The sequence below is a fragment of the Chrysemys picta genome, chromosome 5, assembly GCF_011386835.1.
Source record: "Chrysemys picta bellii isolate R12L10 chromosome 5, ASM1138683v2, whole genome shotgun sequence".
NCBI classification, from domain to species: domain Eukaryota; kingdom Metazoa; phylum Chordata; order Testudines; family Emydidae; genus Chrysemys; species Chrysemys picta.
Window position 1 is genome coordinate 113,464,512 of NC_088795.1, and position 142,210 is coordinate 113,606,721.

Sequence of the window (142,210 nt, forward strand, 5' to 3'; positions counted from 1 at the left end):
AGCCAGGTTACCTGAGCTTCTTAACCCTTTACAGGGAAAAGGATTTTGGAGTCTCTGGCCAGGAGGGATTTATAGTACTGTACACAGGACAGCTATTACCCTTCCCTTTATAGTTATGACACCTCCTGTGCAGAAACTTTGTCTTAAAGGCTTGATAGGAATTTAAGTATTCTGGATTCATAAATTGTCTGAGGAATTAAAAGAGCTGGTGGAAAAACATAAACATATCAACTTGAAAGAGATGTTGCATCCATCCCTTCTCCACTAGATGGAGGGTTTATTCAAGGGAAGGTGAAAGGGGGCAAATGAACAGGAAAAGAGAAGTTAAATTTCAGAGGATCCCACCCCAAAACAACCAAATAGTTTTAAAAAAATCTTCCCCTTAAAATCCATAATGGTGTGTTCCACTACAAAGGGGAGGCTTGTCACAATCACAGTAATAACCCCTATGATGTTTTGAGGTATAATAGATGCCATAAAATATCTGGCCCATCTATTCCCACTTGAATTTAGAATGTCCTGTATAATACAAATAGGTATCTTGTGATATACACAGAACCAATATTTATTTTTTTCATTAGTAAGGTGCTTTTGAAGGGATGGCAGTCCCTCCCATCATATGCCATGAATAATTTATAACGTGTTCAGTCTTCAGGTCCAGCCAAGCTGTACAGGTCCAGAGGAAGGGGGCATGAAAGTGGTCGTATGTCACTTTTATGTCCCCCCAACTCTGGGACTGGTTGAAAGCTAGTTGCAGCCCCTGGTGCAATTTAGAGAGCTTTAAGGCTGTTCTCGACTATGCTGGCGTGTAATGGTCTCCCAGATGCTCTGACAATGCCCTATAGCAACCCCTACATGGTCCTACTTCAGGTACCTGATTCTACACCACTGGGGAATTCTCCTGTATTGGGACAATCCTAGATTAGCTTTCCAGCCACTTTCTGCTGTCAGAGTGGTACAAAGGGAGCACGGACTGGGAGCTGGTGTAATATTTACTCATAGCCATTCTTCCTGTCTCCCATCAAACGCAATCACAACTGATGGAGGAAACTCTCCTTCCATTTTGGTGCTAAAACCTGTATGTTTTCCCTAGTTTAATTTCTCCAATCCTAATGTCCTAATTTGTCAAAATCTCATGTCAAAGCTTGGAGACAGAAATTAAACACAGAGATAATAGACAATCGTGATTGTCTATCTCACTAGAAAAACTACTAGCACAGCGTACATGCATCATGTAATCCCTTGTCATTTTGCATCTTTAGTTAGCTGTGAAATCTGCTATAGGAACTAGTAGTGGCTTTCTCAGATAAAAGGAGATGAATATCATTTTAAATCTCCTTGACGAGTTGTCGTGTAGATTTATCACAGTTGTGAGAGGGGCACAGCACAGTATATCGGCAAGACGTGTAGATGACAAAAAACTGGCTCCCTGAAGAAACTGTGAAGTAATATATAGCTGGATAAATCCTAAATTTATCTGATGACAATCCTTGCTAAAATTATGCCATAAAATGTTTACAACGAAATGTCATGTTAGTTTCTAGGTTTGGGAAATGAGCGGGAATAAGATCATCCCCTCTTTGAGAGCTTGTCTTTTTTTCTCCTCAGGACTAAGGAAGTAACTAGTTCAAATATATTACACTGTGTAGCATACAGTGACTGAACTTAAAATTCTGTATCATTTTGAAAAGTCCTACCACTTCTATTAGAATTACCCGTCATAGGCATAGACAATATAGCTGGAAATTGTAGGTTTCCAAATAGTGGAATATTTTGAGTGTGCCACTCTTTCTGTCAATACCTAAGTCAGCTCCAGTTAATGGTGAGCACTACTTAAAAATCAATGGCTCAATATGACCATTATAGTTGAACTCTAAATCTCATCTATCGTAACACTCTCTGATTTTTCTTCTGGAGTAACACAGAACGTTGATATGTGGCCAAATTTTCAAGTGCTGAGCACCACCCACTGGGGACAGATTCTCAAATGTGTTCTACATCGAGCAGATCCTGTTGTTGTAACACTTATTGACAGATTTCAAAAAAGTGCACCACCTATTCTAAGTTTTTTTTTTTTTGAAAGTTCAACCACTTGTTTAGGTGCCTAAATGGGATTTTGGCAGCTGTTTTGAAAATCTGGTCCCAATTGTGGGTGCTGAGTTCTTTTGAAAATTCTGGTCATTGAGTTTATAAACTTAATATTTATTTTGATTAATCTCATTCAGATTGCACCAAAAACTCCAACTGCAAGGTCCACAAATACAAGATTATGCAACCACAGGAGAACATGTTCTCCTGATTTTTTACGATCCTGTTGATGTCCCACTCTATAAAACTGAAGGACTTGTGCATTTTCAGTTTTCTTAGTGGTTGCACTTCTCTTTGTGCATGCAAATCACATAATTATGCTTGCAGTACACAATCTTATATGTCCAGATGTTGCACAGGCAAATGTGTGGTTAATGCACACTCATTTTGGGTGGCCCACACACTGCACAAAGCTATCACAGTTTGCTTTTAAGACACAATAAGAAAGATATGTGGATTAATCACAAAGAATGCAAGCTACAGAGCAATCAGTTTGTTCACCTCTCCTTTATAATATTCATTTTTCAAAAAATCACAAAATTTCTGTCCCCAATATCAGCTTTTATCTTGGGTGTAAATATATGCTTTGTGTAAAGGATTTTATAATAGAGACTTCTGCTATTACCATCACCTTCTTCACCACTGAACACTTTTCAGTACCTCCTACTGTGGCTGTTTGAAGATTAACACATAGCCCTGTCCATCCAACTTAGTCGAACATTACCTGCATTTTTCATGAGAGGGTTCTCAATAGACTGTTTTTTTCCCATGACATTCATTAACAACAAGTAAGAAAGGTCGTGGGGCCATAGCAAAGTTCAGTGACTTACAGTGTGGTTTTATGCTGAAAAGTGACTATCTAAAAATGACACCTCCTTACTCATCACATTTGGTCCCTCTCGGTTCTGTCTCTTTTGCTGACTTTAGTGGCAAAACTAAGTATTTAATGTTTGTACTTGTTAGCTCTGCAGAGCCAATAAAACTGAGAGCGCGAGTGAGCAGGCATAAGTAACAGGACTGACTGGAATTTAGCAAACTGTTACACTGGTGCAAACCCCTTGAAGACAATGTGCTTTCACAGGTGTCATTGTGGGCATAATCTGAAAAACATGGAGTTGCACCGGTGTCAAGTGAAGGCCAAAATCGACCTTCTGTTGCTGCTGCTGATATGCAAGATGGAAATAAGAGCCAATTTGGCTCTCAGAGGCTGGGCTGAGTTCACAAAACTGATAGGAAAAACATATTTTTATTTGCAAACTAAGCATACTGAAGAATAAAATAAACATGGAACCTCACAGTGCCATTTTTGAAAAGTCACTTTTCAGACCAGATCTGCACTTTAATACCTGAACAAATATTTCAATTGAGTGAAGAAATACTATTTAATAAAGTATTGGTAGTGTGGTAAGCCCTGAAGAGTATTATTTAAACCACAGGCCTGAAAACACTGGATGAAGATGCATTGGTGCCATTATCTGTGTTTTTAATTGGAGAAACAGGAACAGAGAGGTTAAGTGATTTGCCCAAGCTTACAGACAAAGCCTGTGGCAAAGACTCCTAGTAACATGTCCTATTCAGCTAATTTTGACTATCTGTTATAGGTGAAGCTTTCAGTCACATCTATAGTTAAGGCTGCCTAACACTTTCCATAATAAGTCCCTGTTTATAATTTTGCTGGGTTGGAATTTTTCAGGCCAGGTCTCTGCCTCAGGGTGATTTTTTTTTTTTTTTTTAACTTTCAACAAAAAATGCTTCACTCATGGAGTCAGAGACATGCCTTCTTGTTGTCCTTGTGACAATTCCCTCAAATTTGTCTGCTTTATAAGCCTCTGAAAATCATCATTTGCACATACTCAGAGGTTTGCTAGACACTGGCAGTAAAAGTCTGCAAAAATTCCATCTGCCCTGAATGCGCTTCAGCTCAGACTTGATAAGAACCTTCCAGGAGATTGCTCCTTCCGGTTTGCTAGAGGCCAATGTGGAACTGGAAGGGAAAGCAAAAAGGCTGTTTCTCCTGTGCAATCAGTGCTTCCCTGGAAGGTACTCAGGTAGTGTGGAGGATGAGGAAGCCACTTGACTTGAATGCAATAACAAGGCAGAATCAAACAAGGTCAGGGGCAGAGGAGGCTAGTGCCAGGGGAAATGGGAACATGCTAGGGGATGGGCAGCAAGGTCTGTAACCAATAAACCACACTCCCCATCAAAACTTGGAATTGACCCTAGGATTTGTGAGCCTGAATATTCCTCTGTGGTCTAGCAAATGGCTGTGAAACCCACTGGCAAAGTGTACATCTTATCCCCCTCTAGTAGCTTGTCTACTAGCAGATTGCCTTCTACTGCTTCTAGTTAGTTACTCTATTAGACTGATTTTTCAAAAATTTAAGAAATTATAGCCTAACAAATGTGTTAGGCCTCCGAGAGAATTAAATAGCCAGTTACCAGGAGAATTAGAGTGTGGGTCAGGGCTCATAAAAAAAACATGCTGATGGAACAAGATAGACACCAAGGGAACACCTTAACCAGGGGGCGAGGCTACTCAGGAAGACCTTTAAAAAGCCTGTTCCTAAGCAACCAGAGGCACTAGCAAACAGGAGCAGCTAACAGGGGAGTTTTGCGAAGTGTGTGTGGGGGAGCTACATACACTTAACATTCCTTAAACTTCTTTAAACTTAAGCCAAAAAACACACACACCCCCGCGATAAAAACAAAACAGCAACAAGGGAACCAGCTGCAGGAGTAAAAAGAGAATGCAGGCAGAAGTCCAGCATCAAAGTGGGGGCTGCCCAGTTTATTGCACCCAATGCAGCATGTATGATTACCTGCCCTATGGGCAGGTGGCGTATGTGTGCATTCGGTGCAAGGAGCTCCTGGCCCTCAGAGACCACGTACGGACTTGGAAGACCAGGGTGGCTGAGCTGGAGGAGCTAAGGGAGACCGAGAGGTACATAGATGAGACTTTCCGGGACACAGTAGAACAGTCCCACCCCCCCGTCTGACAGCCTCTGTGCTTTTGAGGAGAATGAAAGTCTCAGGGAAGGAGAACATTCAACTGGAGCAGAGGGAAACGATCCCATAGTTGGGACCCTCCTTCCAGATGATGATGTGGTATCCTCTCACACTGAGGATACCTCTCCGGGGGAGTGAACTCCAGTTATTAGGAAGAGATGGGTATTAGTAATGGGCGATTCGATCATTAGAAACATAGATAGCTAGGTTTGCAATTACCGGGAGAACTGCATGGTGACTTGCCTGCCTGGTGCGAAGGTTGTGGCTCTCTCGAGGCATCTAGATAGACTTATGTGTAGTGCTGGGGAGGAGCCAGTGGTCGTGGTACATGTAGGTACCAATGACATAGGGAAGGATAGGACAGAGGTCCTGGAAGCCAAATTTAGGCTGCTAGGTAAGAGATTGAAGTCCAGGACCTCTGTGGTAGCATTCTCTGAGATGCTCCCAATTCCATGCACAGGTCCAGTTAGACAGGCAGAACTGCAGGGTCTCAATGCGTGGATGAGACAATGGTGTAGGGAGGAGGGGTGTAGGAACTAGGGAAACTTTTGGGAAAGGGGGAGCCTATACAGGAAAGATGGGCTCCACCTAAACCAAAATGGAACCAGATTGCTTGCACTTGAAATTAAAAAGGTCATAGAGCAGTTTTTAAACTAAGGGCTGGGGGAAAGCTGAGAGGTGCAGAGGAACACGTGGTTCGGACAGAGACATCCTTAGGGGAGAATCTACTAATGGAGATTCTCTATGTCCTAATAAAGAGAAGAGGATGGAAGATGATAAAATACAGGTAGGATCTGATGAGAAGCAGTCAAATGAAAAAAAGTCTCATTCAATTACATCATGTAATGGGAGACAGCTAAAAAGTGACAAGTTTTTAAAGTGCTTATATACCAATGTTAGAAGTCTAAATAATAAGATGGGTGAACTAAAGTGCTTCATATTAAATGAGGATATTGATATAATAGGCATCACAGAAACTTGGTGGAATGACAATTACCAACCACCTAACTAGGATCGTGATCGTGACTGTGAAATGCTCAGGGAGATTAGAGAGACTATTAAAATAAAAATCTCAATAATAATGGGGTATTTCAATTATCCCCATATTGACTAGGTACATGTCACCTCAGGAAAGGATGCAGAGATAAAGTTTCTTGAACCCTTAAATGACTGCTTCTTGGAGCAGCTAGTCCTGGAACCCACAAAAGGAGAGGCAATTCTTGATTTAGTCCTAAGTGGAGCACAGGATCAGGTCAAAGAGGTGCATATAGCTGGACCACTTGGTAATAGTGACCATAATATAATTAAATTTAACATCCTTGTGGTGGGGAAAACACCTCAGCAGCCCAACACTAGCATTTAATTTCAGAAAGGGGAACTACACAAAAATGAGGAGGTTAGTTAAAAAACATATGAAGAGAACCAAAAAAGAGCTACCGTAGCTAAACAACAAAATAGAAGAAGCAGTGAGAAGCAAAAAGGCATCCTTTAAAAAGTGGAAGTTAAATCCTAATGAGGAAAATAGAAAGGGGCATAAACCCTGGCAAATGAAGTGTAAAAATATAAATTAGGACGGTCAAAAAAGAAGTTGAAAAACAGCTAGCCAAAGACTCAAAAAGTAATAGCAATTTTTTTTAAAGTACATCAGAAGCAGGAAGCCTGCTAAACAACCAGTGGGGCCACTGGATGATCGAGATGCTAAAGGAGCACTCAAGGACAATAAGGCCATTGGGGAGAAACTAAATGAATTCTTTGCATCATTCTTCATGGTTGAGGATGTCAGGGAGATTCCCAAACCTGACCCATTCTTTTTAGGTGACAAATCTGAGGAACTGTTCCAGATTGAGGTGTCATTAGAGGAGGTTTTGGAACAAATTGATAAACTAACCAGTAATAAGTCACCAGGACCAGATGGTATTTACCTAAGAGTTCTGAAGGAACTCAATTGTGAAATTGCAGGACTACTAACTGTAGTCTGTAACCTATCATTTAAATCAGCTTCTGTACCAAATGACTGGAGGATAGGTAATGTGACGCCAATTTTTAAAAAGGGCTCCAGATTTGACCCCGGCAATTACAGGCCGGTAAGCCTGACTTCAGTACCAGGCAAATTGCTTGAAATTACAGTAAAGAACAAAGTTGTCAGACACATAGATTAACATAATTTGTTGGGGAAGAGTCAACATGGTTTTTGTATAGGGAAATCATGCCTCACCAGTCTACTAGAATTCTTTGAGGGTGTGAACAAGCATGTGGACAAGAGGGATCCAGTGGATATAGTGTATTTAGATTTTCAGAAAACCTTTGACAAGGTCCCTCACCAAAGGCTCTTAAGCAAAGTAAGCTGACATGGGATAAGAGGGAAGGTGCTCTTATGGACTGGTAACTGGTTAAAAGATAGGAAACAAAGGGTAGGAATAAATGGTCAGTTTTCAGAATGGAGAGAGGTAAACAGTGGTGTATCCCCTGGTTCTGTACTGGGACCCATACTGTTCAAAATATTCATAAATGATCTGGAAAAAGGGGTAAACAGTGAGATGGCAAAATCTGCAGATGATACAAAACTACTCAAGATAGTTAAGTCCAAAGCAGACTCCGAAGAGTTACAAAGGGATCTCACAAAACGGAGTGACTGGGCAACAAAATGGCAGATGAAATTCAAAGTTGATAAATGCAAAGTAATGCACATTGGAAAACATAATCCCAACTATACATATAAAATGATGGGGTCTAAATTAGCTCAAGAAAGAGATCTTGGAATCATTGTGGATAGTTCTCTGAAAACATCCACTCAATGTGCAGCGGCAGTCAAAAAAGCAAACAGAATGTTAGGAATCATTAAGAAAAGGATAGATAATAAAACAGAAAATATCATATTGCCTCTATATAAATCCATGGTACGCCCACATTTTGAATACTGTGTGCAGGTGTGGTTACCCCATCTCAAAAAAGATATATTGGAATTGGAAAAGGTTCAGAAAAGGGCAACAAAAATTATTAGGGGTCTGGAATGGCTGCCATATGAGGAGAGATTAATAAAACTGGGACTTTTCAGTTTGGAAAAGAGACAACTAAGGGGGGATATGACACAGATCTATAAAATCATGAATGGTGCGGAGAAAGTGAATAAGGAAGTGTTATTTACCTATTCACACAACATATGAACCAAGGGTCACCCACTGAAATTAATAGGTAGCAGGTTTAAAACAAACAAAAGGAAGTATTTTTTCACACAACACACAGTCGACCTGTGGAACTCCTTGCCAGAGGATGTTGTGAAGGCCAAAACTATAACAGTGTTCAAAAAAGAACTAGATAAATTCTTGAAGGATAAGGTCCATCAATGGCTATTAGCCAGGGTGGGCAGGGATGGTGTCCCTAGCCTCTGTTTGCCAGAAACTGGGAATGGGCCACAGGGGATGGATCACTTGATGATTACCTGTTCTGTTCATTCCCTCTGGGGCACCTGGCATTGGCCACTGTGGGAAGATGGACCTTTGGTCTGACCCAGTTTTTATGTTCTTATGGCTTGAGGATTATGCTGGGACTCAAGCGAGAGATAGGTGCCTAGGGAACTTGTACAGTGAAAATTTAGGTGCTGAGAGATTTTAGGTACCTCCAGAGTTGGGCAGCAGTGAAGCAAGAGTTCTGAGGATCACAGTGCTGCTTAAATATTGGACTTGGGTGCCTAACATGGGCAGTCCTTTTGTGGATCTGGGCCTTGAGGACCATTGTGAGCTGCTGTAAGTTGGTGCTTGCCAAGTTAGGCTGCTTAAACTTGTTCCAGGTCAGAAAATCAGGGGGACATTACTGTCTGTTAGTTCTCAGCTTTCTTCTCTTTTCCCCACTCTTTTGGGCTGCACTTGGGGAGCTGCCTAGGGCAAGGGAGCCATCACTTGCTAGGCGCTTTCCTAGACTCAGGCAGAACCAGTTGAGCTCCCACCCTGCTATCCCTCATCCAACAGGAACAGAGCAATCAGAATTGCTCTCTTCTCCCTCCCCTGAGGTGCAGCAGGAATCAGTAGGGAAACTGCTGAGCAGCTGTAGCAGGGAAAGGTCAGCAGCTGTTCAGAGTGCTCTTGGATCACATCAGAGCTGCTCCTGGAGTTGCAGGCAAAGCAGTAGAAGGCAGATGGTGAGGTCAGGCCCCCATCCACCATCTCATGGTGATAAGGCTAATTCAAACATTTCCTTTTAAAAATCAGTGTGTCACTCAGCAAACACATTTTCAATTGATAGTCCAATACAAATTATCTTGACAGTCACTTTCAGGTGCCTCAAGACTAGACACCTGTAGTATAAGGAAACCCAAACATAACTGGAAAGTTAGACCTTTCTTTCATTCACCACCCTATACACCAAAAGCTGGGAAAGATGTTATGCATTGTTCATTTTGAATGGAAGGCATGGACTTGCCTAACATCAGCAAATTAGTTTAATTGCCAAACTTATTTTTGAAAAAACTAACTCTATTTTGTGAAAATTAGCATATCTGCCTATAATTCCAAGTAAGTACTTCAGAAGCAACCCACTTACAAGGATATGCGAACTACTGTTATTTTTCATATAATAGTATAGTTGTAGCTCACCATTGATGAGTCAAGTGAAAACTTGAGTTTCTTCTGGCCAAGCAGAGCTAAATTTACTTTTATATCTGACTTCTCATGTCACCCTCAGGGTGATACAGTCTCTCTTCCAAATTTCTGAACTCTCTCCTATGCATCCCTGCAATTATTTATCTCTGTAACTGTATGACTTACCTCTGTAGCCTGTAGGTACAATAATCAAACTTGCACTGAAATTTTGCCTTTCCATTTTTATTTTTATTTTTATATGGGGCAAAGGAATCAAATTCAGTAGATAGTTTGAAGAAAAGTTTTGGGTGCTCATGACCTGTATTTGCTATTTGGAAACAAATGTTGCCCAATCATTTGTGCCTATTTTAGGTGATGTACTATTGAATCTGAACTCCTCATTCTCTAGTTCATTCTTGAATGCTTCCAATTTGGCTGCTACACCTTTATTTTCCCTGAGGATATTTTACTGCTGTAGATCTTGTCCTTTGAGATAGCTGTGTCCTTGGTTTCTTTCCACTTCTGTCAGTTATTTCTATCTGAAAACAGAATGAAAAAAAGAAATAAAAACCTTCTATTTTTTTCAATGTTTTTAGGGATATCTAGGGCAGCGTTCTGATCTCATTTCACCAATGTAAATTCTTACTGTGCCATGAGCGCTGAAAAGTGAGACTGACTATGTGAAAAGTGCACAAGAATTATTCCTACCAGTTATGTTTTGATATTCCAGTTGGGGAAAACCCACTTGGAGAAGTGTTATTTACCCCTTCATACAACACAAGAACTGGGTGTCACCCAATTAAATTAATAGGCAGCAGGTTTAAAACAAACATAAGAAAGTACTACTTCGCACAAAGCAGAGTCAACCTGTGGAACTCATTGCCAAGAGATGTTGTGAAGGTCCAAAATATAACCAAGTTCAAAAAAAGAATCAGATAAATTCATGGATGATAGGTCCATCAATGGCAATTAGCTAAGATGATCAGAGATGGAACCCCGTGTTCTGGGTGTCCCTGAACTGCTGACTGCCAGAAGCTGGGACTGGACAACAGTGGATGGATCACTTGATAAATGCCTTGTTCAGTTCATTCCCTCGGAAGCATCTGGCAACAGCCACTGTTGGAAGACAGGATACTGGGCCAGGTGGACCATTGATCTGACCCAGTATGGCCATTCTTCTGTTCTTAAAACCAAGCTAAAATCTCAAAGCTGCAAATAAAAAAATACACGATGTGTGACAAGGAACACACAAATACAGTCCCTGGAGAATGGAAGTTCTTGCAGATTGACATATAGGAAATAGAGAGTTTGGGGAAATTAATTTGGCTCCCTGTCCTACTGATAAATCACTGGTCTCTTTTAGAAGCCAAAGGAACCACTTAGAAACAAGGACATGAGTCCTGGGAGTAGAAAATATAATCTTGTTAGGAAACCAGGGCAACCTCAGAAAAGATAAAATAAGATATTGTTCCAAAAGCCAAAGATAGAAGTGGCTTTTAATAATGTAATTTACAGGAAAACATAACTGTGGGATTGCAAAAGAATATTAAGTGCTGCTTTCTTAAACCCCAGAATAGGGGCAGAAGGGCATTCACAAATCACAAATCTAGGGGGTAAAAGTGGGAGGCTGGAGTCAACTGACAAAATTAAACTCTAGTTTCTCCCCAGTTTTTTGAGGTGCTCGGATTTTGGTTCAGCTCACTACGTATTGGGATACTGTCCCATTGGATCCGTTTTGAGTTTGAACTCTTCACAGCGAAGAGGTGTCTTTTGGACCCCGGTTTTTGGTTTGCCCCACTGCAGAACTAAGGGGCGATCTGTAAAGACTGGATCCGGAACCGGAGACCATCAGGCTCCTGCAAGAACCACCTGCACAACTTGGACCCAGCTCTAAGTTTCAGGAAGCCTAAAGTTCGGGGCGTGCAGCTCTGGGGGCGGGGTCTCTTTGCCCCCCATACTCAGCTTGCACAGAAAGCAATAGGTGGCTGAGTTGTGCATGCTGCTGGGGAACCCAGAGCACGGTCCCCCTGCACGACTTCAGCGTCCCGCGCTGGTCCCGCAGCCCCCGCTCTGCATCATTCATGAGCTGGGTGTGGGGCGCGGGGAGCTGCTGATTGGTGCGTGCGGCAGAGGGCGGCGCCTGCCTGGGGGGCCTGGCGGGGAGGCGGCCGAGCGGGGAGGCTCAGCACGCCGAGCCGGCAGCCACTGGACCAGCCGGAGCAGGAGCGGGCTGTCCCCGGGGTGAGTGCTCTGCTGGCTCTCCCCGCGCGCCGGCCGGCCACTTGCGGCTGCCGTGGTCCCGCTCCCGGCTGGTGCGGCGCGGCGGGCTGCTCTGCAGGGACGGTGGAGACCGCGGAGGGGTCCCAACGCCGCGCAGCCCCTGGTGGGGAAGCTGGGGGGAGGGGGCTGTACCTAAGCTGCGGGGCAGAGTGCACGGGTCCTGCCCTGCGGGTTGCTGCTATTCCCTGGGTGGCGGGTCCGCAGGTAGTGCCGGGCGGGGGTCGGGGTCCAGAAAAGCCTGGCTGTGGTGTGGCAGCCCATTGGCGTCGGGTATGAGAGGGTATAGAAAACATCAGGGTGTGCGGGAGAGAGGTAACCCCTGTAGAGAATGGAGAGGTACCTCCATAGAAAGCATTGTAGCAGAGGCAGTGCTAGCCCATGGGGGGGCCCTAAGCAGGGATATTTGGGGTGGGGCCTGATCCCTCACCCACCCCTAAAATACGGATTGTGTTATTTGTACAAACCAAAAAAATATGCCAACTTAATACATATTAATCGTTTGTTAAAAAGCCCACGTTCAATACCATGAACAGTACTTTGGGGGTAATACTAAATCAGGACCCCTTTGAGCTTCTTGGGCCACTAATCAATTGCTCAGTCCGCTCATGCCTAGCGCCACCATTTGTAGTGTGCGGGAGAGGGATCCCTTGTAGTAGCCATGGGAGAAGGGAGTGGGACCTTGCTGTAGACAATAGTGGATGTGGGGTGGGGGGGAGCAGACGGACCCCCCATAGGAAGCATTGAGAGAAGAGAGGGTCCCTCTATAGAGAACACTATGAAGGGGTGAGGCGTGTGTGTTGGAAGGGTGAAACATCCTTCCCATTATATAAAGCATTGTGGTGGGACTGTATGTTCTCTGCTGTGAATGAAGATGATTCCTTGGCCCCTAACGCTGTATTTGCATGAATTTTGCTGAGAAGGGTATGTAGTGTATGTTGGGGTCATCGACTCTTCCAAAGGAAGTGGAGTCAATCTGCGTGTGAGGGTTTGGATATGAGACAAGCACAAGGCAGTACTGTGGGAGAAAAATGAGGACCTCCAGAGAGATTAACTAGTATACCACACTGACTAACCACACTATGGAGATGAATAGGGTGCTGTTTTAGAAACCACTTCATCTAGCAGGTTCAAGAGATGTTGTAATAAGCAAAACTATGCTGTCGTATCTGCAGTCAAATCTTGAGTCCAGATTTGAAGTAGAGACCCAGCCATGCTCACCTCATGGCTTCATATGTGTTACAACATTTTATTGTGCTCAAAGGTGACTGTGAAGAGTTGAGTTAGCTTATGAGTTAGTGACCATTAGTCACTGTAGTTTAGGACAAATCGTATTGAAAGGTCATGAATGATTACATTCTGGTCCCAGCAAGGTGAACTCAATCATGAAGTGTTTGTTTTGTGGGGTGGAGAAGGGAAGGGGGTGGGGGGAGAGGAGTTGACTCTATCTCCTTCCATGCATCATACCCAGGGAAGAAATTAAGAAAGAAGCCGTAAAATCAGTTCTGCAACTCCAACCAAGACAGAGTTTAACCACAAATCATACTATGTAATTTTTAGAATTAAACTGGTGAAGGGGGGGAAATCCCAACTGTTTAAATATAATTGGGAAGAAGGGGGGGATGGTCTTGTCCCATTTGTGCGATATTATGTACGCAGTTATCTGTTGTAATCCATTTTCCTCTGCATTAGAACCTTTCCAGCACACCCCACCAGTTCTGAACTGTCAGCACAGCAGATTTCCTTTTTATGGAATGGCTTCATAATGTTTAATGTTTTTATAATCTTTTATTATTGCTCTACAGTGCCCTCATAGGGCATGCTTTATAAATATTATCAGAGCAAACAAGCTGATTTTTTTTTCTGTTCCACTTAATGAATCTATAATCTAAACATTTGGTCAACTGGCTAAAATTAGACCAGCTGCCAAGTCTTTCTTTCTTGGGGATGGAGACTGCCTCCCCTGGAGTTAATTTTAAGGCAGTTGTTAAAATTCTCACCTCCTTATAAGGGATTTTGCTGTGTTTCAATGAAATATAATGCAATTTTTAAATTTTCCTTTTTAAATCTTTGATTTTTTTTAAACAGATCCAGAAAATGCCATCTTACGTTCTGCATATCTGGCTGCTGTGACTCAAGCCATTCTCCCATTTTGAACTCACAATATGCATGTTAGATGCAAGTTGAGACTATCCAGTATTAGTTTTCTTGATTATTTTACTACTGGGTTCTGCAGTCCCTGATGTTTAGAAGGAGGTTTTTTACCCACGAAAGCTTATGCCCAAATAAATCTGTTAGTCTTTAATGTGCCACCGGACTCCTGTGGTTTTTGTGGATACATACTCACACCGCTACCCCCTGATCCTAGAAGGTTCACATACTCCCTACTCCTCCTATGGCAACAAGTTGCAGTCATTAAATCACAGGCCTAGAAGAGGTTTTGTAACCAAACACCACACCTTTTGTGACTTGCCAGTGGCTTATCATTTTATGTATTCTGAATGTGAAGCTTTTATATTTTTTTGTGGGGGAATAAAAGGTTATAGTACAGGACAAATAACTATCCTTCATGTGGCTGTGACCTCATAATTTGCATTGCTCTTGTGGTGGTTGGTGTCACTGGACTCTGGAGAGGGAATTATAGACCAACTTTTCAAATGGTTAATTTAAAAAAAAAAATGTAATGCACACAGCAGAGTCCTTGATCTGTGCCCAGCATGGGCAAATGCCCCTTCTTCTGCCCTCCATTCTTTGTTCATTGCCAGTGAGCTCCCACATCCTGCTCTAACATTCTGGCTCCTGGTTGGTTGAATCTCAAGAGTGAATTGCAGTCACATCACTGGATTCCAATATTATGTTTGCATAGATTGCAGCATTAAAGAGAAGAAATGCAGTGTAGTTGTTAAAATAGAAAACTAGAAGTTGGAGAACCTGTGTGCTATTTCTGGCTTTGCAACTGAGACTTGGTCTGATCTTAGAACAGTTCCTTAACCGCTCTGTGTCTCAATCTCTTCATTTATAACAAGGGGATACCTACCTATGTGTCAGGCATGTCTAATCTTAACTAATGTAGTAAGGTGACTTGAGAATCTTGGATGAAACGTGCTATATATATGGAGTTAGTATTATAGCATACTTTTTATGCAAAAGTTTGTGGCATGCTCTACAGAGTGATAGACCGCAGATGCCCTAGAGTTGGGTGTAGCGCATGGGTGGGCAAACTTTTTGGTCTGAGGGCCACATCTGGGTGTGTTCCCAGCCAATGGTAGCTGTGGAGGCGGCACTCGGGGTTGGGGCAGCATGCGGAGCCCCCTGGCCGCTCCTACGTGTAGGGGGGGGACATGCCGCTGCTTCCAGGAGCTGCACGAAACCATGCCCCCGGCTGGAGTTCTGGAGCGGGACAAGCCCCAGACCCCGCTCCCCAGTGGGACCTCGAGGGCCAGATTAAAATGTTTGAAGGTCCGGATGTGGTCCGAAGGCCATAGTTTGCCTACCTCTGTTGTAGTGACTTCTGTATATAGAAAAGTATGAGGAGGGGTTCAGGGGGGGAAAAAAGCCAAAATCTAGTATTTTTAAAGATGAAAGCTAATACCTGTGCAAATTACAATGAGAAATAAACTAAATTATTCCATTCAGTTACATTTTATGTAGCTGAATTTAAGGTTTTCATGGAAAACAAGGACATTAAAATGAATGTCTGGTAGCGTGTGAATTAATTAATAAAAATCTGTTTAAAATATTATACAGCTCTGTTCCCCTGCCCACACACATACTGAATATGAAGAATCTGTGTATGGCCATGAATGTAGCTCACAAGGCGCAAGAGTAGAGTGTAATGTGCGTTTTGTTTCTAATGATACAAAGGTCTTGTGCTATGATGAAGAGTGTCATAGAAATGAACTCTCATATATGTTTGCAGCATTTTTTTGTCGCTCTTGCAGCTTTGCCTTGGGGATTGGTGGCATTTTTATTGATTACATATTCTCTGGATATGTTTCTTTTTCCAACGCTGTTGATCTACTGTAGAATCGTTAGCTAGCAACAAACTTCCAAAAAGTTTTTGTTTACATAGCAAGATAAGGAAAACAGAAGGATCCCATTCATAGCCCAGATCCCTTGTGATTTGAGTAGGGGAGCTGTCATTCTGTGAGTGCAATTCCTATTCAGATGCACATTGGCTTTTCGAGCCATAAGATCGGTAACATTTCTGCAAGCTCCTGATTATTGTTGTTGTTATTATTACTATTACTATTTATTTATTATTATTGATATAGCACCCATAATGTGCTGGTGCTTTACAGAGCACTGGTCTTGAGGAGAATTTACACTCTGTTTTTTTGAAATAGCCTGGCAAGAAATACCACCTGTTAGAGGGAGGATAAAGACCCCAATAAGGATTCTAGAGGCATTCCTTTTTCATTCCCAAGAGGCCAGGGGAAAACTATTTTATTTCTAAAGTGTGGTTGCTAAATTTATTTATATTTATAATGATAGCATCTTGGGATTTCATTAGCATCTGTAGAATTGAAGAACATTTATGTTCATGTCCTCATAGCAGGGTGGCATTAGTGTCCTGAAATATGGGATTGCACCTTGCATTTTCAACAGCATTCTTCTGTTAAGCCCACTAATCTTTTAATGTTGTTAGTGTATGATGTAATATTTTCATCAGAGTCACACTGGTGGTAATAGTTGTTTTTCTCCATCAAGAAGGCACCTTCATAGTGCTTTACTCTTGTCTGCATAATTCTGTGAAACTAAACATACTCAGGTTTGGCAATTAAGGGCTCAATTTATCACCCATTGAAGTCATTTGGAACCTTTCCACTGACTTCATTAACCATTGAATCAGACCCTAATTGATTAGCATTCAGAAGCTAAATAATAGATTTACTTGAAAATTATCAGAAAATTCAAATTGCACTCAGAAGTTGTGTTCATGGGGCCGAAGTACTTTATTTTGTACAAAAAAAAAAAGAGGTTGAACTTCTGTTAACTTTAACTATGATGTTCCTACCATTCCATAATTAGAGGCATTCTAAGCAATTTAGAATGTATGCTGCTTGTTACATTTAATCATGGGGCAATATAAAGGGATAAGATAGCAATCCATGATGAAGAAAGTCTTGAAGACTAAAGAATGAAGTAAGCAAATTGGGGGGAAAATATAAGATATCCTTTGGGCCTATGTATCTGTTTGGGTCATAGCATAGATGCTTTGCAACAATCAGTTATTGCTTTGAAAACATTGAAATATTTGAATTTATATGTGTAGCTTTTGGACTACTGCATTGAGCGTCATGCTTCAGGGTAGTTGGAAAGATTGCCTTTTTTCAATAAGGCATAGGTTTTTCAAATATTTAGAGTATTATTAGAGTTGTTCTTTCCTGGCTTTTTCTAGTAAAGACTGAGCAGAAATAGAAACTGAACACCATGAAGGGGAGGAATAGTCTTTGTTCCTGGCTCTGATTTTGGATTATTCTGTCTCGGAGAGCTCCTCTAGCTTTTGACTGATATTTTGAACAAAGCATGTTTATTGCTCTTTGCAACAATAAATAGTGGATCTGTGGTGTAGCTTGGTGTAATCCAGGTTGATAAACTGGATTTCTCCTCAGAACACTTGCTGTGTGTAATTTAGCAGGGGCGATGGAGGATGGGAAAAGGTTCTTAGCTTTCCCCATAGCTGTGGTGTACTTCTGCAAGAGAACCCATCACCACCAACATTGTAGTTTTCTGTCTTCATGCTTCATCAGACTTTGGTGCACCATGGAGATCTGGGGACAGGGGTTGTTTGATAGTAAAGCATGTGTATTGTTTGTATTATTTTACCGTTGGTCCTGTAGATGGATGGTTCTTTTCTTCCAGGGGGTTCTAGAAGCTCACCAGATTCATGATCATTCAAGGATGAGCCAGTCTGGGTAGTTCACCTCTTTCTTGGGAAATAGGGTGACCAGACAGCAATTGTGAAAAATCGGGATGGGGCTGAGGGGTAATAGGCGTCTGTATAAAACAAATCCCCAAATGTTGGGACTGTTCCATAAAATCGGGACATCTGGTCACCCGATTGGGAAAGTCATGAACTCTGCTGGGAGAAAGTACTGTTGGACCAGGAAAACAATAAGCTGCTTATATTCCTCATTTCCACTCATAGTCCAAAGCTCAGTCCAGCATATGGGTCCAGACACAATTCAGAAGAAATTAGTGGTTGACACACATGACAATAGATCACTAAGGTGTTACAGGTGTCCTTTATATGTGTACTGATGTCCTGAAGGGCAAGGAATCTAGGAGACTCCAGTAGAGTGCTAGACAGTAGTTAGATTGGCCCCTCTAAGGAGTTTGCAGTCAGTTGAGGCCTGTACGCCAGCAGGAGTCTGGCTTGTCCTGTGCTTGGATTTGTATTACAGATGGATGCTCTTGAAGGATTTAGCCTTTAAGAAGTCAGAGGAGAACAGAAATGCCACTCCTCATCTTTTTGTTTTTGTTTTTCTGTTCTGTTGTACTAAATAGGCAGTACCGGCCAACTGGCCCAGGACTGAGTTGGCGGAGTTGTCTAACTAGGCCTCAGTGACACACAGACAAATTCATATGCTTCATTTGAAATTAACAGTATTGGCTTTTTGCTTATAGACTTCCTAAGCAGTGAAATTGACATGACTCTTGTATTTTCACTACTGCTCTCAGGTTTCTTAATAAAAGATGTAGAATTGATCAGAGTCTTGCTAATTTCACTGTTTTGGGAAGCTACAACCAGCGGCAGAATCATTAGAGTTGAGTTCACTTACTCAAAGAGACCATACCTCATTGGTTCATGTTGCTATATTATTTATATTACCATAGTGCATCAGAGCCCCAGTCATGGACCAGAACTCCCTTGTTGTTAGGCGCTGTACAAACACAAAAACAAAAAGACTGTTCCTACCCCAAAAAGTTTCCATCTAGGTATAAGACAAGAGACAACAGGTGAAGCAGACAGACTGGAATTAAAAGGAAACTATGGGACAGTATTGGCCAGCAAGATAGGCAGTGGTCTCAGGTCTATTCTCCTGTTTTTTGTAGGCCTCACAGCAAAGGAGAGTTCTGAAGGAGGATAATGAGTTAGTTTTGTAAATGTTTATGGAGAGTTACTGTCAAGCATGAGGGGCAACATGGAAGAAAGCACAAAGGTGCTTGTTTGAAAATTTTAACAAGTGAGTGATGGAGGCTGACATGGGTTGAACGGATGTGGGAGTCGACTTTTCAATGCTGAATGAGAGATGATGGGTAGGGTGGCTGTAGGTTACAATAATAAGACAAATAACTGATGTTTGAAATGATAGAGGGAGCCAGTGATGGGATGCAAAGAGGGGATACATGGTCAAAGCAATGGGCTAGGAAAATGAGCTTTGGAGCAGCACTTTGAATGGATATCTGTGGGTGACGGTTCCATTTGTCAAGGCCAGAGAGAAGGAGGTTGGAGTAATTGTGATGTGAAATGATGAGAACCCAGAGAGAGGTCTGAGTTGAAGCTGACACCCAGCTTACAGGCCTGAGTGACAGGTAGGATTGGTAGTGTTTTCCACAGTGATTTGAGAAGGGGGGCTGCAGGGAGGATTGTTGGGGTGGGGGATTAAGAGCTCTGTTTTAGCCACGTTGAGCTTGAGCTGACAGATAGCTCTTCATGGATGTCTATCAGAGACAGGCCAAGGTTTTAATTTGGACAGAAGACCGGTCTTTAGTAGAAAGGTAGATTTGTGAGTGTCAGCATACAGATGGTAGTTGAATAGGCTGAGATTACTTTGAGAGAGAAGAGAAGGAGGCCAAGGACAGAGCCCTGTGGAAAGCCTTACAGTTGGCAGGAATTTGTGGATGAAACCCATTCGTGCTTTACAGGAAAAGCTTCCTATCTACCTGTGGCAAGCAGATTTTTTCAGTAATTGGCAGAGAAGGTGTTTCTTGAATCTAGATCATTCAGCATCAGTGAAATGATTTAGCTTCATTTTGGTTACAAATTGAAAGTGAAGAATAACTTACATTACATTATTTGCTATGTTGAAAGGGAAATGTGTAATACTAAATATGTGGGGGGGTTGGTTTTTGGTGGGCATTTAATGTTTGAGGGTCTTAAGTATATTAAATTTTAGTATTAGAAAATGCATAAGGTAGATGTTTGAATCCATATTTTATTTTTAAAGTCCACATACCCTGTCTGATGTCCCTACAATGTTGTGTGCCAGAAATTTTTTTCCCCATGACCATATGTTACTGACACTATAAAATGAATTGAAAGTTTAAATCCTTCTTTGATAGGTGGTAATCTAGGGCTTCTCCGTTAATAAAATAATGCCACAAGAGTAAAGATAAATATGCCTCTGCTAACCTATGTGAGAAAAAAAAAGTTTTGCAACATTGGGAAGTTATGAATTCTCGGGGCAGAGAAGTTATGTCTTTTTGTATTAATCATCTGCTTATGTATATCAGTCCTTGTGTGGCTGTCAACATGCAACTCTAAATGCATGTAAAAGCATTAATAAAATGCACTCTGATTATTTTGTGACTAAATACAATACATCTGACTTTATTATAATTATAAGTAAAGTAAATATTTGTTCCTTTGATTTCATTTGCTCTTTATGCAGCAGTCCTAATACTGTAATTTTTTTTTTATTTTATTTTAAAGGCTCAGTCAAAACTGTGAATAATCAGTGGTTTCTTCAAGTATTGTGTGTATAATGGATCAGTTTTTTCACACGGGAATAAATTGGTCTATTCTGCCCTATTTAGCTTGCCAGTATAATCATTTTTGTGTTCTATTTCCACATGAGATTGGAGGCATCTCACATTTTCATATCCTCGTGGAGTGAAGGCACTCATTAAACAGTTGTTTTCTGTCTTTGCCAGAGATGGTGCACTGCTTCAGTTCTGTGAAGAGCTTCCACACCATTCCGAAGTCAGTATACATTATCCAAGACTAAGCAAAGGACTGAAGACATCAGCTTTTTCCTGCTGACACATCTCACTCCCAGTGAAGAGATTTCTAATGTGCTGAAGATTCCTAGACTTTGGGGGAGCAAAATCTCTACCTCATATTTTATGAATACTTTTAGCCATGGCTGTGGAACTTTATTTACTGTTGCTGTTGCTTTGTGGAAGTACTGTTTCAGAGGTGCAGCCTTTACACAAACCACCTCCTGGAACTTTGGATTTTGGGTTTGTGCCAGCGAAGACATATGATACAAATGCATATCATGAACCTGGACCAATAGGAATTGTGTTTAGACTAGTCCATTCTTTCCTTTATTTAGTGCAACCAAATTCTTTTCCACAAGGTAAGTATGTAAAATTATAGCTTATTTTAATGACCTACTTTTAAGACATTAATTTTCATAGTAAATAGTGACATCACCACTTAAAATAGATGATATGTATGGTTCATTACCAGCAAGCAGTGAGGTTATGAATCTGTAAAAAATCACTGGTGTTTGTCAATGATTGAAATCTGCCAGTGAAATTTTTTTGTATCTCATAAATTTATTCTTTAGCTATTTGAGTTTCTTTTCTTTTATTATTATTATTATTTTTTTTTTTTTAACTGAAATTTGTTCCCAGCTCCACTCTTTCAGAAGCAGTGGATTCAGAGTAAAGTATAAAATGCCTTGCCTCAGGTTTTAATCTGGGATAAATCTTTGCAGTGGTCATTGTCAGACCGTGACTTTTTACTACGTAATTACAAGATTTGTTCTAGAGATTATTCTGCTAAAGGAATGTCAGTAGCAAAGTAAATTCCATGCATTTCTATATCTGAGCATCTGTACTGAAGTCATAAAGACAACTGCATTGGATAGCTACATCTAACTTGTGGCTTATTTGTTTAGCTTTGTAACCTTAAAAACTTAAGGTTTTACTCTTTATTGGACTATTTCTCTGTCCCTCTTCGCCCCCCTCCCCTCCCCACCCCCACCACTCTGGTTCCCAAAGCTGGAAAAGAAATAATAAATTCTTAAGAGAAGTATTCATGTTCAAGATTTCTAGATTGTCCATGAAAGGCTCTTTAGTAAGCTCTTGGAGCTGTGGATCTAATTTTATTACTGGTTTGGGTTTTTTCCACCACATTTACACTGTCTAGTTCAGGTGTTAAAACAGAATGTCAATAGTGTTTGTATAAATTTGGCATTAAAATTCACAGCAGGCTGAAATTTTAGTACATGAAATCTGAGCAATATTTTTATTTTGTTTGCTTACAGATTTTCACCAAATTACTTTGTCTGTTTTTAGCTATAGGTATGCACAAAAAATACTTACTAGTTTTAAATACTATCTGCATTATATCTTAGAAACCTTTTCGGTTCAAATAATTGGGATTTAGAAAGACAGTAGTTTGTACATCAGTCCAAATGCTACGCTGCTCAGTATAATTACAAGGAGAGAAAACTTTCATAATTGGTTACTGCTGTGTATAGTGTCTTCCATAATTTTTTTTTCAGTATAAATATATAAAGTCCACAACCATGTCAATGCCTATGGAAGAAAGCGGTCAAAACAAACTTGAATGGGTCTCTAATGTTCTATTCAAACCAAAACTTAAAGAATAGGCTAATTCTTCATTCTGACTACCCCTCTGAGTTATTACAAGTTCACATAAATACTGTACTGGATCCTGCAATTGAAAGATTCAGTACAGGATCCCTAGGGGGGAGGGATAGCTCAGTTTGAGCATTGGCCTGCTAAACCCAGGGTTGTGAGTTCAATCCTTGAGGGGGCCACTTAGGGATCTGGGGCAAAATCAGTACCTGGGCCTGCTAGTGAAGGCAGGGGGCTGGACTTGATGATCTCTCAAGGCCCCTTTCAGTTCTAGGAGATGGGATATCTTCATTAATTTATTTATAAGTATCCATTTCTCATATTAATTATCCAATTGATTTTAATGAAATTACTCTTGTGAATATGAGTACCAGGAATGGGTCCTATAAACATAGATGCAAATTTTAAGTTTATGGGGACTAAACCTGTGAATACTACCAGGCATAGGGCTTATAACCATTTTTGTAATCCTATGGGACTACTTAGAGTAGTAAATTCTATACCCAGTGGTAGGTCTTTTCTTCCCCCCCTCCCCTGATATTTTTCAAAACATAGTTTCTAATGTTTGCATTATGTAAAGTCTATTTTGTTCTCCCCCATCCCAAAATTTAGATCTGAAGGATGATGTGGATTTCTGAGTTGTCATCATGTAATTAGTTTAATCCCATAATCTGTTTTACCATATGCTGTTCTATTTCATATCTAATGTATTAATTATGAGGTTACTTTTTAACTGTTTATAAAAAAAAAAGACACTGGAATAGAGCTTAGTCCAATCAAGAGTTGAAAAACACAGATAGTTTTTAGGTGCACATATATCTATACACATCCTCTTCCAGAGTGTTTAACTGTCAACTTTGTTGCTACTAATTAGGCAGAGGCTTCAGAAGAGTTTAAATCTTAATGTAAGCTGTGGGTATTAGCCTAGTTTTCCCCTGAACCTTCATGTAATCAATGTGTGTTGTTGCTTCATAGCCATGAATCAGAGGAGAAATATAATTAATAAATGGTAATGATTATTGAAAGGTCCGAAAAACATGGCCATTCAAATAGCAGTTGAGAAATGGGGAGATTGCTAACAGTCCCACTTCCACCTTTCATCTTTCTCTTTGTTCACCTGTAGTACATGGCCTGCTAATTTTCCTTGTTAGTGCTAGAGAGGGATTTCTTTAAAGGTACTGTTTTAAGACTTGGGGCTTGTCTACACTGGCAATTAACAGTGCTGCAACTTTCTCGCTTGGGGTGTGAAAAAACACCACCCCCCCACCCCCGAGTGCAGCAAGTTGCAGCGCCGTAAAGCGCCAGTGTAAACTGTGTCCCAGCGCTGGGAGCTACGCCCCTCATTGAGGTGTGGCGGTTTTTTTTTTGGTTGGTTGTTTTTTTTATTTTTTTTTATTTTTAGAGTGCTGGGAGAGACCACACAAGGCATGTTAAAGCGCTGCCAGTGTAGACTAGCCCTTAGTGACTCTTACTTATTTAAATTGCATGTGTGTATTCTTACTGTGCTTAAACCATTTATCTGCTTGTAGTAATGTTCAATAAAGCTGAATGTTTCAAGGCCAGCCAATGCAGATGTAACATGCTTTCAAGCAACAGTAAGCAATTAATAAGGAAGTTATTGCTAACCTTGTGCCTCATGGCAAATGGCAGTGGTACAATATTCAGTGGTGTAGCTGTGATAGTCCCAGGTTTTTAGAATGGCAAGGTAGTGAGGTGATATCTTTTATTGGACCAACATCTGTTGGTGAGAGAGACAAACTTGAGTTTACATATAGCTCTTCTTCCAGTCTATGAAATAAATTGGCTTCCTATGGATGCTATGTTAGAGAAAGCTTCTTTTTAAAAGTAATCGAAGTCTTAGAAGTTACTGATCTTGCATTCTAGATAATAGCAAGTTAGGTGTAGGTGAGAGAGGTGGATAACTGTCATTGGTTTGCAGAAAAAAATAAAGTATACATCTTAAAAAAAAAAAAAATCCTGACATGTTTAATGAATGTTATGGTGATTGGGATCAGAATAAAAATAGGAAACAGATAATTCATAGCTTGGCTATTTTGACAAAAATAATTGAAATTGCAAAATGGGTTACTGTAGAAACATGGATAAGATTTATGTGGCATAGTGCTGTTTTACTAGATTGCCTTGTGTGGGTGCATAGTAATATTTCAATAATTTTAGGTATTTTTATGTGTAATTATGATTTGCGTTGTAAATGAAGAAAACAGGAGAAAGTTGTTTGTGTCTGAGTAAAGGTAATATCAGAATGACGTGTGTGTAAGTAATAAAAATAATGCTCCAGATGGTAGCCTAAAAATGTGGATGCAATCATATTTCAGTTGCAGTTTGCAGTTGCTAGTTCTAAATGTTTTACTCAGCTTCTATTGAAAATGTAAATGTTACCTTGGTTTCTTTGAAATTAATTCATAATTGAAAATAAATGGTCACTATGAGAGTTTCATGGCCATAAATCTAACTTTTAAAAATCACCAGTTTATATAATAGGAAAATTAGTTATGTGATCAAATGTATGTCTTAAGTCTTATACACACTAACAGAATTAGGAGAGGGAATTGCAGCACCTCTTCAGGACACTAATTGTTTAAGTTGCTGAGTTTAAAAGGGCAATATTAAGTACCCACCGTGGGGGAAGAAACTAGTCCTCTAGTTTTTTAAAAATTGTGCATTTTGGTATTTGACTGGAAGGACTGTAGTGAGTGTAAGTATTGAGAGCTAAAGTCTGTTTTCAGTTCCACTCACTAAATCCCATTGACTTGACTGGAAATTGCACAGCTGTAAATGAGAACAGAATTTGTCCTTAAGCATATGATACATAAATATTCTATGGGGAGATGCTGTGGTCTAATGGATAGAATTGGGATAATGATGCTACCCTCCTTTGTAAAGTGCTTCGATATCTGCTGTTGAAAAGCTCTATCTAAATGGTAGGTATTATTATCTCATGTTTTGTTAATTATGTAACTTAACATTATAATAAATGTTGGCAGTTCCAGGAGAATTGCAAACAATTTGTTACTCGACTAAGACAAGATATAAGAAAACAGCCTTTGGGTTTTTTCTTCTCACCAGAGGATGGTGTGAAGACCAAGTCTATAACAGGGTTCAAAAAAGAACTAAATGAGTTCACGGAGAATAGGTCCATCAATGGCTATTGGCCAGGATGAGCGGGGATGTTGTCCCTAGCCTCTGTTTGCCAGAAACTGGGAGTGGACAACAGGGGATAGATCACTTGATTACGTGTTCTTTTCTTTCCCTCTGAAGCACCTGGCATTGGCCACTGTTGGCTAGATGGATCTTTGGTCTGACCCAATATGGCCATTCTTATGTTCTAACTTGTTGAAAGATGAAACAATCATTTATTAGTGAAACTAAATTAATCTATGATGGTAGCGTGGTACTAGTGAAACAGCTTGTTTATACCACTTGGTGTGCTATGAGCCTTCAGATGTGAATTTGTTGTATCCAGGGTATGGTCAATACGATCATTTGGTTGCTATGAATATCTTAAAGTGGCTTCTGTCTCTGTTCCTATGGAAACCAGTTATTAGTTCCAATAAAATGATGATAATCTGGGATTCATTTGCCAACAGAGTGTGCACAGCAAATATTCATCTTAGAAGTTTTCCTCTTCTAGCTAAAGAGTGAGAAGCCGGTAAGAGAAGCAGGCTAAGGAGAAACACCCATTTGTTTTCCAGTAAAATAAGACAAAATTATAAGCATGGCCCACTGTACTTAATCAGTGTGGTACAGGCAGTGTATTATGGGGTGACTTCACTGTTTGGTGCTAAGGCACAAGACTGGCAAGTTCCAACCTTTACTTTCCAGATATGCACCATTTAGAACAAACCAGTTGTTATTGGTGGGGGAGGTGTGGAATGAAAGTTTAAATATAAAAGGAAACTTGTCAAACGTATGCCTTCACAGCAAAACATGGTTTGACGTGTTAAACACACTACTTCCCATGGGGAGGGAGGATAAAATATTGTGTTTCCCAAGTGCAGTATTGACTGAATCTCAGAACTCAAAAGTGCAATCAGTCTGAGAGCTATTGTCTAGTAGTGTGAGCACAAGACTGGGGTTTAGGAACTTGTGAGTTCCAATGCTAGCTCTGTCATTAAATCCCCATGTGATGTTAGGCAAGACAGTTATGCCCTGATTTTCAAGTCATTGGGATTTGCAAGTGGCAGTGCTCAGCATTGTAACCTCTCTGCCTCATTTTCCCCATCTGTAAAACTTCCATATTTCTCTCAAATATTACAATGATTAGATAATGTTTGTAAAAAAAAATTTCAGGAAAATAACTACATTTAGTAGAATTTACTATAACTGCATAGCACTTTCACTGTCTCAACTGTAAGTAAACTAACAAAGCACAGGTAAAACCTACTCAAATGATGAGTGGAAAGGGAAAGATGTTATGAATTGTTTGATTCCAAAAACTGCATTTGATATGATGTTACGTGTACGGCATTGAAGCAGAATCTCTTTGCAAGTCTTAACACAAAACTATTGTAACTCAATGTAATAGATTAAAATTGTTACCTTTGTAGAGCTGCAACACTAATTTCTTTGCTTCCCTTGTTAATTTAACCAGTTACTAACAAGGAGCAAAATTAAGTTAACTAGAAATGGACAACCAGATCTAATCAGTAGCACAAGGTAACTTTGCCTAATAACATAAGAATGGCCTTACTGAGTTATCCCAATGGTTCATCTAACTCAGTATCCTGTCTTCCGATAGTGACCAATGCCAGATGCTTCAGAGGGAATTGAACAGAACAATCGTTGAGTGATCCATCCCCTGTTGTCCAGATCTGCCATCTGGCAGTCAGAGGCTTAGGAACACCCAGAGCATGAGGATGCATCCCTGGCCATCTCGGCTAACAGCCATTGATGGACCTATCCTCCATGAAATTATCTAATTATTTTCTTTGTTGGGTCAACAAAATGGCAGATGAAATTCAGTGTTGCGTGCAAAGTAATGCACATTTGGAAAAAACAATTTGCCTGGTACTGAAGTTAGGCTTACTGGCCTGTAATTGCCGGGAGCACCTCTGGAGCCTTTTAAAAAAAATGACGTTACATTAGCTATTCTCCAGTAATCTGGTACAGAGGCTGATATAAGCAATAGGTTACAAGGCGTGGGAAAGTAGTAGGCATCCTAATCCTGTATAGTAATTGATTAGTTTGTGCATACCCAATAAATATTTCTTCTTAGTATAGTTTCAGCCCCTGAATAGGCAAAAATGTGGATCTTTACTCTAATAAGCTCTCCTTATTTGTGCAGACATTCCAGTGATATCCAAGGAGATGTGTGCATGTTGGGAAAGTATTATAATGAAGTTGAAACCAGCTGTATAGATCTGAAAGCTAAGTTTTGCCCTTAGACTTTAAATGTCTTTGGATTCTTTCCATAGAAAATTTAGATCCCCTGAGTATTGTTATAGAGTTGGTGAGATGCCATTTATATTGTCTCAGTCCAGATGCAAAAGACTATCTATAAATTACAGAACACCACTGGCCATCACATACAGCCCCCAGCTAAAACCTCTCATTATCCACGATCTACAACCTATCCTGGAAAATGAACCCTCACTCTCCCAGACCTTGGGAGGCAGGCCAGTCCTTGCTTACAGACAGCCCCCCAACCTAAAGCAAATACTCACCAACAACTACACACCACACCACACCACAGAAACACCAACCCAGGAACCAATCCCTGTAGCAAACCTCGTTGCCTACTCTGTCCCCATATCTACTCTGGCCAGGGCCCGATTCCTTGCTGCAAGCCCCGCCCCCAGGAATCGAGCCGCGCTCCGGCCGGGGTTGCCGGGCTTGGGTCCGACCCGGAGCCGCGCCGGGGGGGGAGGGGGAGACCCGCGCCGCGGGGGCCAGGCTGGAGCCAAGCTGGGCCAGAGCCGTTGGGGCCTGCGGGAACGGGCCGCGCCTCCCCAGAGCCCTTCTCGCGCCCCCACCACTCCAGCTTACCTTGTGCTGCCGGCCCGCCCCTGCTTCTTTTCAGACTTCAGGGGAGGGGGCGGAGCGTTCAGGGGAGGGGAGGAGGGGGAAGTGAGCTGGGGGCGGGGTGGACAGCTGCAGCGCGGGGCCCTCTTGGCGCGGGGCCCAATTCAGCCGAATCAGCTGAATCGGCCTAAAGCCGGCCCTGACTCTGGCGACACCATCAGAGGACCCAACCACATCAGCCACACCATCAAGGGCTCATTCACCTGTGCACATCCACTAATGTTATATATGCCATCATGTGCCAGCAATGCCCCTCTGCCATGTACATTGGCCAAACCGGACAGTCCCTCCGCAAAAGAATAAATGGACACAAATCGGACATCAGGAATGGTAACATACATAAGCTAGTAAGTGAACACTTCAATCTCCCTGGTCATTCTATTACAGATTTAAAAGTCACTATCATTGAACAAAAAAACTTCAGAAACAGACTTCAAAGAGAAACAGCAGAACTAAAATTCATTTGCAAATTCAACACCATTAATCTGGGTTTGAATAGGGACTGGGAGTGGCTGGCTCATTACAGAAGCAGCTTTTCCTCTCCTGGAATTGACACCTCCTCATCTATTATTGGGAGTGGACTACATCCACCCTGATTGAATTGGCCCTGTCAACACTGGTTCTCCACTTGCGAAGTAACACCCTGCTCTCCATGTGTCAGTATATAATGCCTGCATCTGTAACTTTCACTCTATGCATCCGAAGAAGTGAGGTTTTTACCCACGAAAGCTTATGCCCAAATAAATCTGTTAGTCTTTAAGGTGCCACCAGACTCCTTGTTGTTTTTATCTATAAATTGTCACAGAAATGTGCATATACTCCACAACGCCTTTAAGTGTGCCATATGATCCTGTGCCTTCATCCTCTACTCCAGTGCTGTGGTTGGAATTATGATGTAGCTTTAAAAAGGAATAGTAAAATCCTGCTACTAGCTAATCGCTACAAAACATGTATAGTTGGGCAATTTATACAACTGTGTGGTTTCTGAACAAGAGCGTGGCCCTGACTGTTACTGAGTGTCTGATTCTGCCTTCTCTGAGGTCTAAATTCAGGGTCCTTTTTTGGGACCAGTCAACAATTATACCCAGTTTAAGTCTCCATATCCCATTCTAATTATAAATAGCATTGAATGTTGTTGGCATAGGACAAATGAGAGAGAGACATATGAAATGTCCGAAAGGTTATGCGTTCGGGTGTTCAGTTTTCTTTACAGAAGAGCAAGTTGTTTTTGATGTTTCCCAAAGTGTCGTCTGGGGGCTTTCTTTCTGACTGCTAACAATCCTAATGTCTGTGTCTAGCATGAAAATAACTTGCATGTCAATAGCTGGAAATGATGTGGTAACTGCCTAAATCCTGATAGCACCATACTTCACCCCCTAAACTCTGAGATTCTCAAACTAGGTGTTCCTCCATTTGTCTTGTCTGCAGGAGCTGATCAATTGATATGGTCAGAGCATGCCTAACCTGCACAAAAGACAGCTGGGGCTGTAGATTGTGAAGTTTCTTTTGTTTTTTTTTGTCATTTTTGTGGGGTGGGCAGGAATGCCCACAGCCTTTTTCTGTGACGAGGAAGGGCTCTGGCAGCGGGGAGGCAGCAAGACATTACGCTGCTAAAAATAGCAGTGTAGATGTGGGAGTCCTGGCTGTATAAGGTGTAGAGTGTTGTGTAAGGTGTATGCCCTGTGGGTTCAGCATGTAGGACACTCTCCTCTACTCGCCTAAGTGATGCCTCAGCGTCTACACAGCTATTTATACCCATGCTAGCTGGGCATGTGGTGATATATTGTGCCATTCTACCAACAGCCTGGTCCCGTCTGCATGGAGTATACATTCAATACGTACGTTGGCTTGTGCTTCTGTCTCAGGCAACGTTCTTAATCTGTGATCACTTTTGTATCCCTATGTGAACTTATTTTGTTAAAATACTGATTTTTGTTCCCCAAAATGAGGAGCTCTTCAGAGGATATTTAGATTTTTAGCAAGAGATATAGATATAGAGATAGATATACACACGTCAGTAACTGAAATATCTGAGGAATAACTTGAACCCTTGCCAGGATAATGTTTCAAAGGCAAAATGCAAAACATTTAAAAAGTTGTCCATAGCTATATGTAGCTTAAGCATCATTAGCCCACTATACTGATTGGCTCACTAAAAAAAGAGGTTAGACAGTGATTAGCCTATGAATACTACGGTATAAATGTATTGGTCTTATCCTAGTTAATACACCTCTACCCCGATATAACGTGACCCGATATAACACGAATTCGAATATAAGACGGTAAAGCAGTGCTCCGGGAGGGCGGGGCTGCATACTCCGGCGGATCAAAGCAAGTTTGATATAACATGGTTTCACCTATAACATGGTAAGATTTTTTGGCTCCCGAGGACAGTGTTATATGGGGGTAGAGTGTACACTGACTTTGCTGCGTGACCTCAAACAAGTCACTTACTTTTCTCTAAGCCTCGCTTTTCCTCATCTATAATATAGTATAGGGATATTTACCTACTGTATAGGTGTCTTACACATGATAAATATTTCTAAACTACTCTGTAAGTTCAGTCAAAGGCAGAAATGTGTGGAACTAGATTGAGACTATGCACTCATCTCTCATAGGCCAGCGAACGGCTGTGAGATGACCACTTTTTTCAGTTGCTGTTGACCTGGGATGTATTTGGATGCTGAACATAAGAATGTCCATACTGGGTCAGGCCAATGGTACATCTAGCCCAGTATCCTGTCTTCCAACAGTGGCCAGTGCCAGGTGCTTCAGAGGGAATGAACAGAACAGGGCAATTATCAAGTGATTCATCCCCCTGTCATCTGATCCGAGCTTCGGCCAGTGGGAACTTCTGCCAGAACATGGGGGTTACACCAATGCTGGACCTATCCTCCCTGAACTTATCTAATTCTTTATTGAACCAAATTATACTTTTGGCCTTTCCAGCATCCCCTAGCAGTAAGTTCCACAGGTTGACTCTGCATTCTCTGAAGAAGTACTTCCTTTATGTAGTTTTAAATCTGCCGCCTATTAGTTTTGTTGGGTGACTCTCTGCTTCATGTATTATGTGACAGAATAAATAACACTTCCTTATTCACTTTCTCCACTCCATTCATGATATTATAGACCTCTATTATATCCCGCCTCAGTCATCTCTTTTCCAAGCTGAACAGTCCCAGTCTTCTTAATCTCTCCTCACACAGAAGCTGTTCCTTCATCATATTTGTTGACCATCTCTGTACATTTTCCAATTCTAATGTACAGTATCTTTTTGGAGCTCGGGCAAACAGAATTACACTCAGTGTTCAATGTGTGGGCCTATTATGGCTCTATATAGTGGCATTAAGATATATTTTCTATCATCTATCCCTTTCCTAATGTTCTGTTAGCTTTTTTGATTCCTGCTGTACATTGACAAGATATTTTTAGAGAACTATCCACGATGATGCCAAGACCTCTATCTTAAGTGGTAATAGCTAAATTAGGTCCCATCATTTTGTATGTTCAGCTGGGATTGTTTTCTAATGTGCATTAATTTGCATTTATCAACATTGAATTTCATCTGCCATTTCGTTAACTAGTCACCCAGTTTTGTGAGATCCCTTTGTAACTCTTTGCAGTCTGCTTTGGACTTAACTATCCTGAATAATTTTATATTGTCGGCAAACTGTACAACCTCCTTGTTTACAGATGCTCCCCGGGTTACGCAAACCTGCAGTTACGGAAAAAGTTCCGTAAATTTCGTAAGCATGGGATTTTTTTTGGTAATCGTCAGGTATACGTCCCCGACTTACGCAAAATTTGACTTATGCAAGGCGTTCCAGAACGGAACGCTTGCGTAAGTCAGGGAGCGTCTGTACCCCTTTTCCCCGATCATTTATGAATATGTTGAACAGCACTGGTCCCAGTATGGCTCCTTGGGCACAATTTACCTCTCTATTCTGAAAACTGACCATTTATTTCTACCCTTTGTTTCCTATCTCTTAACTTAGTTACTGATTCATGAGACGACCTTACCTCTTCTCCCATTACTGCTTATTTTGCTTAAGAGCCTTTGGTGTGGGACCTTGTTCAAAGGGTTTCTGGAAATCCAAGTACACTGGATCACCCTTGTTCACGTTTGTTGACCCTTCAAAGAATTCTAGTCGATTGGTGAGGCATGATTTCCTTTTACAAAAGCTATCTTGACTCGTTCCCCTACGAATTGTGTTTATATGTCTGATTCTGTTCTTTACTATAGTTTCTACCAGTTGGCTTCGTACTGGAGTTAGGCTTACCAGGGTCACTTCTGGAGCCCTTTTAAAAAAAAAAAAAAAATCATTCTTACATTGGCTATCTTCCAGTCATTTGGAACAGATGCTGATTTTAAGCAACTGGTTACATACCACAGTAGTAGTTCTGCAATTTCATATTCGGGTTCCTTCAGAACTCTTAGGCACCATCTGTTCCTGGTGATTTATTACTGTTAAATGTATCAATTTGTTCCAAAACTTCCTCTATTGATGACCCCGCCCCCCAATTGTTTGGCTGGCTTCCTGCTTCTAATGTACTTAAACAAAATTTTGTTATTAGTTTTTGTGTCTTCTGCTAGTTGCTCTTCAAAATCTTTTTTGGCCTGCCTAATGATACTTGACTTGTCAGAGTCTATGCTCCTTTCTATTTTCCTCAGTCGGATTTCCTTTCCAGTTTTTAAAGATTGTCACCTACATCACAGTCCTTTTAGCTATTCAGATCCAAGTCCGAAAATGCTGCAATATTCATAACATATTTAATGAATTGAGGATTTTGATAAGTGTGGAAATAACTTTCTAAAATTTGTGCTTTCTCTTTGATAGGCAAGAATAAGCACTATGCTTTTCTCTGCCTCTTAGCTGAAACTATAGATTTGGAAAGCAGCAGTTAACTATTCTTAATAGAGAAAAATATCAGAAATATTCTGCACTTCATCTGCTCTTGAGAACTCAAATATTTAAAATATTCTTCCAAAATCTGGAACCTAAGTGCCAAAAATTATTTTCAGGTATATTTTTAAGATGTAGCCTTTTGTAAATTGCTTCCTGTTCTTCTTAGCTAAAATATGTTGTTTCATGTGTTTGGAATAGACACTAGTCAGACTACTATGTATTAGCATTGATTTCTCTTCACCATTCAAGAAATCTGCTGAATATAAGTAAACAGTCATGCATGTTTCAACAACAAATACGGGTTGGCAAAACTCAACTCTTCGGGTAAATAGAGTTTTGGATTCCACAGCATCTTTCTCCATCTTGGAATGAGCATGGTGGCAGGTTTTAAAGGGATAAAACCCAGAGGGTCAAAAATAACTATTAGCTTTCTTTTACAGAACAAATGACTTTAAGGAGCAATGTTTGTGTGGCCTCATCAAAGCTCGTGGGCTAGCAAGAAAGCCAACATTCTCCAACATAGAACTCCAGGAGACTTAATCAAACTCTGATTAATTGGATTCTACATGTATTAATCTTTCCTTGCCAACCCCATAACAGAAATTCTGGAAACTTTATTTATATTGGAGTTTTGTTTTGTTTTTTTCTGTCAAAAGTATCTGCTGCGTGTCTTGTAAACCACCTGATTTTGAGAGTTTGCCTCAGAATATCTGCTGCAGATTGTATGTTATGTACCTCATTAAACATCTTATACTAAAACACAACTCCTTGACTTTTCAATTGGAACCATGTACAGTACTCTGGTTTCATAAGGAAATGTTGCCCCTATTGTGTTTTGAGTGGGACAGGTGTGAGGGAAAGGGGAGAAGAAGGCACAGCATAATTCAGATCTTATTTAAAAATGTTAAACATTTGAGCTCAGTCAGTCTGTGACCTATGGTACTTCTGAAACCATGGCATATTTAGTGGTTCAGGTTCATACGGAGTATACTGTCCTTTGCAGAGAAATGGCAAATACAGAGGAGGAATTCTGAGACCATACTGTGGTTGCCAAAAAGCCAGTTGTTGAAGTAATTAAAAACCAATATCAGTAGGGCTCTCCTGTGTCACTTCCAATTGTCTGCATTCATGTTACCATAGGCACAAGTTAGAGTATGAAAGCAGAATTCTGTCCTATTCTCAGTTTACTTACAATATACTGGAACGTTTTTTGAAAGGTAAAACAACCTTGTTATACATGTGTGTTTAAAATAATCTCTTTAAATGTTTTAAGGTGTCACTCCAGTACACCTTGGACATGCGAACCATAAAGTACCAGCAAGTTGTTCAGCGTCTGCAGGGGGTTAAAACATGCAATCCTACACAGCACCCTGAGCTGAACCCTTGCCCTTAATCTGTTGTAAATCTTTACCAGATGGTGGCCTAGAAGAGAGAGCTTCATATAGCCACTACAGACAAAAAAAATATATGGTGATGGATAATTATAGTGCTGTAAACAATATGGTTTAGTTTAAGCTTTAAAATGTCTTAGTAAAAATGATAGAATGTAATTTCTGTATAGAATACTCTTTCAAGTGCATCCTACTTGACATTGTTTGAATTATGTATGCAGATTTTTGAGCAAAGATTTTTCTGAAGGCAACTTTTTTTGGTTTTTGTTGCAAATTTGCAACAAGTAAGAATTTTGCAAATTTGCAACAAGTAAGAATTTTCTGTGTAGTGAAGAACAATCACCACATCCCTGAAAGGTTATTTTCAAAGGAAAAACCTTTTATTCTGTGTATCCCATTTTCTTGACAATCAACATAATGGCTTTTGTTTTTTGAATGATTTGCTTTCTGACTATGCTTTTTAAAATTTTTGTCTGTATGGATTACTGTGTAGATAGATGATGTGAGAGTGTTAGGGGAGCATGCCCAGGGCTTGGCAGCTGTAAAGACTGAGGAACTTTTGTGGGAGAATGGAGGTTTAAATTGCTTAGTTCTGCTAATAACAGACTTTGAGGCTGTTCTGTTTATAAAATTACCACGCTTCCGTCTATGTTTTTGGAAAATAAGGAGCTCCTGTGCATGTACGAGTTAAACGTTTATTGAACAGGAGTGTGTCTATTGACTAATAAATTATATTTTGTCTCTTCAGGAGTGCAATGAGATTTGCTTGTGAGAAGAGGGATCTATTAAATTTGTATGTTCCCATTCACCCAGCTACTCTTGCCGTATCACACCTCAACATTCCTATGAATTGCATTGCCTTTTGAAAGCAAAAGCCTATAGTACACATGCTCTCTGATAAAGTTCTCCCTCTTAATAGCATTCATACAGTTTCCTGTCATGCTCACACTTGCTGTTCTCCCCATCTCCTATTCCACACTGCATCCCAATCCCATTTTCCTGCCATCCCAACTGTGCTCCTGATATTCTTATACAACTTTTTTTTTTTTTTTTTTTTTTTTTTGAAGTTTGATAGATAGTTCAGTGGCTTAACTATTCAACTACAAAGATAGCAATATACATTCTGAAAGCTTGCTATTTTTTGTAAGCACTTACTTTACACGTACCCCGTGGTTCATTTTATGCGTTGCATATACTGTAAAAGACACATCTGCATTTTGGGATTTGAGTGAGTAGAGAGGGAGAAATGCTTGAAATTTTAGCTGCTCCATTCTGTGATGAGCTAACAATGTTTGAGTGGGTTTAGAATCTGGCAATGTGAGTTCCCATCCTTAATACAAATATTAAGTCTGCTGAGCATTGGATCCACTTGGTGATGTTTGTGGCGGTTTCTAGGATCCCCTAGGGCAGCATGTTTTTTGTGGGGTTTCTATGAAACATTCTAATTGTTGTGGCATAAGAGGCACGAGTTTATTTAACAGTATTTTAGATATGTGAATATGGGAAGTTATTTACAATTATCTGAATTATTTTAAAGACTATTTGCAAGTGTCAACTGGCTAATTGCTAATTTTTTTATTACCATTATAGCTACCATTCCAGCAGTCCTGACTCATTTTGCTCTAGTCAAAGCTTCCTTATGCTCAGTCACTAATTCAAAACTGAGAACTCTGAAATACATTACTAGATAAACCAGCTATATGCAGAGTAGTCAAGTGACTTCTGTGCTGGTGGGCTCCTCTAGAGAATGGCAATTTACTAGGCAGGACGAATATCTTCGTTTCCTGCAAGAAGACCAATAAATTAGACACAGCACAGGTTGTGTCATACCCTCTGATAACCCTGGACATTCTTCCTGAGAGAGAAGTAGGAGGTGTGGTCTTGGATCTCAGAACGTGCACCCAAAAGTTATGTCTGCAGACATCAGTTCTGTAATACCCTATGATTGCCAGGTTTCTACTTTTTCTGTCCAAGATGTGGCCAGCTCACAAAGGGTATGTGCTTTGACACACAAGGCATGTATCTTTACTATTAAGTAATTCTTTCATGCGAGTCCTTTCCCTCCTTTTTGTACCTTTTGAACAGAACAGATAATAAATCTGATTTACAAAACTTCCAGGTTTTATGCAGGAAGAATGTAATGCCCGGATTACACTTAAGTAAGGAGTTTCTTTGACAGAGGGGGGCAAAAGAATGGTAACTGAATGACCTGATCACTATGGAAACTAGTTAACCTTGAAGATGGAGCTAGCAACTGCATGGAGAGAGACCTTGCCAAATATAAAGGGACAGGGCTACTATGAGGAAAGACCCCTAATTCCCTCATCCTTGGGGAAAATGGGTGTAACCTGCCTAAAGGAGACCCTGTGAGAAGCGGAGTAAGCTCTCTTACATGCTCCGGAGTCCCTAACCACTGGAGCTTGGAGCATGGGAGGAATAGGCTAGGCCACTCACCCCCTACTGCAATGTAGACACTTCGCACACAGGCCAGAAGGCTACAAGGAACATAAGCAGGGAGGAAAGAGGGAACACTTGGTCCCCATCTGGATCCCTGCCTTAGCTCAGATGCTTCCTATATCAAATGGACTGCCTGCCTGGTGTCTGCCCTGGGAGAGGGCTGAGTCTTGTGGACTTTCTCCTTGCTTGAGGAGGGTAAAGATTCCATGGCGTAAGCAGGGCAGAAATGACCTACGCAGAGGGGCCTGTCCCACTCTGCAACAGCCTGTGTGCTGGGTCCTTCTGCCATTGCCCCTGCCACTAGGAGCTCTTGTCTGACTGAGGTAGTAGAAAACTAGAGCTGATTTAGGGGGCTGCTGGAATAAAGAGCTATGCTGGGTGCTGAAAGCCATCTGGCAATGATGTGGCAACAAGGAGTGGTAGCCTAGATTCCAGACTGAGGGGACCTCTTCACTAAGGATCAGATCCAACTCCTATTGAAGTCAGTGGAATAATTCTGACTGATTTCAGTTGGCTTTGGATCAGTCCCATGAAGTCAAAACAGAGACTTTAATTGATGACAAATTGAACTTCCACTTATCTTTTCTGTGAAATCACAAACTATTTTTTTGATATCTCCAATAAGTATGAAACTTGCTGTGCATTGACTAAGCTTGAAAGTTTGCATTAAAACCTGGGACAGACCTTCACAAGTCGTATTTTAAAAGAAACAATGAGTTTGAAGTAGCAGTAATACATTCATTTCAGGCTAATAGGTAAATTTTCTAAATGTTGTGAAATTACTTATTTTGACACTGGATGTACTCGCATGGACACCAATCCAGAAAAGCACTTAAGCACATGCTTAACTTTAAGCATATGAGTAATCCTGTTGACTTGAGTTATACAATGAAATACCAGGACATGTGTTAAGAGTGAGAGTATTTTGACACTATTAAAGTGGTGAGCAACTTTATCACGATGTAGTTTTCCATCATTGTCTTAGAGTCCCAGCGTCAGCAAGGTACATTTTAAATAGCCCCATTGAAGTCATAGGTGCTACTCACTTAAAATTAGGCATATGCTTAATTACTTTTCAGAATCAGGGACTAATATTCTGTATTACGCATAATGGGGCAAATGTATTTCTGGCGTAACTTCATTGACTTTACTGGAGTGACACTAGAACTGAATTTGGCCCAAAGTAGTTCATTTTTTTTTTAAATGCTCTTTTTAGAGGCACTAAGAACAAGAATAATATCCCCCAATTGTTAGGGATCTACCAAATTTGCTGCTGTGAAAATTGTCACGTATTGAAATCTGGTATCTGGCCGCCCAGCCCTGAAAGCAGAGGGTAGAGTGGTAGCTGCTGGCCACACCTTACGTCTGTGCTGTAGTATTGCCACCCTTACTTCTGTGCTGCTGGTGACAGCACTGCCATTTGAGCTGGGCATCTGGGCAGGTTCAGGCAGTGCCGCCAGCAGCCGTAGAGAAGTTAGCGTGGCAATACCATGACCCCCTAAGAGGCTTGCGACCCGCTTTTGGGCCATGGGCCCCTAGTTTGAGAAACACTGTGGAGAAATCGCACATTTTTGTTGGTCACAGCATAAATAGCAAATTTCACATCCATGAAATTATTTATGCCGTGACCAAGCTGTGAAAAAAGTGATTTCTCTGCAATTTAAATAGACCCCCTATCAATTGTATTGTCCCAACTTTTGTTTGTTTGGTTTTTTTTCTGTCATCTAGTCCTGTAAAACTTTCCTGGCAGTGGGAATTGTGTTCCAGTTTGTTGTATTGGTGGTTAATATCCAGACAGCTTAAGTCTCTATTGTCTTTTGCCATCACTTTCCATTGAATAGTGCCAAGAAACAAACTTTAGGGTCCTGAGTATTACAACATTGAACAGACATACCTAGAAACATCTACATAACACTCTCACCAGGTGGAAAGGAGTGTTTATATGCACCTCTGCAAGAAGGTGCTAGTATCAGTAAGATGGTGGTGTAATAAGTCAATAGTTCAGTCTGTTAGAGCAGATGGCATCTTGCATGTGCGTGGAAAGCAGGAAAGAGACTGAGTAAAGTATTAACGTAATTAGTATTGTAAGTGAGCCTTATAAAGTAAAGCTCTTTAACCTCAGTGATAAAATGTGTTCTAAGTTAAAGCCTTGGATTACTGGTCATATGAAACAATGCATACATCTGCTCAGTCACAGACTTAAAAACTAATCCAGTTAATTTGTAAATAGAGGTCATCGTGCTTTTCACAATGCCTTCCTGTTAGTTTTATTTTGGAAATAAGAATTGGACTCGATAAATATGTTCGTTCAAGTTGGCGAATCCTTCGATTTTATAGATTTCTACAGAGTAATGTAAACTGTAGAAAGAAGATTTGTCACCTAGTAGGAATACGACTTGTTTTGTCAAAAACTTACAACAGTGATGCTATTGCTCCTGAATGCACATTTAATGTTTAATGACTTCCACATTTAATATCAAATGAGTTCATTATGACTGATGTTACTACAGTCGATACCAAAGAACTTCTAAAATATTAAGTTAAATCATAGAGAATATAACTGTTTGCATAAATGACTGACACCTGGTCAGAGAGGATTAGTAGTCTCTGGCACATCTGGAAACCCTACTAAAAGTGAATGCAGAGATGATGGGCTTTCTAAAAATAGAGAATAGTAGTAGTAAAGTAGTGTTCACATTATTTGGTGAATAGCAATCACATTATTGGAGTGAAATCTGAACTTCATACAGTATTTAATGCCTACTTTGTCTAATTAATTGAAGGGACATAATATATGACTACTTGCTAAATAACACATATTAATCTTGATAATCGTGATGTTAAAGATAGTTTGTTTCTGTTGGGCCTGCTTCGAAGTGTATGCAGTAATTCACACAGTTTGAAAAACTACTCTCTCCATCAGTTTTTCATAGTATTTCCTAATTAGTTCCATCAGTCTTGACTGACAGCTCTAATAGTGAGGTAATAGTGTCTGAGTAAAACTTCTGTGATTCAGAGCCTTTTCAAATTCATTAAAATAAGAAATAAGTTAGTTGACTCTTCTCTGTTTTCTTATTTGTTTCTTTAAATATATGGCATTTGGCCGATTTCTGTTTAATTCTTAATTCCAAAAGGCAAAGGTGCCTAAAAAGTTACACTGATTGAGAAACTTAATTTCCATTCCACAGGAAATTCCGGTGTTTCGAAATCTCCTATCATCCCCAATTGGAACAAAAATTTTAAATTTCCCACAAAACTAGAATTCAGAAACATTTTGTTTCAGAAATATCAAAATGACTTATCAAAGTGTTTCTGTTTTGATTGTTTTCACTTTTATATTGGGTAATGTTGTGTAATATAAATATCAAAAAAGGGCTTCAAAAATTTTTTTAATCAAAATTTTGAGAGTTGATTCAGCATTTTTCCAATGGAAGACTGTTCCATTGGGAAATTTTTGACCAGCTCTACTATGAAATTCCCTTAAGTTAGGTTCCTCTAGTATTTTATTAGCTGCTAATGCAAGAGCATTAGCCTTAATGGGTGGGAGAGGGTTCACTGTTCAGTAGGATGCAGTACCAGCGGCCTTTTAATTTCAACATATATATTTTTTTTAAATGTGGTTTCTCAGCTGCAGGTAGCACAGCCATTGCTTGCGTGAAACTTTTTTTAGTTGCAAGTATGGGAAACCTGCTATTTGTGCCTATTCTTGCAGAGTCCAATATCCTTTCTAGGCCCATACTCCCCATGTTCCGAATATAAAATCAGTTAGTCCTTGTGAAAAGCTGATTTTCCCCTTATTGGTTATTCTCAAGAAGCTTTTGTAGTGTATTCAGAGAGCTTTTCTAATCTTGTGTGAGATCTTGATTGTACCTTGTATAAGTGGATGGTCCAAGGCTGGGCCCTGTAAATAAATGACAAATAAAGGACCAGCTACTCAGTGTAAATTGGCACAGCTTCATTTAGTTCAGTAGAGCTATACCAATTTACACCAATTTTTAAACCATTGGTTATTAGAAAAGACATTTGTCTACAAAGAAATCAGGAATTTACATTACACTTCTGTGCACCAGGTGGGTCCTGTTTATTTTAGATATGGAAGTTTTTTGATGAAATTCAGTTTTTCTATTGATTTGGGAAAGGTGTGTAGGGCTTTTGTAGAAAATCTGCATTGTGTTTGGCTAAGTCAGTTCATTGAATTTGTCTGGTGTGGAGTTGTTGCATCAATGGGTTCTATTCTGCTTTTGTGTTTCTGTATTGCAGCTGAAAAATCTTGGGAAATATAAATTCTCTTCCCAGAGTCCTTGGCCTCCGTTATTGATTTTGATGCAGTAAGGACTCCTTGTTGATCCCAATATGTTTGTAATCTCAACTATAGCTTTTGGTGTATTGCTTATCGCCCCTGCAATTCTGTGTCCTTTCAATTAGAGGTCTGCTAACATTTAAAGTGTATAATAGCCATGTTTCAAAATATTTGCCTTGATTAGGATTCTCTGCCTTCCAGGAAGCCTTTATATGTACCTCTGCTGGAAAAATAGAGCCAAATGCCTCAAGAACATTTTTTAGTCTTTCCCCAAATGATGATGCTTTGCAGTACAAACTCCTTGGTTATCTATTGCATGTTCTTGTATGGCTTTTGCTATTGTAATAGCTTTGCTATCCTGCATTTCCACTTTAATCTGTAGTTTCTATGACAGATGAGTTAGCAGTAATTCCCCCTTCTTCCCCCTCTCTCCCCCCCCAATCTTGGTAGTTGCAGTTTCCTCACTTGGTACATCTACCTTGGTGTGCTAGAAACCGCCACTGCTGCCTTGCTCATTGCATATTTGCTTCTTTCCTTTGATGTTTGCAATGTTGTTGTAGCTGTGTTGGTCCCAGGATATTAGCGAGATGAGGTGAGTGATGTAATATCTTCTGTTGGACCAACTTCCGTTGGTGAAAGAGACAAGGTTATGAGCTAAGAACAGCTCTTCAACAACTGAAGAAGAGCTGTTCCTAGCCCATAACCTTGTCTCTTTCACCAACAGAATTTGGTCCAATAGAAGATATTACCTCACCCACTTTCTTTTCTTTAAAGCAGTTTTCTGAGTAACATTCATTTTATTTTTCCCCATAAATCAGGCAGGTACGTATTCCTCTGCCTTTAGATGTTCTTATTTTGGGGAGTCAGTGAATGTTTGAGGTTTTGTCCTCCCCCTTCCCGCCCCCCAGGATTTTTGCTGTAAAAACTGGAGGGGAATTGGGAGCCACAAGTACTCCTGCTAACTCCATTGAGCACATCATATGACCTCTAAAAATTTGTAGTGAATTTTTTGTTTTTGAAAAGTGCTGGATTAAGAGTTCTGGGGACTTCAATCCTCAGAACTCTTAATCCTCCTTGAGCTACAGAATAGAGGCATAGATAATACAATGCAATAGATGATACAACCTAAGCTTTCTTTCTTTCATCTGTCTGCCAGTGATACCACATCTCTGACCTGGAGGGACAAACGATGAGGGTGAGAATGAGTTTCCAAGAGACCTTAGCCTTCCAAATGTGCCAAAATCAATACACTGCCACATGTTCACTTGGAATTGGATTGACTCCCCCTCCTGTACTTCACATGGGCTATTAAATGGCCATCAATTAACTACAATCAGCCACTGCCATCTGGTCTGGATTTAAACTGATAGTGTAGGGTTGAAAGGTTTTATATCCCAGACAAAGTTAATATCCTGGGCTATCTTAACTTTGTTTTTAATTGGAAAAAAATCAACATTTGTTGATGTAACTCTAAAATTTTGTTTGGATTGCAATAGTGCCTAGAAGCGTCAGCATGGTAGGACCTGTATGAACATGTAACACAGAAGGGTCCCTGTCCTTAAGAGCTTACAAGTGAACTCAGATTTTACAGAATATTAATTTAAAATTAAACTGTCACCTTACATTCCATTACAGTATATTGTGGTGAACTTCTCTTCCATTTTTTTGGCTGTCGCTGTATGTTGGGTATGTTTCAAATCCAATTAAAAATTAACACACTGGGCTGAGTTATTAGTAGCACAACATGGACACTGGTAATACAGATAGTTAGTAAGTAAGTAATACTAAGTAGGTGTGTCTGAGAATCCCATTTGGCCTTTGACTCCGGAGTCTGTTAGCTCCAGGTGGGACACTGTTTGCCTGAGATGTGGAAAATTGGGGGCAGTATTGGAGATCTGAGTGCCTTCTTCCCTCCAGCAAGTTTGCAAGTACAGTGATTCCCCGCCCATGCCACACCCTTACCTCCCCCCGCCCACCCAAAAAGCTACATTGAATATCCACATTGGAATATTTGAGCACCAGTTATACAATTCAATTGGGAGGGGGGTGTATGTATATATACTTCAGAGGATTGTTATGTTAAAAAACTTAATTGCTGAGTAGGTGGTTTTCCAACAAAAATATGGTGCATTAAAATCACCCAAATCGATATGCCTAGGGAGTACGTAACCTAGTATCTGATTTATCATTTCACTGGTGTCTGCGGCACATAAGATCACCTCAACAAAAATAACTTGACTGCTTCTCAGTATGACCTCATTAACCTTGTTATCATTCAACATTCCCATAAAATGTACAGGTGGGTTTAAAAATGTAGTATTCTACCATAGTTATAGAAACTTGGGTATATTTGTCTGTCATCTTTGATTTCCGTTCTCAGTTTCATCCCACCTAACCTGCAATATAATTTACTAACGTTTTCTAATTTATGTTATCTAAAACTCTGAAATGTTCTTGCTTATTTTCAGATCTCATCCAAAAGCTAACACAGCAGAAGTTTGGAAATGTGCAGGGTGATTATCAAAAGGTAATTTGTCTACACATAGTAATGGAAGTGCATGTATTCATAATTTAGTTGAAACATTAAGAGACTCTTCCATAAATATAGAAGAATAATTGAAACTAACAATTGGATATATTGACATCTGACAATAACTATTTTCATGGTTTCAAATAAAATACCATGTAAAAATCTTTTTTGAAAAATATTAAGAAAATTTTTGTAAGAAAATGTTCATGAAATGTATTGAATCTTTTGTGCAAAACTAATATTTGAAGCCAAAATGTTTAGAAACAAACAAGATTTTTACTAGTTATGAAAAAGGAATTCCTGCTGGTCTTCAGATACCAGAATCATTTTAACCCTATAATAATGCTTATTTTTAGCATACACAATGATTGCATGTAAATATTTATTGTAAAATATATATTATTTGTCTTTTTCTATGTATGTTATTTTTTTGATGTCATGGGAGGTCCAAAAACTGACTAAAAATAGGCTTTAAAATAGAATTACTCAGGCAGTCTTAGCAGCAGTTTTCACTAGCAATCCAGCTATAAAAATGTGATTGTATCTGTCACACAGAAACGAAGCTCTGGCTTTGTGTTAAGAAAAAGGCTGGTTTCATTTACTACCTCCAGACAGCTGAGTTTCCACATTCTACTGATGATAAAATATTTTTTAGTTTAAAGTGATTACAGAAACATGTTTTCCCTTCCTTCTCTCTATGGCATGGTTACTCTAGAATAGTGTACATTTTCAAGATATCCAGCAACAGGGAATACAACCCAATTTGGATGTGCTACTAGTTCATTTCCTTGAGCCATACTCAAGCACTGTGGTGGGTTGAATTCCTGCAGTAAAGAACTTAACTGGGCCCAGATTGGTGACATGATACTTTGTACCAGCTGGTAGCTTATAGGTCACTGGAGCATGCTATGGATCATATTGTGTGCGATCAGGAAGACAAATCTGGTCCCTAGACTCATGCCCACTAACTTGAGGCCTTTCTGGGAAGCCTTTCTAGCCTGATATTCTTTGCCTGGTATCCAGATGCTTGGAACTTGTCCTAAGGCTGTACCAAGTTCCTCTCAATCTCACAAGTTCTTTTGGAGGGGTTTGTGGTGATGATGCATTAGAAGCTGCAGGGCCAAACAAAACACCTTGCATACATATAAGGAAGCCTAGGGGTTGAATTTCATGGACTGACTGACCCTTTGAACAAGGTCTTTAGATCGTCGGTGACATCCGTAGGTCATTCCCTGCTACTTCAGAAACTGGGATAGAATTCACAGGAAACTTGAAACCACTGTCCGCAGTAATCCTGTGTAGTAAGCCTTCCTAATAAACTCATTTTTAAAGTAAACCATTGTCTTAGCCACAGAGGGTGCTAGGACAACTACGATCTCAGGTATGTTAGAATATAAATCACCTTCTGCCAGGATAAAAATTGACTGGAACCGCGGTTATGTCCCCACAGATATCCAATTGATCATGCTGCCATGATTTTAGGATTTTTTTTTTTTTTTTTTTGTGAGACAGATGAACTTACTTTTTATTTTCTAAATCAATTTTAGGTACCCATTTACAATGAAGAATAAAATTTGTTTTTATGAAAAATATATCCAGTGCCATTACCACCTTAGATAAATTGTAGCTAAATTTGATGACATTTCCAATAAGAGTTTCATGGAATTTATGTGTACATATAATAAATATCCATATCTCACAGTTTGGGTAGATGGGCATCTTAATTGGAGCTGGAACAGAAACAGGTTTCCCATCCCACAAAACTTTCTGAGATTTTGAAAATTTTCCTGTTCCACAATAGGAAGAAATGGAGACCTTTGCAGTTTTTTCATGAAAACCAGAGAGAGACCCTCCTCCGAATGGCCAATATAACTTGGTGGTCAGGGCATTCGAGTGGGATGTGGGAGAATGACAGGGTAGGGGCTAGGACTGTCTGCTCTGTTAAACAATAATAGAATACCATTTAAATATTTTTGATGTTTTCTATGTTTTCAAATATTTATTTCAATTACAAAATAGAATACAAAGTGTACACTGCTCACTTATTTTTATTACAAATATTTGCACTGTAAAAAAATAAAATAGTATTTTTCAATTCACCTAATACAAGTACTGTAGTGCAATCTCATCATGAAAGTTGAACTTAAAAATTGTAGAATTATGTACAAAAAATAACTGCACTCAAAAACAAAATAATGTAAAACTTTAAAGTCTACAAGTCCACTCAGTCCTACTTCTTCAGCCAATCACCTAAGACAAATCCGTTTGTTTACATTTGCAGGAGATAACACTGGTCTACAATTTTTGAGAGGTCGTCTGCTTCAGAGATAAAATGTGCTATTTAGTATGTATTTTGATGTGCTGAATTCAAATATGACAATTAAAACAACTGGCTACTGTTTCTAAGATATTTAAGTTTTTACATTTTATGTCTATGTATATTGTGTAGATAGAGTTTTAATCATAAATTGTAAACTTAGGTCTTTTCATGTGTTTATGGTTGCTTTACATGATATTTCACCTGTCCTGTTTATGTAACACTTTAAAAATCAGCAAAAGGCTTATATAAATAATTTTTTTTATGAAACAAAAGGCAAAAAACTATTATGTACATAGTTTAGTCCTATTCAGTATCTACTCGGCGCTTCTTGGCTTGTCTCTTGTATTCATTAAATGTAGCATCTCTTGTCACTGTCCAGCAATAGTCTGCAAGCGTTGATGGGCTCCATTTGCCCTGATAGCGTTTCTCCATTGTTGCAATGTCCTGGTGAAATTGCTCGCCGTGCTCGTCGCTCACTGCTCCGCAGTTCGGTGGAAAAAAATCTAGATGAGAGTACAAAAAATGTATCTTTAGTGACATGTTGCAACCAAGGCTTTTGTATGCTTTGAGGAGGTTTTCCACCAACAACCTGTAGTTGTCTGCCTTGTTGTTTCCGAGAAAATTTATTGCCACTAACTGGAAGGCTTTCCATGCTGTCTTTTCCTTGCCATGCAGTGCATGGTCAAATCATCATCTTGAAGAAGTTCACGAATCTGAGGACTAACAAAGACACCTTCCTTTTTCTTAGCTTCACTTTAACCTTGGAAATTTTCCACGGAGGTACTTGAAAGCTGCTTGCGTTTTGTCAATGGCCTTGACAAAGTTCTTCATCAGACCCAGCTTGATGTGTAAGGGTGGTAACAAAATCTTCCCCATGCCCCAGAGTCGGCACCTATGATGGCCAGCACCAGAATGCTGCCCCTAGAAATGTGCCGCCCCAAGCACCTGCTTGTTTTTGCTGGTACCTGGAGCTGGCTCTAGGAGAGGGGATGGGAGCCAGACCAGATCAGTAGAACAGGTCAGCCGCCGACTCACCACTTGCCTCCTCAGCCCTCCACCCCTCCGGCTCGCTGGCTCACGTGCCCCCCCCCGCCACTGCCCGCCCGCTTGTCTCCTCAGCCCCCCCTCCCCTGCCACCGGCTCACCTGCCACTGCCTGCCCACTCGCCTCCTCAGCCGTCCACCCACCCGGCTCGCCTACTCATTCCCCGCCACTGCCCACCCGCTTGCCTACTCAGCCCCTCTCCCTCACCCGCCACTTGCCTACTCACCTCCCCCCACAGGCCACACAGTGAGCCCCCGCGGGCCGCATGTGGCCCCCGGGCCGCATGTTATGCAGGCCTTTTTAAGACTTCTGAAAGCATACTCCACACCCTGTCCCTCTCAGATTTTTGGAAGGCACTTCAGATTCTTAAATGTTGGGTCAAGTTAGAAATCTCATATTGGTACCTTCTTTGCGTTTTGTCAAATCTGCAGTGAAAGTGTTCTTAAAACAAAGAACATGTGCTGGGTAAATTCTGCCCCCAGGAATTCAGTCACAAATTTAATTCATTATTGTTTTTTTTTTTAACAAGCATCATCAGCATGGAAGCATGTCCTCTGGAATGGTGGCTGAAGAATGAAGGGGCATATGAATGTTTAGCATATCTGGCACGTATATCTTGCATTGCCAGCTACAAAAGTGCTTGTCTTAATGATTGGCTGAACAAGAAGTAGGACTGAGTGGACTTGTAGGCTCTAAAGTTTTGCATTTTGTTTTTGAGTGCAGTTATGTAACAAAAAATCTACATTTGTAAGTTGAACTTTCGCAATAGATTGCACTACAGTACTTGTATGAGGTGAATTGAAAATATTGATTACAAATATTTGCACTGTAAAAATGATGATCAAAATAATATAAAGTGAGCACTGTACACTTTGTATTCTGCACTGTAATTGAAATATATTTGAAAATGTAGAAAAAATCCAAAAATATTTAATAAATGTCAATTGGTATTCTATTGTTTAACAGTGCGATTAAAGCAGCAATTAATCGCAATAGTTTTTTTTAATCGTGATTACTGTTTTTGAGTTAATCACGTGCGTTAACTGCGATTAATCGACAACCCTAGTAGGGACTTGAACTTGGGTCTCCCACATCTCTGGTGAGCATCCTAAACGCTCATCTGTTGCTTATTCTGGAGTGGGTGTCTCTCTCAACCTGAGAAACCTCTCAACAAATCTGGACAGCTCTATAAAGTTTCTGTTCTGATGAATTGGCATTTCTGATGCAAAAATTTTAAGTATAGTGTCGGGAATTTTTCAAGTCTTTGGGTGGTTTGGAAATGTTTTCTTTTCAATGACTTTTGCACTTTCAATATAGCAATTCACAACTGATTAGTTGCTATTATTTTCTAACTTACGAGGAAAAGAGGAAACCCCTGTTGGGTATGAATTGCCATATGAAGATGCAGAAAAACAATATTAAGAAATGCTTTGTTTAATCTGTGCATAAGCTCTGAAAACAAGAGGGAAGAGAGTAGCTTCTTAAACTCCCGTGACTGAATTTCCCCCCGTTTTCTCAAAAGGCAAATGGGGTAGCAGAAACACTTATGAACCTGTTAAATTAGATTTCTCCCTTCAGTCTCTCCCCCCCCCCCCTTCCACTTTTGTAGGTTTTAAGTTTCCTACAGTTTTTTAAAGTGCAGATGAACTTTCTGTATAATGTGCCAAGGCACGGAAACTGCTATTGGAACTGCTTCTCCCAATGCCAAAATAATTTGTAATGTCAAAAAGCAAAAATATAGGGGAACAGCTCTGACAGCTGGAATTCTTTGAGAAACTGCACACTAATACAATATCTGATCCTCCTCTTCCTGAAATATCTTGGGAAATATAACTGATGATGGTCCATACAAAAATAACTGGTCTGTTTTCATTTTAAGACTGAGAGCTATTTATGGTGGATAAAGAAACCCTGAATCCTTTTAATTTACCAAGGCAATCAGAAATCCTCTACTACATAATATATTTTCTTTAAATAATTAATTTGGCTTAATTATTTACTGCTTCTATGCAATTTTTTTCGTGGCTTTTATTTTTTTATTTGGGGTATTTAATTGTTTCAATTACGGTTAATTATTCATTACTCACATGATTTGTTTTTGTGCATGCTGCCTGTGCATTATACACATTCTCCATCTGCTTTGACTTCCACAGCCAGAAAATGTTGTCCTGACTCTTCAGGTAATAATGCTTTCCATTGTATCTGGTAGATGTGCTCTGTGTCTTGGGTTTTTTTTTTTTTTCCAAAACTAGCAGGGATTATATTCACTACTCCTGTCAAAACATGCATTACTATTTTTCATGTCATTCTAAATGAAGGTGTTGATGTTTTTCATCTAAGCTACTTTTGATTTGGTTATGTTCCAGATTGTTCAGGTAACCTACTAAAACATATTTCTATTCATTTTTAGTTACTTTGTAATCTTTTCTGATTTTCTTTTTAACAAATTTTGGCTTTAACAAGATTTGACTTGTAAAATCCAACCAAAATTATCTTCCAGAACATTAGTTGCTCTTATTCAGAAAGCAAGAGTAGCCGTTCTAAACCATCACTAGTCTCCTATTTATTCTAGGATTGGCAATTAGGTCAGAGATTGCAATCATATTAATGATAATGGGTTACTATTGACACTGCATGTGGAGCAATTTTTCCGCCCCAAGGACTGGTAGGATTGGAGGCAGATTCAGTATGACTAGAATTGAAGTATGATGATGGATAGCTAGTGAGAAATTACAACTAGTAACTTGTATTCGGTGAAAATACAACATGAATTCCATCTTGTTACTGCCAAGATACTGCTGCTTACAGATTGTATACAAGACATAGAGGATGAGCCAAAGTAGTAAGTTTTTAATAATTATAATACCCTTAAAGTTAACACAGACTTTTCCAAGTGACTTTAATAGCCTTTTAGGACAGGGCTTCTCAGCCCATGGGTCAGGACCCAATTTCGGGTTGCCAGAATGTTTCAAAGGTCGTGTGGCAGTTCCTGTGGCTCCTGTGTCACAGGGTTGGCTGGGCTTGCCTTCCTGCTCCAGGCACTGCAAACTCTGGAGTCCCAGCGCCACTCAGGTTTGGCCCAAACATCATGCTAATGGGAGTCCGGGTAGGCCAAATCTGAGTGAGTGGCACTGCAACTCCACTTACACAAATTTGGTCCAGTCAGGGGAATGAGGCCAAAACTGAGCGGTGCTGCAACCCTGGAGGTTGCAATGTCCAAAATGGAGAGCCACACCTGGCTAGCCCCACAGCACAGGAGCTGCCACTGAGGTGAGTGCCGGGCAGGGCCCAAGACCCCAGGAGGTAGTACCTGTCCAAAACCACCCCAGGGCCTTCACCCCCAAGCTATTTACTGGGTCGTGACAGGCCATAAACATATACAAATGGATCCTGAGCCCCAAAAGGTTGAGAACCACTGTTTAGGGTATGTCTACACAACATAGAAAAACCTGTGTCTGGTCTCCCTGGGAGGGTCCCAGAGTTGGGCTCCAGCCGGAGACCGGTAGTCTACACAACAATGGTACAGTCCCGCAGCCCAGGTCGGCTGGCGTGGGCCAGTTGCAGATTTTTCTTTGCTTTGTAGACATAGCCTTATCAGGAGGTTTGCAAAGGCACCAAGGACAGTTAAGTATCCATCTCACTGATTAAAAGGGAGTTGGGTTCCCAGCTTTTGTGCCTTTGAAAAATCTCTCCTTTAATTGCTGTTAGTTTGTTGCCAACTGAGCATAGCAATGTACATGACACAGAGATCAAGAGTCTCCGCCCTACAGAGCTTAAAATCCGTCCCTTGATGTTTTTTGTCTTTCAGCTATTTTTACATTTTGTTTTGAAGAGGGTACAGTCCTTCATCGTTTAATATTTCTCTTCAGCTTTTCATAATCAGGCCTTCTACTCATAACATAAATCTCTTTTTTTTTTTTTTAAGAACAAAAACAAATAATTTCTCACCACAGTACAGTATGTTGGTATATTTAGGGTTGCTGATATTCTCAAATAGTTTTTTGGAACAGCTATGAGAGACAGATCAAACTGTGGGCCTGCTAATCAAATGTACCCATTTTTAATTGGTTATAATGCAAGTTGCATCAATATCATGAGCATGTTTACTTGTTAAATATGCTGCTTAAACTACTTCTTGATAGGTTAGTTGTCAACATTTACAATGTTTTTATCTGTTTGAGATCGAAAAGTTGTTAGATATGTATTGATGACTTAGAAAACATTGATTCCAAAGTAACTAGTGGATCTTGTAGCTTTAATTTCATTTTTAAGCAGTGGCTGTATATGAATCTCAACAACTATATAATATCTGCTGTTACAGTTATTTTTGTCTGAATTGCAGGCAATCTACTATGAAATCGGCTTTATAGTGCCTGCTGCTTTGGGATTGCTATTTGTTCTGTTACTGCCTCTTGTGGGACTGTGCTTCTGTATGTGTCGTTGCTGTGACAACTGTGGTGGGGAAATGCACCAAAGACAGAAGAAAAATGCTGACTGTCGGAGAGGCTGCTTTGCAACATTTCTTTTTGTTGCTTCTTTAATTATCAGGCAAGTATAATAAATTGCACAGTGCTCATTTTGCACAATACTAATATTGCATTACTGTACAACAAGGAATATTAAGTCTAGTTTATCTGTAGAAGCTGAAATGATTTTATTAGGCTGAAAATAATATATTCACTTTTACTCAGAAAAGATATTTTACAAAGGCATTACAGTAGTGCTAATATGGTTAATGTCATGTTAATGAATGAACCCACTTTTTGAGGGGTTTAAGATGTGAAACATCGTTATGTTGGAATTTGGCATATGAGACTTTTTCCAGGGAGATCACTTCTTGTTTTTGTTTTTAAATCAAATTATCCAAATGGCCATTTAAAGTTGCTAATTCACGAACAAAAGATTATCTGTCTTGTGCTCCGATGCCATCCCATTGAGAAGAGGTGTTAGGATGCAACACTTTTTAACACATTTTGATAATAGTCAAGTGGTGGTCAGAAGTGATTGTGCTTGTCCTTCAAATTTTCTTAAGTCAAAATAAGAATTTTCTAAATGGCAGCATGTAAACTCATGCTGGTTTATGAATATTCCAGATTCATACATAATCACTGCTGATAAAGATTCTAAAATCAGAAATTGACTGGCAGTGTTCCCCATGAGTGAAAACTATCTCTGTCCTTCCATTGATATGCAACAATGGTGAGAGTATTAAAACCTTGTTTTAGTAAACTAATCAGAGTTGAGTGGAAAGATTAATGGAAAGCAAAAAAGTGCAAAGTTTAAAAAACAAGTTCTACAGATCATTTTGCTAACAGTAGACTACACTTTACAAGTACTTTCCTCCATGAGATGCAAGTGGCTCTGCAGTTTTTTGTCCATAAACATGCCTTTATTCAGCTTAATAAGCTTCAGACTAGTCTCTTCTTGTAGACATATTGTATTTTCTCAGACAAATGAAATATTTTGTATTTGACTAAAAACCAGGGGAGAAAATGTTCTAAAGCCAGAAGTATGTCCAACTACATTTCTGTTGAGAGGGTAGTGGTCACACAAAACACCTTTCAAAATCCATGGATCCTATACATGCCTATCACAACGTGGTATATTTCGTTCAGTGCACTAAATGCCCCACTAACAACAATGTGGGTGAACCCAGGCAATCACTATGCTCTCGAACGAACTGTCACAGGAAAATGATGAAACACAAACACCCTGTCACCTTTGGGTGACCACTTTTCATAAAGCGATAACTCTGTCTGACTTAAAGAAGAACAGGAGGACTTGTGGCACCTTAGAGACTAACAAATTTATTAGAGCATAAGCTTTCGTGGACTACAGCCCACTTCTTCGGATGCATATTTCATTATGCAAGGCACTGCATTTAGCCGTATGGAGTGGAAATCCATCAACCTCCTCAATATATGTTCCATTCTATATGCATCCGAAGAAGTGGGCTGTAGTCCACGAAAGCTTATGCTCTAATAAATTTGTTAGTCTCTAAGGTGCCACAAGTCCTCCTGTTCTTCTTTTTGCGGATACAGACTAACACGGCTGCTACTCTGAAACCTTTCTGTCTGACTTATTAGTTCTCATTCTCAAAGGGAACATGCACAACACTTTCAAAAGACGAGCCTGGGAGCTTAAATGCATTACTCTACTAAAAACTAAAACTCATGGACTGAACAGAGATATGGGATTTTATAGCTTAGTCCAACAATCTGTAACCCACTGTTAACAGGCCACTCTACCATGAATGGTCCCTTGCAGTTTATGCTAACTAACTTATGCTAAACAATCTGTTCCACCTTGGATTTTGTTGTCATGCTGGAAGTACCTTTCCCAGACCTGAAGAAGAGCTTTGTGTGGCTCTAAAGCTTCTCTCTCACCAACAGAAGTTGGTCCAATAAAATATTTTACTTCACCCTCCTTGTGTCTCTGATTACATTTCTGGCAGCTGAGAGTTTGGATATGTGAATATTGTGGTTATAGGGCAGGAGCTATTGTTAATGAGCACAGAGATACCTTTGAATTTGAGCATATTTTATATAGATTGAATTGAGATGGATACAACTTACAGTATGTATCACTCCAAAAGTGATGTGCTCCTACTCAAATGTTTACTGCTCTCTTTGGGACAAAGATTTTATATTTTATTTATTCCAAAGTCATCAGCAAGCTGGGACACTCACTCACACGTGTGCGTGGTAGAAGGAATGTCACTTCCTTAATCTCTTTGCAATGTATCAGAAAGGTTAGCTGGGTGGGGTGTTTTTTTTTTTTTATGCTTATTATAATACTAAAATTAATCCTGTTTACAGAAAATGTCTTCCCTTTTTTGGTGGGAAAACCACATGATGAGTTTTTGATCCTTCTGTGTTGAGTCATATTTTTTTTTAATTTTTTTGGATATTAAGTGCCTATTCAGAAATGTAGATCCTAAAGTACATAGCTTATATCTGTTATGTGGACAAGTGCCTTGTTCAAGTATCAAGGAAGAACATCTGCCTTCATGTAATTGGTAATGCAGATAGTTCAGAATCTGGGATTCAACGTGAATCAGAAGAATTGACAAATGGGTTCATAAAGAAAACTCTGACCCAACATTTTATTTTTGTATTATTGGGGAGGAGAACTTTTTTCTTTAGTACTTTTTCTTTAAATCTGTTTAATATTTTCTGTGACTTGAACCTTTTGAAAGTAAAACAGTCCCCAACTGGATTGATGGTGTTTGCATCCATTTATGAAATCTCACAAACTGAAACCGAAATATCTGACTTTCGGGGACACTAGTTAAACAGATATACACCACTCCAGTCTGTTATGGGAAAGGCACGTCTTGTGTCATGTCTTCTCCTTTTCTCTCTTCCTTTATTTGGTGATTTGTCAAAGCTCATTAGGTAGTAAGTAGAGTTTTTCCCTTTCATGTCGCATATCTGTTTAGAACAGGTGAATGTTTGACTGCATAGTCTTTTTAAAGATTCCCGTCTCTCCCCCACCCTCCTCTCAGAAAGCTAAAGAGAAAAAGATCACATTCGAATTTACAAAGTACCTTTTTTTTGTTGGGTTGCAATTGCTGACCTCTTTGCTTTGTGAGAAGAATACACTAAGGATATAAAAACAACCCCTTCAAAGAACAAAGATGTCATTGTAAACTCAGTCATGTGAGTTACACACTAATACTGTACTTTACATTTGAATGACAGTTATGAGACATTTTTCTTTTTCAGTTGGTAAAAGAAAGCAGCTAATCGGTTTTCTTTCACTGGGAAAATGATATTCAGAATCATTGTTCTCCTTGTAGATGTGAAAGAAACAATGTATATGTTTGCCAGAAATGCATCTGCCTTATTTTGAATGACACCTTTTAAAGATGCTTAATATATTTATCAGATCTGTTTGGGGGTTTTTTTAAATGGTTTGGTGGAGACACACGTCTCTGCTTGAGCGTTGACAAATGTGACTAGGAAAAATTTTCAGGGAGTGGTGGGCTGCAAATGGAATTGAACCCATGACCTTTCAGTTAGTAAAAACAAGTGAGATGATGCTGGTGCCACTGTTGCTAACCCATGCTGCCATATCTTCATTACTTTTGTCGCCAGCATTCACTAGGTCAAAGCTAGCATGGTTATGCCTACCCACGCTACAATTACACCTTTAATTTTCCATGTAGACAGCCCTCAGTTACCATCAGTGGCTCCCCATGAGAAGGCTGGACACTAGCATCTTTTAAGGAAGCAATTGTTAAACCTTTGATTAAGAAATTATCTCTTGATGTTGAACTCTCCAGTTGTCATCCTGTCCCAAATCCTTCTTTCTGCGAGGTGAAGGTTAGTGATGCAATTCTAATAGAACAAATCTAGCAGCATCTAGAGTATCTATTTACATCTTGTGGTACAGTAATAAACAACATCTCCAAAATCTGACCTCTTCTCTCTGCCCATGCGGCTAAGATCCTTGTGCATTGCTTCTTTTTCTTACTTTCAGAGCCCTTCCCACTATATCCCTGCTCTATTACCTTTATTGCAAGGTTGGCTCCTCTCTTCGCTCTGCCAACAATGCCTGCCTTGATTATCTGATTCTTCACGCCTCTGACAAGCAACTTTCCTACTTTGTCCCTTGCCACCCCTTATATATGGGAAAAACTTTTTTTTAATATAAAAAGAACTGCTGTCCAATACTGTCTCTCCTCAAAACTGAACTCAAATGTAACAAATACAGAAAATTGCAACATGAGAATGGCTAATCAGATGGCAAGTTGTGCTCCTGATTTGCTTAGAATTGTGCATGTCTTATTGTTACCCTTCCATCCCACCAGATATGCTTGTCTCCTCCACCTGTTATATCATGTGTTCCCTAGATTATGAATTCTAGAGTCAGAATGGTTATTTACCATGTATCTAACACAATAGGGCCCTCAACGTGGCGGGCTTCTAGGCACTACTTTAAAATAAATGATTTAATAGTAGTATGAAGTGCTCAGGTCTCTTTGACCCCAGTTGTAGAGCCAGTATCATTTGTAAAAAGAACAGGAGTACTTGTGGCACCTTAGAGAGTAACAAATTTATTAGAGCATAAGCTTTCGTGGACTACAGCCCACTTATTTGTGTTCGTGATCTTCTAGCATGATCCCATTACATGGTGTTCTTTATATCCCTTTGATATTGCTAGCCTCAAACTGGTTTACTGCAACGCAAACTGCATGAGGTTACACCTTAAGACCATCCAGAAATTGCAGGTAGTGAAGGCAACTGCCTGCCTTCTTAAGCAACATTTCCCATAGAGGGGCATGTTACACCCATGGTCTGATCTGCTACCAGATAATATCAGTCTGAAATTTAAGGTTTTAATTTTTAACCTGTAAAGTGGGTTTTTTCTCTGCCTACCGTAGAGACGGTCTCTTGACTCCACTGTTGCATTCCCACCTGAGCTTCAGAGTGCAGCTCTTAGTCTACAATAGCAGAGATCTATACTAAAAAGGAGCAGAATAGGGTTTAAGTAATTACAGGGATTTTTTTAAGTGTGTCTCACTTTGGCAACTGATAAAAGTAGTTCCATGTGGAAAGAGAGTGAACAAAAAATGAAATATTTTATAGTCTAAGATAACTCTCTCAAGCTTGTCATGGGCTTTTAGTTACCGTATTTTACTGTATATACAGATCTATTCTGTTGAAGATAGAATGGTGCAATCATAATGGCCAAACTGGGAAAATAATCATCAAAGGCACTGATTGAAACTCCCATCTTTCATGTTATTAATTTTGTTTTATATATTTCTTCCTCTGGCCGGAGTTCTTCCAACTCTGTGGGCATCCTTTAATTTTAAGCCATTGAAGTTAATTAGACTATGTGCTGTTAAATACATGTAAAGTTTTGGAAGATTGGGACCATAGTGAAAAAATTAGCAGTGAAAGTAATTCTAACTTAAAAACATGTTTCATGTATAATTCCTTTTAATAAGTTATTTTACCAACTGTTTTCTTGTAGATGTGTCAAACTAACGATTACTCGTGAAAAGAAATGTTAGCCTTCATAAATCATGGTGGTTTTTGTTTTTTTAAATAACCAAGTATGCATAGTATTAGTATATCTTGTATACATTTTGTAAATTTTTGACAACTGCAGTGCTGCAAATATGTCTTGCTATTGTGTGTTCCTTTTTGAAGGCTTTTGAGTTAACGTGATTTCTTTATTAAACATGTAGAAAATGAGTGATATATCAAATCTTCTAGCTAATTCCTCAGTGCCACCTAGTGGTTAAAAATGAAATTAATAGTAAAAGGAGACATTAATTTGTCTGCAGGGACTCCATTATCCAGATAAATGTTGTTTGCTTTGCTATGTTTTTTGTTCTTAATTGGCAGAATGGGTATTTGCAGTAGTAAAGTAATATCTCCTATCTTTCTGTTTATAGTATTGGAGTCCTTTGTGCTTATGCTGCCAACCAGCACTTAACAAGTCAAGTCCGGGGAGCAAAGAACCTGGTGCACAGTAATTTTAAAGACCTGAGAATTTTCTTCAATAACACTCCAGGGGTAAAGAGATGCTTTCTTTATATATGTGGTTGTATATGTAAGATAAGTATTCTAGAAAACAGTGTTTCTTTCTATTTGGTATTCGTGATGCATGCAACAAACCGTGTTTTCTTTATGGGTACCCATCTATTGCGCTGGTTGCCAATCTCATAAAATATAACACACAATACAATAAAAGATAAAGGACTTCTCATACGTTAATAAATATCTGCCAGTTATTCTTGTGGACCAGCATTCTTCAAACAAATAAGGGGTTCTGCAGTAATGTGACACTCCTTTGCCTTTTTTCTGTTGCTGCACTGTGCGTTGCCAAAGAGGTAATTTTTTTAAGGGAAATAACCTCCTGTTTTTGGCAATTCTTATAAAAGTATGCATGGGCAACAGTGCCATACATCCATTTTCTTTATGCCAATATCCTCTGGAATGAACGGTAGCCTTTTCTGTTTTTGTTGAACACCTTTTATGCTTTTTAATGCATATATTGAGGCATACCAACTGTGAATTAGTGTCCTTAATGGCTTCAGACTTCCTTTTACGTTGCAAAGAGTCCTCCAAATACTTCTCTGTGACTTTCTCCAATGAAAGATCAATTCCTATTAGAGAACTTTATATGATAGCTTTTCCCTTCTGTGTTGTTGGATGTTTAATTCGTTACAAGTTGAAAAACCATACTGTTTAAAAACCATGTGGAAAGCAAACAAATATCCCACTTCTTACTGGTAGCTAAAATTTTGACAGAGCCAGTTCAGACAGTAGTGTCACATGACCACCCTCTGCATTGGTCATCATAATCCCACTCTATGATAGAGTATGAACTGCTTTTCTTTTAATTGAGGGCTTTGTAATGATGATGTGAGAGTCTGGGAATTCAGGATGTTCCCTGCAACATTGCAGCCTGGGCTGGAGTATATTGTTTGAAGGGAAATCTCCATCCACCACTTCCTTAATTCTCTCCACATCTGGGCATATTATTCCCTTTTGCCTCCAGCACATATGTTTGTAGATACAATGTCGTGGCAGAGCCCTTTGGGGTAGATGTGGGGAAAGAAACATGAGGTCACATAATGAACATTTGGTTTTCAGTATGAAGTGCTTTTCATAAATCTACAATCATTTTGAGCTGGCTCAGGGCATTGAAGTGAACCTGACATTGGTGGTTGTGACCCAGTTATACTAAGAATTCTTCCAACCCTCCCCACTCCTTTGCATCAGCTGCAGCTGGGTGCTTACAGTAGGAAATGTCACAATATAAAATCTGTCCTGTTTCCTTCAGCTATCATGATGTGTATATACGAAATATCTAAAAAGCTAATGACTCCTAAAAGTACTTCTGCACCAAGTTAAAATAAGTACAGGGTCTTAGAGACAGAATGCTCATGGAAACTGCAGAAACTCCTCAAAGCCTCAGTTTTGTATTGTTTTCCAGTTCTTACCTAGGTTTATTAGTTCTTTCTTGGTATAATTAACTAAATATTATCTATAGTCTAGTCTATTCTATCATATGTGACTCTTCTTAATATGTTGCTTTGTTGTGCAAAGCATCTTTATATCATGTACTCATGTGCCTCTAATCAAATCCCAGAAATTCTTGAGACTAATAGGAAGGCTCTTAGGTTTTGTTGACAGTGGTATAGAATCCATCTGATAGATTGTAGACTGCAGACAGACTTCTGAAGTACTAACTTAACACGTCCAATCAGCATTAGGTGCAGAATATATAGAGGATTTGATGAAGATGTCAAGTGCTCAGGGCTGTTGTCATAGAAAATTTGCATTATCAACAGCTTCAGTGCAATTGACAGTCTGTCTATTAAGGACATCAACTCATACACCAGTCCCCTAGGATATCTATACTTGTTTTGCTAGTCATTCTAAATCCCACTTTGTTTTGTGATGTTGTTTGGGAACTCATAGCAGTCCTGCTAAGAACTGTTTAAATTAGTTTCTTCTGCAGATTTCAGAGCCTGGAATACTATGGTATGTTGATAAGAGAGGCAAAAATATAATCTAAGTCAGGCACAAAATGTTTCATATGCTGCATATATTGATTTCATCCATTTAATCACTGCTGCTTTTGTGACACGTTGGATTTACCACACTGAATACTTGAAGATGCAAGCCAAATAAAAATACAAACCAAACAAAAACTGATTAACAAAAGACCTTGTCATCATCATAATGCTGCTCTCTGGGATAGTGCAGAGCCCAAACTGTCACTGGACAGAACCATGGAATTGGTAAAGGGCACAGTCTGCAATTGGAAAAGGACAGCCACCTCCCTTCCTGTGGCCAGCAATGGAAGTGCCTGCAAGCTACCTAGCATGTTAAGGGAAAACAAAGGAATAAAAATTGGTGAAGCAGTTCAGACACTTTCTGCATATATCTCAGTGAAGGAGGGACTAAATATTGTTAGATGACCAGAGGGATAGAACTACCATGAAACAGAGATACACAAGACCCTTGTCATTCTGGATCGCTTGAAGGAATCCTCATGAAGCAGCAATTGCTGCTATTAATTCCCAATTAAGCATCTCACGATTGAAGAGAATTGTATTGTATGTTGTTGAAAGTATTAATGGTAGAGTTCAACAGTTTTGGGGTTTTGCAGATAAATATGTATGTGTGGGATGGTTACTGTTTCTTTACTAAAAATATATTTTTTTAAACTTTTAGCAAATTGACTACTTGGTGAGCCAATATAACACTACCAAGAACAAAGCACTCTCCGACCTTGATAGTAAGCAATAAAAGTTTTTATTAGCTATGTCTGTGTTATGTTATGTGTGTATTTAGTGAAGAGTTCACTGAAGAGCTCGTGAATGACTTCTAACACAATATGAAAGTCAAGTTGTTATAACCAGAATCCCAAGCAAATCAATAAAACAAAAATATAATTCTTCATGGAAAAATGTCACGCGTGGCACGATATAAATTTTTCTAAAAAATAAACTCCATTCTTCATTAAATGACTTTCACTTTAAGTCAAAGACTAATAATTTTTGCCTTTTTGAGTTCAGTAATCACTGGTGGTTTCAGAGGAAGCATTTCTTAATTTTTAAAGGACTGGGTGCCAAGTGACATGGCTCCTGGCTGCAATTCAGATTGTGTTTGAGCTTAGTCAAGTCCAGTGCTGTGTTTCAGTGTTCTTGGCATTATAATAGACACACAGACATGTTGAGATATAAGTTTACTGATGATTGTAAAACTCTTTCAGATATTTGGCTGGAGCAAGAGAGAATTATTGAGAGCAATTATTTTATAACTAGCACTTGAAAAGCACAGATCATGAAACTTAAAGCAGTTGCTGCGTTTTCCTCTGCAGAACAGTTATGGCACTTGGTGACATTTCTGAAGCTTTTAATTAAAAAAAAAAAAAGGCCAAATTGTGGATTTATTTTTTTCAAGGCTTTTACTTCAGTGTCTAAAGTTAAAAGAAGCCCAGCTACATATGGACCTTCTCTAGACTAGACTAAAAGGTGTGGTGTTAGCACCTTAGTTAGCACCCTTTAGCAAGCAAGTTTTAAAAGTCTGTGTAGATGAGACAGTATGTACTTTAACATGCTACAGCACATGTTAAAGGCAGCATGTCTTGTCTATGCTAGGCTTTTAAAACATGTTATCATATTGTTTAACATCACACGTTTAAAATCCTAGTTTCAACAAAGCCATAGAATGCACAGCTGGTCTCAAAGAAAGGGTGGTCGTGCACAAGACTAATGGGCATTTGGAGGATAATTTAAAATTGCCATCTGCATGTTCAGCACTCGTTTATGGCTTTCCATGCTCTTGAAGTTGCAGACTAAACTGAGTATTTATCTGCCTCCACTGCCAGTTTAAGACCTGGGTCTTTATATTCAAAGCCATCAGTGGGACATGTTCCAGCTCACAAGAGACCAGATCTCCATCTGCAAACCACCAAGAGAGTTGTACTCCTCTAGGGCAATAGTGAAAAGCCCGAACAAAGTGTATGGGAGCTGCTGACAATGCATTTTAAGTTAAGGGTGGCAGCTGTGGAATGAAGTTAGGGAGGAATTTAGACAAATCCAGAGTTTAACCGCTTTTAGGAAACACTGGAAAAATCTTCCTATTTAATAAAACCTTTCCACCATAACCAGAATTGACAATGTTGACCACCTTGGATGCTCCCATGCCATAGCCCCCTGACACCTCCCAAACCCCCATCCCTATCCCCACACCCCAAAAAACCTACCCTAAGAGCTTTCTGTGACTTGAAAATGGAGAAAAGCCAGAGACTCCATAAAGTTCACTAGGGACGTTACTATTGCCAAACTGTTCTATGTGGAAAATAGTCAGATACTACAATGATGGGCAGATGTACAAAAATCTAAGATTGATGGAAAATTTAAAGCATCTTTGGGACTGTCTTTTAAGAACACAGCTGGGGCTTTGGGGAAAAAGAGGGAGAAAGGGATCCAAAGAATCAATTTCCCTATTTCTTGTGCACTATGAAAAATAGTTCATAGTAAAGGATTGTTGCCCAAAATTCACTGCAAAATGATGGACTTTTCGTAAAAAAGTAAAGTTAAGGAGCAGTTCCTTGATAACAAAAAGCAATACTGGAATACGCATTTCTGGTTTGTTGTTTCATTGCTAGAGTGTCTTCACTTTCCCAAGGCAGGCACTAATAAATCGACCTCACTCCCTTTTTGATTTATTGCTTAATCCCATAAGTCTTAGAGCAGGGGTAGGCAACCTATGGCACGTGTGCCAAAGGCGGCACGCGAGCTGATTTTCAGCAGCACTCTCACTGCCCGGGTCCTGGCCACTGGTCCGGGGGGCTCTGCATTTTAATTTAATTTTAAATGAAGCTTCTTAAACATTTTAAAAACCTTATTTACTTGACATACAACAATAGTTTATATCTATATTATAGACTTATAGAAAGAGACCTTCTAAAAAAGTTAAAATGTATTACTGGCACGCGAAACCTTAAATTAGAGTGAATAAATGAAGACTCAGCACACCACTTCTGAAAGGTTGCCAACCCCTGTCTTAGAGGTAAGTGTTGCCAAAGAAGGTGTGGGCAGTGAAGTTGACTTATGCTGAACTTTGATTTTAGTCCTAATAGGTAGTGATACAGGATTGCATTGAACTGGCTTGCAGTGGTTTTAATTTTCTCTTACTACAGATGTTGGGCCATTGCTTGGCAGCAGAGTTCAGGAGCGGTTCGCGAAAGAAGTGCGTCCTGCACTCGATGCGGCTCTAACAATGGCAGGAGGTAAATGCACATCTCCGCTTTTATTTATTAACCTTCCATTGCCTTGTTAAGAGAGACACCCTCTTTCTATTCCAAAGTTTATGTAATTTTGTAATCAGTCTATACGTGGAGGTTTTTTTCTGGGCAGTGACACTTGCCAAGTGAATTGAGAGTGTTGTGCATGCCTTAGGACTAGGGAAAAGCATGGTCCCGTTACTGAGGAAAGAGAGTATTATTCCAGTGGCAGGAGCTTATTTTTCTTTTTCTCAGAATATGCATCCTTGCATCTGTCTGTTTAAAAAGGTATTTGACATCTCTGCACTTTCAGATGGATGGATACTGGACCTTCTGCATCTTTGAATGCTAGGTTTTGGCTAGGTAAACGTCCCAGCTTTACTTCTTCCAGGAGTACCAATGGTTTATGGAAGTTGCAGTGGTAGTGAGTTTACACAGCAGAGTTAGCCAGTGGATTGATTGCATTGTACGAAAGGTTTTGAGCCTATTCAGCTGGGTCTTTGTAGTGAATTTCCCATCATTTGAAATTGTATGTCTGTTGCCAGACTTTTTCTTCTTGTATGGAAAGGCTGATTAGGAAACATTCAAACTTTTTGTGAACTGTAATTAATGAGTAGTAGTTTATCTGCTTCTCAGGCAGGTCCTACTGTTTTTTACCTTCAGTCCTCAAAGGTGTGTTGCTGCTTTTTATGTGTGGGCTAGCACCATCAAGTTAAAATATTTATCTAGTTTATTGTGAAGGTACCAGCAACTCAAATTTCTTGACCGTACATGCTTTGGGGCTTAGTAACACTTGATTCTGTGATTTGTCCATTATAAAGATGATTTCAACAGTTCTTGTTTTATGCAAGATTGCTAATTCAGGAATTTGTAACTGGTGCAGTTGTACATACAAAAGTGAAAATTATCACTGAATTTAGTCACTTTTTTTGCTCTACCCATGCACATGAAACTGTTTGCACACATCACCAGACCCCTTTCTCATCACCCATTATCATTCTCCTTTCTTTGCTTTATTTTTCTATTTGGCTTGAAGTCAAAGTGGAAAGGGCTATAAAAGGTAAAAGACTTGACAAAATCTTGTGTGTTGTGTGAAGTGTGGTTCATTTTTTTTGTGCACTTTCAGCTGTATCTGTTTGTCTATTACCCTTCTGTTGAGCACTTCATTGTTTTTGTATGACTGGGCTGAGATCTAAAGGCAGAAAATGTTGAAGCAGCATTAGTGATGGCTGGTGCAACATGTTCTGTTTCACTTGAAACTCACAGTTCAGTGATGTGCCCCAAGTGTATGGTAGTGATAGAAATACAGAAAATATCGTATTGAGCTTGCAAAACAAGGCCCTGGATTTGTTGCTAATGACTTGACCCACTTGTGCTGGTATATGATAATGAAACAGTGGTCTCGTATTTCTGTGTTGCAATCCACCCAAACTAGTGAACCGAACAAAGAGTAAAAGGGGGTAAATTTTGGGGGTTGGTAGAATCCTGGTAAAAATAGTTTGGCCTGTGCTAGCAAAATGTGCTATGCGTCTGTTTGCAGTATATTTTCTGCTGCAATAGAGTTGGTTTTTGTAGTTAAATGTATGCATCTTGCTGAGTAACTAGACTGACTTCTAAATCAAACTTGTTTTAAAATCTTTGTATCATCACAGCAATCAGAGAAACAAAGGAGGCATTGGAAAATGTAAGCGTCTCTGTGGAGGTTTTGCAGGAAGGTACTGAAAGGCTGCATTCTAACCTGACCGATGTTAAAATACACCTGAGCAACACACTCAGTGACTCTGCATGCTCTGCTGCTCAAGCTGCTTCAACTTGCAACATTATCAGAAATTCATTAAATCAACTGAATATCAATGCTAACTTCAGTGGGGTGAGAATATTTTTTCAACATTTCACAGTGTAGTTTCATTGTATTACCTCAGTAATATTCCTCTGATTTAGGCTCAATTTGTGGAATAATTTGTGTAGCAAAATGATCTATTCTGCATCTCTTCATCTATGCAATTTCAATCACTGCTTTTATCTTGAGTGCGCTAGAAAGTAAGATGGAGAGATATACGTCAATCAGCGATGTTAAAATGCTGCTCTGGCCAACACTATGATCTGCTAACTATAATTGCGGAGTATAAATTTTGCTTTCATCCAATGAAGGTTTAAGGAGAGCACTAGCAATATTGTGCTGTACACATTCTCCCAATTTGTTTTTACTATCCCCTTTGAAATATATGGTCAAGTAGTGTATATGGTATTTTGATTTAACTCAAGAATGCTTTTTTCCATCCTAGTTGCCAGGTGTGAGCACGCAGGTTGCCAAAGTCAACGATGTCCTTAAAATAGACCTTTCCAGTTTGGTTCAAAAGGTACGTTTCTTGGTACATTAAATAATAGGATGGGATGATTACATATGACATTTGTTCTTGGCTTTCCCAAGTAGAAGTCTTTCTCCTCCTTACTGCTGCTTAGCGGGTTTCTCTCCTGACTGTCCTGGCGTTGGTTCACATCTTAAGATTTAATATGTAATAATACTTGCATAAGGTTTTACATCTTCAGAGCACTGTGCATCCATCATTAACATTAGTTTTCTACTAAAGGATATTCTTCAAAAGCAAAAAGACAGAATCTGGGTCTACTGCAGTGGTGGGCAACTTGCGGTCCATCAGGGTAATCTACTGGCCGGCCGAAAGACAGTTTGTTTACATTGACTATCTGCAGGCACGGCCGCCACAGCTCCCAGTGGCTGCGGTTCGCCATTCCCAGCCAATGGGAGCTGCGGAAAGCGGCTCAGACCGCAGGGACGTGCTGGCCGCCGCTTCCTGCAGCTCCCGTTGGCCGGGAATGGTGAATCGTGGCCACTAGGAGCTACAAGCAGCCGTGCCTGCGGACAGTCAATTTAAACAAACTGTCTCGCGGCCCGCCAACAGATTACCCTGACGGGCTGCTGATTGCCGACCACTGGTCTACTGGCATATATTATACCTTTTCAAATTTTAAAGCTTAGGTACTTTAGTAGGAGCTCTGTTAAAAGATAGAAAAGCAGTCCACAAGCCCCAGGGCATAAGGGGTTCATCTAGACCCCTGCCTGTCACATGGGTGATCAGAGTGAGGGGGAGATACAAAGGTAGTAGATGGTGGCTAGGTAGAGTGAAGTGTGCCCTTTCCTTTCCCATCTGGTTAAGATGCTGGAAAGTTCTCTGGCAATTGGCATCCACTGTTTTGAGCATCTTGGGGTTTTTTTTGTTTGTAATCCTTTGTCTCCATAAAACAAAGGCCTGAGGAAAAGGATTGAAATTCTGGCACCGGTGACAGTGTTGTTCATCTTTCCTGATTGGTGTTTCTGCTTACCAGTCTCAACATGACATTTTTGTTTTGGGATGGACTACTACTCTGAGAGGAGTAGACTGTGTAGGTGTTCAGCATTTCAGCATTGTTTACTGAGAATACGTGCGTGCGTCCTTAGCTTTGTAAGCCTTAGGTCTGCGTCGGACAAAAAGCACCTTAGCGGCATAATCATGCAAATGTGACTGATGTATGTTTAAAAAAGTGTTTGTGTTTGCTTCTTCAGGGACTAATTGTGAGAGCAAAATACCTGGATTAGACTCTCTCATTAAGCTTTCTATAGTATTTTGTACTTTTAATGGGTGACATAAAATTTGTTTGACATACCAGATAAGATGTGATGTGTATAATGTTAACCCTTTTACAACAGAAAAACAAATGTGAGCAATTCAGCATTGAGATATTCTTTTAACTCTCTCCATTTATTTTAGGGCTATGCAGCCTTTAATAATACTCCAGATTTAGTGCTGAACCAAACCAGGAACATCTTATCAGGTGAAACTGATAATAGAATTTGCTTTTTATTTTGATTGATAAATTGTTTTCTAGAGCATAACATTGAAGTTTAGTATCACTCCTTTACCATGGTTATATTTTTGTATCCTCTTTATTGGTGATGTTTCAGAAAATGCTATCAAAGATGAAATCTAAAACTTGTTCACATTTTTGTCGACTGAGAAAACCACCTTTGGCAGTATTATTGTCTCATAATTAAATCTAAGAATACAACATATGGTGTTTTATGCATTGTTTCTTGGACTACTACTGCCTTGCAAGTGAAATCTTGAAGTCTAAATGGCATTTGGGTTACTAAATCCTTATTGTGCTATAATGTTGACAGTGCTTTGGTTGGAAAAAGCACGCATACAGTATTTGTTATTTATTTAAGCTTACCTCCTAATAAAAAAAGAAACTGATCTATGTAGTGGTATAAAATCTAGTGGGTAAAACACATGCCTTACATAACATTTTAACTTGTTCTTTATCTAACCTTTTACGTACCCAAAAAATCAAACAGTTAAAACAGTTAAATTGGCTAACAGCTTAGTTATCATTAAAGGGTAACATGTAGTACATTTTAATATATGAATGTGTATACTAATGTGTTTTAATTTTTGTTCTTGCATTGTGGACCTGTTCTGCTAATATAAACAGCTGTTCCTTGTAAGTTTGGCAAAACAATACACAGTATGTATGTAAACATAGCACACTGTGTGACCTTGTCTAAAATGAGTCAAAGTTTTCTAAGATGATGATGTTACATTTGCTTCATTAAGGAGATCTAAATGCAAAAATACTCCTTTCCAGTAGCTGCCAATTTGCATAAAACCAGGCAGGCTTTCATTATTTTAGCAGCTTGATGTTTCTTACTAATAACTGAGTGCAGGATAGAAATCAAGTTAAAAATAGAGGAAAAAATTGTAATAGACTTAATTTCATGAGCAGTTTAGTTCTTAAAGAGAAGGAGGGTTTGGGTTTAGGAAACCTGGTACCTGAATCTATTTGTTTCAAAGCATAAAAAAGGCCTGATTCTCCTGGAGCAGGGGGATAGTGCTGGCCATTACCAAATTCATATGGCAAGTTGACATCTGACAGGATGTATCCTGATGGAATAGGGTGCATCAGAATTTTGAAGGAAAAAAGACTGAAGAAAAATGCATTTCTTTATAGTACAATGGAAGTATGAAATATTTTAGGATCTCTGTGCAGCTAAATTTAACTTTTAAATTATAACAACAGATTAGCATGTTCCCTCATAAATTGAGATGACCAAAATATTACTTCATTAGCACATCTTTTTGAAGAATGCTGCTAACTAATTGGAAAGACTTTTTATTTAAAATATGGATTTTGTAAAGACAAATTATAACTTTTAACTCTTTCTATGTTGAGAAGTTAATATAGGATCTTTAATTTGTTTAACAGGGTGTGTTGTATGCCATAGGAAGTAGTGTTTAATCTAGGGCTGTCAAGCGATTTTAAAAAAAATTAATCACCGTTTTAATTATATTGTTAAACAATAGAATACAAATTGAAATGTATTAAATATTTTTGGATGTTTTTCTGCATATACTCGATCATAAGCCAGTTCGTTTATAAGCTGACCTCTCCCCCCGATGGATAAGTAAAAATGGAAAATGTGTATGACCCATTCATAAGCCGACCCTATAATTCAGGGGTCGGCAAACTTTGGCTCCCGGGCCATTAGGATAAGCCGCTGGCGGGCCGAGATGGTTTGTTTTACCTCGCGTCCACAGGCACAGAGGTAAACCTAAGTAAACAAAGTGTCCCGGCGCACCAGCTGCTTACCCTGACGGGCTGAGACAGCAGCTGGTGGGGAAATTTTGGGGGGGGAGAAGCTGGGGGTCAAGGGAGTAACCCCTGTGACCACCCTCCACATGACCCCACCCCTAGCCCGGGACCCCCACGCTCTCCCCATCCCATCCCTTCCTACCTTATCTGGGGAGGGCCAGGGGAGGATGTCTCTGGCCTGGCTGGAGCTGCTCTGGCAGACCGGGCAGCACGGCCGCAGCCTGCCAGCCCTGGAGCTGTAGCTGCTTCGGAGGCTGGGTGGAGAGCAGTGTGGCCAGAAGCGGAGAGACTCTGGCCCTGCCTTTTCCCTTCTGGCTTTGCTGGCTGTGCTGCCTCGGGGGGAGGGGCTGTGTCCCAACTCTCCCTCTCTATACCCATTCATAAGCCGACCCCCTTCTCTGGTGCTTCCCTTTTTTACTAAAAAAAAATTTGGTTTATGAACGAGTATATACGGTATATTGATTTCAATGACAACACAGAATACAAAGTGTACACTGCTCGCTTTATATTATGATTACAAATATTTGAGCTGTAAAAATGATAAACAAAAGAAACAGTATTTTTCAATTCACTTCATACAAATACTATAGTGCAATTTCTTTATCGTGAAAGTGCAACTTACAAATGTAGATTTTTTGTTTGTTTGTTACAAAACTGCACTCAAAAACAAAAAAATGCAAAACTTTAGAGCCTAAAAGTTCACTCAGTCCTACTTCTCGTTCAGCCCATCGCTAGGACAAACAAGTTTGTTTACATTTACGGGAGATAATGCTGCCCACTTCTTGTTCACAGTGTCACCAGAAAATGAGAACAGGCGGTCGCATGGGACTTCTGTAGCCAGCATTGCAAGGTATTTACGTGCCAGACATGCTAAACGTTCGTATCCCTCTTCATGCTTCAGCCACTATTCCAAAGGACGTGCTTCCATGCTGATGACGATCATTTAAAAAAAATGCGTTAATTAAGTTTGTGACTGAACTCCTTGGGGGAGAACTGTATGTCTCTGGCTCTATTTTACCTGCATTTTGCCATATATTTCATGTTATAGTAGTCTCGGATGATGACTCAGCACATGTTGTTCATTTTAAGAACACTTTCGCTGCAGATTTGACAAAACACAAAGAAGGTACCAGTGTGAGATTTCTAAAGATAGCTACAGCACTCAACCCAAGGTTTAAGAATCTGAAGTGCCTTCCAAAATCTGAGAGGGATGAGGTGTGGCGCATGCTTTCTGAAGTCTTAAAAGCGCAACACTCTGATATAGAATCTACAGAACCCAAACTACCAAAAAAGAAAATCAACCTTCTGTTGGTGGCATCTGACTCATGATGATGAAAATGAACATGTGTCAGTCTGCACTGCTTTGGATTGTTATCAAGCAGAACCAGTCATCAGCATGAACATAACATAAGGACGGCCATACTGGGTCAGACCAACGGTCCATCTAGCTCCGTATCCTATCTTCTGACAGTGGCAAATGCCAGGTGCCCCAGAGGGAATGAACAGAACAGGTAATCATCAAGTGATCCATCCCATGAACGCATCTCCTCTGAAATGGTGGTTGAAGCATGAAGGGACATATAAATATCTTGCGACGCTAGCTACAACACTCCCATGCGAACGCCTGTTCCCACTTTCTGGTGATATTGTGAACAAGAAGTGGGCAGCATTATCTCCCGTAAATGTAGACAAAGATTGGCTGAACAAGAAGTATGACTGAGTGGATGTGTAGGCTCTAAAGTTTTGCATTGTTTTGTTTTCGGGTGCAGTTTTATAACCAAAAAAAAATCTACATTTGTGGGTTGCACTTTCATGATAGAGATAGCACTACTGTACTTGTATGAGGTGAATTGGAAAAATACTGTTTATTTTGTTTATCATTTTTACAGCTCAAATATTTGTAATAATAATATAAAGTGAGCAGTGTACACTTTATATTTTGTGTTGTCATTGAAATCAATATATTTGAAAATGCAGACAAACATCCAAAATATTTAATAAATTTCAGTTGGTATTTTATTTAACAATGCGATTAGAATTGCGATTGATCGCAATTAATTTTTTTAATCACGATTAATTTTTTTGAGTTAATCAAATGAGTTAACTGTGATTAATCGACAGCCCTAGTTTAAACAATCTTAAAACTTCTCCTATTAATCATTCATAAATCTAATTGCCTTGCTCAGTATTGCTCTTTGGTATGTTACAAAAAAATTGCAAGATTTAAATTAGCTGGATTTAAAAAAGAGACAATCATTTTAAAATGAATCAAGAAAACTCTGACTTGACTTCAACATCTTTCATTGTTAAGTTGAATGTTAAAACTACAGTATGTGTGTGTTAAAATGCCATTATCTTATGTTGAAAGCTAATATTCCTTGTGGCTTGCCTGTCCTGTTTCATGCTTGTCTTCATAGCTTGCCTTTCTCCATATACAATATGGCTGAAATGAATGAGCATTTTAACCTGGTGTATGTAGAATATAATTTTTCTTTTATGGACTTGTAACGATGTACTTCCACAATGCTTGCTTTTTCAGATATCAAAAATTTGTTGGACTTCATTGGTTCAAATATCACTAGCTTCACTAAAATGCTTCCTGTTCAGAAGGTTCTAGCTGATTTAACAATATATCTTACTCAGACTGAGGCATATGTTCAGGATTATTTCCCAGTAGTGGAACAGTATGATTTCTACAGGTAGGTACATATTACTTAAGTAATGAGGTAGGAGGGGAACACTGTCTAGGAATATTTTGAAATAATTATTTGTTTTTGTCAGGACAATAAAAGTGTGGTTGCTGAGCTACAATGGAGCCTTGATGCTATTGTGAAGTTGTAATTTATTGTTTGTCTGGTGGTAGAGGCCCTGCCAGGATTTTGCTGGACACACTACAAATATAAAATAAGAGACAGTTTGTGCCCTGAAGAACTTAATCTACTTAGACAAGACAAAGAGTGGGCATAAGGGATGTAACATACAAGCAGTGTGATGGTTTGCAAATATCATGTTAGTTCCACAGTTTGCTTTTTGGTTAGCTGTGAAATTTTTATTTTTGTTTTGGCATATTTTATTTTATTGCATCCAATGTCTTGTAGGGCAAGAGTGAGAAAGAAGGGGAGATGGGAGGGAATTAGCTGAAGGGAGAAGGAGAGAAATAATCAGAGTAAATGAAAGGAAAGATGGAGAGAGGCATGGAAGGTGTTAGAGTGGAGTAGTGTTGGATAAATTCTACGTATGTAGGTAGATTGAGCAGAATTACTCTGTTGTCATGAGTAAAAAGGAAAGAATACTTTGGTAGGAATTAGGGTTAATCTTGCAGTACCCTAATTATATGCCATTTAACTGTGTGCTTTTGTAATTGCAGCAATGCACAATTTTGCACTTTGCAATGTATCTTTACCATAGGTTTTAACCCCAACAATCTGAAAACAGCATTGTTCTACAACATTCAGATAGTATCAGAGGGGTAGCCGTATTAGTCTGGATCTGTAAAAAGCAACAGAGTCCTGTGGCACCTTTAAGGCTAACAGACATATTGGAGCATAAGCTTTCATGGGTGAATACCCACTTCGTCAGATGCATGTAGTGGAAATTTCCAGAGGCAGGTATAAATATCTCTAGACTGATTCTGTCTGCGTATTTATACCTGCCTCTAGAAATCTCCACTACATGCATCTGACGAAGTGGGTATTCACACACGAAAGCTGATGCTCCAATACGTCTGTTAGTCTATAAGGTGCCACAGGACTTCTTGTAGCTTTCAACATTCAGATATGAAGTAGTATGTGTGTATTTTCAGACAAGTAAACTTTACAAGAGCAATTGGAAATTCTATAACAAATCCACATTCTCAGATTTTTAGTTGATTTTTGCACAGCTCCATTTATAACCCATTTGAGATGGGTCTCTTCTGAATTATTGGTCACCCTGCATAATATTTTTACCCTCTAATCTCTTTGATATTTCTTCTTTAATATTCATGATTGACTTTTGGACTGTGGTGTGCCATACATATTAATCCTGTAACTGTCTATATTGATTCATTAGATGGTTGGGTTGTCTAATTCTCTGCTGCATGGTGATTCTGATCCTGGTCTTTTACTATCTTGGACTATTATGTGGTACTTGTGGTTATGATAAACATGCTTCTCCAACAACCAGAGGCTGTATCTCAAACACTGGCGGCAATTTCCTTATGGCGTGAGTTTTTATTTTTAACAAGTATAAGTTAAATATTACACAAACATCTCTTGAAGTTATATACTGTATTGTGGAAAGTATATTTTGAAGAGCAGTGGCTTTATTACCCGGGTAAATATATACGCTGGCCAACTGAGGGAGGAAAAATAGATTTTAAGATGAAAATACAGGTTAAATGTTTGGAAACGAAGTGCCTCTGGAAGCAAGTTCTAGCCTTGGGATGCTTTAAAAAAATGTTAGGTTGGCATTAATATACAGTAATGTCTTTACTAGAGGATCATGTGAGAAGATAAACCATGTTAATCTCTTATAGTGAGAGCATTGTAACTAACAAACATCCATTTAAACCAATTTGGAAATTGCAAAATTGGGACACATGTCAAATTATTTAGACTATAAAGGGAATCTGTAGTTTTCCTCTAAAAATAATATGTATGGAACACATTTTTAAATGTGGAGTGGGCTCCCAAAGAGAGAGAGATTAGATCTGCTGCATCAGAAGAATAGGGGAATATGGCCTATTTCTATCTGATCGCTGAGGGCTTTTTTTTCTGTGGGTGATAATGATCCTTAGGGATCCTAGCACTGGGTTTAATCCATCCTTCTTGCTGAGGAGGGCTGGAACTTGCACAACCACTCTTGAAGACTAGAGGCTTCATTTAAAAAAAGTTTTTAAAAGGCAATGCACTCACTCTTGACAGAGGCAATATGCTCCACTTCCAACCTAAGAAATGAGCCAGCCTGTTTGTGTCTCAGACTCTGATCTAGAGTAGATCTAGATATAGTGTGCTTTATTCTACTCCCATTTCAAAGTGGGGTAAACTAAGTCTGCACGCAGCAGACTCCATGCAGCCAGGTAGTGCATAGCAGGCTAGTGTGATATAGATTTATACCCCAGCTTGCCACAAATTCAGTGGTCCCCAAACTTTTGAGAGTTGCGCCCCCCTCCTTTCAGGACCAGGAGCAGAGCCGCAGCTTCTGGGTGGGGGATGCGGACAGGCGTAAGGGGGGTGGAGGTGGGTCTGGGAGCGGAGCCAGGCCTGGAGGGGAGGAGCAGAGGGGGAGATAGGGGAGGGGGAGTGAGCCCTTCTCACCCCCCGGGGCGGCTAGCCCAAACTGCTGCACTGCACCCCCATGAACATTCCTCTGCATGTCCCATAATTTGGGGACCTCTGATGCAGCACTACTGGGAACAGTCTTTGCCTCTTCTTGTTAATTGCTACAGTTACTGAATTTTGGCTTCTCTACTGCATGCACTTCAGTGTTCTTAAACTCTCACTAGATTTTTTTTTTTTACCTTTTTCAGTGGAGTAGGATTCAGTTTCCTTTTCTCCTGGGTGCTGATGATCATAGTGGTCATCACCTTCGTTACAGGTGGAAATATAGAAAAGCTGGTCTGTGAACCCTTTGAAGACAGGACTTTGTTTAAGGTGAAGTTGTTCATATTCAAAATATTAACCAACCAACCAAAAAAAAAAACCCCACCCCAAACCCACAAGTCTTTAAGATGTTTGTAATTTTTTGTGCTGATTTGGCATTTTTGATGACTCACATCAGTCATGATAATATGGGGCTATTAGTGTCCACTCTGATGGAGAGGCTCATCCTCTGCCATTCTCCGTTGCAGATTCAACCGAGAATGGCAATGCAAATACTGTGTGCCTACCCTGGAGGTAATTCCTGCAGCTCAGCAGCCCATGATAACATGTGGAGCTACACTTTTCACTTTCTGCTCCTGAAAGATCCTTGGGTCTTGTGTATCTGCTTCTTTTTCCATCAGCAGATGATCTCTGAGGGGGAGGCGTACGTGTGCGTTGAAGGCTCGCATAAACAGATGCAGGCAGGAATTTAGAAATGTAGAAATATGATAAATAACTTCAGTGCACTTTGTTCTAGGTTTTGGATACTCCCTACTTACTGAATCGACATTGGAGAAACTACCTTTCTGCCATCGTGCTTAAAAATCCAGATATTAATTTGACCTTTGAAAAAGTTTACAGGTATTAAAAATATCTTGGCCAGGATTTACAGCTGTTACCATGCATTCCTTTTTGTCTTCAAAAAACAGCAATTTCCATATTCTAGATTTCCAGCATCAAAAATTGCCTATATACGGTGACCCCGTAATTTCCTGGGGAATCACTAGCAAAAGTGAGTGACCCACATATAAACCAGTTATTATAGGTAGTATAATACAATCGAACAAAAGCAGCTGTCCTTGAGAAAAGCTGTTTTGTGTATTTTACAGCATCAAAGAATCTTTAAAACTAAGCAAATTGTTAAATACTGTCCTTCCTATAGCCTGACATCCAAAAGATATGGCTAGAACGCTGTAAAAATTGACTAACCTAAAATGTGCTGGCATTGTTAATCATTTAAAAAAAATAGCACCAAGGTTGGTTTTCAAATTGATATATACATCATTTATTTTCATAGTGACTGCAAAGAAAACAAAGGAATTTATACCACACTTCACCTAGAAAATCTCTTCAATATCAATGAGTTTCTAAACATTAATATGGTAAGTAAAGGAAGTTTGTGATTGTGATCCTAATTTTGAAGTGTGTGGAGGGACATTGCAGTTGTCAGCTAACTTTTTCAGGTGTTATTGAACACATTACAGTACTGGTGGTTTTGGGGGGTAGGGGGTGGGGTTATCCATTCCTATATTCTCTAACAGTCAAACCTGGTTAAGATGGGAGAAAGTGTCTTATTTTTAGTAAATAACTTTGTAGAATTCTTCCATTCAGGGTCTTCATGGGCATGGAGAGCTCTATGCATGGGATTACTTACTTATTTATAAAGCTAAGAGTTTGTCACAGATATTTTTAGTAAAAGTCATGGACAGGTCACAGGAAATAAAGAAAAATTCACAGAAGCAAGTGGCCGGTCCCTGACTTTTACTAAAACTACCCATGATAAAACAGGAAGGCGCTGGGCAGATGCTGGTTGTCTGGGAGTTCCAGGGCCCCCTCCTCTCCCCCCCCCCCCAGTGGTGGGGAGCTGCTGGGGTCCCCGTGCCCAGCACGGGGAGCCATGGAAATCCCCCCGCGACCAGTGGTGGTGTCCGCAGGGAGCTGCAGGGGATCCCCTTGCCACCAGCAGCCGCAGGAAGCTTATAGCTCCCTGACACTGCGGGAGGCTGTGGGACCCTGCAGCTCCCAGCTGCCAGGGCTGATGTCAGAGGTCTTTGGAAGTCACGGATTCCGTGACCTCTGTGACTAAATCATAGCCTTATTTATAAGTCATAACATTGCTGGAGGTGTTCATGGCTTGTGATATACCAGAAGTCAGATTAGATGATCTGGTAGTCCCTTCCGGCCCTAAGCTCTGACATGATTTTTTATTTTACGTACATAAAGACCTCAAAGTCTAGCATTCTCCAGGAGATGCTGAGAATTCTTATTAGTTGAAGACAACATACGGTCTCTCTCTTCATATGGCAAGCCTCTATACTGACATGTTCAGTTTGGCAGGAACCAGAATTAAAGTTGGCCAAAGAGATGAATTGCTGTCCTATATGCACCCCACAACCCATGATAAAACTTGTATTATTTGAGAGAGGAAAAAAATGATTTCTCCCAACTTGGTTTCTAGAATTGGCCTAGGTTAATTGGATATCATTACTAGTTATCAGGTGTACTAATTTGTATTGCAGTAGCTTCTAGAGGCCCCAACTAAGATCAATGTCCCATTATGATAGGCATTGAGCCTACAAATAGTAAGAGACCGTCCCTGCCCCAAAGAATATACAAACAATAGACAAGACAGAGGATGGAGAGGAAATGAAGGCTTAGGGCTGGTCCACACTAACCCCCCACTTCGAACTAAGATGCGCAACTTCAGCCACGTGAATAACGTAGCTGAAGTCGAAGTATCTTAGTTCGAACTTACCGCGGGTCCACACGCGGCAGGCAGGCTCCCCCGTCAACTCCGCGTACTCCTCTCACGGAGCAGGAGTACCGACGTCAACGGCGAGCATTTCCGGGATTGATCCCAGAAGATCGATTGCTTACCGCCGGACCCGGAGGTAAGTATAGACGTACCCACAAAGACATGAAATGACTTGTCCAAGGTCTCTCAGCAATCCAGTGGCAAACTTGGAATAGAATTCTGATCTCCTGCATCCCAGTCCAATGCCCTGTCTGTTGGACGGCACAAATCAATATAGTACTTGTCTTTCATTACGTAGTAGGCTGGGGCCTTTCTGTTATCTTGATAAATTGTTAGAGGATCTTTTCTGGTCAATTGGTGATCCTTTTACCCAATTATGGTACAGAATTTCTGTCAGGGTTGATGATAAAATGCTAGAGCCCTGTGTTCTCTAGATCTATCATACAGTCTATGGCATAGCCTGGCCATTTTAAGACCGCTTTATCTGAAGAAACACATTTCCTGCATTTTATCCCAGTATCTGTTCTGGATGGAAATTGGACCCTCCTGAAGGAAGCACATTGAAATAGGTCATGGAAATAGAGTAAACTGTAGAGGAGCCGAAAGGATGTAGAGACAGGTTAGGACATTGCAAATTGAGAGTATGGGAAGGGAAGGGAAAGGAAGAATCAGACCTACTATATGTCCAGATTAATTTGACTTCCACTGGTCTAGCTGGGAGCAGAATTTGATCACTGAATTTTTATGTGGGTTAAGTGACATGAGTGATAAATCCCACTTGAAAGCACTTGCTCCTGTTGAAGTGCCTTATCACAGGAAGAATATGGACTCAGTGAGAACTGCTTCTCGTCTTTTTTCCTCAGTATACAGAAGATGTATCACTGAAAATTGAACATATTAATGTAAATCTTAGCAATATCGTTTTGCTAGATGAAATCGGAAAGCGGAACCTTCTGGATTTCAGTTCTTCAGGAATAGATGGAATAAACTTTGCAGCATATTTGACAGAGGTAAGATAATGGTAACCTCAAATCTGGGAGGTCATGCACATCTGGAAGAAAATATAGCAGCATATGTTTGCTTAATGGGCAAAACAGATTAAAGGCTGGTTCCGTGTGTGTGTGGGGGGGCTTTTAAGGGACACAATAAGTTGGTTAAAAACACTTGAACAAGAAAGCTTTTTAGGATTAGGTCCATAAATAACTTAGTATTTAGGGAAAGAGCTATGTTTATGTAATGGCAGTGCCATAATTTTAAAGTAAATGTAAATGCAGTAGTAATGACAATAAAAATGTTGCTTGTATCTTGTTTAGATCAATAAAAGTGTTACCAAAGTGGATCTTTTATCATTTGCTAATGACTTGGAAGCAAGAGCAGACCAGTTGGTGAGTTTTATTTGCAAAGAATATAGAACTGGTGGCTGTTCACTGCTAAAGGTTGTTCTGCTTTCTGACATTCGTAGTTTAATCAGCATTTTGTCACAGTAAATATCCACCCGTCTGGATTTCATATGTGAACAAAGTCATTGCTCCTCTCTCACACACATGCACATACCCTGCCATGTGGTATGTGGAGATATATATGTAACTCTCACATAGTGTTTCATTTTACCCCTTTTCTGTATACCCCCCCACACATCATTTCTGCCTCTGTTGTCTTGGTTTTCATTTATAGTAATATTTATTGCTGCTTTTTTAAAAAGACATTGGCAAGTCCTGCAAACTCCATTACAGTATTTCAGATAAGCACTGTTTATATTTTATTATCACAGCTTAACGAGAAAACTGACCCAAATCAGTGTGGGGAAAGGCCGTTGGAATGCATTGTCCAGTTATTATGTAGTGGATGTTTTTAGTGAATAGTTATATAAATGTTAGCTCCTGAAGGCCCTAGCTGAGACTGAGGCTTCATTGTGCTAGGCACTGTACAAACACGCAAAAGAGATGGTACCTGCCCTGAAGGGCTTACAGTTGAAAGTGGGTAGGAGGTGTGGATACAGCATACAAGCAAATTAATCTGGGGAAGAACTGGCACAGCTTTGTAGGCTAATATTGCACATTTGGTTTTATATTTTCATACATAGTTTCTTTTTAAAAAAAAAATATGAAAATAAAATAGCCAGCAAGCATTACAGTCAGGGCCAAAGCAAGGCAATCAGGTGCCCTACACATCATGGCCCTACCATATGTATGTCCCTGTACAGTGACAGGGGGTTCTCCTCCTTGCAAAGAGACAGTGGCATGGGACCCCTTTCCGCATCCTGGGGTGGTAACAGGAGCTCCTTCTTCCCCAAGACAGGCAGGAGTAGCAACATAGTGCCCCAAATACTTATTCCAGCTTGTTGGGAGCTTGTTGGGTGCATGGGCCAGGCCTGCTGCACTCTTCTCTTCTTATCACACATTCTCTGTTTAGACAGGGACCCCCAGCATTGGGGTTTTGGAGTTAACACCCAATTAAGATGTATAGTGCAGGTCAAAGCTTTCGTAGCTGTTGATTCAGGCTGTCTGCACACTCCGGCAGATATCAGTGGTTTGGTTACACTGTTTATTTTCCGCTTTTCTTTGTAATCATGAGAGCAAGAGACCTTTTTAATGAAAGCAGAGATTCTTCTGTTATCGCACGACTTCAAGCGCCTTAAACACAGGTCAATACTGACTTCATCCAGCCCTGGTAACTGTTAGGATTTGTTTTGTATTTTGGTGATGGCAAGATCAAGTTAGAACAAGAAAGTGGACAAAGTTCAAGGGTTGATGGGAATGGCTTCACACTAGGTTTGAGTTTACAACTCTGATTACATGACAGTAATGTGATTCTTCATTGTACTCTGAGATTTCCATTGACTTTCCAGTGACTCTAGCTCTCATTGTTCCTTTATTCACTTCCTCTTTAAAACAATGTTGCCTTAACTGAACTCTTTTTATGCAAAATTTAGGAGATGAATGGCTTCCCCCAGAAGATGTTACATAGAAGCAACTAAAATACATGTAATCTCTTCTGTTTGTACAGCTTCCATAAGCACAAGGCTCCTGTATTTATCTTCATTAAAGCTATGACAATGCATTCATTATTTATTTAACAGCCAAAGAATTGCATTCCAACAGAATGACTACAGAGGCAATTTTCTGTGAGCTAAAGCGGGACACCTCCAACATGCTCCCAAGTCCCTCAGTCAGTGCCTTCCAACACTCTTTTCTCTGGAATTGCTCATGATCGGGGTTCTTGAATGGTAGATTCCACATCCATCCATAAAATAGAAGATGTTCTGTGACGCTATCTTTATTTTATTTTTTTTTGTGGGTGCCTAATAAGCAGAGAAAAGATCAAGTCAGATAATGTGATGTAAAGTATATAGTAGTTAAACGCATTACTTGTCATTGTGAAAGTTTTTCCTCTGTGTGTATTTTGGTGATGCTGATTAGTGTAATGGATGAGATCATTGATGGGACAGCATAACATGTTAGAATCAGTGCAAGGAAGCTAGACTGCTTTGAAATTGACACTAGCGTCTAAGGATGTAATGTCTATGATCCTGCGCTGTTTCGGATAACTCTGGATGTTTGGGTGAAGGGTGAAATTTGGAGGAAGGCAACATAGTTTTGTTTGTGGGAGATTTTATAAATGGGGACTTAACTTATCTGGGCAACTATAGTTCAGGAGCTCAACTAAACTACATTTGCTAAACTCTCTCTTGCCAACAGCAGGTCTGCATATTAATCTGCCACCCTTGAGGAGCAGAATGTTTTCTGACTGCTTATTAGCCCTTAGTGCCATGTGAGGCTGAACATTTCACGGAACGATGAGGATGTGGTGTATGTGGCAGGTCCTAACTCCCACTCCTTCACCATCTGCTCTGCCACCACAACAATTTGGCATCTGCAGAGTCTTCTGTTTTTGCCTCCCTATATCACTTCCCCCGAATGGTTGTTTTTTTTACAGGCCTCCGGATTCACTCTGTCAGTGTGTCCACAGTTAGCTGTCCCATCTAAGATCCTGGAGTGTCTCCCCCAGGACAGTTGAGCTCTAGGACTATTTATGGCTCTGGCTTCTGTTATTCCTGCTGTCTGAGTACCTTGAGTTCTCCAGCCCCTTCAGGAATCGTTTGATGGTTGCTTTTCCTTCCTAAGTCCCTAGATAGCACAGATTCTGGGGCCGTGTCTATATTATAAAAGAGATCTGCTGCCAATGGGTGCAGTTGACCTGGTGCACAATATAGTTTTCTTATCGATGCTTACTCATTGCTCATGTTTGGCACTGGTTCTGCTGCACACATTGCTGACACCCATTTTCAGCAATGGTTCTTGTCAATGGTGTGGACAAAGCTTTAGATGTATGTGAATCACCTCCCTGTACAAGAAGTGGCTGCTGCTCACTGGCAGGGACTCCAGTTCTACCAGCCTGCATGGAAAGATCAGGCCTGTCTCTTTTCCCACTTGTCCCGCTGACAAATAAACTATTTAAAAAAAAAAACACTTGTTCTGCTCTCTGCAGTGAGAAAAACAGAAAAACAGGCTAAAGTTAAAAAAAATATTCTCAGGCCTATTCATCCAGCATGGGAGAGGAAAGTGAGATCTTGTTGTCATCTTCCTCATTTTAGTCAAAGGATTGAGATTTGGTTGGGACAGAAAGAGTGACTTACTGAATGAACTAGTTGACACAGTATTGGTATATTTACTCTGATTAAAAAACCCGTGGCACCAAGGCATCTCAGGGTTCAGGCTGTGGGGCTATCAAATTGCAATGGAGATGTTCTGGTTTGGGTTAGAACCCGGGTTCTGTGACGCACATGATACTATGAGTGGCCAATGTTCTGCTTGGTTCCAAGAAAAGTTACCTGAATAGGGTCAAGGTAATTTTTCCAGTTCCCCAGAATGAGATCCACAATGTATCAGCTAATGCCCCCCTAATTGGTGCTGCCCTAGACTGATAGAGTTAAGCTGAGTCATACCACATTTAAACGTGCAGACCTTAATGAGTAAACATCCAGAACATTTGTTGACCTTAAGATAGGAGAGTCTAAATATTCAAAGTGACATAGATGCACTTGGAAATGCCCCATGGTGGGAGTTAGTATATATTATTGGGGGAACATCTGCGGGTATGCATGATATTAATGGGCTTTGTAAGTGTGCAGGCCATACTAGTAGTTGTGCTAATTGCATTGATTTGGAAGGTTAATGATCTTGGTTAAGCAGTTGGGAATGAGAAGAGATGTATATTAAATATAGGCTTCAATTAAGCCTTAAAAAGGATTCTAAAGCTTCACGGTGGGGAACATTGGGAGCAAAGGGGCATGTTTAGGCCTGACAGAAGCCTGCTGTGGATATTAAGTCTGTTCTGATAACATTTAACAGCATAGGTGTAAGAAGAACTGTGTGTGTGTGTGTGTGTGTGTGTGTGTGTGTGTGTGTGTGTGTGTGTGTGTGTGTGTGTGTGTGTGTGTGTGTGTGTGTGTAAGAAATTGCAGAGTAATCATGTATTTGAAAAGAAAAGATAAAGTAACTAAAAAGCTAGAAAAGACTGGTCTGAACTAAAACTAAACCTGTACTGACGGGAGGAGAGTTAACATGGAAATAAGAAGCTAATGCATGATGTATAAGGAAAGATAACAAGAAGTTATAAATAAGTTTGTGTAACAAAAGGAGGGTGAAGTAAGTAATTGATCGCTACTTGCTGAGTGTTTTGCCTTAATAGTTGTTAGACCCATCTTTTAAGTGAACCGCAATCCTACGCCATCCCTCTTGGATCATCCGAGTCTGGTTTCCAGCCTGAGCCCAAATGTCTACACTGCAATTTTATAACACCGCAGCCCCAGCAAGCTGACCTGGGCCAGCTGCAACTGTGCTTTGGGTCTTTCATCACAGTGTAGAAAGACCTTTTTTCAGTGTCTAGAAATTGACTGCAAAGGCTCTAATTTTCCTGACTTTAGCTAAGAGAGAACCACTAAACAGGAAAAAGCATAGGCACAAATGTTCCTTCCTCAAGCCAGAATCACTCAAAGATTATAATATTTCTGATTGGAAATACCTTAAATCAATTGGCTATATTCAACGTTGTAAATAGTTCAAAAGACTAGATGTCCCTAAATCTGTACCAATCCCACATGTAGATGTTTTGGTTTAATCTATAAAGGAAAATTATAATCCCAGTGGAGGGCGCCATTGCACTTTGAGAGACAGTGGATAAATAACCGGAGCATTCCCTTAATAAGATCAATCATTCTTAATGAGCCTCTCAGACATTAGAGCAAAAAAGAGTGAAGTTATCCTGTGCTTTTGATGTTGAGAAAAAAATGGCTAACTCCGTGCACTATGTGAAAATTCATACTATTGAATTTGTACAGGTATTTTAACATTTCTCTGACTATATTAGAATTGCACATTTGTTTCACTTACTGAGATTTCTACTATTTTTATGATGATTTCCCTGTGCTGTAGCATATCTAATGCCATATCATATTGCTTTGCAAAATATGACCAGAATGTACATGTTCTTGATTGCTACACATTTCCTTGTTTTGCTTGAAATATTCTTGATGCTTTGGAAAAATATCACTTAAAAAAACTGCAGATCAGCAAACTGAATTATTATGTTTATATTTGCAGCCCAAAGGAGCACTGGAAAATGCATTAAAAGGACATGCAAACAGTATTCGAATGATTCATAACCAACAAGTTGTTCCACTGGAGCAAGCTATGGTAAAATTATTTAAAAGTGTTGTACTATGAACACATAGTTATATTAAAAATATAGATCTATATTACAAAACTACCGATTAGAAAATCAGCAAATTACAGTGCAGCTAAGGACTTTTTTCTTTTGTGCAAATTCCATATTAGGTTTAGTTTTATGTATTGTATATTTCCAAAATATGCACATCTTCATTTTTGTATCTAAATACAGGTTTTATATATATTTATGTAATTAAAACGGTAGTCAGATAAATTTTTAACTAACCAATTTCATTACCGTTGTTGTTAGTATTATATAATATTGTGAAAACCAAACTTTTCTTTGCCCCTTTTGTTTTCCACTTTTACACGTACAATTTTATAGAAATACAGTAAGACGGAGAAAAAAACTTCCACAAGTTCTAACTTTGCATCATTTTATTTTCCATTTTTTGCACTACATTCATGTTGGGCAAAGAAGATAGTTATAATTTTCACATTTGTTTAATGGTTTAGTTTTACTTTCTGGGTTTGGTACTGTTGGAAATCCCACAGGGTAATGTTTACAGCCAAAGAAAAATCTTCTTCCTTGACCTTTCAAAGGATATGGAAATGTTTCTTCTAACAGGTTTCGCCAGGCACCCTTTTCTTTAATTAAAAAAAATTAAAAAAGCAAGCGCAAAGCACAACTCCGCCAGATATCAGTTTTTCTCTGTATATTCTGCTTAAATTTTTCAGCTTATACTATTAGTGTCTGAGGGCCCAGGTCTGTTAGATGATGAACATCTCCTGGAAAGTGCTGAAGAACTGTCTGAAATCACTGGGAATCTAGGAGGTCAACATCTTCCAAGGGGCTTTCAGTACCTCACAGGACTGGGCCTTAATTTAGCAGTTCATACATACATTTCCATACAGAACTATATTTGTCCCTGTGTTTCTCTTATAGAGAAGTATTAGGTCCTCTGTTTCATTCTGCTGATCCTTCACTGTTTCTCTTCTAATTAACTCTTAATTATTCTCATCTTTTTTTCTTTTTCCAAAACTGACTGTCAAGAAATATGTAAAAGCTAGGGTAAGTGATTTTCCTTTCCAGAACTGTAAAATAATATACTGTGCACAATGAGCTTTAATTTTAACTATTCTCCGTTACCCCTCCCCCCAAATAAATGATATCCAGCCTTATTGCTGCAAACTTTAGTTATATTGGAAGTCTTCTAGCACACAGTGTGGCTGCTCTGTGCTTTAAGAAAAATATTGTTTCCTTCTGAGAGTCTCTTACACACACTGGCTACTAGTTTCATTAGTAGGTAATCAGTTCTTAGCTAATGCAACTAGTTTGCATCTGTTAATATTAATGTGTTTGAAATATATTATTGGTTCTGATTTATCTAGGTGACATATTCTTATAGACCTACATTGTATTAAAGCAAGAGGATTCTTTCGTGTATAAAATCTTTTTTTTTTCTTCTTTTTTTTAACCAGAGCACTTTAAATCAGAGCATTAGATTACTGCAGAGGACATCATCTGAATTTATGGTAGGTTAGTCTTTCTGTCAATAAGAACATATTTTATTTTTTTACTTTAAATCTATCCTACCACAAGCATACAGGACATAACATTTGCAACATTTTTATTTTGCTAACTTTTCGGGGGCAGGAAGAGAGTGTAATACTTAGAGCTGGGGACCAGGGATGGAATCCATGAAGGTACTTGAGCAACTAAGTCACATTTTTAGGCACCACTGTGATCCATAAAACTCCTGCTTGCCTGACACCCAATCCTGTAGGTACCTAAACTCCCGTGGCTCCCAAATTTTTACCTCTGGGCATGTGCAGTGCAGCCTCACTGTAGGTGTCCAGACAGCTGTCTCTCACTTAAGCCTCAGAGCAGTTCACAAGCCCAGAAAAACAGGCATTAGGCTGCCTGTGTCATGTGTGAGGCCCGTCTGGTAGATCGCCTCTGAGACCCTTCTGGTGAGTTCACACAAAGCCGTGTGGAAGAGGAGGAGACCTCCCTCAGAACATTTAAACCAGTGGTTAGGGAACTCACCTGGGATATAGGAGACACCCCCCCCTTCAAGTTCCCCCTTCACCTTCTTCTCAGGTGAGTGCCCTAGCCACTAGGCTATTGTGATGGTGGTGCTCCCTCAGTCTCTCATTAAACAACCGAATAATTAAATATTAACTGGAACAGTAAAGGAGTTGTTTTGTTTTGGGCTCCACATGCAACTTAAGCAGCCAAAACACCTGTCTTCCCCCGGTTCATGGATTGCCAGCAGAGATGGGCACCAGGCTTACCACTCACCATCTGGCTGGCACCTTCCCGGGCTAGCTTAGTTAATACCCTGCCTAGTGCACTGGCTTTGTGGATCACAGTCTAACGCACCTATGGCTCCCCATGCATTGTGTAGGGAGCCAAGGGGTCTAACTCAGGCTTTGTGTATCAGTGTTGTTCCTGTGAATTCTATTTTTTCTAGGCACCTAAATAGTTAGGCATTGTGATGCTCAGTGTTGTAATGTCCAAGTTCCTTTGCAGGTCTGAGTCTGAACCAAGGAGTCTGAAGCTCTGGGCTCTATTCTACAGAGATCTAGGTGCCTTGGTTTCCTCATCTCTCTCATTTCCCATTGTAAAGCACTTGATGTGCAAAGTGTCATTGATTTTATTGTTAATCTAGGTAGTTACAGTGCCCAGGAAGCAGCCACAAATCAAAAGACGCTTTGTGGCTATTTTTTAAACAGGCCATTGGAAAGTTTTAATTCTCACTTAGTAAAATAATTTCAGTACAATTTTACATGCTGTGGTTTTCCTGTTACTCAGCACCTTGCTTTTACTCTTAGTCATTGAGGTGGGATTGCCTTACCTGTCCGTATGTAAAAAATAAAATAAAATTAGCCCACACACATGCTTAATGAAAATTAGCCCACACACATGCTTAATGAAATGAGCTCCACTGTCTTGTTAATGCTGGATGTCTCTTCCTCTGGCACAGTGTGTCCACCTTGTCCCCTTACTCACTCTTGCAATCTCAGCCAAACTGCAGGAAGCTTGAGCTTGACAGGGCTTCCCTAAGGCAGCCCACCTGCTTTCCTTCTCCATAGCAGCTAGTGCTTGCACAGCCAAGAGAGCAGCTGCCTTTCTGCTCTGCTAGTCTCATGAGAATCAGCAACAGGGTGGAGAGTCCTTCTGGCAGCAGCTTTCCCTGTTACCACCAGCCTCTCTTGGCTCCTGTAGCAACAGTCCAGCCCCAGTAGCGCTAGTGCAGTTATGTCACCTTACCTGCTTCGGTTCTTCTTGTCACTTCTACACCCATGCATGGCAGCAAACCAGCTGCAGGAAATCCATTCAGAACTTGTATGTCCTGGACCTAGATGGGCAGGTAAGAGGGGCTGGTGAGAACATGAGGTTGTTGTGGGGAAGGAACAGAAGCTTAGAAGCTTTTCTTAAACTCACCTACAGCGTAAGGCTATGAGTACATCATCCTTTCTGTGTATTGGGGAGCTATTGTGATTCTTTTATAATGAAAAGCTGTCAGGTTTAAAAAAAAAGGGGGGGGGGGGCAAAATGTTTTAAGGACATTAACAGTCTACATTGTAGTCCACAGCTGAGATATTGTTTGACCCTGTACTTCCCTTCCACATGCATACTTCTGCCATGATACAGGGTGTGAAATTATTTTCTGAGGCAAGACTTAGCCATGCACTATATAGGTAATGATAAGCAATTATTGTGGGGATCCAGGTGGTGACGGAATGACTCAGGAGATGAGAGAATCCCTACTCATAAAGGAAGGAAAGAAAAGAAGGGTAACCTGTTCTAGAAGTATGAAAGAGAGTACAGCAAGGGCTGCTGCCTGACTATAGAGTTGCCTGCCTCTGGCAGTGGTGAGGGGGTCCATGTTGGTATAGAATGAATTCTTGTGCCTTAGGGGTGCCAGGATATTGTGGACCCACTGTTGCACTCACTATATTGAGAGAAACATTTTTCTCGGGCAATGGTATTTGTTTATCTATAGAAAGGACTAAAAATACAATACCCCCGCAGCGTACCAATGTCATAGCAACTTTGGAAAGGTCTTAGCTATCTTATGTATGGTCTTTTTTTCAGGTAAAAGTAAGAAATGTGATTAGTGCTGTTGATGCTGCTCAGTTTCTCATAAGCAACGATGCGTCACTGGTTATCATCCAGGTAAACTTTTTTCTGTTTAAATTAGTTTAATGAATTTATGGTGCAGTAGAGGTTTTATGTGAGGGATTGGTTGTTTGTTTGTTTTTATTTTTTTAGGAAACCAAAAAGTACATGGATATGATAATAGGCTACTTCGAGCAATATGTTGAGTGGGTCAAGGAGTCGGTAAGTGCATTTACTACATTGAGGGAATTACCATAAAATACGACACAGCGTGTAAAGAATCTAAAAATGAAAGACTTATTCTATTTAAAGTGTTTTTTATCATGTGTGTTCAGAACAGGGGAAAAGTGTAAACTGTTATAGTGTGTTTACTATAAATGGAGTTTCATTATATTTAAAGTAGAATGGAAGCAATGAGTTGTTTCAGTGCATAGCAGTGTGCAAAATGCAGTTCTAATTACAGTGATGTTTCTCTAGGGTGCAAATGGCCGAGATACCATTTGTACTTTTCTTGCACTGAGCCTGACTTTGTTTTATATTTTTGCTCACCCTTTTCTTAAAGAAAGGAAAAATAAATGCATAATTCTATTGAGCAAAATAAGTTAATTCTTCAGGTGTGATTTGCGCTCTGAGGATAGAATATATTGCAGGAATTTGCTTAGGGACGGGGGAACACGCTCTTGGTAAATTACACATAAAGCTTGTACCGGGTATTGCAGGGTTTGGTGGTTTGTTTTTATTTTTTTTAATGAATGACTTGAACAATATTTTTAATCTGTTGTAGATTACCATGGAGGTAGCCGCATGCAAGCCTATTGCCAACGTGATAGACACTGCAGTAGATATATTTTTATGCAGCTATGTAATTGATTCTGTGGTAAGAAATAATTCCCATTTTTCAAAACTAGGGCCTTAAATGAGGAATTCTTGCTTGCACTTCCACCAAACTGTGAACATAACTCTCTGCATTTCATCCTTTGACTAAAATGTTCTGATGAGGGAGCTTGTCTAAATCTGAGATTGGCCAAGGAGGAAGTGTTCTGATCTGGATTAGATTTAGTTAAAAGTATGGAGCTCGGGTCTGAAACCACTCCAAGGCTGGAGTTTCAATACATTCCCATGAGATTTTGTCCCATAATCGCAGAAATCCTGCAAAATCCACTGTTCTTGTGAGATTTTGCCATCTTGAATATGAAAAGAGACCAATTCTCATTCTGGATCTGAACTTGAATCAGAACGGTTTTGGGGGAGGTTCTGTTTTGGGGAGTTGAACTCCCGTGAAATTCAAAGGGGAGCAGATCTGACATTCCAGCTTTGACCCATCTCTGCTCTGAGAATATAAGAATAATGAAAGTACTGAGGAAAAATTTCCACAAACATCTTTGCTGGAATCTAGAAAATGTGGATGAGGAAAAGGAACTTTTTTCAGGTGGTGTGCAGAAAACAAATCTTGATTCATTCATGTACAGAGGAGAGCTTCATTATGGCTGGTAGTACTATGAGGTGCTATTTGGCATTTTCTCATCTCTCAGAGGATGAAAAGTTGGCTGTGTGTATTAAAAAAAAAAAACCACACATCTGTAAACCACCTAAAACTTCTCCCATCAATTCTTTCTTTTCCTCAATCAGTCCGAACCAAGCAATAATCAGAACTCGTATACAAGAACCACCTCTAATTTTCTGAAATCGAGTCTGAAGTGCCCTAATCCTGCTAACACTAAATCCTGAAACCTGCTGTCCTGCCAGAGCCAAGTCAAAATCACCTAGCACCACAAAAGAACTGCAGAACCTCTCTTCCTTCCATCCTGCAGAAATTGAATAGGAAAAATACCACTCACCATTTCAGTTAGCTGTGGATGGGTCAAAATCTTACATGCATGTGGGCCCAGCTGGGATCTTTCATCAAGTCAAAACTGCCTCCAGCCCATAGGAATCAGGTTTAAAATACCATTTTAACAGCTGGAGCTTGCTAATCTGTGCACTAATGAAATTACTCTCACAGTCGTGAACTGCAGCTGTCAAGTCAGAAACTACCTCTCAGGTGCTGAAAATTCAGCTTGCCACAGGGAATGTGAATAAGGCTACTACTGTTAAATATCAAGGCAGGAAAAAAACATGACTAGCGGGTTCATCTCTAAGGACACGGTATCTTCCAACTTGGAGTTGGTTGGTTGAGTAGTAATGTTCTGCTGATGGCCCATCTCTCATTACAGGGTCCTGCAGTGTCCTGGACCATGCCAGTGACTTCAGCTGTATGCTTTCAGAAACATAATTGACAATCAAGTAGTAATGAGGGCAGCAACTTTAGCTACTAAATAAGTCAGTTTAAAACTCAAGACTCTCTAAGGGGGGGTCAGTTCTAAGAAATAATGTGAGAAGAAACTAGAAGTGGTTTAAAACGCTGATACAGTATTTTATTGAATGTCATTTTCTTGATTTTTGTCTTCTTCTAGAATACCTTCTGGTTTGGTTTGGGAGGCTGTTCAATATTTTTAATTCCCGCAATAATTTGTGCTGTAAAACTATCCAAATACTATCGTAGAATGGATACAGAGGATGTGTATGATGAGTAAGTATATAATCTTAAATGGGCTAAAAAGAAAGTGGACACAAATACTTTCCTGCATAACACAGGATTTTACATGAAATATATGGTGCATCGTTTAAACCTTCACTATTGGCAAAATGAGTACCACAGTATCTTCTGAAAGAGTACAGGTATGGGCCCTGATCCGTCAATATGTGCCACATAGGTGGACTTCCGTATCGTACATTGATTCAGTGGGGCTCTGTACAGGTGTAGAAGGGTCTGCCTATGAGACGCTCTTTGCAGGTTCAGGGCTTTAGAACTTCTTACACCTTTATTTAAAAGTATTCCCAATTTCAGGTAGATCATCTTTGCTCAATTATAGCATTAAGATAACTTGTACCTGCTTTGTAGTTTCCTTGTGTTAATTCTTTCCTTTTTTTGCTCAATATCCTGATTATCCCTAACCAGTCTTTCCTTTTCACTTGCAGTTCCTCTGTCTCAGGGACTTGGCATTTTACTTTATGATAACTGTTTTTACTTATTTTCATTTTGACTATTTTTTCCTATTTATTTTAGCTGTTGTTCAGTAAACTTGTGCACTTCGTTTTTTCAGATCATTTTATTTCACACTGGTCAATTTACATTGTACATTCACAAATGAATAGAGCAGCAGCAAGACATGTACTGCTAAGACAAATGTTCACTTACTAGTATGTTTTTTAAGTTGATTGCTTCTCCTCTTTTTATATTTTTTAGTGTTGAAACTATACCCATGAAAAAGTAAGATACTTTTACTGATATTTGTTAAAATTATTTTACTAAGGAGTGAGGGTTTATATTTAGAAAGTTTTTTAAAAGAATTACAAATGTCTTTTGGTTTAATTACATTTTATAATGTTAGGGTACAACTGAACACAGATATCTCCATTAAATAATTGAAAATTGGAGCATGCTAAAATAAGACTTCATAGAAGTATTTGATATTGTACAGTATCAGTATAGTTGAAAATTAAAGAATATTGTCTACTGAACACACCCAACTTATTTTTACATACAATATCATCATCCATTTACGTATCTTTGTAGCCATTTTGTACATATTGCATCTTATAGTTAACATAGTCTTTTTTGGTGTATTTATTTTGTTACAGTATGGAAAATGGTAATAATGGTTATCATAAAGAGCATTTATATGGTATACACAATCCTGTTATGACAAGGTAAACCAAGTCTGAAACTGCATGCCTTCACGTTTCCTTGCTTAGTGTACTATGCTAATTAGCTATCCAATTTTCTGCATGTTTTAAAGTGAATAGTGCGGAAGCAGAGAGTTATTCTCCGACAATAGTTTAATTTTCTATTTGCTTTTTGCATGGTTGCTCACTATAACAAGTGCTGTATGTTTAATTTTTTTGAATATGCCTACATAACCATAGATATTGTAATAGTATCCAGTCATTTAACTATGGAATTTTGTAAGCTTAAAAGCCACATAATTCCATATTACTTCTCTGATATGGTGGCCCTAAAATGGTAAAGTTATTAAAGTACTCTGTATAGAAATTAAAAGGCTGTGGGGTGCATGTTCACTTTTTCCTGGGGTGTTTTTTTTTTCTTCATGCTTATATAAAGGTCTGTAGGACCAATTATAAATTGATACCTAATAATAGCCACTTTGACTGTAACATGGGGCATTAATAGATGATTCCTTTTTAAATTCTAGTTTGGTTTTTAGAATTTTTTTCATGTGAATGCATAGAAGTAGGCTACATAGAACAAGCAGGACTAGAGATTTGAAAGAGAGAAAACAAAAAAATCTTTTATTTTATAAAAGCAATGAGTAGCTACAGTAACCTCTCAAATTAACGTAATGTTTAATTGCTCCAACCTGTGCCTTTGGTGCAGCTTTTTAAATATCTGAAAAAAGGCAAAGTTTGCTATGTGCAGGCTGCAAATGGGCCAGGGGAATGGAAGGGGTAGAGGGGAAGATGGATGTTACTGCACCTCTGAAATTAGTCTAATCTTTTATATGGCCAAATAGTTAAGTCACAAGTCTGGGAGACAGGAGTTGCGGGGTCTTCTCCTGTCTCTGCGGCTCACTTGCTATGAGACACTGGCAAGTCACTTAACCTCAGTGCCTTGGATTCCCATTCCATAAACCTGGGATGATGCGATCCACCTCACTGAACTGTAGTGAGATTTCAGTAGGCTTTGTAACATACTTCTGAGTTCCTTGAATGAGAAGCTATATAAATAATTGACAAAGATAAGGAATAGTGAGCCACATAACTTTTTTTTATATAGAACACATTTAGATTGAATGTTTGGTAGAGAATTAATTTTTATTGCTCACTGGGTCATGGATGGGGTGTTCTATGTTGATGGGGCTTGAAGTTGAAATTTTTGACAGCCCTCAGGGCTGTATCAGTTGAGTAAAAGTCTATTTTGCATTGATTATTTTATTAACCAAGTAGCTTCCCTATGCTTCCTTTAGGAGGAAGTATTTCATAACAGTGGTATTGGTTAGGGTGACCAGATAGCAACTGTGAAAAATCAGGACAGGGTGGGGGCTAATAGGCGCCTATATAAGGAAAAAGTCCCAAAAAATGGGACTGTCCCGATAAAAACGGGACATCTGGTCACCCTAGTATTAGTGGTGTTATAATATTCATTATTTTGGCATAGCCTATATCACACTGTGGGCTTTTGGGACTCCTTAAATTAATCTATAAGGTATTTGACTCCAGAGTCAACTCCACTGGCACATCGGAGAACTTCCACATTAAAGACTTTTTTTTGATATTTTCGATAAGAGGGAACCAATAATCGTCCAGACTTTAGAGTCACTTTCTGATCTTTGGACTTTTTTAATATTGATTTTTCAACGTTCTTGAGCTGTATGGCACATTATTTGTGTGGTATTTCAAAAAAAAATTTATAAGGAAATCCTTGTTCAATGACTGAATATACAAGATATTCGGAAATAAGCCAAAAATCATTAACATAAAAAATACTCTGTTAAATGAAAGCACACTAGCTTTCCACATGGACACAAACATATTAAGGACTAGATTCTGATTTCAGTTGTCCTACTGTCAGTGAACTTTCTCTGGATTGCCCTTCTCCCTGTCCCCTCCCCCCCATAACTAACATTAGAATTTACTCTAAACTGCTGCTTCTTTTTGATGATTTCATATCTGAGACAGAGTTTGGAAAAACTGGATCAGGGCTACCACAATCCAGGGATACCACTCCAGTAGATTCTTGTTTTCTGTTCTTAACTGCACCGTTTTCATGTTTTCTGCTACCCTACTTTTTCTCAGTTCCTACAGATCTTTTTAGTTGGCTGTAAGTATTTGTAGCATCTTTTGAGTGAGATTGTTAGTAGTGAAACCATATCCTTTTAAAGTGACAGGAATAGGAAGCCTCCCGTTTTGCACCTGCAGTGTTATGGATGCAAGTAATTGCAGGTTGCAGTTGCATTTAGAAATCTACCTGATTATTTTCCCCCGATCAGGTAGGTAGAGATATAAATGCATTTGATTTTTATTTATAGTTATTTGTGAGAGCAAAATGGGAGGTTGGGTTAAGACCTTTTCTAACTCAGGTCTATGGTATTTGATTATCTGAGCATTTCCTTCCACCCTAAAACAAGTCTTAAAAATAAATAAATTAAACCCATTTTCTCTAATTAAAAACTTCAATAACTGGCAAGAAGACTCAGGACTTATTTATATAGCACTAATAGGTTTCAGACCTAGGGATAACTGGTCACACTATTGACAGCTGACAGTGCCACGCACTGTAGTTATGAAGTCAGGTTATTCAGTTCTTTTGTTGGCAACAGAAAAATATATTTCTGTGTTCTCTTTAGCTCTGTGGAACAGTGGTAGCCAATACTGGAAACATCAGGGGTAAGTACGGAACTTTTAAAATTTATTTCAGCACATCCTCCCATTTTAAAATCTGCTTCTTAAAATGTAAAAGAACAAAGGCTTGTACACTTATAATAGCATGATTGTTGGTAAGGTAAAGAAGTTTATCTGTTGACACACCCGTGAATTTCACATGAAGACCATGTATTTATAGTGTTCTATCTAAATTGTATTGCTACCTTAATCAATTTTTTACTGATTCTTTTTCTTGTGATCTATTTTCAGCCTGTAGAAATGAGCCTCAAGATTCTTCTACAAGAAACATGAAATTTTTCCAACCACACTGGGATCTGAATTCACCATCCAAATCCCATGCCACTTGTTCTATGTGGCTTGTACAGTAAATCAGTCTTGAATCAAGAAAACAGTGTTTAATGTTATGCCATTAACTATTGTACAAAATACCAGAGCACTTCCTCTTGTTCACTACTGTTTAAGACTTGAACTAAAGTGGTTTCTGTTTTTTACTTTTTTACACTGGGGTTTCTATTTCACATCACAGTACGTATATTAATGTGGCTTACACAGATTTTGCTTAAAGTTTACTGCCCTACCATGATTACTCAAGTTCTTACCTTACCGTTTTGTTGGGAATGTGTTAAATACAGTATATACACATTTGCATAAAGAATACATTTTGTATACAGAGTCTTTTGTATATACATTTTCTTAAAGCTTAAAAGTGTTTTAGCTAAATTTTTGATATTGTATAATGTACTTCACAGAGGAATTTATCAGCATGTTCAGTGTTGACTTTTGGTGCTCTTGGACAACCACTTTGGACTGAACTTTAAATGTACAGGATATGCAGTATCTCCTGTCTCTGAAAAATTAATTCAGTTGAAGGTTTTTCTCCCTCTTTTTGAGTTACTTAAAAATCATCATGTATTAAATATTAGGTCTAAAAGGGTATTTGCAGAGAGACTCATTTAAAATTACAACTTTTGTGTATGTGGCAGGGTATGGAGCTCCCTGGAGTTTGAGTGATGCTCTAATTAGACCATGAGAGATGTCATAAAGTTGGTAATTTTTAGAATACTTCATCTCCAGACCAAGTTCCTAATAAATGTCAGTGGTTCTCTAAACAGGCAGTGATTTATATTTTTGCTAACTAATTTTTAAATTAAACTTTCTACACAGGAATTTGAACACTTTTAGAAGGGTGTTTTACATCACTGTAGTTTAGTGTATTGCCTTGAATTTAGACATGGCAGTTGTGCTGCTGGATTATATGACATTGTAAATCCACTTAAAGGACTGTAAAGGTCTACACTACAAAAATAAAGCACAGGGGATGAGAAAGATGGAAGAATTGGGTATCTTGAACTGAACAGCAAACTGATTATATACCAATATTAACTATGTTTCCAGAAAAGGTCATTTGGCTTAAAATAACGATAATTCCAGAAACCTTTGAAAACATAAAACAAAACTGAACAGCAATACCAGTTTTATGTGGAATAACATTGTAAGTTTTTCACTCTTTGGTCAGAAATGGAAATGTTTCGATGTGACAATATGTAGCATATGTGTGTGTGTGTGTGTGTGTGTATATATATGTTCAGAATTGTAGAATTTAAAAAGTTTATTTTTAATTTGAGAAAATTTTCCCAATCCATTTAAATAAACAAAAACTTGGTTAAGTAATCTCTATTTGATTCATAAATGACTATTTTATTTCATTTTAAGTGTGTTTGAGAAGTGTAGGAGGCACACTGGGTTAAGATATGGGCTAAGATCACATTGGAAATTGGGTTTTGTCCTCCTTACAAAAACTGATGTACTGTTGGACTTCATTGACAATATTGGCTCCAAGCAAGATGAGAAATCCAGAAATAGAATGAGAGGTATTGGATTACATTGATAAACCTGTGTGGGGAAGCTCATAAACCCCCTGGCCACACTGGGTATGTCTACACAGCAAAGAAAAACCCACTGCTGGCCCATGCCAGCTGACTTGGGCTGCAGGGCTGTTTCATTGCCGTGTAAACTTCTGGGCTCAGGCTGAAGCCCGGGCTCTGGGATCCTGTGTGGTGGGAGGGTCCCAAAACTCGGTCTCCAGCCTGAATCGACATAGTAATGAAGCAGCCCAAGACCTGTGAGCCCAAGTCGGCTGGCACGGGCCAGTCATGGGTTTTTCTTTGCTGTGTAGACATACCCAGTGTGTCCTAAACTCTTTCCTTAGTTAAGGAATGTGCTGTTGATTTTCCACAGTATTCCATGTTTCCAGTATTGGCACAATAAAATATAAAAGCCACATGCATGCCAGTGCACATCCACAAAAAACATAAGGGTACCACAAATCCATTTTTATTAATTGAATAATTTTTAATCTTCTGGACAAAACCTCATAGGTTTGATTTGGCTGACCTTCTTGTGACTACTTCCATGTGGTCAGACAATATCTGGCATAAAGACAGCTATAAAATAGCAGGAGGGTGGAAAATATCTGTTAAAATCAAAGGTGATGTGTGAATTTTGGGTAGGAATGTGCTTTTAAGTTATACAACTATCGTGCTCTATTTAGCTGCAAGATGCGTCTTGTTACCTTCTTGGGAGTTCACAGGTTATTTGACATTCCCTTGAGCTATAAATTATAGGCATATGCTTACACTAGGGTGGTTTATTTAAAAAAAAAATACAGGCCACCTTGAGAGAGAGAGTTCTTTGTGCACGAAACCTTTAAATTGTGAGCAGACAGTTGCTTGTTTCTTTTGCTTTTTTGGACTGAGTTGCTTCAGGATTTTAGTCTGTGTTTCACCATGAAGACTGTCATCCTTCTTCTAATGATGGTCTGTTGCATGGGAGGATTGGGACAGAAACAGACACAAAAGAAAAGGAGCAATGGTGAAGAAATCCATTTTCAGACTAAAGTCAAAGACGCTTGCACAATGAACATGAGTGGTGATGGGGAAATGAAACTCAGAATTGAATGCAAAAACCAAGGAAAGTCTTACTGGTGTGAATATACAGGCAAACCATCAATTTGTCGTCCTTTCAATAACAACCCAAAGGTTTATTGGAACCAGATTGCCCTTGAACTTAGAAAACTCCCAAACGCTTGCCAGTCCACCCTAGTGCTGAAGCCCAGCATGTGCCAAAAGGCTCCCACAGATGCTCACATGAAGCAAGTAGCTTCCAGCATGAAGCCAAACCAGAGTCCTAGCCAGCAAGCAGATGCAGCCAATCACGGGAAATCAATCCAGAAACCCTCAGCTTCTCTAAAGCAAGTTAAAGAAACCCAGGCAGGGAAAAGCTCTGCCAAAAAAGCAGGGAGACCTAAACCATCTACACTACCTCTTGTAAAACCAACACAGCGTGGACAAGGGTCTGAAAATGATACTGAAGTAATGAAGTTGGCACGAGAGCACTGCTGGGAATCACTGCACACTTTCTGCTCCTACATCATCAGCATCTTTAAAGGTTAAGAATTGCTTCAGGTAAAGCTCTCTCTTCAATAATATACAGCCATAACAGAATCTCTTCAAGTCGTTTTTTTTTTTTTTTAATTAAGCTCAGGGCTCTTTAAAGGATATAGATAGCGGTAGTATATTGTGTAATTAATTCAGAAACTATCAGATAGGAAGAATTTGTTCACCTTGAAGATTTAAACTTGTTGACTGTTAAGTGATTTAAGGCCTAATCCCATGAGGTTTTGAACAGCATAATCTACCATTTGAAGTCAATAGGAGTCAGGGAACCCTAGTACCCCTCAAGATTGGGCCTTTAGTAAGAATTAAAACAGAGTGCCTGCTATCTTAGTTAATAATAAATAGTACTATTTTCCAAATTACTTTCCAGCATACTTCTGTGTGTGCTACAATTCTTAACCCAGAATCTCATCAATTCCACTTGTATAAACTGGATTTATTTTTCCCCCAAAATGCATGCTGCTTTGATTAAAAAATTATGCCATCTGATTAGTTTAAATGTATTGCATGCATCTAAAAGCACAATTTAGAGAAAGAGACATTCAAATTCTGAGAACACAAGGTTGTTAACCAAAACTACTCGTTAATATTTAATTAACTTTTAAACTATTTTATAGAGTTTAGAAAAGTTACTTAATTTACATACATAAACCAAAACAGACAATTTTTTGAATATTTCTCATGGAAATGAGAGGTGATTACATGCTAAATCTTTGCTGCTATAGTTTGGGCGTAAAGACAAAGCCGTCACAGAAGTAGTCGGAGTTGTACCACTTACATTTTACCTTGGAGACTACCAACAGCTGGCTACAAAACCTGACAAACTTTCCACAGGAATGGAAATGTGTACAGCCGGAGACAGAAAGTTAGTTAATTTTAGGTGTGCTTAGACTGCTGAAGATCCCAACTGTGCTTAATAAGGCAAATTGCTAAATGACTAATTTTTATTTTCTTTTTTTATTTTGCAGAGCAAATTTCTTACAGCTGAAGAGTTCCCTACTGGAGTTTCTGTTTAATACTCTTTTAGACTAAGTTTCAAAATGGGACCATAGCTATAAATCTTGTAGTTACTTTTTTTCCTTTGCACTTCTAAAATTAAACCATTTTAACAAGTTTTCAAGGCAATCACCAAAGATGCATGAAATTGGAATGATTGTACTGAAATTAAGAAATTCTTCTAGATAAATTCTTTGATTCTTCTAGGTATAGATATAATATATAGGAACATGACTGCATTTAATCTGAGATGCCAGGTTAACCTGGTTTTAAAGTGCTGTACTTTGCTACATTTTACTATTTGTGCAACTTTATTTTAATGAGCATTTATAGAGAGATGAAAGCTGTAAATAATGCTCCAGTTTATGCAACCAATAAAAGAATGATTTTTGAAAATATCCTTGTGTTTTGCTGCAATCTGCGTCTAAACCGTGATTTACATAATGTCAATGCCAGTGTCTGAGGACTGGGTTAGATATCCGGGGAGGAGGAAACCACAGATCTCAGAATGAGGTGGCAAGTGCTTGCCCATGCTATGATGCTGAGAAACTTCAGTTGCAAAAACTGAATGGAAAAATTAAAGTATAAATATAGTCCAAAATAGAATATAAAACAGAGGCAGCCCACAGAAAGATGCTTTTTTTATTATTCATTGCTATTATGAACATGTAATGAATAATCTTCACTTGTTCCTGACTCCAAATGCTGTACTTGCAGGAAGGATTTGGAAAGGGATAATGGAATATTCAGCTTCTCACCAACGTAGAGGTCTGTGCACTTTACTTCCACGCAAACATCAATGTCAAAAACCCAGCCAAATGCTGAAAGGATTAACTTGTCTTCATTTTAGGCTATTAGAATTTACAAAACATATTACTCTATTATTAGTCCTCTGAAATAGTTTTTAACAAGTACCCCACTTTGCCCTGGTCCCCTACGTGAGTCTGAGAGAGACAACTGGAAAAGCGGATAAGGTTTGTTTCATACCCGGATTCTGCAAATATTTAGCCTCTTGTGCAACTTTACTCAAGCACTTCCACAAATGTGTCTTATACTGAAATGCTAACTAATGTTTCAGGGGAGAGTTTTGGAGAAAGAAAAACAAGTGACAAAATTGAGAGAGAATCCTTAATAGTACAGGATTAGTACAGTAGCAAGTACACAGAAGGAGGAAAATATTTGCCAAATAGTTTGATGTAAATGCATGTGCCAGGTCTGAACTCTGATAAAACAGGTGCTCAAGGAAGCTTACAGTTGATCTCAGTTATTAAAGTTAACGTTGTAACTATCACCAGTCATTTCAGTTATCTTTCCTAGCTTTCTGCTTCCTGTGAGGGGCATTCTGATAAGTACCTCCAAACATGGGGAGAGGTGAATGCAGTTTTATATCCAATTCTTGAACTGTTTTATTGCCTATTACTTGGTGTTTGAGCCACCATACAGAGCAATCTTTTAGGGGAATAGACTTATAAATACATAAGTAAACTCTGGTAAGAAACAAAACATGATCTTTTAAAGAGAATTAGGCTGCAGTGTGTTTATCATACTTTAAAACTTTTTTGGGAGACTGCACATGGCTGCTTGTACTCAAAAACAATATATACTCCCTATAATAACTTCCATTTCTTCTCAAGTAATATTTAGACATAGCAGAACTATTCCAGGAATGTGTGTGAATTTTCCAACAAGCAAGGTGTTTGACACGAGTGATTCTGTATGTGAATATATGCAAATGTGGGGGTACAGGATGGGTGGAAGGGTCGAGAAATGAGGCCCAGGAAAAGGAGCAGAAGAACCTGAATGAATTGAAAGTTGTCAATTCCGAATAGCGGGACATCAGGGAACAGTTACTCTGAAATGAATGGCAGTCTGGGAATGCCAACACTTTCCACAAGTGGTCTTCAAAAATGTATGTGTGTGTGTGTATATATATTAATATTATAGCTTTGCAACTTGAATTCTGCCCCCATCTCCCCAAGTTCCTGCTACCTGCAAAGTCAACGTTAATGTGTTTTCTTTAGCAAGGCAGGCATCCTTCCCTTTGTACAGTGCAAAACTTTACTTTAGCTTGCAGACTTAATGGCTGTAGGCACATTCTCCGGAAGCTTTCTTCCTGCGTAAATATGACATTGACCAACTGCCGAGCTGAAGTGTTAGTGTGCAGGACAGTGAAAATGGATGGCTGTCCAGGTTACAAAAAAGCATTGGCAACTACTCTGAGAGGGTCGGCTGAGCAAGCACATCTTGAGAGGAGCTTAGATGCCATCATAATGCCAGTGTCAGAGTTGAGGAAAAGGAAGTGCTGGTCCTAGTAAGAAACTGCAAGTGGAAATCAGAGGGGACTCCATATAGTCTGCCTTTCAGATCCCAGCCAGCCAAAATGGGGGAAGAACCCATCACTGAATGTTAGAGGAGTCCAAATAAAAACTGAGCTTTCTCATCAATTAAAACTAAAGGCTAGAAATGAAAGAGGACTGCACAATCTTAGTTGGAATTATCATTTTTGACACAGTATGAAACCTCTGGCTTCCTAAAACTTCACAGTTATGCTGGACATGATGGCCACTTGAAGCTTCAAAGAAGCAGTGGAATAGAGTTCTGGTCCAGCTGCTACCACCTGAGCCAAAGGAGAGTCCCCATTAGCTCTGGAATAGAATTTTTGTTGTTCCTATGGAGCTTTCTAGACTTCATACAGCTATGTAAAAGCACCAACTTCTATCAATAAATTAAACAAATTAAGATGATAGGATCTATCTACTAAAAATTGGGCTGTGTCACAACAGCTTCATCCCTTTGTCTCCTCCCTCAACAACTCCACATAGAAGAAGTCTAAGTAAAAACAGATGAGTGAAGAGTGCCTTGAAGGGTCAACAAATCTAGCTTCTGTTGAAGTAGGAGGGAAAGTGAGCTCTGTGGCCAGGAGCCCTTCACAGAGGAAAACTCTGCTGCTAGCGTACTCCCAATTAAGCAAGTGGGCCTGTTAGTTTGAGTACTTCTATTGATAGCAGCTGCCATGGTGGTATGCTCAGAAGGCCTGATCCAAAGCCCATGGAAGTTCCAAATAATTTCAGTGGCTTTTGGATCTGATCTAGAGAGGTGGGGCTGTCCTACAAGGAGCTAGAAGCCCAAACTATATAGAGCTTTATAGGTCAAAGCGAACTGCATCTAGAAATCAACATGCAGCGAGTGCAGCTCATAAGTATATTATGCTTGTGTGAAAACACTGATTAATAAGCAGTCTGCCAAATACCACACGGCCTACAGTTTCCAGTTGGTCTGAAGATGTAGTCACATATAGGTCACAGTGCAGTTGTCTAGCTTTGAAGTGAAGGAAGCATGTAGTGCTCTAGTATGGTTTGCCACAGTAAGAAGAGGATGCAACTTGTTCTTGCCAAGTGCAAATGAATAAGTACTTTTGGGAATTGTAGCTATCCTCTTATCCAGAAGGAGCTGGGGGTTGATGACTCTCAGGCTACGAACCTTGTAATGGGGTGTAGATGAAATTTCCTTTTGGGTGGGGGGCTGTTTTCTTTCTTGCCCTCTGTCTGTAAGCAATCTCCACCTCTTCTGGATGGAGTCTTAGCCACGTTCCAATCTCCGTGAGAACATTCCATTACCCTGAGAGGTTAGGAAGAGAGCTGGGTGTCATCAATTCACCAAAGAAACCATAATGCTATTAAGCCTTCTCTCCCCTTGTATACATTGAACAGGAGGGAGGACAAGACAGGCCCCTACCACATGATCTGTGTGATGTAAAACAGTATAGGGCCTATGACACACATTTGAACAGCTTATTCTGAAAAACAGGGCACTTTGATACCAGGTGGTAGGCACCTTCAATCAGTTAGATTACATTAGGCAATGGTACGTGTACACAGCAGTCAGGTAATTATTATAATCTTGCTTTCAAACATTATAAAATTGACTATGTTCTATTCTCTAATAACATAATTGTATCAATTAAATTTCCATTTAATTGCTTGTGTTTAAAACTGCAAATGCACTGTTATGAAACTAGCTACCATTTTGGTATGAAAGTGCCATTCATTCATGAAAGGAGCATTTCAAAACTGTTTGCTATAAGTTCAGTGCAGTTTGCAAGAACTCTGTGAATGAATGAACCCTCCTTTGTTTGTTTTAAGTTAACCTGTTGGTCCCCACACTAGACAGGGAAATCCACACAAGTGGAGGTGCAGTCTCTCTTATTTTCTTGGCAGACAACTGAAGAGTGCTGGGAACCAGGAAGATCTGAGAGTTCCAGACATAGTTTTCACCACTGACTCAGAGTTGTCAGGCAAGCCATGTGACCTTTGGGTGTCTCCTTATCTGTAAAATGAGGTTGGTAACAGTCTTACATGGGTAAGTGCCATGAAGACTTGCAGTATTTTGAAACGGTAAAGCATTCAATAAATGCCAACTATTTTTAAAAAGCACAATAAAATACCAAGAAAGGATATGTGTATTACACGCGTAATTGAGAATGAAGTGGAGAAAATATGAGAGCGTTTAAAGATTCCACTTATTAAATATTGAATTCCTCTGTCAATCTGTGTGTATTCACAAAGAACTTGTTGGATCAGCTGTTTTATCCTGAATAGAGTAGAGGAAAGATTTTCTTCAATTCATTTATCTCAGTGGTTCCATACTGTGCAGTTCTATGGACTCATTCATGTGATCTTGGGTGTTAATATCTATGTTTACAAAAGTCTCCTAATTTTGAATGCCTCCAATTTTGGTGCCTAATTTGACACAACCGGGGCCTGATTTTAAGAGGTACTGAGCATCTGTACATCCTAGTGAAGTCAGCAAGGCTTTCAGGTGCTGAGCACCACTGGAAATTAAGTCTTGGCTCTCTTAAATGGGGCATTCAAACACTGAGGCAATTCATACTCTCAAGCTAGGGCCTGCCAGTGCTTAGGCCCCTCATATTAAAATGCAGCTCAAGTGTATGCCTAGATAACACGTTATTGCTTCAAGCTGTTTTTCTGTTAAGCAGCCATTAAATTAGCTTGCCTATGCAATAGTGCACTTTGGTGATTTTTGAGAGACATATTTAATTTTGTTCTTCTTGGTCACAGCCTTTTTCTGCTTATCAGGTTACAAGCTTGTGTTTTGTATGTCTAATTTTTCAACTGATATTATCATTTCCAGAAAGGCATTTTTCCATCCGCAGAACATATCCTGAAACTAAGTGTGAGAAAGAGGGGTTGGGGAAAACGTTCCTTTCTGTCTCCAGTTGCTGCTGCTTTCTGTTTTCTTTCCAATTGGTCTAGTCTGCACTACACAGGCTGTGTCAATACAGCTATTCTAGTATAGCCCCCAAGTATAGATGCAATGTTTATGATGACATAAGGAGTTTTTCCGCCAGTATAGTAACACTGTCTCCCTGAACAATATCAGCCATGCTGACAGAAGCACTCTTTTGTCAGCAGAGCTGCATCTACACTGGAGGTGTTGCTGGCATAGCTATGTTGGCTAAGGAATGTGAGGTTTTTTCACAGCATAGCTACAGTGACAAAACTTTGTAGTTTAGACGTGCTTCTGTCATGCAGTTGCTTTCCCCCCCACTTTTCTTTGTTTTCTTTGGGTTAAATAGGATATAGCAAAATAACAAAAATGCCTCAGCCGTTTCTTTTCAGATCACAAATACATTTTCACAGTGGCACTTGCATGTTGTGTGCTGAATTACATACTACTAGGGACAAAGCACAGAGGAGACAATAGGTATCATCAAACCGCTCCATTGTTAGCTAGTGGACAAGAAATTGTTGTGCTGACAACCTATTCTCAAACTCTTCACGGCTTGCATATACAAAGTTTATTGGTTTGAGTAGCAGCCGTGTTAGTCTGTATCCACAAAAAGAACAGGAGTACTTCTGGCACCTTAGAGACTAACAAATTTATTAGAGCATAAGCTTTCGTGGGCTACTAGGCAAGAGGCCAGTTATGGATTTTTCAGAACAGTTACCCTACTGTATGTATAAGGCAGCTAGGATGCTTGAATTATGAAGCCCAGAGCCTGTTGGTGAAATATGTTATAAAACAGTTTGCCTAACAAACTACTTGCAGTATGTAGTCAAGCTGTAATAAGTTTCCAATTCCTTTAGACCTACAAAGATTATAGTCAAGAAAGAGAACAAAGAATCCTTTTTAGGACTGGCTACCTCACAAACTAAGCTAGTCCATTACGATTTTGAAGGCTGCATGTCAACTCATGACTGCTGCTGCAAGTAAACATTAACATGTAAACTGAGATTTTCCCCCTATTCTTGCACTATGCATGTAATAATGTTGGGTCCTCTCCACCTGGTGGCAGATGGGTTTCTGATAAGATTAAAGTAGAGATCCATCTTCCCCTTTCAGATAACTTTCCACCTATGAGTCAAGAGACACCAGGAAGGCCAGAGTCTTCCTGTAACAGAAAAGGTTTAACAATATCCAGATGCTGATCCCCACAGTTTCATACATCCATTTTACCTGCCGCAAATGGGTCTCCTAGTATAATGCATAGAAGAGTGTTCCATGGACAAAACAGCATGTGCAGGTGCATTAGGGATTGCTCTTATGAGCCTGGAACCATTTCCAACATGAGATACAAAGCACAGTGAAGATATTCTTTGGAGTGACACAGTCTCTCATTGGGTGGAAATGGAAAGCCCTTATCTAATAGTAGAATCCTCTCTTCACAGTCCACACCCCAAATTCCTGCCCATGGATGAGGAGCTCATTTGATATACCACAGTACACAGGGAATGAGGTCAAGGTTAGAGAGGCTTCAGAACGCTCGTTTCCTATAGAGAGGATTGGTTATGCTAAGACTTCCAGGCTCATGTGTGGAAAAAGCACATCTTGATACAACACAAAACTGTGAAATACCTCCAGAGGCACAGAAAGCTGACGTGTAAATGCTGAAGTGAGATAGATCTTCTGTTAGTCGGAATATCACTCAGTCTCCACAGGGCAACCCACATAAAAGCAACACTGAACGCACAGCAGACTAACAGACCACGCTGGGTGTCTCTGAAGCAGGAAGTTTCGGTCAGTGAGCTGGACTACTCCCAAGCAGATCTGTTCAAACATGTGAAACACAACTTCTTAGGTACCAGAGAAGCAGACCAGAAATCACTGGGAATGGATGGTCTGGCTCACAGATGGCAAAATCAAACTTTCCTTCCTCTTCTGTTACTATGAAGAGTGATTTAGAAGATCGAAAAGGAGGAAGACACAGTCATTCTTGACACTCTAAAATGACTAAGATGGCTGTGGTTGTCAGACCTGGCAGAGCTATCCCAGAGTCCTCCAATTCATCTTCTCAGCTGGCAGAATCTGCTTCAGCATCCCTCCTAGGTGCCCTCCTAGCCTCTTGTTGGCCTATAAGTATCTACATGGGGACCAAACATTTAATAATAGGCTCTTGAATCTAGCAGAGAAGGGTATAATGTGATCCAATGGCTGGAAGCTACAGCTGGACAAATTCAGGTTGGAAATAAGGCATTTTTGACAGTGAGGGTAATTAGCCATTGGAACAATTTACTAAGGGTCGTGGTGGATTCTCCATCACTGACCATTTTTAAATCAAGATTGGATGTTTTTATAAAAGATCTGCTCTGGAAAATATTTTGGGGAAGTTCTAAGGCCTGTGTTGTAGAGGAGGTCAGACTAGATCACAATGGTCCCTTCTGGCCTTGAAATCTATGAAATATGTTTGTCTGGAGTTGCTTATGCTGCTGTTATCACCATAGCATAAACAGCTGCTGACAAACGGTCACCGCAGTCACTGCATTTTCTGGCAGCCTCCTGAGCAGAAGGGTCAACAGCTACTACCAAATAAATCTGCAAAGCTGTCACTTGGGCATCCTAAACACCTTTTATAAAGCACTATAGGCTGCACCTCCAATCCTCAGTGTAGCAGCATCCTTTGGCAGGAAGTTGTTCTATGCAAAAGTCCATAATAAATTAACAGCACTGATTTTAGGGAATGGAGAACATTTTACTTATTTATTTATTTTTTTTTGTCCTATTGCTCTCCCTCACTGCTAGTTTTTCTTTACTGCTCACCACATTGCAAATGTTTCCAATTTGGGAAGAGGTCAGGATCTAGAATGGAAAATTGTTTCCTGATCATTTCTTTTTGGGATTGACCACTACTCTTCTCCTCTCCCCCCCCCCCCCCCGCAACACCCACATAATAAATTATTCATGTATATCTGATGGCCTTTTCTGAGGTGTGTATATAGTTAAATATGTTTGACTGATGAATTAGTTACAAGTTTATGTTTAATCTTCAAATAAGAATAAGCACTGAAACCCGTGGGCAAGATTGCGCTGCCTCCAGTATTTGCAGGAAGAGTGGCACACTCTAAATATATCAGGTAGGGGAAGAGGTTGGCCCCAATAAGGAAATCAGGTAACTGATTTTGTATTTGTTCATTCTTTGTTGTTTATTTTAGTATAATGCAAAAGTTATTCAGCAAATTCAGTTATAATGCAAAAGTACATTGTTGCTGGAGAAACACAATTTAATATTATTTTGCTTTATGAAAACAGCTTTGTTATGAGCACATTACTTTTAGTTGTAGTTCCAAAAGAGGGTAAGAGAATAATTTTAATAGGACAATGATGGTATTGTGGTGATGATAGTATTGCTCAGTTGTGGAAATTGCCTTTAATAACAATACCTTATACTTCTATAGTATTTGCATATTTCAAAGCATTTTATAAGCAGTAATTAATTTTGTTTTTTAATACCCCTATGAGAGAGGTGAATATTATCCACATTGTAAAGATTAGGAAACCAAGGAACAAAGAAATTTAAGAGCCACATTTTTAACTGGACCTCAACTAGGCTTTTATTTAAGTACATGCAAATATTTGCATAAACATTTTGGAGCACTGTCATCTGAAAGATTCTCTCACTAATACACACAGGTGACAGAACTTGCATATGCAAACAAATGTGGACAAACATAATTCACTCAAGCAGAAGACATCACCTCTATGTGAAGATGATTGTGCTGGAAAAAAATGAATGAGCATCTGTTTGCAGGCTCTCCAATGGAGGCCATGTTTTGAAACAAGTGACAATCAAAGCCACATAGGGATGTAACCCTGGCATTGTTAAAATCAATGGGAGTTTTGCCAATGACTTCTGGGTACTAGGATTTTACCCATGGTCTCTCTGGCAGAGCTAGGAATAGGGTCTGATATGGAGACCAGGATTAGACCTATGTGAGCGGCAGGTTACCTCACATCTGCATACTGTGGGGTTCTTACATCTTCTTCTTCTGAGCCATCTGGTACTGGCTACCATCAGAGACGGGATACTGGACTACATTGAACTTAGTCTGACCCGGTCCGACAATTCCTGTCTCCTCACTCTTAGTCCTTAGCCACAAAACATCCTTCCACTTCTGTTTTAGAATGAACAGATGAAGGGCTACAGTACTTAACTTCTGATTGTGTCTGTGCTATTCTTCCATAGAGGGGAAATCTTAAAAAAATAAAATAAGTTCAGAACTGTGCCAATATTATAATCAATGGATTGTGCACATTAGAAATGAGAGAGGAATTCTGCACCGCAAGCACAGTTTTTTCCCCCAGGTCCTGCTGCCTATAATTTTATTTTTTGAAGTATAAGGATGTGTTCATCTGTTTGCAGTTCTCCTCTCTCTCTCTCTCCATCTCATTAATGCTTTCTTCCTACAATAAATCTGTCATGGTGCAAAGCAGAGCCAGATATATACGGTATGCCCAATGAATACAAACTCTTCTGTGTGCTAGCATATAGATTACTGTAATTCATGTATCTGAATGCAACAGTGTTTTCTTGGGTTAGTGGTGTTTATATTTAAACGGTTTACCCTTTGATCCTTTTTCCTATAGTATCCTTCATTACTTTAGATATGTTGAAGTATAAAAACAAGCTGATAAGGACTGGATATAAGTAATAATAAAATTGAAGACCTACTTTTTACATTTTCAACCGTTGTACAAACATTGAGGAGTTAGTATTTCTGGGATGGTTAGAGAAACAAAGTAAGTATTGGTGGGCTGACAGAAGAGTTGTAAGGAAAGCCAAGAAACAATGTTGTCTGTGACTGTACAGTATGCACCTATATCTAAACTGTACATGTAAAGCCAGGAGCAGGGATCAAAGGATTAAATCTCTCTTGCCCTTCACAGTAATTCTTGTTTGTATCTAGCACCTTTATAATAAATTAGTGTTTTAAAAAATATTTTGAGAGGCCACTGAATAATTTTGCTCATCTTTGAACCCTTTTTACTCCTCCAATCCTGGGACTGCCTGGGCATTAATCTGGTCCCTGGAGTAAATTAGAGCAATCATCAGGGTATTGCTGGACTGCAAGATGTTCTGGCCACAGCAGCAGGGGAGGCGCAGAGCCAGTAAGCACTGCACTCCTCCTGTGGGGAGTCCTCCAGAGGCCAGCTCCTCCGACTCTAGGCTTTTAGCAAAATGAAAAAACACCAGAACAGCCAAGAATTGGGAACTCCTCTCTCTCTTTGAAGTTACAAATTAAATACTATCTTTAGAAAAAACGTACTTGGATAAATATATTTGAAAAACTTAAGGACAAATGGAAGTAGGATCAGAGCAGGAAGAGTTAATTCCGTCACTGTCCCTGGCAGTGCTGAGGTCTAGCACACAGGTAGACACTGTGGAAGTAATAGGGAAAAGTCAGTTCCACCGCATGTGAAATGCATTCTTGCCCTGCCGGTTGGTCAAAAACCAGTGAGGAGTGCCTGGGACCATTGCATATGAAGATCGTTAATGCCTTGCTGAGAGAGGACAAGTTTAGTATTTGAACATGGGCTGGCCCAGCCCAGGCTCAAGAAACCATAACTTTATTCACAATCGTGCCTATCCTTATATAATATCTGAAAATTTCTTGAGGTGTTAGTGGCAGGCCAACAACCCCAGCAGCACCTACCTTCATCTGTATCCTTTCCTATCTAGCTTCAGACCTGGAATTGATTGTGCTCACGGCTATGGAGAGAGGTCAGATAGTCACGCTATTATCATTAGATATTTGGGCAGCCATTCAGAATGCTGACCATGGAGTATTTCTAACTCACCTGCAGGAATTGGTAGGGGCTGGACTGTGTCTCTTTAAACCAATTATCTTCCTTTTGGAGGGATCCCAGAGGGTTGTGATTGGTAGTTGCTAGTCTCCAGAAATCTCCACCTGGGGAGTCAGAGAGGTTTCAGTTTTGTTGTCTCTCTAGTTCCTTTCATATGGGCTGCATGCCCTCAACCACCATCAACCTGCAGGTCAAATTCAAGTTATTTATAGCCCTAATGTTCTAGCACGCCATTACCCCAGACATCAACTCTCTCTCTACTCCCATCTTGACAGCTAAGACCCTGGGGACGGTTTGGCTCTTGGTTCACAGGATGGAATGTGAGGGGACTAGGCTAAGCTTTCTTTTTGAGGTTGGCCTGTGGCTGGAAGTCACTCCCCCCAGACACCCAGCTGAGCTGGAGGCCTACCACATTCAGGACACCTTTCATGGCTCAGGTTCCCCCTAATGGAGGAGTTGTTGTTGAATCATTTGAGCAATGTTAATCCAGCAAATGGATCTATTCTCTCTTAAAGGGGATCGTGCCTTTAGGCTCACCCCTGATGAGAGGATGATGTATGGTCCTGCTGCCTCAGGAAGAGCACTGGAAAGGAATTGCCTCTGAGGCACAGTTCCTCTGGAACTCCCTTTTCTGCTGGACGGGTAAGGGGGGGGGCAGTGTGTAGAGGGGATGTGCTGAGTCATCCCTTTACCAGATGAAGCATAAAATCCCCCTCATAATCTCTGCACAACTATGTAGGAGAAGGGTTCCAACTAGCCCTCTCCCACCTCCCACCCCATGATCTCTTGCTTTTTGTGGAAGATACTGGGCATGCAACCCCTGCTCTCCCCATCCCACACCCAGGTCTAGGATCCTATGGAGCCATGCAGAGGTGTGGCGATGGGGAGCCTTGTACCCTCTTCCTAAATGGCTGTGTCAGGGAATAACTTGCCTTTATGTATGTTTCTGAATGAGGGAGGGAAGGAAAGTGTCATTCATTCCCTTTATAGGAACTCATTGCATCACTAGCTCATTTTTTGCACACCCAGCTACTGCAGTGATGGACAGCTTGGGCAAGTTTCTGCACTAGAAGCGGTTTTGTTTAGTAAATGTATTAATAAACAGCAAAAGTGAGTGAGCTGTGAAATGGCAAAGTTTGCAGATGACACAAAATTATTTAGGAGAAGCCTGGGAGGACCTAACCCATCTAGGGAGTGGGGCAACGTGACAGAACATGAAAATTCAATGTTGACAAATGCAGAGTAGTACATGTTGGAAAATGGCTTGCAAATTAAAAATATTACACCTGTAGCAAAATGAAACACTCCCACTGATCTCATATCACTGTCACAGCTCTCAAAAGAGATATATTGGAATTGGAAAAGGTACAGAAAAGGGCAACAAAAATGATCATGGGTATTGAACAGCTTCCATATGAGGAGAGATTAATAAGACTGGGACTTTTCAGTTTGGAAAAGAGACGACTAAGGGGGGATATGATAGAGGTCTATAAAATCACGACTGTTGTGGAGAAAGGAAGGAAGGAAGTATTATTTAATCCTCATAACACAAGAACCAGGGCTCACCAAATGAAATTAATAGGCAACAGGTTTAAAACCAGTAAAAGGAAGTATTTCATTGCACTGCCAACCTGTGAAACCCTTTGCCAGAGGATTTTGTGATAGCTAAGACTATAATAGGGTTCAAAAAAGAGCTAGATACATTCATGGAGGATAGGTCCATCAATGGCTATTAGACAGGATGGGCAGAAGCTGGGCATGGGCGACAGGGAATGGATCACTTGATGATTACATGTTCTGTTCATTCCCTCTGAAGCACCTGGCATTGGCCACTGTTAGAAGACAGGAAACCAAGCTAGATGGACATTGGTCTGACCCAGTATGGATGTTCTTATGTTCTTAAATAAAAAAAGGGTAAGTTAACATTTAGGACTATGTGAGTGACTGTTCATTTCTTGATTGTTAATGGTCTCCACATGAAGGAGCTGTAGAATTAAAAATGATCATAGAAAAAAATTGTTAATCAATTTGAAAGAAACATTATAACAAAAGAGCAGCTTTAACTTCCATAACTCTAGTGAGCTGAAACTGAAAACCCAAAGCATCTCTGTTACAAACTCTAGAAGGGAGAGTTGTTTAAGTTTTATTAATAGGTCAGGACAAGTTGCTTTAAAACTAGGAAAACATGAACGTTACTGAGCAATATTTTTTGCAATATTCTTTTTTCTTTATTTTAACAAATTCTGGAATATCTCAGTATGGACATTTTTGAAAACCTATTTTTCATCATTTAAAATGGTGCAAGCCATTTGCCCATAATATAGCTAAAAACTTCAATATTTATAATACTTTGAACTTACAGTGCTTTCAACAGAGCATCCCAACTTACTTTCCAAACATCAGCTTGAGTCTCACAATGCAAAGGTGAGGAAATGTTATCTGTACTAATTATGGAGGGGAACCTGAGGTACAAGGAGGGTGAGCTGCCGTACATAAACACTTACATGTGTGCTTAACTTTCCTCACAGGAGTGGTCCCAATGAAATCAATGTTTAAGTTAAGTATTTGCACAAGTGTTTGCAGGATCGGGCTCTTAGGTAGCAGTACAGCCCATTGGGTCCCAGTCCCCTGCTCTAATTATATAAAAAAGCACATAATTAAATTTAATGCTGTTTCCACAGTAAGCTCTATGAAGTTGCTATTGCACTCGGCACCTGGTCATGAGAGGTACCAGGGATCCACAACTCATTGATATCAATGGGCCAGATTCTATTGAGAATAAGGGACATGTTATGTAACTGTTCTTGCAGTCAATAGTGGTTGCATGTACCAATCTGAGGACAGAATTCAGCACAAGTCCTTTATTATAATAATTAATAATAATGCCTGTCACTCATATTCAAGGAAAACTACAACTGGAAATCAGTTTCCACGTGTAAGGTTCAGGAGCTGTGCCAGAACAAGTTCATGTCTACATTCCCTACTACTGTCTCCCCTCTTCCATGCAAAGTTTCAAAACATCAACATGTCGGTTTGGTTTTCAGACAGTTTTCAATCTAGAACTATGAATCCTGATATTCAGTTTAGTATGGATAAGCTGGTGATCCATAAAGCATTCTGTACCTTGCATAGTCTAGATAATACTTAGTCCTGCTGTGAGTGCAGGGTACTGGACTAGATGACCTCTCAAGGTCCCTCCAGTCCTATGATTCTATGATAGCTCTGGTAATGTAAACATCCCTCAGGTCTTTACAACGAGTGATGACATAGTGTAGAAGGTGCCATCGTTTTGACCGAGGTGTTTGTAACAGCAAGAGCAAACTCTGTGCGGAGTGTTAGGAGTAGTTCTCAATTTGTATTTAAAGACCCATGTCCGAATTTCCCCATGACTCTGTTCCAGGTGGTATAACCATCTCCAGTGCGAACATTGAAGTCACCCAGTAATATGATTTTGTCATTGTTGGGTATGTTTCTTAGAGTGTCACTCAACTGGCTATAGAACAGTCTCTTCATTTGTTCGGGAGCAAGTTGCCTTGGGGCATAGTCACTTATTGTTGTCAGAAAGTTGTTGTGGGACAGTCGTATCCGCAATATTATTAGGCGCTAAGTTATTAACACAGGTTGCTGCGGAATTTTATTAGTGATGGAGTTTTCTATTGAGAGACCTATCCCGTGTAGGCTGGTCTTTTGATCTACCTTATAACCTGACCAGTAGAAAGTGTATTCTTTTTCTCTAGTGTGCCACCGTCATGTAGCCTAGTCTTCGATAGGGAGCAATATCTATTTGATAGCTGTGTAGCTCTTTCGCTACTAATGCAGTTCTGCGGGCTCAATTTTCCTTTGAGTCGAGTAGTATGTAAACGTTCCAACATCCGATTGTCAGTTTCTGTCCATTTTTGTGATTGTTTCTCCCACTTAGAAATGGAGATCCCGCTGATCATGGAAAACTATCCAGGAGTCAGTGAGATGTGAGCCTTTTTTACCCCCAAATTTTTAGGGGCCTCCTTGGATTGAGCCAGGTGGGGCCTTCCGGAATAGGGCCTGCCCTGGTCCTCTTCTCTCAACCAGTGAGAGTCATGCGATCATCACACCTAGGATGCTTCTGTGAAGATTATTGGCTACCGGCTTCCAGCTTCTCAGGCCTGTTGGCACTGCCTACGAAACTAATGCCATGAGTCTTTTGTTAAGGGTTGGTGAATGATGATGGTGAGGTACTGGGAAGGTGGAAACTGTTGATATTAGTAGATTGTCCATGCAGAATAGTTTTATGTGCAACCTGTGGTGCCTATCAGGATGCATGCTCTGGGAATCTATAATGTTTATCCAACAGAGATCCATTGGAGAAGGGGAAATACCATTCCTAGAGCCTCACCCTGGAGGCCACCCCTGCTTTTCATCTGGGCTAAACATCTAGTATCTGGATCTGGGACAGGTGAATCTAGGTGTACACCTTTCATCAACAGCGGGGAGAACAGTTAGGGCTCAGATAGCTGAGGGAATCCTAATATGGATCAACAACCATCAAGCCTCAGGTGCCTGGAGGACGACCCTCTTTGGACAACTACAGGAGTCACATAGTCAAGTTAGCAGGCATTGGGGGCAGACACAGCACTCTCCAGCTGTCAAGCCTTTATTATTTATTTATTCTAGTCCATTTTATAATTATTTCTTTTAGTACACTTTGTGAAAGTGTTCGACTTTGTTCAAAATGCATGTCATATGTGAAACAAATAATGTACTATCAGGTCACAATTGCCACCAGAGTCCAAACTGAAGCTAATATACAAAAATGGAGATTTTAAAATTAGAACCAATTTCATATGGGAAAATAATAACAGATCTATATGAAATTCTGTGTTACATCTATCTGTAGCACATGACTTTTATTTCAGTGTCCTTTCTTCTTGCTCAGTGCTGCTAAATTCCTGAGGAGGGAAAACAGATGCACTTTAGAGAATACCATTCTGAATAAATATCACATTGTTTCATATTTTGAAACAACAAGCTCTGAACTATAGGAGCTGCATCTTACTATAGCATAAATTCAGTGATCTTGTGGCATCATCAAATGCAAATATGGATGGGCAAGGCTGTTAGGGTATGCTTACACTGGGGATATACAAGTGTTAGTAAACATGGTAACTAGCATGTTAGACATGACTTAGTAGCTAGTGAAGACAAGGACAGTCATATTTCAATAGCTGGGTCAGAGTTAATCCTAGCTGGTTGTGATTTATTGATAACCCTAAAGTCTCTTACGGTTCACCACAACCATCAACAACTTTTTAAAAACACAACTGCTCTTGCTTACTTCATGTAAAATCATGTTAGAAAACATGTTAACTACTAAGCCCATGTCTACACAACCACTTATGTTGGCAAAACTTATGTTGCTCGGGTATGAAAAAAACACACCTCTGAGCAACATAAGTTTCGCTGGTATAAGTGGTAGTATGCACAGCGCTATGTGAGCGGGAGATAGCTGACGTAGCTATCACCGCTCATTGGGGCTGGTTTAATTATGCCGAGGGGAGAGCCTTCTCCCTTTGGCACAGAGCTGCTACACGAGAGCTCTTCCAGTGGTGGAGCTGCATTGGTATAGCTGTGCGCTGTAAGCTCTCTAGAGTAGACATAGCCTAAGTCTTTGTTTTATTTTCTGCTTTTTGTTTCCTCTCTATTTGTATGACATTCTGCTGGAAAATATGAGGCGGTTGGTTAGTTTATGGTCATTTAGTGAAAGGTGTGGACATGACTAAAGAGAAATTAAGAGGGACTGGTGGCTCAGGGAATTGGCAATGGGCTCTAGAGTCTTTTTTGACTTGTGTTACCAATATGAATCCAGCCCCAGATCAAAAGTGACTGAAAATGATTGCTATCTGAAGATATTTCTGTGGTCTCCATGTGAAATGTATCCTTGATTTTAAAGCAGTTACTAATGGACACTTGTCATGTACAAAGTCATCACCACAGTTGACTCCTGTGTTAGCAGCTTCAGCAGATAGGACAATGGGCAGAATCAGCCACGGAGTCTGAATTCTCTTGGCGGTGTTCCTTATCAATATGGAAATGTAGAGAAGTTTGTGCTGCTGCTGCCTCCATGTCTAACAGGATGGTCTGCACCTTTAAGGGGCTGGGGCCAACCAAGCTTGTTCAATTATCAGATCCAGAGGTGAAGGGGTCAGATGATCCCTATAAAGTTCTGAGAGAGTTGCAAAAGGTAGATGAGTTCCTGTAGTAGGCCCTGAAGCGGGGAGATTGAAGGAAAGGGTGTGTCCTTTCAGCACTGGGAAACACCTCAGGGACCTGTACCTCATAGTGCTCAAGGAACTGCTTTGATTTGGTGTTTGTCTAAGTGTTATGTTTAAAGAATAAAACTGTGCCCTGAGGAAAGGGCCTGAAAGAGACCTGGGTTCAAGGGGAGAGGCTAGCAGCCTTACTATGTTCTTAGGCCAGATAAGAGGGTTTCAGTATTTAGGGTTGTCAAGCCAGTGTCTGTCACGGTTACTAAATTATTTGAATTAATAAAAAGAAAAAAAGAGTTCTTTGTTTTAAACTTGTTTACTGAGCAGGGTGGGAGAGATGCCAAAAATCCATACATTTCCATAATAGGAAGGATATTGCTCTTGGATTTAAACATACCAATGGCATTTGTAAAGTATAAACAGCCTTAGTCTTTCTGTAAATGTCTTCAGCAGATAGGTGTGGAGTATTGCACCCTTCTTGACTGAGTAATTAAACCCCTTTAATTACTAGAACATGAACAGATTAGCCTGTTTTAATTGTGACATTAATAGTGGCTCCACATATTATAACAGTGCCTGTATTCTAAGGACAGTTTTCTGTGTGCCTCAAATATAAATTAAATCTATTTACTTTGGAAAAAATCTTGACATTAACATTAGACAGCTGCTTAATGTCATTCCTTCAGGCAGTCCAATAAATTTTAAAGGACACTGGGATGCATTGTACAGTTCTGAATGTCATTCCTCCTTCTGGTCACTCAACAAATTTTAAAAACACACTAGGATTTATTGTATATTTTAAAGTGATGTGTAGGAGATACTTGTATATGTACATTTCCATTCTCTTTTAACAAGATTTGGGTGCATAACCTCCGTGCATTGCTGTAAAATATATTGCCCCAGGTGCCCATGCCTTCAAGTAAACCTACTGCAAACCTGTTAAACTAAAAGGAAAGCTTTGTGGTAGAGAGACTATTCCTGAAGCTGCCCCTTACATCCTGTTAGAGTAAAAGCTTCCTTTTACATCCTTGAAACAGACACCTTATGTGGTGACTAACTCTCACACTGACCATATTGTGCCATCATTAGAGCTGCTCAAATGCTGCAAAACAGTATTCGTGGACATTCGTTTAAATTCCAAATGGCTGTTCACTTCACTCACATTTGTGTCCCTTTGAATTTGCTATTTGTGAATATTTGCATGAATGGCAGGGAGGGCAGGGTCAACATAAATGATTGGGGAATAGCTGCTCTTCATATAAATATTAATATTTGCATGTGGTTAAAGGAATTCATGCATTCTCAAACAAAAACATCCATTATTCACTATTTGCTATTCTCCTGTTTAAAAACATATCCACTTGTGAACAGGAACAATGGCATGTCAGGTAGGTGACACCACAAGTAATCAGGAAATAGTCAAAGTGTATAGTTTGCTGACAACCCATAGGTTGCAATTAACAAACTGTTCAACTACTAGTTACCCCTCTCCATTCTGAAAATTTACCATTTATTCCTACCCTTTGTTCCCTGTCTTTTAACCAGTTCTCAATCCATGAAAGGAACTTCCCTCTTATCCCATGACAACTTATTCCATGACAGGGAAAACTGTCAAAATCAGCAAACAGTTTGGGGGCTTTGTTTACAATCTGGTGAATTTTAGCATTTAAATAACTCTTTACAAACACCCACTAATTAATCATCACAGCAACTCTGTGAGGTAAGTGGTGTTATCTTCATTTTATGGCTGAAGGAAATATGGCAGAGGAATTAAGTTACTTGATGAAGGCCACAGAGGAAATTAGTGTCTAAGGCCTTGGCTACACTTACCGGCAAGTTCGACGGCTGGAAATCGAACTTCTGGGTTCGACTTATCGCGTCTAGTCTGGACGCGATAAGTCGAACCCGGAAGTGCTCGCCGTCGACTGCGGTACTCCAGCTCGCCGAGAGGAGTACCGCGGAGTCGACGGGGGAGCCTGCCTGCCGAGTGTGGACCAAGGTAAGTTTGAACTAATTCGAAATAAGGTACTTCGAACTTCAGCTACGTTATTCACGTAGCTGAAGTTGCGTACCTTAGTTCGAATTAGGGGGGGTAGTGTAGACCAAGCCAGAGACAGGATTAGAATGCAGAATTCCTTGTTCTTAATCCTGTGTTTAGTCCACTAGACTAGACCATGATCATACGTGTATATCATTGAATTAGGGGGAGGTGTGAATGTGGCCATGGGGGCTGCAGGCCCCAAAAGTCAACTCTAGCAATGGACTTTGTATAAGGACTATAGAGAACGACTGACTGATTTTACAGGTGCCAGATCTGCCATGTTTTTATTTAGTTCCAGTATATAACTTATTTTAGTGAGAACTAGGTCAGGTGAGATTCCCAAACCACGCCTTTTCCTTGCTTCTAATCTGTCATTTCCTATGTTTTTTCTGATTCCCAGTCTGTGCCAGCTAGTTTCACAATCTCAACTGGTTCTGTGATCCCTGCACTGTCTAACTTCGCCTCATTTCATTAACTCTTGGTGGGAATTCAGCACTAACCACAAACCTTTCTGATTACTTCATTTTCAGTTAAGTGGTATGATTAGCTTCCCAATTGCTTCATCAAACTCAGGCCTGGTCTACACGGGGGGGTTGGGGTGGATCAATCTAAGATACGCAACTTCAGCTACAAGAATAGCATAGCTATGTATCTTAGATCGACTTAGAATCACTTACTTCGTGTCCTTGCGGCACGGGATCGACGGCCGCCACTCCCCATCGACTTTGCTTCCGCCTCTCGCTGAGCTGGAGTTCAGCAGTCAACAGGAGAGCGATCAGGGATCGATTTATTGCGTCTACACTACACGCGGTAAATCGATCCCCAAGAGATCGATCGCTACCCGCTGATCCGGCAGGTAGTGTAGACGTACCCTCAGAGTGCACTTTGCAGCTCCGAAGGCTGAATGGGCCAGAAGGATGTACCAAAGGTAACTAAATATCAGTGGGTGCATTGGCAGGCAGTTGGGGGCTAACAGCTGGGATGCTGTAACATGTCCCCTTCCCCAGTTTCTTTTCGATGTGCTGCAAAAAATTAAGCAAATTGAACTCCCACATCTCTCCCTTTTCTGTATCTCTGCCTTGGCTTCCTTCCTTTTTCACACAAACATGTCCTTACCTTTCAAACCACTTCACACACTGGCCCTACCTATATCTTGATCTTTATCTCCTCCTATTCTCCCATTCTATTTGCACCTGAAGGTGAGGAGGGGAAGCAGAAGACATGCCTCCTGTCCCTTACACCAATTCCCAGTTCATCCCATCACCCATGCTACTTTTTACCCTTGTAAATACCTGCCTACCACTATATGTCAAATGCCCTTCTGCCCATTCAAAAAAAGCTTTCATGAAGCATTCCAGCTAGAGTGCCCACTATCCACTTTGTCTGTTCTTTATGATAGAGTTGATGGAGTCCTATTCCTAATTCTTAACTTATTTGCTTTTGTGCATTTGTCAGATGCTCACAACTTCATTTTCATATTCTTTTGCAGATTAATATAAATTAGAGATGTGGCCCATACTGAAACTCCATAACCAAACGACCCAAGATTTAGGGGAAAGTTTTAGATTTGGACTTTGTGACTCCTTGCTCTCCCTAATGGGCTGATCCAAATTCCCAGATTCAGATCTCCAATATAAAAGATAATATCTACCCATTACATTGAAACATTTTCTTTTATTAAATGCATGTTTTAAACCTTTGGTTGATAGATTATAAAAGCTACCACAAACAGTGTAGCAAACCGCCCATGATGGGCTTGATCCTATAAGGTGCTGTGCACCCAACTCCCATTGAACTCAGTGAGAGTTAAGGGGACTCAGCCCCTTGCAAGGTCCAGCCCTTAGTGGATAGGGAAAAGTTATTTAAAGACTTAACAAAACTCTTGGTACTATATGAGAAAAGGTAAGGACTTGGCTGATGTAACATCTAATTTACTCAACCACACCTCTGTCACCCCACTGTAGCTGATTTCATTTGTACTGCTATAAGCAATCACTGGCATCTTTTCAAGAAGGTGTGTCAAGAGTAAATGAATAAGTCACTGAAGCATTCAATTGTGTTGTAATAACCTTGTTGAAGGGATAAAGGTGTGTCTCTGCCTTCATAAATAGCACACTGCTTTACAACTAAGCATGACACTTTTGAAAGAGCCAATATTCCACTTGAATTGCAGTTGGATAAATCCAAGCACTGTGCAAGGTATGTGTTCTACTTATCTTACATTTTCAGTATTAAATTTGCAGTAGAATGTTAATGTCACATAATTTATAGACAAGGTTTTGGGGGTTTCATCATTTGATTTGCCTGTTAAGAAGTATTAGAGCTGTAAATAATGTGCAATGTTTTCTATGGAGATCTAGCTATCATAGGTTTTCATACAGTGCCAATCTCTGTAGTGGGACAAGGAAAAGAAGAGATGTACAAAAGTGATCTCTTCTCTCATATTCTGGAGTCTTCACATTCAGATGAGTAAATCTGCAGGATTAAATTTAAGTATTTACAGATAAGTAAATGCTGAAATACCTTCCTTGATGGAATGCCCTCCCAAGAATATCTAGCTTGCTCACATGGAAACTTAGCTACTGGATGGGGTCTGGTGCAAGTATATGAACTGTTCATCTAGAAATCGCATCCATTGAAAACCAGATTATAAATTACCTACACATATTGTAAATTCCATCATATCATTAGGTCCTGACCTTGCAAGCTGCTTAATATAGCTGGACCTCATTGAAATGAATAAAGAACAGGAGTCCTTGTGGCACCTTAGAGACTAACAAATTTATTAGAGCATAAGCTTTCGTGGACTACAGCCCACTTCTTCGGTTGCATAAGTCTCTAAGGTGCCACAAGTACTCCTGTTCTTTTTGTGGATACAGACTAACACGGCTGCTACTCTGAAATTGAAATGAATGGGACTCTTTGCAGATGCCAGGATCCAGCTATACAGAGCAGCTTTCAGGATATGGACTTTAATTTTAAAATTGTGTTTGGCCCACCTTGAATTTGCTGAACATCTACATTTAAAATTGAAGTTATGCATAATAAATTAATTTATATTTTCTAGATTTGAGTAGTTTTAGATTGACTCAATATATTGCAAACATATTCAAAAGTGAAACTAGATCTATTTCTTATTCCAAAGTGAAGACCCAATGATTCAAGATACAGCCACTGTCTAGTAACCCAATCCTGCCACCCTGATTCGTATGAGTTGCCCTTACTCTAGTCGTCACATTGAACTAAATAGGACTACTCCTTTGTGTGAGAATTGTAGGATCAGACTCCAATTTCCCAAGAATGAGGTTAAGGCTTTTTATGTGCTGCCCATTAGGAAAGGATTAATTAAATGGTGTGAATGGGTATATCCCATGCATAGCTTTATTCCTCAAATACAATATGAACTAACTTTGAGATGATTTCCAGACAATTTTGTAGATTTTACCAGTAACGTGTCATTTTAATACCATTGTCAGTGAGCAATATGCTATTATTCCTAAAAACTTTAAAAATGCAGCAACTGGATGAACTCCAACATTGTGTGTGGATTTTTTAATTAATTGTTATTTTCAAAATAGGTTACAAGAAAAGCGGAGATCATGAATATCAGAAGTTTTGCACTGCTTTGTGTGTTGATTCTGGTCTCTCAGACCCTAGTAGTTGATGGTGAAACACAGAAGGAAAGAAAAAAAGAAAGACAAAACGGTGGAAAAGGTAGAAAAAAACAAACTGGAACTAAACAAGAGAATGAGAAGGGACAGGAATCCAAAGGAGGTAAATCTTCACTTAAAGGCAAGTTTACAACCAAAGATAATTCTGACTGCACCTGGGCAGTAACTGAAGTAGACACTGTTACCCTAAAAGTAGAATGCAAGAAAGGTGAAAGCAGCTTCCGGTGTGATTTTTCAGGAAGTCCTTCCACCTGTCCTCAATTTGCAGCAAATCAAAAACCATACTGGAAACAAATCTCCCGATCTCTAAAGAAACAGAAGAATATCTGTCAAGACGCAAAAGGTATTCTAAAATCTAAAGTATGTAAGAAGGGGCCACAAAGTGCCCATCTCACCTTGACCAGCTCAAGCTTGATAATGCTACAAGACTCCAGAAAAGACAAGACTGCTCACCATAGAAAAGAGATCACACAGACTTCAGCACCTGCTATTACACCTGAAAATCAGCCAGGGAAAAGTTCCAATGACTGCGTTGAAGATATAGATTACATTGATCAGCAAAAGGTGGCTGAAGAATACTGTTCAGAAACATGGAGATCTTGGTGCAACTTCTTTATCACAATGATACAGGATAAAAAATGCCGATAAGATAATAGAATTCTAGAGTATTGGTAAAATTCTTAGTTACTGAAAGTTTGGTCCGATCTACTTCTTGCATACTGTTCTAGATTTTATATAATGCCTCTGATTTTATATAATGTATATAAGAGCTAAAGAGAACAACTGCAATTTCTGACTTGTATTTCATGCAATGCTCTGTACTTGGTGTTGCTGGAGATGCTGTAGACCTTATTTGTATATAGATTGCTATGCAAATGTTACCAATGGATGTTACAAACTCTGTAAAGATGTATATAAAGCAAAGTCTTCTAATTTTTTCTCTTTGAGCTGTGTTGGCCAAAGTGATGATTTCAGTGCTATGCACTTTTTCATGGTGTACAGTACTTTTGACTTCAAAATTGCTGAGGATAATAAACTTCAAAATAGATTAAAAATGATTGTTTTTTGTTTTGTTTTTGTGTGTGTGTTAAAACAGATTTCTCTTGCAGTTTAGATATTTGTAGAGGACATATAATTCATAGTAGCAAGGCACTGAGGTGCCTAGATAGCAGTTTTAATAATAATACTTTTGCAGCTTTGCAAAATTGTACTTCCACTCACAGTCAGGGTAAGTATTTTTTTAAATGGGCAATTAAGTTATTGTTTGTTCATTATCCTCAAAGTAAAGAGTAACAAGATTTTGTGCCTGGGCTAATACATTTTCAGGACAATTTTGCAAAGCTTTGCATTGTACTTTCATCCAAGAATCACAGAGATAGAGCACATGTAAATATTATATGCATTTTGATGGGTAAACTGAGGCACAGATTAAGTGACTTGTCCAAGCTCACACAGTAAGTTAATTGAGGAGCAAGAAATAGGCCCCAGGAGTTGACTCCCAGTCTCTGGCTCTAAGAACTATACCACATGTACTGCACATTGATTATATATTCTGTCCAAACTTTAACGAAGATTAAATGCCTCACTTATAACTATTATATTTTTACAAAAAACTAAATTCAGTGTATTAAAAATTGCATAACTTTCACTTCAGCTGGGTCTTACAGATTTTATCTGTACTTTTTGACAATGTAGTGAAATTGTGAGAGAATAGAACTTTTAGAAATTAATGTTAAATAATGACAAGTGATTATTGGTAACCGTTGGAAAATAAATTAGAAGCAATTAAATGTATAAATCATACATTTCCTGTGGGCTTGGGGTGGGAATAATGGTCTTGTAGCTGATTTCAGCTCTGCAATTTGGGTATACTTGGAAAGAGCTGAACATTTTAACAAGCAGAGTTGCCCTGAGCCTTTTTGGGTGGGTTGCAAACCATTTATTTCTGCCTCTCCCCAAAACATAAGCAGTTCCCCTTCATAATGATCACAATGCTTTCCCCAGGGCTGACCTAAAGATTTTTGGGGAGGATCAGTTAGATGATTATTTAACTACCATGGTATTAATTCCATGGGATGCCCACATTGTTACCCGGAGTTGTTTTAACCCAAAGCTCTCGGTAACTTTTACTCTGTGCGAGGTGGTATTAGGAAATAAATCAAGGGCGACACGGCCATCTGACCGATCGATGGCTGGCACAAACAGAACAACACGAGTGCTTTTACTTAAAGCTAAACTTTACTTAGTCTCAAGCACTTACACATGTCCGTAACAGATTAGTGAAACACCCCCAGCCCTCGATAATTATCGAACGCGAGCGTGGCTTTCGAGTGGCACTGTGACAGGCTTCAGCTGGCCAGGCTTCCGTCTGCCGGTGGGGACCCGAAGATGCATCCAGAAGGAGCGTCCCTGAAGAGCCCCTCCTGAGAAGTCCAATTACCTCAAACTTTTCCCCCTTATTTATACGTTAGTAATACAATGACATATCCCTTAAAGAAAACTTGATAAGTAAGCAGGGTTAAAAGGTCAGACTCCTTATGATTGCCAATTAACCAGCAATATTTCTTTTTCAGAGTGTCCATGACTTTGGGCCCTGACAAACATTCCCAGGGGCACATATAAACAGACTTCTTGGTTTTTTTACAATACACGCATCAGCAATTTTAACACTCTTAGCAGGAAGAGTGCGGGGTCAAGCTGTCCTGTCTGTGGCACCCGAAACCCCCGCCTCTCCTGTCTTGTTACACTGAGGCCTCTGCATGACCAATTTACGACTTGCTGACTTAGCTATTTTTGTTAGCAATAAGCAAGAATGGTTCAGTGTGGCCTGTTAACTTGACTACTGTTAGCAATACACAATAGTGGTTTAGGCACTTTACTGGTTTTCCAAAATCTCCCCGAACAACATCTTGACCACATCTGCATGCAGTATTCATCCCATCTCAAAAAAGATGTATTGGAATGGGAAAAGGTTCAGAAAAGATCAACAAAAATGATTAGGGGTATGGAACAGCTGCCATATGAGGAGAGATTAATAAGACTGGGACTTTTCATCTTGAAAAAAAGACGACTAAGGGGGGATATGATAGAGGTCTATAAAATCATGACTGGTGTGGAGAAAGAAAATAAGAAAGTGTTATTTACTCCTTCTCATAACACAAGAACTAAGGGTCACCAAATGAAATTAGTACGCAGCAGGTTTCAAACAAACAAAGGGAAGTATTTTTTCACACAACACACAGTCAACCTGTGGAACTCCTTGCCAGAGGATGGTGTGAAGGCCAAGACTATAACAGGGTTCAAAAAAGAACTAGATACTAAATAAAGACTAGGATAGGTCCATCAATGGCTATTAGCCAGGATGGGCAGGGATGGTGTCCCTATCCTCTGTTTGCTAGAAGCTGGGACTGGGTGACAAGGAATGTATCACTTCATGATTGCTGTTCATTCCCTCTGGGGCACCTGGCATTGGCCATGGTCGGAAGACAGGATACTGGATTAGATCCAGTATGGCCATTCTTATGTATCTTCCCCCCCCCCATTCTGTTTCTGCAACAATAGAGCCCAGTTGCATGTACCTTTCAGTCTCAGCAATCAATTAATATCCGTTTCCATTTACATTGAAAAAGACTAGATATATACTGTTTTTTTTAGTGAAAAAAAAACACATTCTTTCATACAAATATCCTCAGTAAGAAGACACTGGTGCTATAGGCTGAATTGTTTCTAAGCAGGATGTTTCCAAAAGTTTGCTCTTGAAAGGCGACCACACTGGTTGAGACTTGAATCCACCATATCACACAGGGTTGAGTTGCTTTTGGCAGAGCAGAACAGAAAAGGAATTTGCTTCAGTAGTCAGTTTTTTGTTGGCTTTACTCTGAAAGCTCACACATGTAAATGGTTTTGCACCTGATTATATTTTATGCCACTTCTTATATCACTACAGGCAAACAAATCCTTTATATAACAGATTGGCAAAGGCATGATGCTGCTGATGTGGCAGCATGTGCACACATACACAATTTCTTACTACTATTTTACTTAATGGACACAATTTTATTTACAAAGTCCATCTGACAAGAGAAGGCTTAACCTACATTTGCATTTGCCCCTAATGCCCACTGCAAAGCATCACTATAGAGGAATTGCTGCCACTTGCTGAGGAGACTGGGGAGACAGTATTTCAGGCTCCTTAGAAAGGGGTGGAAGACTAATAATCAGTTACCAGTTATCCCAATCTTATGTGTAGGGATCTTAAGGTGCACGCTGTACCCTCACTCCTGGATTTGAATTCTAGCTGCTAACCATCCTTTTTTGGCAAAGACTACCTGCTATTAGGAGAATGTTTTGACAAGAAACAAAATCAGAAGTGAAGAAAGCATTAGCAGCAGCATTTGGCTCAGGCAATCATACACTAAGGCAAGCTTGTACGAGTAACTATACAGAAGAGACAAGATGGGTGAGGTAATATCTTGTATTAGCCCAACTTCTGTTACTGGGAGAGATGAGCTGTTAAGCTCACCCAGAGCTCTTCCTCAGGTCTGGGAAATGCTGCACAATAAAAAGATGTACCAGATGCAGCCAGCAACCTGTATGATAGTTTCAACTCATAGACAGATGAGCATGTTGAGCTGTGGGCAGGGCTGTCTCTAGGGGTTCCGCTGTTCTAGGCATGCTGGCAAACATCCATCCTTAACTAGCTACACCACCAGTCAATGAATGTCTTGTTACCTTAAGCCTATTCTATCTCTGCCTATCTGTGCACAGTATTGCTCCTTTTATGGCTGCTTGCCAGGTGAAGCTAGGACTAAGCCAGAAGGGCACAGCCCAGTGCATGCTCCAGCCTGCGACCCCTCCATGTAGCTAAGCTTGGAAGCATTATATTTTTATTAGTAAATGTCGGTAAATGTCGATTTCACTGTGTACACACACACACACAGATGAAAACACATTCCATTGATACTAATCAAAATTTACAGATAGACAAAGTAAGACAAATGCTACTTGAAAACTTACGAGAATTTGATTTAAGTTTATATACTTTGTATATTTTGGCATGTGATGTTGACAATTTGTATTTTAACTGTTTATAAAGCTTTTTTTTGAACCTCAGCATCTACTGTCATTAAATAATTGTCTGACACCCCACCTATAATTTGGCACTCTGTGATAAATGAGATGAGGTGTGCCCTAAAAATCTTACCATCTAAAGGGAGAGGTTAATCCCACTGAGTTCCATGGGGCTATTTGCATGCGTAATGATTTGCAGGATTAGGTTCTTAGTCCTCATTTATTTTCAGGCAGTTATTAAGGGCCCACTACTGCAACTCATGCTGAGAAGCTTTACTTACATAACTAAATGCAATGGGCCCACTTACGTAGGATTTATTGACCCACCAAGATGTGCACATGACTACAGTGACTATCCGTACAATGCTTTTGCTCCCTCTATCAATTTTTTCCCTACTGTTAGATAATCTCTCTTCGCTGACTTGTTGCATCGTCTAGTTAGTAAGTATTAATATGGTTCTTCTCTCCATAACTAAGCACCTCACAAAGCACTTGTGGATTTTGTCCTCACAACACCCCCTGTGAGGAAGGGAAGTATTACCCCCATTTAAAATGGGGAAATAAGACACAGGATAGATTAAATGGCTTGGCCAACGTCACACAGGAAGTCTGTGGCTGAACTAGGAATTAAACACAGGTCTCTTGAATCCCAGATCAAGAGCTGGCTCATATTAGATTATTAACTCTTCGGGGCAGGGACTATTGTAAAAAAAAATATACTGATTAGCAATATCTCTGTAAGAACTGTGGTTTCCTTTTCAATGAAACATAGTTTACTGTGTTTTTATTTTTTTAACTCATGATTTATAACTTGCATCTCTTGCTGAGAAAGAGGTGTAGAATTGGCAGACTTGGAAAATTCATTCTAGTTTCAGAGGCAGTAAAGGTTTCAGAGGGATTTCCTTAAAATGGGGAATAGTCCCAGAACTGGTACCTGCAACCTGTGAACATCAATGAACTTCTTAACTATGCCCATTGTATATGAGATGAAAAAATAAACACCCAAAACCAAGAACCCTCAAAGCTTTGTAGTGAAATATAAAGTGGAATCGGTGCTGCATCCTATCCAATAGTGTTACATTGTTTAAAATAATTTCCAGTCATCTTGACACACACAAAGTTATCCTTATTTTAAGGGAAATTTTGGGACTGATTTTCAAAAACAGCCTCCAATTGTATGAAAAAACTTTCTGCACATTTTTACACCTGCAATTAATTTTGTGGGCTCAGAAGCTAGCTCATATACATCGTCAGTGCACCCTGTACACCAGGCACGGAGACTGCTCAGTGTTTTTATTGGTGCCTGCATTTACTGTGGTGCAGCATTGGAGGCCTGAGCTAAGGCTCGTTGAAATGTCAGGTCCTTTTAGCTTTAGTTCCTTTCTAGTTTATTTGTTTCAATGTGTTTTTCACTCACTTTCACTACAGGACACATTTTCTTCAATAACTTTTCATTCCTTTCATGCCCGGCTTTACTCATTCCTCTATTTGGCAGCAGTACCTGGTTACACACCTAATCTCACAACATGTTGCTTAATTGCCCTCGAGAGACCAGAATGTGAGTGACTCACCCTTCCTGCTTCCAACAAAACCCAACCTTCCCCTTGCCCCAAGGGAGCCAACAAGTACCTACCACCTGATATCACCTCACCTGTACCCGGCCAATCAGCGCAGAGGATCAATCTTCAGGCACTACACATTTTACACCATTGCTGTCAGTTCATGTGGACATGACTGAGCTCAGATAACGAACTCTCCTCCCTTTTCCGCCTCTACCTTCTGCTGCTGATGCCCTAGGCAGAGCAGCTTCTTACTTGTTAGTGGCTGCTGCACCTCTCCTGTTCTTGGCACACTTTCCAGTCCGTTTCCATACACTGTTTTGTTTGTTTCCTCCAGGCTATCTCCAAGGGTGGTATTAATTTGGTTAGCAAATGAGGCTTAGCTCAAACCCTACATGAAAAAAATCCTACTTAAAAAGGAGGGGAAATGTCACGAGCTTCAGCTCAGAGTCTCCTTGCAATCATAGCATCAGGGTGGTGCAGTTTTATTCCCCCTGTAGAGCATAGGTGGGCCTTTGCCCTTCACCACCACGAATGGGCCAGGGAATCCTATTGATCGCAAGGCCATGGCAGGGAGCCAGGGATTCTGTGCAGAGGTCTAGTGTGTCTGCATGGCTCCCCTATGCTATGTCAGCACAGATTCCTTAGGAGCCAGAGGATACCTCAACCCCATCTGCTACCCTAAGCCCCCTGAAGGGAAAGTAGAATGAGAGAATTCTAAGGTCAGTGCTATGCACACTGACAAATCCTTATGGGTTTGAATGGGGATGGTGCTGCAGAATGGCCAAGACCCCCAGCTTGCTCCCTCCAATGCCATGACTCTGCAGATTTGGGCTCTAGAGACTTCTATATTAAGAAGCAACAGGAGGCCATAGCACAAAGCCCCCTTCCACTCACCCCCATCCTAGCTCTGCCCTGCTTAGAAAGCCACTACAAGCGGAAAAGGGAAGGAGAATTGGGGCTCAATTTCTTTAATTAACAAGGCTGTATTTGTCACTGGTTTCTTTGGAAGGCTGCTCCTGTCCCAGGTGAGGGATTTATTAGGCTTCGTTAACCGCTGGTACAGTTTGCTCTGGCTTCCTTCCAAGCTTACTTATTTATTGCCATTGAAAAAGCTAGTTCTCAAGATAGAGCAGTGATAAAGAGCTGGGGAAGAAATGGGGTAGCTTACATGCGAAGACAGTCCATAGGGTTGTTGCCACGTGGCTGGTTTTTAACTGGGTCAGCCTTTGATCATGTCTATCATGGTGCAGTCATGATACATTTAATTAACTTGAAGTTCCCAGTCCACCATGGAAATCATAAACTGACTTACAGGTAGTAGACACCTCAAAAAGATTATGTGAAAGGCTGAAACATGTTCAAAACTGGTTATTTGTACCACAGCTCTATGATGGGTTTGCTTGTGTCAGGCTGGAAAAGGGTTGCACCAGTGAGCCAGAATGTTTTAAACTAGATATTAAATTAAAATCCAGAAATTCTTTCAATCAAATATTATCTTTTAAAGGTGACATACTCTGTACTTCTATGATATTCAAACAGAGAGAGGGCAATAGGATATTATATATAAAAACTAAGATCAGGGAATAAGGTATTTGAGGTATGTGAAGGTATAATTCTTTTTGCTGTGTGGTGCACCTTTAAATGTGAAGAGACTTCTTGCCTTTCTGCTGGGTTAGGTAAAACCATGAAGTGAATTAAGATGGTGGTTTTTATAGGCTACTTTCTCTTCATGGGGTATTCTGGTTGTTTTGTTCTCTGTTGGTTCCCCTCGCCCCCACCTTGATCTGAAGTAAACCACCCCTGTGGAAAGTCACATTTTGGTTGAGAATCTGTACTGTGCCTCCAGGAGGGGCAGCCCGGGGAGAGGAAAGGCAAAGGTGGCTTTAGGCTGCCCTTGTGCCTGTCCCATTCTGGGTTGCTATGGGGATGCTGTGCCCCTGGCCAAGCCTAGGACTGCCTTTGGGCTATTCTGCAGGAGCTGAGAATACCCTCAGCTGTGGATGCTATAGGAATTCCCCTTCTGCCCCTTGTCCTAAGGTTTGTGAGAGGGTATCCTATCCAGTGCTTGCATTGGGGGAGTTGTCTCCTGGTCAGCTAAGGGACTTTGTACAGCTGCAGCAGTGTACAATGGCTGTAGTAGGGGGGAGAATCCCACTCTTTGTGTATGGAAAGCATAGCAGTGTTAACACACTGTACAGTACTATGCACTCCAGGAAAGCTTTGAATTCACAAACTTTGCATTCCTTAAACCCTGTACAAATGACACAGAAGCAAGATGATAATGATGATGCCAGTTTATGGACAGGGAAGCAGGAGGTTGACATTAGGATGTTGGACTCCATTTTATATCAGATGGAACTCTCTCTCTTCTGAATTGATACTGAAATAATTCTCTAGCAGTGTTAGGAGGTCACACTGCTACAGACGGAGTCTTTTAGATAATGACATCTAAAAAGCAAAGTATTGATTAAACTGTGGTCATCTCAGGCCTCACGTTGCTAGCTTTGTAAGAGTAACTGACACTTTTAAGCCCAGGTGAGGGCAATTTACCACAGCCCCCCAAAGCTGAGGGAGCCCCCCCTATTTAGAAAGAATGAAAGAAGACAAGAGAAAGAAAGGTGTAAAAAGGAAGAAAAAAACCCCAACCATGTGGTTAGAGGTCTTAAATATTGTAAGCTAGAGTCACAATGTTGTCAACTTGCAGTTTTCTCTCAAGTCTTGTCATCTTTGGTGTTTCTCTAAAAGGCCCAACTCCTGGAGTGCTTTGATTAGGGGAGAATTTCCAAATTCAGTAAAATAAAGTAAGATTCTAGCATTTATGATTAAAGAGAAAAGCTGGAAAAGGTGACCAAATGCACCCTGTGGCTCAAAGAACAGAAGGCAAATGAAAAGAAGTCCAAATCAATTCATTTTTAAAACTGGCATGATTTGTAAGCCAATCTCATGATTTCTGAACATGTAGAATGTGTCCACACTACAGTTGAGAGGTCTGGTTGCAACATATATAAGCTGGCTGTTCTAAAATTACAAGGCGAGGGCCACCTTCACCCCAGATAGACAGGGCTTCGAGCCCAAATATGTCCCTGGCTCATGCCCCTCCCCACTCTCCAAAGTCCAGGCCCTAGAGGCACTGTCAAGCTGGCAATTCTGTCACCTCAGACTTCTCCAGAAGAAGTGATTTCTTTCCAGTGAGGGCAGGAGGGGTAGATCAAGAGGGCTTGTCTGACCCTGGAATGTAACAGGCCACGCCATGTTTATAAGGTAATGACAGTTGTACAAATTAATGGACTGACACATAACAAGCTTTAGTGGATTTGGACTGTGATAAGGGAAGGCCTGTGAAAAGAGGATGGGGATGGTAGGGGGGGCTTCCTTCCAAGGTGGAACAATGGCCTCAGTTCCTGGACAGTAGAGTGGAAGGGGTTCTCCTTCGATTAAAACTTCCCCTCCAGCACCGAGTTCAGGTTGGCAGCCTGCAGTGGAGCAATAGCCCTCCTACAGTTGCTGCTAGTACAGGGGTGGCCAAACTGTGGCTCATGAGCCACATGTGGCTCTTTTATCGTTAAAGTGCGGCTTGCAGAGCCCCCACTTCCACCCCCATTCTCCACCTACCAGAATGGGTGAGGGGAGCTCGGGATCTCTGCCTTGCAGTGGGGTGGTGGGATAGAGGCTTCTGCCCAGGAAGGAGGGGGGTTTCAGGGCTTCAGCCCTGCGGGGTGCACCTGCCAGGGCTCGGGGCTTCAGCAGGAGCAGGGTGAAGCCCCAGGCCCCATCAGGTGTGCCGTGGTTCTCGAACTTTTGAAGATTGTCATATGCGGTTCGGAGGGTAAGTAAGTTTGGCCACCCCTGTGCTTGTATATCACAATATCCTTCCTAATGTACATACAGAAGCAGAGTTTATTGTTTGTATCAGGGTTCAAAAAGTTTGCTTCCATTAGACAGGTCTAAACCAGTCTAAATACATAATTTTGGTACAGCAAACAGCAATCAATCTTGTCCAATTGCAAGCTTTCACTGGCTTGTTACAATCACCTCACATTTCATCTGCCAATTGCAGGAGCACAGGAGATGACAGTTTAATCTCCTGATTGTTAGAAACACCTTGTGACTGCAGCATTTGTTTGATGTATTGTTGCTCAGATGTTTGGGGTGATGTCCAATTCTGTGATTGGAAAAAGGTGCTTTCATATTTTTATAGGGCCTGATTCAAAGCCTACATTGACGTCAATGGCGCTTTCGATCAAGCCCATAGTGACTATAGTATTTAATGAGTCTCTTCAAACAAGTCCAGTTCCAGAGGACCTAATCCTGGTCTCTAGGATCTGTGAAGGCCATATGAAAAATAAAGGGTATCCTTCTAAAATCCAGGAGACTTTGAGCTTAATCCATCTGCTAGTGTAGTGCCAATGTTTGAGTTCTGTTGTTGTCTCTGAGAATGCAAGGAGCTCTTTGGAGCAGAGATCATCTCCTTATATGGTTTTAAAGCACCAAGCACATTGATGGTGCTCAATAAACAACAAATAATGGGCAGGTTTTGAAAAGTGCATTTTTTTCATGCACAAAGCAGGAGTTTTCAGTGCTCAAGCTGGCGATGTGTAAAACCTCTCCTTCAAAAAATCAAGAGTAAGCAACATATCACTACGTCACACTGGGAAAATATTATTAACATATCCTCTCCAAGATTACTTATCGCAAGCAGGGCTTAAATTCAGACAGAGCCGTCCGGAGCAGAGCTCTGATAAATATTTTCAAACTCGTGGGAGCCAAGGCGTGCCCAGAGGGCTGGAGCCCTGGGGTCCTGGGAAATATTTGGTGAGAATTTAAGCCCTGATTGCAAGCCAGATGCACCCCCTGTTGCCCATATTTTCAAAAATGTGCATACCGTAGAACCTTAGAGTTACAAACACCTTGGGAATGCAGGTTGTTCGTAACTCTGAACAAAATGTTATGGTAGTTCTTTCAAAAGTTTACAGCTGAACATTGACTTAAACTTTACTATTCAGAAGAAAAAATGCTGATTTTAACCATCTTAATTTAAATGAAACAAGCACAGAAACAGTTTCCTTACCTTGTCACATCTTTTTTTAACTTTCCCTTTTTTTAGTAGTTCATGTTTAGCACAGTACTGTACTGTATTTGCTTTTTTTGGTCCCTGCTGCTGCCTGACTGTGTACTTTCGGTTCCAAATGAGGTGTGTGGTTGACCAGTCAGTTTGTAACTCTGGTGTTCAAAACTCTGAGGTTCTACTGTATATTTACTACAGTTGTGTGTGAAATTATTTTTGCATACATAGATGATTGCTGTTACATAGTTTTGAACATTTGGCCCTGTATGTTATACTGTACTGTCTTTCTTTGGCTCCAACATACAGAGTGGCACCTTCCAGTGAGGTGTACCAAAACACACCTTACTTCAGAGAAACTCCCGGATAGGTAGGGGGAGCATGTCCACTATCATACTCTTTCAAGTTGTGCACAGATTGCTGCTGCTGCAGCAGAGAGGACATGGTTTGCCTGGGTTCAGCTTTAAGATAGTCTGAGTATCAGACATACCATAGTTCATTCTCTACTGAAAATCTTATAATAAAAAATAATGGTGGCAACTGTGTGGTACCTGTTGCCAAGTGTTGCATTTTCATGGCAACCACTGTTAGTAGAAATGGGTCTGATTAGGAATTCAACATCCAAACACCCAGCACTTTGGGGGAAGTTTAGATTCAAAGCCTAAAATTGCAAACCTAGCTCATCTCAAATGACAAGGCAATGGTTTTATTATTCATAGATTCATAGATTATAGGACTGGAAGGGACCTCGAGAGGTCATCGAGTCCAGTCCCCTGCCCGCATGGCAGGACCAAATACTGTCTAGACCATCCCTGATAGACATTTATCTAACCTACTCTTAAATATCTCCAGAGACGGAGATTCCACAACCTCCCTAGGCAATTTGTTCCAGTGTTTAACCACCCTGACAGTTAGGAACTTTTTCCTAATGTCCAACCTAGACCTCCCTTGCTGCAGTTTAAACCCATTGTTTCTGGTTCTATCCTTAGAGGCTAAGGTGAACAAGTTCTCTCCCTCCTCCTTATGACACCCTTTTAGATACCTGTAAACTGCTATCATGTCCCCTCTCAGTCTTCTCTTTTCCAAACTAAACAAACCCAATTCTTTCAGCCTTCCTTCATAGGTCATGTTCTCAAGACCTTTAATCATTCTTGTTGCTCTTCTTTGGACCCTTTCCAATTTCTCCACATCTTTTTTAAAATGCGGCGCCCAGAACTGGACACAATACTCCAGCTGAGGCCTAACCAGAGCAGAGTAGAGCGGAAGAATGACTTCTCGTGTCTTGCTCACAACACACCTGTTAATACATCCCAGAATCATGTTTGCTTTTTTTGCAACAGCATCACACTGTTGACTCATATTTAGCTTGTGGTCCACTATAACCCCTAGATCCCTTTCTGCCGTACTCCTACCTAGACAGTCTTTTCCCATTCTGTATGTGTGAAATTGATTTTTCCTTCCTAAGTGGAGCACTTTGCATTTGTCTTTGTTAAACTTCATCCTGTTTAACTCAGACCATTTCTCCAATTTGTCCAGATCATTTTGAATTATGACCCTGTCCTCCAAAGTAGTTGCAATCCCTCCCAGTTTGGTATCATCCGCAAACTTAATAAGCGTACTTTCTATGCCAATATCTAAGTCGTTGATGAAGATATTGAACAGAGCCGGTCCCAAAACAGACCCCTGCGGTACCCCACTCGTTATGCCTTTCCAGCAGGATTGGGAACCATTAATAACAACTCTCTGAGTACGGTTATCCAGCCAGTTATGCACCCACCTTATAGTAGCCCCATCTAATTTGTATTTGCCTAGTTTATCGATAAGAATATCATGCGAGACCGTATCAAATGCCTTACTAAAGTCTAGGTATACCACATCCACCGCTTCACCCTTATCCACAAGGCTCGTTATTCTATCAAAGAAAGCTATCAGATTGGTTTGACATGATTTGTTCTTCACAAATCCATGCTGGCTGTTCCCTATCACCTTACCACCTTCCAAGTGTTTGCAGATGATTTCCTTAATTACTTGCTCCATTATCTTCCCTGGCACAGAAGTTAAACTAACTGGTCTGTAGTTTCCTGGGTTGTTTTTATTTCCCTTTTTATAGATGGGCACTATATTTGCCCTTTTCCAGTCTTCTGGAATCTCTCCCGTCTCCCATGACTTTCCAAAGATAATAGCTAGAGGCTCAGATACCTCCTCTATTAGCTCCTTGAGTATTCTAGGATGCATTTCATCAGGCCCGGGTGACTTGCAGGCATCTAACTTTTCTAAGTGATTTTTAACTTGTTCTTTTTTTATTTTATCCGCTAAACCTACCCCCTTCCCATTAGTATTCACTATGTTAGGCATTCCTTCAGACTTCTCGGTGAAGACCGAAACAAAGAAGTCATTAAGCATCTCTGCCATTTCCAAGTTTCCTGTTACTGTTTCTAAGCAGTGGGCCTACCCTGTCTTTGGTCTTCCTCTTGCTTCTAATGTATTGATAAAAAGTCTTCTTGTTTCCTTTTATTCCCGTAGCTAGTTTGAGCTCATTTTGTGCCTTTGCCTTTCTAATCTTGTCCCTGCATTCCTGTGTTGTTTGCCTATATTCATCCTTTGTAATCTGTCCTAGTTTCCATTTTTTATATGACTCCTTTTTATTTTTTAGATCGTGCAAGATCTCGTGGTTAAGCCAAGGTGGTCTTTTGCCACATTTTCTATCTTTCCTAACCAGCGGAATAGCTTGCTTTTGGGCCCTTAATAGTGTTCCTTTGAAAAACTGCCAACTCTCCTCAGTTGTTTTTCCCCTCAGTCTTGATTCCCATGGGACCTTACCTATCAGCTCTCGGAGCTTCCCAAAATCTGCCTTCCTGAAATCCATTGTCTCTATTTTGCTGTTCTCCCTTCTACCCTTCCTTAGAATTGCAAACTCTATGATTTCATGATCACTTTCACCCAGGCTGCCTTCTACTTTCACATTCTCAACGAGTTCCTCCCTATTTGTTAAAATCAAGTCTAGAACAGCTTCCCCCCTAGTAGCTTTTTCAACCTTCTGAAATAAAAAGTTGTCTCCAATGCAGTCCAAGAATTTGTTGGATAGTCTGTGCCCCGCTGTGTTATTTTCCCAACATATATCCGGATAGTTGAAGTCCCCCATCACCACCAAATCTTGGGCTTTGGATGATTTTGTTAGTTGCTTGAAAAAAGCCTCATCCACCTCTTCCACCTGGTTAGGTGGCCTGTAGTAGACTCCTAGCATGACATCTCCCTTGTTTTTTGCCCCTTTTAGCCTAACCCAGAGACTCTCAACACTTCCGTCTCCTATGTCCATCTCTACCTCAGTCCAAGTGTGTACATTTTTAATATATAAATTATAGTTATTTATTATTTGTATTACTGTACTGCCAAAGAACCCTAGTCATGGACCAGAACCCTGTGGTGCTAGGTGCTGTACAAATAGGTATGTGCTGTCATCTGAATTTCCTTTGGGCTATACAAGGATACACAGCAAACATATAGTGCACTGATGAATTTACAGCCTCTTCAGAACACAGTGACCCAAATTCTCATCTAATTCATGCCACTCACAGTTTGGATTAATGCCATTGCATAGTATGCTTGTCTGGTGGAGTTTGTCTTGGTGCCTGTAGATAACAGAATGAAAAGGCCCAGTTTCATCCTGAGTAACACCTGTGTGAGACCAATGGAAGGACTAGTCCAAAACATAAAATATTTCTTAGGCTTTAGTGCTAATTTTATAGACAGAAACACCCCAAGAAACACATTTTTCCCCCCAGTTGCTAGCAGACACTGGTATTTCTGTTGCTACATGTGATGAGGCATTGCACCCATTACAGGGAAATAAAGTGGCTGTAATAATGTAAGAGTTGTACGTGCTTGCCAAGAAAGGCTGTCATTAAAATTATTCTCATGCTAGTAGATTTCATTAAGGCATTCAATTCGGATTTAACTTCTAGACTCCCATCAACATGCAGAGTGTCTCAAAAATATCTCCAAGAATGCATGAAAAACGCTGAATTGTTACAAAAACCACAAACCAGCCTGACCAGCTGAGCTCCTCAATTAGCCAAAAAGCCTGCTGACTTCATTGCAGTGTAGTTGTAGTTGTGTCTGTCATTCCCAGGATATGAGAGAGACAAGCTGGGTGAAGTAATATCTTTTATTGGACCAACTTTTGTTGGTGAGTGAGGCAAGCTGTGATGCTCGGAGTACCTTTCCCAGACCTGAAGAAGAGCTCTGTGTGGCGCAAAAGCTTGTCTTTCTCACCAACAGCAGTTGGTCCAATAAAATATATTACCTCACCCACCTTGTCTCTCTACAGACTTTGTGGGCAGTTTTGCCTGATTAAGGTCTGCATGATGAAGCTCTGCAGTTTATAAGTTTGTGCACTTATAAACACTTTCTAATGCTGTATCTAGGACCTCTAAATCCTTATAGATATTGCCATTCCTAGTTTCCAACAATGGTATATAAAAATATATCAAAAGATGGCTGAAAATCCTGGTACAGATTTAATGGGAAAAATACAGTACTACTGCTGCATTTTACTCATCCATTTGCTGTCAATGTTGCAAACCACAACAGGGCACTCGGGCTTTTCACTGCTGGAAAATAAAGGGCCAGATCCTCAGCTATGTTGCTGCACTATAGGAACCATATGAGGCCACTGAAGGAGTTCTCCTGCATAGAAAAATCCAGGGTGGCTCCTATTTTGTTCTTTCTCACCCCAGGATGCCAGCACAGGTGGTATAACTAAAGAAAAAGGGGCATGGTGAAGTAGGGTTGCCAACCCTCCCAGAAATGGCCAGGAGTCTCCCAGAATCAGTCTCAATCTCCCGGTTGCTATTGAAAGCAATCCAGGATATTTTAATAGGTCAAAAGTCTGGTCAGTGGCACAGCGAGGCTAAGGCAGGCTCCCTACCTGCCCTGGCTCCGTGCAGCTCCCGGAAGTGGCTGGCATGTCCCTGCAGCCCCTAGGCACAGTGGCAATCAGGGAGGCTCTGCGCACTGCCCCTGCCCTTAGCGCCTGCTCCGCAGCTCCCATTGGCTGAGATCCGTGGCCAATGGGAGCTATGGGGGAGGTGCCTGCAGGCAGGGGCAGTGCGCAGAGCCACCTGGCTGCCTAGAAGCCTCAGGGACATGCCGGTCACTTCTGGGAGCTGCCTGAGGTAAGCATCGCCTGGTCAGAGCCTGCATCCCACAGCCCCTCCCACAGCCCAAACCCCAGTCCCAGCCCTGAGCCCCCTTCCTCACCCAAACTCCCTCCCAGACCTCGCACCACTCACCTCCTCCCACACCCCAACCCCATGCCCCAGGCTCAGCCCGGAGCCCCCTCCCGCACTCCGAATCCCTTGGCCCCACCCCCCAGCCCAGAGCCTGCATCCCCTACTGCACCCCAACCTCCTTAGGGATCTGAGGGGAGGGAGGGGCAACACACTAATGTTTTGCCTAGGGTGGCGGACCGTTCTGAGCTGCCTCTGTCTTACTGCTACCACCTTCATGAAATTTCAGTTCAAATCATCGGCTGGTGAAAATTTCAATGTTATTAAAGATAAGTCATTTCTCCCATTTCTGACTCACTGCATTAAGCATGACAGTGCTAAAACACACCCAGTATAACTTTGCCTAAGCTAATTGAACATAACGTCCGTGAACATATTGGCAATTTTAGGAATGCAAAATGATGAATTTCTGCTATGACTGTACAATTTTCCAGATGCGGTAATTAGGAATTAAAAAGCACTTACCTTGCAGTCCTGACACATTTTGTGATGCTGTCCGTCTGGGGATCAAATTCAACCAGAACCACACAAAAAAGGCCATTAACTTCTTTAAGGTAAGGTTGTTATACTCTATTTACCACCAGCCCAAGAGGTAAAAAGCATGGGAATAAGCAATGAAATCATTCAGCTCCCCATCTACACTTTGCTGATCCATTCATCGGCTCAACCTCAACTGCTTTCCAGTATCTACAGCCCACCTAGCTCCACCCACCACCTGAACTCCCACTGGGCATCCTTGAACTCCAGGCTTTGAGGGTGGATGGGCAAGAGGAAGCAGGAATTTGGTGTGGGCAGGTAGAGTAACTGAGGCAAACTCCTCAGGCCAAGTTTTACCCACTCTTACATCCTTGAAGCCCCAGTGAAATCAATGGGGTTGTGTAACTATTGGACCAAAGACCTCCAGAGCTGAAATATTAGTCTCTAGAGCTGGAGCTAAAGGACTAAATTCCATATGTGAGAGCTGTAGCAGACTGATATCCTCTGTAGCTCAGGCACAGAGAGGGATACATGATACACCCTGAAGAATGGATTACAGGTACTCTGGTGTACCTGAGAAACAAATCTGGCCCCATCTTCAGAGCTAAATCCGGTGATTGAAGTATGTTACACAGGAGGTGCGAGTTGGCCAGAAAACAGGTGGACGGTCCTGATGCTGATCCCACTGAAGACAAATGCCCATTAAGTTCAGTGTGAGGCTGTGTCTACATTTACATAGTCGGATGCCAGCAGGAGAGGGTTGCGAAGGGTGGTAGGCAGAAGTGAATCATACAAAGAACAGAGTACTATTAGGGATAAACATTGCTTTCCTCCTTCTCATAAAGTTCCTGGGTCAGTGTTGGAAGTAAATGACACTTTCGGTTATTTATTACCAGGGATGCATGACTTTCAGTGGGCACAGGACTGGGTTCTATCATAAATGCTGTAAGTGCTAAAGTAGAGTAACTTGTCCCACATTATAATATGAGGGAGATTACAGTGGCTGCAAAGTTACTCCTGCTCCTGCTAGAACCCTCTGTTGATAAATCCACCATCTTTCTCTTGGAGAACAGCTGTGCTACAGGGGGTGTTTTCAGGAGGCCTGGATGCTATTGCCAGCTCTGTCACTGATTTGCAACAGGGCCTTGGGCAAGGCATTTAATCGCTTGCCGCGAATTTCCTGTCTGCTTACTGGTGCACTGGGGAGCTAAGGCAACAGTGCTGTGGAGCCCTTCATTCACAAGTTCTCCCCTAACCCATATCACCCACACAGTTCTGTTCCATCCAGCCCCACCAGCTACCCATGCCTCCTCCCCCACCAGTCTCCTCCCCCTCGCCCCAGAGCTGCTGACCTCTATAAGAATGTTCAAACAATGTAAGAAGAAAGGTCAGTCTGTCAGTACATTTCATCTGCATCTCAAACCATATTGTCAAAGAAATTGCTTCTGAGTGCAGCATATTTTCATTCTCTCCCTGGCACGGTTTCCAACAAGGATGGGTCTTGCTGGTCTGATCTTCTTACTCCCTCTGCTGAACTTTTTTGTGAGAGTAGGTTTGAGAGATGATTTTTTTGGAAGCCCAATGGACCTTCTAGGGCCATGCATGGAGGGCATCCTGTCCCCACTGATCTGGGAGAAGGTTCTGCTTCTGTACCACAGTCCCTGCTGCAGGTAAAGCTATGTGAGGAATCCCATTTATAATCCCCCGTTGTCAGTTGCTCATCACTATCTGAAAATCTCACATTTTGGGGTGGAAAGTTTATATACCTGGTCTTGGCCCAGTGATGAATTCTTCTGAGTAACATTCAGTCAGTCATTATAGGTGAAATATATATATGTACACTTTTCCCATTTTAACTAATTTTACTGTTTTAGTTTCTGCTTGCACACAACTCAAAATAGCTAAGCCCTGACACTCCTACTCTGTGTTCCAGCCTGCCCAGTCTGCACCCCATCCCCTTGGCAGCACTGAGTGTCATCCTAAATATAAGATGAGACAGTAAGTGAATAGACCAAATCTCTCTGTGCTTCAGTTCCCTAGATGCAAAATAGGGATAATACCACTTCTGTTTAGCTCAGGGCTTTTGTGAGGATAAATGCATTAAAGATGGGGAGGTGCTTAGTTACTCTGGTACTGGGGGGCCATATAAGTAGCCTTGATAGATTATATATGCTCCTGGGAGCTCAGGGTGCATTATACCTCCCTCCTGCACAATCCTTCTAAAGTTTTTGAGCAATGCACGTCTGCACAACTCCCCATATGAGGCTGAGACTTTGTCCCACAATCCAGCCTTGTTATCTTTAATATAATCTGTACAAATTACAAGAAGGATTAGTTTCAGTGTATTCAATGCATATTTAAAATACTGACTATACTTTGTACAAGTTTTGAACTATATGAATATATGCTTCTTTCTTTCAAAAGGGCAGTGGAATTTATGAATTATACTAATAGATGGAACAGACAAGTCAACTGTTTAATACTTCCATAATTTTATTTTGTTTTCCTGCCAAGTCTATCTGTAAATAATCCCACTTAAAGAAATATTGCTGTTAGCACAATGGTATGCCAGACACCTGTGCTCAAAAGCTGTCATTTATTAAATCACAGTTGTCAAAGTTAATTGTTCACTGTTGCCTTGAAATGTGTATTTCCTGATGAGAACAAAACCACCGGTTTGCTTGACAGGTTTTATTGTATAATCAGTGATAACCATCATAAATCCTCCTCAGCTATCGTGACTAAGTGCTAATTATATAATCCGATTGTCCATGTGCCATCAAGGCTGGCTCACTGCAACTCACTTCATTCTGAGCAACACAAATGGCTGATCAACTGCAGAATTTGGCAGCAGGAGATTTGTTTGGTGTAGAGAGAGGGGATTTGTGATGTGGCCTCTCTGCTAAATGCTCAGGTGGGTATAAGTATAGTTTAATATTTTGAGAGGTCATGAGGTGTTTTTTTTCCCCCCCCAGATCATTTAGCACTGGGATGAGATACT

General features: G+C 40.1%; 3 protein-coding genes across 21 annotated transcripts; all 3 read left to right on the plus strand.

Annotated features, from left to right (window-relative positions):
• Positions 1-11,768: 11,768 nt before the first annotated feature.
• Positions 11,769-95,920, plus strand: PROM1 (prominin 1). Of its 19 annotated transcripts, none has more exons than XR_010601537.1 (29): positions 11,769-11,909; positions 20,826-21,253; positions 44,071-44,129; positions 49,650-49,676; positions 51,839-52,044; positions 57,908-58,028; positions 60,702-60,765; positions 63,178-63,267; positions 64,914-65,131; positions 65,547-65,621; positions 67,029-67,092; positions 71,450-71,609; positions 72,961-73,113; positions 74,420-74,543; positions 75,010-75,113; positions 75,550-75,634; positions 77,871-78,017; positions 78,321-78,392; positions 83,610-83,702; positions 84,730-84,747; positions 85,158-85,211; positions 87,781-87,861; positions 87,958-88,026; positions 88,589-88,681; positions 90,258-90,373; positions 90,823-91,114; positions 91,486-91,554; positions 94,209-94,248; positions 94,495-95,920. XR_010601537.1 is itself a non-coding variant. In XM_005296148.5 (29 exons), the coding sequence occupies exons 2-28, from the start codon at positions 21,034-21,036 to the stop codon at positions 94,225-94,227; spliced, it is 2,625 nt and encodes an 874-aa protein (XP_005296205.2). In that variant the 5' UTR covers positions 11,769-11,909; positions 20,826-21,033; the 3' UTR covers positions 94,228-94,248; positions 94,495-95,920. The 19 variants fall into 19 exon arrangements, 17 of the variants coding, with proteins under 17 accessions (XP_005296205.2, XP_065453110.1, XP_065453106.1 ...); XM_005296148.5 differs by having other exon boundaries at positions 91,091-91,114; XM_065597038.1 differs by lacking the exon at positions 91,486-91,554 and having other exon boundaries at positions 91,091-91,114.
• A 1,037-nt stretch (positions 95,921-96,957) lies between these two features.
• Positions 96,958-98,805, plus strand: FGFBP2 (fibroblast growth factor binding protein 2). The gene is made up of 2 exons (XM_005296147.5): positions 96,958-97,709; positions 98,669-98,805. Exon 1 carries the CDS (start codon positions 97,032-97,034, stop codon positions 97,695-97,697), a length of 666 nt encoding a protein of 221 aa, XP_005296204.1. The 5' UTR covers positions 96,958-97,031; the 3' UTR covers positions 97,698-97,709; positions 98,669-98,805.
• A 21,336-nt stretch (positions 98,806-120,141) lies between these two features.
• FGFBP1 (fibroblast growth factor binding protein 1) lies at positions 120,142-122,805 on the plus strand. Its single transcript, XM_005296182.4, has 2 exons — positions 120,142-120,278; positions 121,658-122,805. The coding sequence occupies exon 2, from the start codon at positions 121,679-121,681 to the stop codon at positions 122,396-122,398; it is 720 nt and encodes a 239-aa protein (XP_005296239.1). The 5' UTR covers positions 120,142-120,278; positions 121,658-121,678; the 3' UTR covers positions 122,399-122,805.
• Positions 122,806-142,210: the final 19,405 nt, after the last annotated feature.

What these genes read in the sequence shown, in the direction of transcription:
- PROM1 (XM_005296148.5), top strand. Translation starts at nt 21,034, where the DNA reads ATGGCTGTGGAACTTTATTTACTGTTGCTGTTGCTTTGTGGAAGTACT. An exon ending in ATGTTGTCCTGACTCTTCAG is followed by an intron (nt 49,677 to 51,838) that starts GTAATAATGCTT and finishes TCTGAATTGCAG; the next exon opens with GCAATCTACTATGAAATCGG. An exon ending in TTGAGTGGGTCAAGGAGTCG is followed by an intron (nt 88,027 to 88,588) that starts GTAAGTGCATTT and finishes AATCTGTTGTAG; the next exon opens with ATTACCATGGAGGTAGCCGC.
- FGFBP2 (XM_005296147.5), top strand. Translation starts at nt 97,032, where the DNA reads ATGAAGACTGTCATCCTTCTTCTAATGATGGTCTGTTGCATGGGAGGA.
- FGFBP1 (XM_005296182.4), top strand. Translation starts at nt 121,679, where the DNA reads ATGAATATCAGAAGTTTTGCACTGCTTTGTGTGTTGATTCTGGTCTCT.